A 144,179-nucleotide genomic window follows, 5' to 3' on the forward strand; every position below is an offset into this window, starting at 1 on the left:
AAATGACTGTCATAGCATGAAAACTGTCAAAGTTATTCACAACCATATCGGAACCTCAAATTACCGCGTTTTTAAACCTGGGAAAATAATTCTACCGATTTATCTAATTGGCCATTTTCTAAAAATACATTATGCAATAAATTATATACCAAAACAAATGGCAACTATAATGCAATAAAAAAATGTATAAACGACTGTTATAACATGAAAACTATAAAAGTTATTTGCAACCATATCGGAGCCTTAAATTACCGCATTTTTAAACCTGTACCAATAAATATACCGATCTATCCAATTTTTGTAAAAATTCATTATGCCACAAATTATACACCAAAACAAAGTGCAACTGTAATGCTTTAAAATGATGTATAAATGACTGTCATAGCGTGAAAACTGTCAATATTATTCACAACCATATTGGAACCTCAAATTACCGCGTTTTTAAACATAGAACAATAATTCTACCGATCCATCAAACTTACCATTTTTTAGACGAACACATTATGCCACAAACGATATACCAAATTAAAGTGCAATCATAATGCTTTAAAATGATGTATAAAAGACTGTCATAGCATGAAAACTGTCAAAGTTATTCACAACCATATCGGAACCTCAAATTACCGCCTTTTTAAACCTGGGAGAATAATTCTACCGATCTATCCAATTGGCCATTTTCTAAAAATACATTATGCAATAAATTATATACCAAAACAAATTGCAATTTTAATGCTTTAAAATGGTGCATAAATGACTGTCCTTGCACGAAAACTGCCAAAGTTAATTGCAACCATTTCGGAACCTTAAATTACCGCGTTTTTAAACATGGAACAATAATTCTACCGATCCATCAAATTGACCATTTTTTAGACGAACACATTATGCCACAAATTATATACCATATTAAAGTGCAATCATAATGCTTTAAAATGATGCATAAATGACTGTCATAGCGTGAAAACTGTCAATGTTATTTGCAGCCATATCGGAACCTCAAACTACCGCCTTTTTAAAGCTGTGAAAATAATTCTACCGATCTATCCAATTGGCCATTTTCTAAAAATATATTATGCAATAAATTATATACCAAAGCAAATGGCAACTATAATGCAATAAAAAGATATATAAACGACTGCTATAACATGAAAACTATAAAAGATATTTGCAACCATATCGTAGCCTTAAATTACCGCATTTCTAAACCTGTACCAATAAATATACCGATCTATCCAATTTTTGTAAAAATTCATTACGCCACAAATTATACACCAAAACAAAGTGCAAATGTAATGCTTTAAAATGATGCATAAACGATTGTCCTGGCATGAAAACTGTCAAAGTTATTTGCAACCATAACGGAACCTCAAATCATAGCGTTTTTAAACATAGAACAACAATTCTACCGATCCATCAAATTTACAATTTTTTAGAAGAACACATTTTGCCACAAGTGATATACCAAGTTGAAGTACAATCGTAATGCATTAAAGTGATGCATAAATGATTGTCATAGCATGAAAACTGTCAAAGTTATTCGCAACCATATCGGAACCTCAAATTACAGCCTTTTTAAACCTGGGAGAATAATTCTACCGATCTAACCAATTGGCCATTTTCTAAAAATACATTATGCAATAAATTATATACCAAAACAAATGGCAATTTTAATGCATAAACGACTGTCCTAGCACGAAAACTGCCAAAGTTAATTGCAACCATATCGGAACCTCAGATTACAGCGTTTATTAAACATAGAACAATAATTCTACCGATCTCCCAAATTGACCAATTAGTAAAAACACACATTATGCTACAAAGTATATACCATATTAAAGTGCAATCACAATGCTTTAAAATGATGCATAAATGACTGTCATAGCATGAAAACTGTCAAAGTTATTCGCAACCATATCGGAACCTCAAATTACAGCCTTTTTAAACCTGGGAAAATAATTCTACCGATCTATCCAATTGGCCATTTTCTAAAAATACATTATGCAATAAATTATATACCAAAACAAATTGCAATTTTAATGCTTTAAAATGGTGCATAAATGACTGTCCTAGCACGAAAACTGCCAAAGTTAATTGCAACCATATCGGAAGCTCAAATTACCGCGTTTTTAAACATAGAACAATAATTCTACCGATCCGTCAAATTGACCATTTTTTAGACGAACACATTATGCTACAAATGATATACCAAATTAAAGTACAATCATAATGCTTTAAAATGATGCATAAATGACTGTCATAGCATGAAAACTGTCAAAGTTATTCACAACCATATCGGAACCTCAAATTACCGCCTTTTTAAACCTGGGAAAATAATTCTACCGATCTATCCAATTGGCCATTTTCTAAAAATACATTATGCAATAAATTATATACCAAAACAAATGGCAATTTTAATGCATAAACGACTGTCCTAGCACGAAAACTGCCAAAGTTAATTGCAACCATATCGGAACCTCAGATTACTGCGTTTATTAAACATAGAACAATAATTCTACTGATCTATCAAATTGACCAATTTGTAAAAACACACATTATGCTACAAATGATATACCATATTAAAGTGCAATCATAATGCTTTAAAATGATGCATAAATGACTGTCATAGCATGAAAACTGTCAATGTTATTTGCAACCATATCGGAACCTCAAATTACCGCGTTTTTAAACATAGAGCAATAATTCTACCGATCCATCAAATTTACCATTTTTTAGACGAACACATTATGCCACAAATGATATACCAAATTAAAGTGCAATCATAATGCTTTAAAATGATGTATAAATGACTGTCATAGCATGAAAACTGTCAAAGTTATTCACAACCATATCGGAACCTCAAATTACCGCGTTTTTAAACCTGGGAAAATAATTCTACCGATTTATCTAATTGGCCATTTTCTAAAAATACATTATGCAATAAATTATATACCAAAACAAATGGCAATTTTAATGCTTTAAAATGGTGCATAAACGACTGTCCTAGCATGAAAACTGCCAAAGTTAATTGCAACCATATCGGAACTTCAGATTACAGCGTTTATTAAACATAGAACAATAATTCTACCGATCTCCCAAATTGACCAATTAGTAAAAACACACATTATGCCACAAATTATATACCATATTAAAGTGCAATCACAATGCTTTAAAATGATGCATAAATGACTGTCATAGCATGAAAACTGTCAATGTTATTTGCAACCATATCGGAACCTCAAACTACCGCGTTTTTAAAGCTGTGAAAATAATTCTACCGATCTATCCAATTGGCCATTTTCTAAAAATATATTATGGAATAAATTATATACCAAAGCAAATGGCAACTATAGTACAATAAAAAGATATATAAACGACTGTTATAACATGAAAACAATAAAAGTTATTTGCAACCATATCGGAGCCTTAAATTACCGCATTTTTGAACCTGTACCAATAAATATATTTGTAAAAATTCATTATGCCACAAATTATACACCAAAATAAAGTGCAACCCTTATGCTTTAAAATGATGCCTAAACTATTGCCTTAGCATGAAAACTGTCAAAGTTATTTGCAAACCATATCGGAACCTCAAATTACCGCCTTTTTAAAGCTGTGAAAATAATTCTACCGATCCATCAAATTGACCATTTTTTAGACGAACACATTATGCCTACAAATGATATACCAAATTAAAGTGCAATCATAATGCTCTAAAATGATGCATAATTGACTGTCATAGCATGAAAACTGTCAAAGTTATTCACAACCATATCGGAACCTCAAATTACCGCCTTTTTAAACCTGGGAAAATAATTCTACCGATCTATCCAATTGGCCATTTTTTAAAAATACATTATGCAATAAATTATATACCAAAACAAATGGCAATTTTAATGCTTTAAAATGGTGCATAAACGACTGTCCTAGCACGAAAACTGCCAAAGTTAATTGCAACCATATCGGAAACTCAGATTACTGCGTTTATTAAACATAGAACAATAATTCTACCGATCTATCAAATTGACCAATTTGTAAAAACACACATTATGCTACAAATGATATACCATATTAAAGTGCAATCATAATGCTTTAAAATTATGCATAAATGACTGTCATAGCGTGAAAACTGTCAATGTTATTTGCAGCCATATCGGAACCTCAAATTACCGCGTTTTTAAAGCTGTGAAAATAATTCTACCGATCTATCCAATTGGCCATTTTCTAAAAATATATTATGCAATAAATTATATACCAAAACAAATGGCAACTATAATGCAATAAAAAGATATATAAACGACTGCTATAACATGAAAACTATAAAAGATATTTGCAACCATATCGGAGCCTTAAATTACCGCATTTCTAAACCTGTACCAATAAATATACCGATCTATCCAATTTTTGTAAAAATTCATTATGCCACAAATTATACACCAAAACAAAGTGCAAATGTAATGCTTTAAAATGATGCATAAACGATTGTCCTGGCATGAAAACTGTCAAAGTTATTTGAAACCATAACGGAACCTCAAATCATAGCGTTTTTAAACATAGAACAACAATTCTACCGATCCATCAAATTTACAATTTTTTAGAAGAACACATTTTGCCACAAGTGATATACCAAATTAAAGTACAATCATAATGCTTTAAAATGATGCATAAATGACTGTCATAGCATGAAAACTGTCAAAGTTATTCACAACCATATCGGAACCTCAAATTACCGCCTTTTTAAACCTGGGAAAATAATTCTACCGATCTATCCAATTGGCCATTTTCTAAAAATACATTATGCAATAAATTATATACCAAAACAAATGGCAATTTTAATGCATAAACGACTGTCCTAGCACGAAAACTGCCAAAGTTAATTGCAACCATATCGGAACCTCAGATTACTGCGTTTATTAAACATAGAACAATAATTATACCGATCTATCAAATTGACCATTTTGTAAAAACACACATTATGCTACAAATGATATACCATATTAAAGTGCAATCATAATGCTTTAAAATGATGCATAAATGACTGTCATAGCATGAAAACTGTCAATGTTATTTGCAACCATATCGGAACCTCAAATTACCGCGTTTTTAAACATAGAACAATAATTCTACCGATCCATCAAATTTACCATTTTTTAGACGAACACATTAAGCCACAAATGATATACCAAATTAAAGTGCAATCATAATGCTTTAAAATGATGTATAAATGACTGTCATAGCATGAAAACTGTCAAAGTTATTCACAACCATATCGGAACCTCAAATTACCGCCTTTTTAAACCTGGGAAAATAATTCTATCGATCTATCCAATTGGCCATTTTCTAAAAATACATTATGCAATAAATTATACATTGCAACAAATGGCAACTATAATGCAATAAAAAGATGTATAAACGACTGTTATAACATGAAAACTATAAAATTTATTTGCAACCATATCGGAGCCTTAAATTACCGCATTTTTAAACCTGTACCAATAAATCACCGATCTATCCAATTTTTGTAAAAATTCATTATGCCACAAATTATACACCAAAACAAAGTGCAACTGTAATGCTTTAAAATGATGCATAAATGACTGTCATAGCATGAAAACTGTCAAAGTTATTCACAACCATATCGGAACCTCAAATTACCGCGTTTTTAAACCTGGGAAAATAATTCTACCGATTTATCTAATTGGCCATTTTCTAAAAATACATTATGCAATAAATTATATACCAAAACAAATGGCAATTTTAATGCTTTCAAATGGTGCATAAACGACTGTCCTAGCACGAAAACTGCCAAAGTTAATTGCAACTATATCGGAACCTCAGATTACAGCGTTTATTAAACATAGAACAATAATTCTACCGATCTCCCAAATTGACCAATTAGTAAAAACACACATTATGCTACAAATGATATACCATATTAAAGTGCAATCATAATGCTTTAAAATGATGCATAAATGACTGTCATAGCATGAAAACTGTCAATGTTATTTGCAACCATATCGGAACCTCAAACTACCGCGTTTTTAAAGCTGTGAAAATAATTCTACCGATCTATCCAATTGGCCATTTTCTAAAAATATATTATGGAATAAATTATATACCAAAGCAAATGGCAACTATAGTACAATAAAAAGATATATAAACGACTGTTATAACATGAAAACAATAAAAGATATTTGCAACCATATCGGAGCCTTAAATTACCGCATTTTTGAACCTGTACCAATAAATATTTTTGTAAAAATTCATTATGCCACAAATTATACACCAAAACAAAGTGCAACTGTAATGCTTTAAAATGATGCATAAACGATTGTCCTGGCATGAAAACTGTCAAAGTTATTTGCAACCATATCGGAACCTCAAATCATAGCGTTTTTAAACATAGAACAACAATTCTACCGATCCATCGAATTTACAATTTTTTAGAAGAACACATATTGCCACAAATGATATACCAAGTTAAAGTACAATCGTAATGCATTAAAGTGATGCATAAATTATTGTCATAGCATGAAAACTGTCAAAGTTATTCGCAACCATATCGGAACCTCAAATTACCGCCTTTTTAAACCTGGGAAAATAATTCTACCGATCTATCCAATTGGCCATTTTCTAAAAATACATTATGCAATAAATTATATACCAAAACAAATGGCAATTTTAATGCTTTAAAATGGTGCATAAATGACTGTCCTAGCACGAAAACTGCCAAAGTTAATTGCAACCATATCGGAACCTCAGATTACAGCGTTTATTAAACATAGAACAATAATTCTACCGATCTATCAAATTGACCAATTTGTAAAAACACACATTATGCAACAAATTATGTACCATATTAAAGTGCAATCATAATGCTTTAAAATGGTGCATAAATGACTGTCATAGCATGAAAACTGTCAATGTTATTTGCAACCATATCGGAACCTAAAACTACCGCGTTTTTAAACCTGGGAAAATAATTCTACCGATCTATCCAATTGGCCATTTTCTAAAAATATATTATGGAATAAATTATATGCCAAAGCAAATGGCAACTATAATGCAATAAAAAGATATATAAACGACTGCTATAACATGAAAACTATAAAAGATATTTGCAACCATATCGGAGCCTTAAATTACCGCATTTTTGAACCTGTACCAATAAATATACCGATCTATCCAATTTTTGTAAAAATTCATTATGCCACAAATTATACACCAAAATAAAGTGCAACTCTTATGCTTTAAAATGATGCCTAAACTATTGCCCTAGCATGAAAACTGTCAAAGTTATTTGCAACCATATCGGAACCTCAAATTATCGCGTTTTAAAACGTAGAACAATAATTCTACCGATCCATCAAATTGACCATTTTTTAGACGAACACATTATGCTACAAATGATATACTAAATTAAAGTGCAATCATAATGCTCTAAAATGATGCATAATTGACTGTCATAGCATGAAAACAGTCAAAGTTATTCACAACCATATCGGAACCTCAAATTACCGCCTTTTTAAACCTGGGAAAATAATTCTACCGATCTATCCAATTGGCCATTTTCTAAAAATACATTATGTAATAAATTATATACCAAAACAAATGGCAATTTTAATGCTTTAAAATGGTGCATAAACGACTGTCCTAGCACGAAAACTGCCAAAGTTAATTGCAACCATATCGGAACCTCAGATTACGGCGTTTATTAAACATAGAACAATAATTCTACCGATCTATCAAATTGACCAATTTGTAAAAACACACATTATGCTACAAATGATATACCATATTAAAGTGCAATCATAATGCTTTAAAATGATACATTAATGACTGTCATAGCATGAAAACTGTCAATGTTATTTGCAACCATATCGGAACCTCAAATTACCGCGTTTTTAAACATAGAACAATAATTCTACCGATCCATCAAATTTACCATTTTTTAGAAGAACACATTATGCCACAAATGATATACCAAATTAAAGTGCAATCATAATGCTTTAAAATGATGTATAAATGACTGTCATAGCATGAAAGCTGTCAAAGTTATTCACAACCATATCGGAACCTCAAATTACCGCCTTTTGAAACCTGGGAAAATAATTCTATCGATCTATCCAATTGGCCATTTTCTAAAAATACATTATGCAATAAATTATATACCAAAACAAATGGCAACTATAATGCAATAAAAAGATGTATAAACGATTGTTATAACATGAAAACTATAAAATTTATTTGCAACCATATCGGAGCCTTAAATTACCGCATTTTTAAACCTGTACCAATAAATATACCGATCTATCCCATTTTTGTAAAAATTCATTATGCCACAAATTATACACCAAAACAAAGTGCAACTGTAATGCTTGAAACTTGACTGTCATAGCATGAAAACTGTCAAAGTTATTCACAACCATATCGGAACCTCAAATTACCGCGTTTTTAAACCTGGGAAAATAATTCTACCGATTTATCTAATTGGACATTTTCTAAAAATACATTATGCAATAAATTATATACCAAAACAAATGGCAATTTTAATGCTTTAAAATGGTGCATAAACGACTGTCCTAGCACGAAAACTGCCAAAGTTAATTGCAACCATATCGGAACCTCAGATTACAGCGTTTATTAAACATAGAACAATAATTCTACCGATCTCCCAAATTGACCAATTAGTAAAAACACACATTATGCTACAAATTATATACCATATTAAAGTGCAATAACAATGCTTTAAAATGATGCATAAATGACTGTCATAGCATGAAAACTATCAATGTTATTTGCAACCATATCGGAACCTCAAATTACCGCCTTTTTAAAGCTGTGAAAATAATTCTACCGATCTATCCAATTGGCCATTTTCTAAAAATATATTATGGAATAAATTATATGCCAAAGCAAATGGCAACTATAATGCAATAAAAAGATATATAAACGACTGCTATAACATGAAAACTATAAAAGATATTTGCAACCATATCGGAGCCTTAAATTACCGCATTTCTAAACCTGTACCAATAAATATACCGATCTATCCAATTTTTGTAAAAATTCATTATGCCACAAATTATACACCAAAACAAAGTGCATCTGTAATGCTTTAAAATGATGCATAAACGATTGTCCTGGCATGAAAACTGTCAAAGTTATTTGCAACCATATCGGAACCTCAAATCATAGCGTTTTTAAACATAGAATAACAATTCTACCGATCCATCGAATTTACAATTTTTTAGAAGAACACATTTTGCCACAAATGATATACCAAGTTAAAGTACAATCGTAATGCATTAAAGTGATGCATAAATTATTGTCATAGCATGAAAACTGTCAAAGTTATTCGCAACCATATCGGAACCTCAAATTACCGCCTTTTTAAACCTGGGAAAATAATTCTACCGATCTATCCAATTGGCCATTTTCTAAAAATACATTATGCAATAAATTACATATATACCAAAACAAATGGCAATTTTAGTGCTTTAAAATGGTGCATAAATGACTGTCCTAGCACGAAAACTGCCAAAGTTAATTGCAACCATATCGGAACCTCAGATTACAGCGTTTATTAAACATAGAACAATAATTCTACCGATCTATCAAATTGACCAATTTGTAAAAACACACATTATGCAACAAATTATGTACCATATTAAAGTGCAATCATAATGTTTTAAAATGATGCATAAATGACTGTCATAGCATGAAAACTGTCAATGTTATTTGCAACCATATCGGAACCTCAAATTACCGCGTTTTTGAAGCTGTGAAAATAATTCTACCGATCTATCCAATTGGCCATTTTCTAAAAATATATTATGGAATAAATTATATACCAAAGCAAATGGCAACTATAATGCAATAAAAAGATATATAAACGACTGCTATAACATGAAAACTATAAAAGATATTTGCAACCATAATTACCGCCTTAAATTACCGCATTTCTAAACCTGTACCAATAAATATACCGATCTATCCAATTTTTGTAAAAATTCATTATGCCACAAATTATACACCAAAACAAAGTGCATCTGTAATGCTTTAAAATGATGCATAAACGATTGTCCTGGCATGAAAACTGTCAAAGTTATTTGCAACCATATCGGAACCTCAAATCATAGCGTTTTTAAACATAGAATAACAATTCTACCGATCCATCGAATTTACAATTTTTTAGAAGAACACATTTTGCCACAAATGATATACCAAGTTAAAGTACAATCGTAATGCATTAAAGTGATGCATAAATTATTGTCATAGCATGAAAACTGTCAAAGTTATTCGCAACCATATCGGAACCTCAAATTACCGCCTTTTTAAACCTGGGAAAATAATTCTACCGATCTATCCAATTGGCCATTTTCTAAAAATACATTATGCAATAAATTATATACCAAAACAAATGGCAATTTTAGTGCTTTAAAATGGTGCATAAATGACTGTCCTAGCACGAAAACTGCCAAAGTTAATTGCAACCATATCGGAACCTCAGATTACAGCGTTTATTAAACATAGAACAATAATTCTACCGATCTATCAAATTGACCAATTTGTAAAAACACACATTATGCAACAAATTATGTACCATATTAAAGTGCAATCATAATGTTTTAAAATGATGCATAAATGACTGTCATAGCATGAAAACTGTCAATGTTATTTGCAACCATATCGGAACCTCAAACTACTGCGTTTTTGAAGCTGTGAAAATAATTCTACCGATCTATCCAATTGGCCATTTTCTAAAAATATATTATGGAATAAATTATATACCAAAGCAAATGGCAACTATAGTGCAATAAAAAGATATATAAACAACTGTTATAACATGAAAACTATAAAAGTTATTTGCAGCCATATCAGAGCCTTAAATTACCGCATTTTTGAACCTGTACCAATAAATATACCGATCTATCCAATTTTTGTAAAAATTCATTATGCCACAAATTATACACCAAAATAAAGTGCAACTCTTATGCTTTAAAATTATGCCTAAACTATTGCCCTAGCATGAAAACTGTCAAAGTTATTTGCAACCATATCGGAACCTCAAATCATAGCGTTTTTAAACATAGAACAATAATTCTACCGATCCATCAAATTGACCATTTTTTAGACGAACACATTATGCTACAAATGATATACCAAATTAAAGTGCAATCATAATGCTCTAAAATGATGCATAATTGACTGTCATAGCATGAAAACAGTCAAAGTTATTCACAACCATATCGGAACCTCAAATTACCGCCTTTTTAAACCTGGTAAAATAATTCTACCAATCTATCCAATTGGCCATTTTCTAAAAATACATTATGCAATAAATTATATACCAAAACAAATGGCAATTTTAATGCTTTAAAATGGTGCATAAACGACTGTCCTAGCACGAAAACTGCCAAAGTTAATTGCAACCATATCGGAACCTCAGATTACTGCGTTTATTAAACATAGAACAATAATTCTACCGATCTATCAAATTGACCAATTTGTAAAAACACACATTATGCTACAAATGATATACCATATTAAAGTGCAATCATAATGCTTTAAAATGATGCATAAATGACTGTCATAGCATGAAAACTGTCAATGTTATTTGCAACCATATCGGAACCTCAAATTATAGCGTTTTTAAACATAGAACAATAATTCTACCGATCCATCAAATTGACCATTTTTTAGACGAACACATTATGCCACAAATGATATACCAAATTAAAGTGCAATCATAATGCTTTAAAATGATGCATAAATGACTGTCATAGCATGAAAACTGTCAAAGTTATTCACAACCATATCGGAACCTCAAATTACCGCCTTTTTAAACCTGGGAAAATAATTCTATCGATCTATCCAATTGGCCATTTTCTAAAAATACATTATGCAATAAATTATATACCAAAACAAATGGCAACTATAATGCAATAAAAAGATGTATAAACGACTGTTATAACATGAAAACTATAAAAGTTATTTGCAACCATATCGCAGCCTTAAATTACCGCATTTTTAAACCTGTACCAATAAATATACCGATCTATCCAATTTTTGTAAAAATTCATTATGCCACAAATTATACACCAAAACAAAGTGCAACTGTAATGCTTTAAAATGATGCATAAATGACTGTCATAGCATGAAAACTGTCAAAGTTATTCACAGCCATATCGGAACCTCAAATTACCGCGTTTTTAAACCTGGGAAAATAATTCTACCGATCTATCCAATTGGCCATTTTCTAGAAATACATTATGCAATAAATTATATACCAAAACAAATGGCAATTTTAATGCATAAACGACTGTCCTAGCACGAAAACGGCCAAAGTTAATTGCAACCATATCGGAACCTCAGATTACTGCGTTTATTAAACATAGAACAATAATTCTACCGATCTATCAAATTGACCAATTTGTAAAAACACACATTATGCTACAAATGATATACCATATTAAAGTGCAATCATAATGCTTTAAAATGATGCATAAATGACTGTCATAGCGTGAAAACTGTCAATGTTATTTGCAGCCATATCGGAACCTCAAATTACCGCGTTTTTAAAGCTGTGAAAATAATTCTACCGATCTATCCAATTGGCCATTTTCTAAAAATATATTATGCAATAAATTATATACCAAAACAAATGGCAACTATAATGCAATAAAAAGATATATAAACGACTGCTATAACATGAAAACTATAAAAGATATTTGCAACCATATCGGAGCCTTAAATTACCGCATTTCTAAACCTGTACCAATAAATATACCGATCTATCCAATTTTTGTAAAAATTCATTATGCCACAAATTATACACCAAAACAAAGTGCAAATGTAATGCTTTAAAACGATGCATAAACGATTGTCCTGGCAAGAAACTGTCAAAGTTATTTGCAACCATAACGGAACCTCAAATCATAGCGTTTTTAAACATAGAACAACAATTCTACCGATCCATCAAATTTACAATTTTTTAGAAGAACACATTTTGCCACAAGTGATATACCAAGTTAAAGTACAATCGTAATGCATTAAAATGATGCATAAATGATTGTCATAGCATGAAAACTGTCAAAGTTATTCGCAACCATATCGGAACCTCAAATTACAGCCTTTTTAAACCTGGGAGAATAATTCTATCGATCTATCCAATTGGCCATTTTCTAAAAATACATTATGCAATAAATTATATACCAAAACAAATGGCAATTTTAATGCTTTAAAATGGTGCATAAATGACTGTCCTAGCACGAAAACTGCCAAAGTTAATTGCAACCATATCGGAAGCTCAAATTACCGCGTTTTTAAACATAGAACAATAATTCTACCGATCCATCAAATTGACCATTTTTTAGACGAACACATTATGCTACAAATGATATACCAAATTAAGTACAATCAGAATGCTTTAAAATGATGCATAAATGACTGTCATAGCATGAAAACTGTCAAAGTTATTCACAACCATTCGGAACCTCAAATTACCGCCTTTTAAACCTGGGAAAATAATTCTACCGATCTATCCAATTGGCCATTTTCTAAAAATACATTATGCAATAAATTACATATTACCAAAACAGATGGCAATTTTAATGCATAAACGACTGTCCTAGCACGAAAACTGCCAAAGTTAATTGCAACCATATCGGAACCTCAGATTACTGCGTTTATTAAACATAGAACAATAATTCTACCGATCTATCAAATTGACCAATTTGTAAAAACACACATTATGCTACAAATGATATACCATATTAAAGTGCAATCATAATGCTTTAAAATGATGCATAAATGACCGTCATAGCATGAAAACTGTCAATGTTATTTGCAACTATATCGGAACCTCAAATTACCGCCTTTTTAAACATAGAACAATAATTCTACCGATCCATCAATTTACCATTTTTTAGACGAACACATTATGCCACAAATGATATACCAAATTAAAGTACAATCATAATGCTTTAAAATGATGCATAAATGACTGTCATAGCATGAAAACTGTCAAAGTTATTCACAACCATATCGGAACCTCAAATTACCGCGTTTTTAAACCTGGGAAAATAATTCTACCGATTTATCTAATTGGCCATTTTCTAAAAATACATTATGCAATAAATTATATACCAAAACAAATGGCAATTTTAATGCTTTAAAATGGTGCATAAACGACTGTCCTAGCACGAAAACTGCCAAAGTTAATTGCAACCATATCGGAACCTCAGATTACAGCGTTTAGTAAACATAGAACAATAATTCTACCGATCTCCCAAATTGACCAATTAGTAAAAACACACATTATGCTACAAATTATATACCATATTAAAGTGCAATCACAATGCTTTAAAATTATGCATAAATGACTGTCTTAGCATGAAAACTGTCAATGTTATTTGCAACCATATCGGAACCTCAAATTACCGCCTTTTTAAAGCTGTGAAAATAATTCTACCGATCTATCCAATTGGCCATTTTCTAAAAATATATTATGGAATAAATTATATACCAAAGCAAATGGCAACTATAGTGCAATAAAAAGATATATAAACAACTGTTATAACATGAAAACTATAAAAGTTATTTGCAGCCATATCAGAGCCTTAAATTACCGCATTTTTGAACCTGTACCAATAAATATACCGATCTATCCAATTTTTGTAAAAATTCATTATGCCACAAATTATACACCAAAATAAAGTGCAACTCTTATGCTTTAAAATGATGCCTAAACTATTGCCCTAGCATGAAAACTGTCAAAGTTATTTGCAACCATATCGGAACCTCAAATTACCGCGTTTTTAAACATAGAACAATAATTCTACCGATCCATCAAATTGACCATTTCTTAGACGAACACATTATGCTACAAATGATATACCAAATTAAAGTGCAATCATAATGCTCTAAAATGATGCATAATTGACTGTCATAGCATGAAAACAGTCAAAGTTATTCACAACCATATCGGAACCTCAAATTACCGCCTTTTTAAACCTGGTAAAATAATTCTACCGATCTATCCAATTGGCCATTTTCTAAAAATACATTATGCAATAAATTATATACCAAAACAAATGGCAATTTTAAAGCTTTAAAATGGTGCATAAACGACTGTCCTAGCACGAAAACTGCCAAAGTTAATTGCAACCATATCGGAACCTCAGATTACTGCGTTTATTAAACATAGAACAATAATTCTACCGATCTATCAAATTGACCAATTTGTAAAAACACACATTATGCTACAAATGATATACCATATTAAAGTGCAATCATAATGCTTTAAAATGATGCATAAATGACTGTCATAGCATGAAAACTGTCAATGTTATTTGCAACCATATCGGAACCTCAAATTATCGCGTTTTTAAACATAGAACAATAATTCTACCGATCCATCAAATTGACCATTTTTTAGACGAACACATTATGCCACAAATGATATACCAAATTAAAGTGCAATCATAATGCTTTAAAATGATGCATAAATGACTGTCATAGCATGAAAACTGTCAAAGTTATTCACAACCATATCGGAACCTCAAATTACCGCCTTTTTAAACCTGGGAAAATAATTCTATCGATCTATCCAATTGGCCATTTTCTAAAAATACATTATGCAATAAATTATATACCAAAACAAATGGCAACTATAATGCAATAAAAAGATGTATAAACGACTGTTATAACATGAAAACTATAAAAGTTATTTGCAACCATATCGCAGCCTTAAATTACCGCATTTTTAAACCTGTACCAATAAATATACCGATCTATCCAATTTTTGTAAAAATTCATTATGCCACAAATTATACACCAAAACAAAGTGCAACTGTAATGCTTTAAAATGATGCATAAATGACTGTCATAGCATGAAAACTGTCAAAGTTATTCACAGCCATATCGGAACCTCAAATTACCGCGTTTTTAAACCTGGGAAAATAATTCTACCGATCTATCCAATTGGCCATTTTCTAGAAATACATTATGCAATAAATTATATACCAAAACAAATGGCAATTTTAATGCATAAACGACTGTTCTAGCACGAAAACTGCCAAAGTTAATTGCAACCATATCGGAACCTCAGATTACTGCGTTTATTAAACATAGAACAATAATTCTACCGATCTATCAAATTGACCAATTTGTAAAAACACACATTATGCTACAAATGATATACCATATTAAAGTGCAATCATAATGCTTTAAAATGATGCATAAATGACTGTCATAGCGTGAAAACTGTCAATGTTATTTGCAGCCATATCGGAGCCTCAAATTACCGCGTTTTTAAAGCTGTGAAAATAATTCTACCGATCTATCCAATTGGCCATTTTCTAAAAATATATTATGCAATAAATTATATACCAAAACAAATGGCAACTATAATGCAATAAAAAGATATATAAACGACTACTATAACATGAAAACTATAAAAGATATTTGCAACCATATCGGAGCCTTAAATTACCGCATTTCTAAACCTGTACCAATAAATATACCGATCTATCCAATTTTTGTAAAAATTCATTATGCCACAAATTATACACCAAAACAAAGTGCAAAAGTAATGCTTTAAAACGATGCATAAACGATTGTCCTGGCAAGAAAACTGTCAAAGTTATTTGCAACCATAACGGAACCTCAAATCATAGCGTTTTTAAACATAGAACAACAATTCTACCGATCCATCAAATTTACAATTTTTTAGAAGAACACATTTTGCCACAAGTGATATACCAAGTTAAAGTACAATCGTAATGCATTAAAATGATGCATAAATGACTGTCATAGCATGAAAACTGTCAAAGTTATTCACAACCATATCGGAACCTCAAATTACCGCCTTTTTAAACCTGGGAAAATAATTCTACCGATCTATCCAATTGACCATTTTCTAAAAATACATTATGCAATAAATTATATACCAAAACAAATGGCAATTTTAATGCATAAACGACTGTCCTAGCACGAAAACTGCCAAAGTTAATTGCAACCATATCGGAACCTCAGATTACTGCGTTTATTAAACATAGAACAATAATTCTACCGATCTATCAAATTGACCAATTTGTAAAAACACACATTATGCTACAAATGATATACCATATTAAAGTGCAATCATAATGCTTTAAAATGATGCATAAATGACCGTCATAGCATGAAAACTGTCAATGTTATTTGCAACCATATCGGAACCTCAAATTACCGCCTTTTTAAACATAGAACAATAATTCTACCGATCCATCAAATTTACCATTTTTTAGACGAACACATTATGCCACAAATGATATACCAAATTAAACTACAATCATAATGCTTTAAAATGATGCATAAATGACTGTCATAGCATGAAAACTGTCAAAGTTATTCACAACCATATCGGAACCTCAAATTACCGCCTTTTTAAACCTGGGAAAATAATTCTATCGATCTATCCAATTGGCCATTTTCTAAAAATACATTATGCAATAAATTATATACCAAAACAAATGGCAACTATAATGCAATAAAAAGATGTATAAACGACTGTTATAACATGAAAACTATAAAAGTTATTTGCAACCATATCGCAGCCTTAAATTACCGCATTTTTAAACCTGTACCAATAAATATACCGATCTATCCAATTTTTGTAAAAATTCATTATGCCACAAATTATACACCAAAACAAAGTGCAACTGTAATGCTTTAAAATGATGCATAAATGACTGTCATAGCATGAAAACTGTCAAAGTTATTCACAGCCATATCGGAACCTCAAATTACCGCGTTTTTAAACCTGGGAAAATAATTCTACCGATCTATCCAATTGGCCATTTTCTAGAAATACATTATGCAATAAATTATATACCAAAACAAATGGCAATTTTAATGCATAAACGACTGTTCTAGCACGAAAACTGCCAAAGTTAATTGCAACCATATCGGAACCTCAGATTACTGCGTTTATTAAACATAGAACAATAATTCTACCGATCTATCAAATTGACCAATTTGTAAAAACACACATTATGCTACAAATGATATACCATATTAAAGTGCAATCATAATGCTTTAAAATGATGCATAAATGACTGTCATAGCGTGAAAACTGTCAATGGTTTTTGCAGCCATATCGGAACCTCAAATTACCGCGTTTTTAAAGCTGTGAAAATAATTCTACCGATCTATCCAATTGGCCATTTTCTAAAAATATATTATGCAATAAATTATATACCAAAACAAATGGCAACTATAATGCAATAAAAAGATATATAAACGACTGCTATAACATGAAAACTATAAAAGATATTTGCAACCATATCGGAGCCTTAAATTACCGCATTTCTAAACCTGTACCAATAAATATACCGATCTATCCAATTTTTGTAAAAATTCATTATGCCACAAATTATACACCAAAACAAAGTGCAAAAGTAATGCTTTAAAACGATGCATAAACGATTGTCCTGGCAAGAAAACTGTCAAAGTTATTTGCAACCATAACGGAACCTCAAATCATAGCGTTTTTAAACATAGAACAACAATTCTACCGATCCATCAAATTTACAATTTTTTAGAAGAACACATTTTGCCACAAGTGATATACCAAGTTAAAGTACAATCGTAATGCATTAAAATGATGCATAAATGACTGTCATAGCATGAAAACTGTCAAAGTTATTCACAACCATATCGGAACCTCAAATTACCGCCTTTTTAAACCTGGGAAAATAATTCTACCGATCTATCCAATTGACCATTTTCTAAAAATACATTATGCAATAAATTATATACCAAAACAAATGGCAATTTTAATGCATAAACGACTGTCCTAGCACGAAAACTGCCAAAGTTAATTGCAACCATATCGGAACCTCAGATTACTGCGTTTATTAAACATAGAACAATAATTCTACCGATCTATCAAATTGACCAATTTGTAAAAACACACATTATGCTACAAATGATATACCATATTAAAGTGCAATCATAATGCTTTAAAATGATGCATAAATGACCGTCATAGCATGAAAACTGTCAATGTTATTTGCAACCATATCGGAACCTCAAATTACCGCCTTTTTAAACATAGAACAATAATTCTACCGATCCATCAAATTTACCATTTTTTAGACGAACACATTATGCCACAAATGATATACCAAATTAAAGTACAATCATAATGCTTTAAAATGATGCATAAATGACTGTCATAGCATGAAAACTGTCAAAGTTATTCACAACCATAACGGAACCTCAAATTATCGCCTTTTTAAACCTGGGAAAATAATTCTATCGATCTATCCAATTGGCCATTTTCTAAAAATACATTATGCAATAAATTATATACCAAAACAAATGGCAACTATAATGCAATAAAAAGATGTATAAACGACTGTTATAACATGAAAACTATAAAAGTTATTTGCAACCATATCGCAGCCTTAAATTACCGCATTTTTAAACCTGTACCAATAAATATACCGATCTATCCAATTTTTGTAAAAATTCATTATGCCACAAATTATACACCAAAACAAAGTGCAACTGTAATGCTTTAAAATGATGCATAAATGACTGTCATAGCATGAAAACTGTCAAAGTTATTCACAGCCATATCGGAACCTCAAATTACCGCGTTTTTAAACCTGGGAAAATAATTCTACCGATCTATCCAATTGGCCATTTTCTAGAAATACATTATGCAATAAATTATATACCAAAACAAATGGCAATTTTAATGCATAAACGACTGTCCTAGCACGAAAACTGCCAAAGTTAATTGCAACCATATCGGAACCTCAGATTACTGCGTTTATTAAACATAGAACAATAATTCTACCGATCTATCAAATTGACCAATTTGTAAAAACACACATTATGCTACAAATGATATACCATATTAAAGTGCAATCATAATGCTTTAAAATGATGCATAAATGACTGTCATAGCGTGAAAACTGTCAATGTTATTTGCAGCCATATCGGAACCTCAAATTACCGCGTTTTTAAAGCTGTGAAAATAATTCTACCGATCTATCCAATTGGCCATTTTCTAAAAATATATTATGCAATAAATTATATACCAAAACAAATGGCAACTATAATGCAATAAAAAGATATATAAACGACTGCTATAACATGAAAACTATAAAAGATATTTGCAACCATATCGGAGCCTTAAATTACCGCATTTCTAAACCTGTACCAATAAATATACCGATCTATCCAATTTTTGTAAAAATTCATTATGCCACAAATTATACACCAAAACAAAGTGCAAATGTAATGCTTTAAAACGATGCATAAACGATTGTCCTGGCAAGAAAACTGTCAAAGTTATTTGCAACCATAACGGAACCTCAAATCATAGCGTTTTTAAACATAGAACAACAATTCTACCGATCCATCAAATTTACAATTTTTTAGAAGAACACATTTTGCCACAAGTGATATACCAAGTTAAAGTACAATCGTAATGCATTAAAATGATGCATAAATGATTGTCATAGCATGAAAACTGTCAAAGTTATTCGCAACCATATCGGAACCTCAAATTACAGCCTTTTTAAACCTGGGAGAATAATTCTATCGATCTATCCAATTGGCCATTTTCTAAAAATACATTATGCAATAAATTATATACCAAAACAAATGGCAATTTTAATGCTTTAAAATGGTGCATAAATGACTGTCCTAGCACGAAAACTGCCAAAGTTAATTGGAACCATATCGGAAGCTCAAATTACCGCGTTTTTAAACATAGAACAATAATTCTACCGATCCATCAAATTGACCATTTTTTAGACGAACACATTATGCTACAAATGATATACCAAATTAAAGTACAATCAGAATGCTTTAAAATGATGCATAAATGACTGTCATAGCATGAAAACTGTCAAAGTTATTCACAACCATATCGGAACCTCAAATTACCGCCTTTTTAAACCTGGCAAAATAAGTCTACCGATCTATCCAATTGGCCATTTTCTAAAAATACATTATGCAATAAATTATATACCAAAACAGATGGCAATTTTAATGCATAAACGACTGTCCTAGCACGAAAACTGCCAAAGTTAATTGCAACCATATCGGAACCTCAGATTACTGCGTTTATTAAACATAGAACAATAATTCTACCGATCTATCAAATTGACCAATTTGTAAAAACACACATTATGCTACAAATGATATACCATATTAAAGTGCAATCATAATGCTTTAAAATGTAGCATAAATGACCGTCATAGCATGAAAACTGTCAATGTTATTTGCAACTATATCGGAACCTCAAATTACCGCCTTTTTAAACATAGAACAATAATTCTACCGATCCATCAAATTTACCATTTTTTAGACGAACACATTATGCCACAAATGATATACCAAATTAAAGTACAATCATAATGCTTTAAAATGATGCATAAATGACTGTCATAGCATGAAAACTATCAAAGTTATTCACAACCATATCGGAACCTCAAATTACCGCGTTTTTAAACCTGGGAAAATAATTCTACCGATTTATCTAATTGGCCATTTTCTAAAAATACATTATGCAATAAATTATATACCAAAACAAATGGCAATTTTAATGCATAAACGACTGTCCTAGCACGAAAACTGCCAAAGTTAATTGCAACCATATCGGAACCTCAGATTACAGCGTTTATTAAACATAGAACAATAATTCTACCGATCTCCCAAATTGACCAATTAGTAAAAACACACATTATGCTACAAATTATATACCATATTAAAGTGCAATCACAATGCTTTAAAATTATGCATAAATGACTGTCTTAGCATGAAAACTGTCAATGTTATTTGCAACCATATCGGAACCTCAAATTACCACCTTTTTAAAGCTGTGAAAATAATTCTACCGATCTATCCAATTGGCCATTTTCTAAAAATATATTATGGAATAAATTATATACCAAAGCAAATGGCAACTATAGTGCAAGATAATAACAACTGTTATAACATGAAAACTATAAAAGTTATTTGCAGCCATATCAGAGCCTTAAATTACCGCATTTTTGAACCTGTACCAATAAATATACCGATCTATCCAATTTTTGTAAAAATTCATTATGCCACAAATTATACACCAAAATAAAGTGCAACTCCTATGCTTTAAAATGATGCCTAAACTATTGCCCTAGCATGAAAACTGTCAAAGTTATTTGCAACCATATCGGAACCTCAAATTACCGCGTTTTTAAACATAGAACAATAATTCTACCGATCCATCAAATTGACCATTTTTTAGACGAACACATTATGCTACAAATGATATACCAAATTAAAGTGCAATCATAATGCTCTAAAATGATGCATAATTGACTGTCATAGCATGAAAACAGTCAAAGTTATTCACAACCATATCGGAACCTCAAATTACCGCCTTTTTAAACCTGGTAAAATAATTCTACCGATCTATCCAATTGGCCATTTTCTAAAAATACATTATGCAATAAATTATATACCAAAACAAATGGCAATTTTAATGCTTTAAAATGGTGCATAAACGACTGTCCTAGCACGAAAACTGCCAAAGTTAATTGCAACCATATCGGAACCTCAGATTACTGCGTTTATTAAACATAGAACAATAATTCTACCGATCTATCAAATTGACCAATTTGTAAAAACACACATTATGCTACAAATGATATACCATATTAAAGTGCAATCATAATGCTTTAAAATGATGCATAAATGACTGTCATAGCATGAAAACTGTCAATGTTATTTGCAACCATATCGGAACCTCAAATTATCGCGTTTTTAAACATAGAACAATAATTCTACCGATCCATCAAATTGACCATTTTTTAGACGAACACATTATGCCACAAATGATATACCAAATTAAAGTGCAATCATAATGCTTTAAAATGATGCATAAATGACTGTCATAGCATGAAAACTGTCAAAGTTATTCACAACCATATCGGAACCTCAAATTACCGCCTTTTTAAACCTGGGAAAATAATTCTATCGATCTATCCAATTGGCCATTTTCTAAAAATACATTATGCAATAAATTATATACCAAAACAAATGGCAACTATAATGCAATAAAAAGATGTATAAACGACTGTTATATCATGAAAACTATAAAAGTTATTTGCAACCATATCGCAGCCTTAAATTACCGCATTTTTAAACCTGTACCAATAAATATACCGATCTATCCAATTTTTGTAAAAATTCATTATGCCACAAATTATACACCAAAACAAAGTGCAACTGTAATGCTTTAAAATGATGCATAAATGACTGTCATAGCATGAAAACTGTCAAAGTTATTCACAGCCATATCGGAACCTCAAATTACCGCGTTTTTAAACCTGGGAAAATAATTCTACCGATCTATCCAATTGGCCATTTTCTAGAAATACATTATGCAATAAATTATATACCAAAACAAATGGCAATTTTAATGTATAAACGACTGTTCTAGCACGAAAACTGCCAAAGTTAATTGCAACCATATCGGAACCTCAGATTACTGCGTTTATTAAACATAGAACAATAATTCTACCGATCTATCAAATTGACCAATTTGTAAAAACACACATTATGCTACAAATGATATACCATATTAAAGTGCAATCATAATGCTTTAAAATGATGCATAAATGACTGTCATAGCGTGAAAACTGTCAATGTTATTTGCAGCCATATCGGAACCTCAAATTACCGCGTTTTTAAAGCTGTGAAAATAATTCTACCGATCTATCCAATTGGCCATTTTCTAAAAATATATTATGCAATAAATTATATACCAAAACAAATGGCAACTATAATGCAATAAAAAGATATATAAACGACTGCTATAACATGAAAACTATAAAAGATATTTGCAACCATATCGGAGCCTTAAATTACCGCATTTCTAAACCTGTACCAATAAATATACCGATCTATCCAATTTTTGTAAAAATTCATTATGCCACAAATTATACACCAAAACAAAGTGCAAAAGTAATGCTTTAAAACGATGCATAAACGATTGTCCTGGCAAGAAAACTGTCAAAGTTATTTGCAACCATAACGGAACCTCAAATCATAGCGTTTTTAAACATAGAACAACAATTCTACCGATCCATCAAATTTACAATTTTTTAGAAGAACACATTTTGCCACAAGTGATATACCAAGTTAAAGTACAATCGTAATGCATTAAAATGATGCATAAATGACTGTCATAGCATGAAAACTGTCAAAGTTATTCACAACCATATCGGAACCTCAAATTACCGCCTTTTTAAACCTGGGAAAATAATTCTACCGATCTATCCAATTGGCCATTTTCTAAAAATACATTATGCAATAAATTATATACCAAAACAAATGGCAATTTTAATGCATAAACGACTGTCCTAGCACGAAAACTGCCAAAGTTAATTGCAACCATATCGGAACCTCAGATTACTGCGTTTATTAAACATAGAACAATAATTCTACCGATCTATCAAATTGACCAATTTGTAAAAACACACATTATGCTACAAATGATATACCATATTAAAGTGCAATCATAATGCTTTAAAATGATGCATAAATGACCGTCATAGCATGAAAACTGTCAATGTTATTTGCAACCATATCGGAACCTCAAATCACCGCCTTTTTAAACATAGAACAATAATTCTACCGATCCATCAAATTTACCATTTTTTAGACGAACACATTATGCTACAAATGATATACCAAATTAAACTACAATCATAATGCTTTAAAATGATGCATAAATGACTGTCATAGCATGAAAACTGTCAAAGTTATTCACAACCATATCGGAACCTCAAATTACCGCGTTTTTAAACCTGGGAAAATAATTCTACCGATTTATCTAATTGGCCATTTTCTAAAAATACATTATGCAATAAATTATATACCAAAACAAATGGCAATTTTAATGCTTTAAAATGGTGCATAAACGACTGTCCTAGCACGAAAACTGCCAAAGTTAATTGCAACCATATCGGAACCTCAGATTACAGCGTTTATTAAACATAGAACAATAATTCTACCGATCTCCCAAATTGACCAATTAGTAAAAACACACATTATGCTACAAATTATATACCATATTAAAGTGCAATCACAATGCTTTAAAATTATGCATAAATGACTGTCTTAGCATGAAAACTGTCAATGTTATTTGCAACCATATCGGAACCTCAAATTACCGCCTTTTTAAAGCTGTGAAAATAATTCTACCGATCTATCCAATTGGCCATTTTCTAAAAATATATTATGGAATAAATTATATACCAAAGCAAATGGCAACTATAATGCAATAAAAAGATATATAAACGACTGCTATAACATGAAAACTATAAAAGATATTTGCAACCATATCGGAGCCTTAAATTACCGCATTTTTGAACCTGTACCAATAAATATACCGATCTATCCAATTTTTGTAAAAATTCATTATGCCACAAATTATACACCAAAATAAAGTGCAACTCTTATGCTTTAAAATGATGCCTAAACTATTGCCCTAGCATGAAAACTGTCAAAGTTATTTGCAACCATATCGGAACCTCAAATTACCGCGTTTTTAAACATAGAACAATAATTCTACCGATCCATCAAATTGACCATTTTTTAGACGAACACATTATGCTACAAATGATATACCAAATTAAAGTGCAATCATAATGCTCTAAAATGATGCATAATTGACTATCATAGCATGAACACAGTCAAAGTTATTCACAACCATATCGGAACCTCAAATTACCGCCTTTTTAAACCTGGTAAAATAATTCTACCGATCTATCCAATTGGCCATTTTCTAAAAATACATTATGCAATAAATTATATACCAAAACAAATGGCAATTTTAATGCTTTAAAATGGTGCATAAACGACTGTCCTAGCACGAAAACTGCCAAAGTTAATTGCAACCATATCGGAACCTCAGATTACTGCGTTTATTAAACATAGAACAATAATTCTACCGATCTATCAAATTGACCAATTTGTAAAAACACACATTATGCTACAAATGATATACCATATTAAAGTGCAATCATAATGCTTTAAAATGATGCATAAATGACTGTCATAGCATGAAAACTGTCAATGTTATTTGCAACCATATCGGAACTTCAAATTATCGCATTTTTAAACATAGAACAATAATTCTACCGATCCATCAAATTGACCATTTTTTAGACGAACACATTATGCCACAAATGATATACCAAATTAAAGTGCAATCATAATGCTTTAAAATTATGCATAAATGACTGTCATAGCATGAAAACTGTCAAAGTTATTCACAACCATATCGGAACCTCAAATTACCGCCTTTTTAAACCTGGGAAAATAATTCTATCGATCTATCCAATTGGCCATTTTCTAAAAATAAATTATGCAATAAATTATATACCAAAACAAATGGCAACTATAATGCAATAAAAAAATGTATAAACGACTGTTATAACATGAAAACTATAAAAGTTATTTGCAACCATATCGGAGCCTTAAGATACCGCATTTTTAAACCTGTACCAACCGATCTATCCAATTTTTGTAAAAATTCATTATGCCACAAATTATACACCAAAACAAAGTGCAACTGTAATGCTTTAAAATGATGCATAAATGACTGTCATAGCATGAAAACTGTCAAAGTTATTCACAACCATATCGGAACCTCAAATTACCGCGTTTTTAAACCTGGGAAAATAATTCTACCGATCTATCCAATTGGCCATTTTCTAAAAATACATTATGCAATAAATTATATACCAAAACAAATGGCAATTTTAATGCATAAACGACTGTCCTAGCACGAAAACTGCCAAAGTTAATTGCAACCATATCGGAACCTCAGATTACAGCGTTTATTAAACTTAGAACAATAATTCTACCGATCTATCAAATTGACCAATTTGTAAAAACACATATTATGCTACAAATGATATACCATATTAAAGTGCAATCATAATGCTTTAAAATGATGCATAAATGACTGTCATAGCGTGAAAACTGTCAATGTTATTTGCAGCCATATCGGAACCTCAAATTACCGCGTTTTTAAAGCCTAGCACGAAAACTGCCAAAGTTAATTGCAACCATATCGGAACCTCAGATTACTGCGTTTATTAAACATAGAACAATAATTCTACCGATCTATCAAATGGACCAATTTGTAAAAACACACATTATGCTACAAATGATATACCATATTAAAGTGCAATCATAATGCTTTAAAATGATGCATAAATGACTGTCATAGCGTGAAAACTGTCAATGTTATTTGCAGCCATATCGGAACCTCAAATTACTGCCTTTTTAAAGCTGTGAAAATAATTCTACCGATCTATCCAATTGGCCATTTTCTAAAAATATATTATGCAATAAATTATATACCAAAACAAATGGCAACTATAATGCAATAAAAAGATATATAAACGACTGCTATAACATGAAAACTATAAAAGATATTTGCAACCATATCGGAGCCTTAAATTATCGCATTTCTAAACCTATACCAATAAATATACCGATCTATCCAATTTTTGTAAAAATTCATTATGCCTCAAATTATAGACCAAAACAAAGTGCAAATGTAATGCTTTAAAATGATGTATAAACGATTGTCCTGGCATGAAAACTGTCAAAGTTATTTGCAGCCATAACGGAACCTCAAATCATAGCGTTTTTAAACATAGAACAACAATTCTACCGATCCATCAAATTTAAAATTTTTTAGAAGAACACATTTTGCCACAAGTGATATACCAAGTTAAAGTAGAATCGTAATGCATTAAAATGATGCATAAAGGATTGTCATAGCATGAAAACTGTCAAAGTTATTCGCAACCATATCGGAACCTCAGCTTACAGCCTTTTTAAACCTGGGAGAATAATTTTACCGATCTATCCAATTGGCCGTTTTCTAAAAATACATTATGCAATAAATTATATACCAAAACAAATGGCAATTTTAATGCTTTAAAATGGTGCATAAATGACTGTCATAGCACGAAAACTGCCAAAGTTAATTGCAACCATATCGGAACCTCAGATTACAGCGTTTATTAAACATAGAACAATAATTTTACCGATCTATCAAATTGACCAATTTGTAAAAATATATTATGGAATAAATTATATACCAAAGCAAATGGCAACTATAGTGCAATAAAAAGATATATAAACGATTGTTATAACATGAAAACTATAAAAGTTATTTGCAACCATATCGGAGCCTTAAATTACCGCATTTTTGAACCTGTACCAATAAATAAACCGATCTATCCAATTTTTGTAAAAATTCATTATGCCACAAATTATACACCAAAATAAAGTGCAACTCTTATGGTTTAAAATTATGCCTAAACTATTGCCCTAGCTTGATAACTTTCAAAGTTATTTGCAACCATATCGGAACCTCAAATTACCGCGTTTTTAAACATAGAACAATAATTCTACCGATCCATCAAATTGACCATTTTTTAGACGAACACATTATGCTACAAATGATATACCAAATTAAAGTGCAATCATAATGCTCTAAAATGATGCATAATTGACTGTCATAGCATGAAAACAGTCAAAGTTATTCACAACCATATCGGAACCTCAAATTACCGCGTTTTTAAACCTGGGAAAATAATTCTACCGATCTATCCAATTGGCCATTTTCTAAAAATACATTATGCAATAAATTATATACCAAAACAAATGGCAATTTTAATGCTTTAAAATGGTGCATAAACGACTGTCCTAGCGCGAAAACTGCCAAAGTTAATTGCAACCATATCGGAACGTCAGATTACTGCGTTTATTAAACATAGAACAATAATTCTACCGATCTATCAAATTGACCAATTTGTAAAAACACACATTATGCTACAAATGATATACCATATTAAAGTGCAATCATAATGCTTTAAAGTGATGCATAAATGACTGTCATAGCATGAAACCTGTCAATGTTATTTGCAACCATATCGGAACCTCAAATTATCGCGTTTTAAAACATAGAACAATAATTCTACCGATCCATCAAATTGACCATTTTTTAGACGAACACATTATGCCACAAATGTTATACCAAATTAAAGTGCAATCATAATGCTTTAAAATGATGCATAAATGACTGTCATAGCATGAAAACTGCCAAAGTTATTCACAACCATATCGGAACCTCAAATTATTGCGTTTTTAAACCTGGGAAAATAATTCTACCGATTTATCCAATTGGCCATTTTCTAAAAATACATTATGCAATAAATTATATACCAAAACAAATGGCAATTTTAATGCTTTAAAATGATGCATAAACGACTGTCCTAGCACGAAAACTGCCAAAGTTAATTGCAACCATATCGGAACCTCAGATTACTGCGTTTATTAAACATAGAACAATAATTCTACCGATCTATCAAATTGACCAATTTGTAAAAACACACATTATGCTACAAATGATATACCATATTAAAGTGCAATCATAATGCTTTAAAATGATGCATAAATGACTGTCATAGCATGAAAATTGTCAATGTTATTTGCAACCATATCGGAACCTCAAATTATCGCGTTTTTAAACATAGAACAATAATTCTACCGATCCATCAAATTGACCATTTTTTAGACGAACACATTATGCCACAAATGATATACCAAATTAAAGTGCAATCATAATGCTTTAAAATGATGCATAAATGACTGTCATAGCATGAAAACTGTCAATGTTATTTGCAACCATATCGGAACCTCAAATTACCGCGTTTTTAAACATAGAACAATAATTCTACCGATCCATCAAATTTATCATTTTTTAGACGAACACATTATGCCACAAATGATATACCAAATTAAAGTGCAATCATAATGCTTTAAAATGATGTATAAATGACTGTCATAGCATGAAAACTGTCACAGTTATTCACAACCATATCGGAACCTCAAATTACCGCCTTTTTAAACCTGGGAAACTAATTCTATCGATCTATCCAATTGGCCATTTTCTAAAAATACATTATGCAATAAATTATATACCAAAACAAATGGCAACTATAATGCAATAAAAAGATGTATAAACGACTGTTATAACATGAAAACTATAAAATTTATTTGCAACCATATCGGAGCCTTAAATTACCGCATTTTTAAACCTGTACCAATAAATATACCGATCTATCCAATTTTTGTAAAAAATCATTATGCAACAAATTATACTCCAAAACAAAGTGCAACTGTAATGCTTTAAAATGATGCATAAATGACTGTCATAGCATGAAAACTGTCAAAGTTATTTACAACCATATCGGAACCTCAAATTACCGCGTTTTTAAACCTGGGAAAATAATTCTACCGATTTATCTAATTGGCCATTTTCTAAAAATACATTATGCAATAAATTATATACTAAAACAAATGGCAATTTTAATGCTTTAAAATGGTGCATAAATGACTGTCATAGCATGAAAACTGTCAAAGTTATTTGCAACCATATCGGAACCTCAAATCATAGCGTTTTTAAACATAGAACAACAATTCTACCGATCCATCGAATTTACAATTTTTTAGAAGGACACATTTTGCCACAAATGATATACCAAGTTAAAGTACAATCGTAATGCATTAAAGTGATGCATAAATCAAAAAAAGATATTTGCAACCATATCGGAGCCTTAAATTATCGCATTTCTAAACCTGTACCAATAAATATACCGATCTATCCAATTTTTGTAAAAATTCATTATGCCACAAATTATACACCAAAACAAAGTGCAAATGTAATGCTTTAAAATGATGCATAAACGATTGTCCTGGCATGAAAACTGTCAAAGTTATTTGCAACCATAACGGAACCTCAAATCATAGCGTTTTTAAACATAGAACAACAATTCTACCGATCCATCAAATTTACAATTTTTTAGAAGAACACATTTTGCCACAAGTGATATACCAAGTTAAAGTAGAATCGTAATGCATTAAAATGATGCATAAAGGATTGTCATAGCATGAAAACTGTCAAAGTTATTCGCAACCATATCGGAACCTCAACTTACCGCCTTTTTAAACCTGGGAGAATAATTCTACCGATCTATCCAATTGGCCGTTTTCTAAAAATACATTATGCAATAAATTATATACCAAAACAAATGGCAATTTTAATGCTTTAAAATGGTGCATAAATGACTGTCATAGCACTAAAACTGCCAAAGTTAATTGCAACCATATCGGAACCTCAGATTACAGCGTTTATTAAACATAGAACAATAATTTTACCGATCTATCAAATTGACCAATTTGTAAAAACACACATTATGCAACAAATTATGTACCATATTAAAGTGCAATATTTTCTAAAAATACATTATGCAATAAATTATATACCAAAACAAATGGCAATTATAATGCTTTAAAATGGTGCATAAACGACTGTCCTAGCACGAAAACTGCCAAAGTTAATTGCAACCATATCGGAACCTCAGATTACTGCGTTTATTAAACATAGAACTATAATTCTACCGATCTATCAAATTGACCAATTTGTAAAAACACACATTATGCTACAAATGATATACCACATTAAAGTGCAATCATATTGCTTTAAAATGATGCATAAATGACTGTCATAGCATGAAAACTGTCAATGTTATTTGCAACCATATCGGAACCTCAAATTATCGCGTTTTTAAACATAGAACAATAATTCTACCGATCCATCAAATTGACCATTTTTTAGACGAACACATTATGCCACAAATGATATACCAAATTAAAGTGCAATCATAATGCTTTAAAATGATGCATAAATGACTGTCATAGCATGAAAACTGTCAATGTTATTTGCAACCATATCGGAACCTCAAATTACCGCGTTTTTAAACATAGAACAATAATTCTACCGATCCATCAAATTTATCATTTTTTAGACGAACACATTATGCCACAAATGATATACCAAATTAAAGTGCAATCATAATGCTTTAAAATGATGTATAAATGACTGTCATAGCATGAAAACTGTCAAAGTTATTCACAACCATATCGGAACCTCAAATTACCGCCTTTTTAAACCTGGGAAAATAATTCTATCGATCTATCCAATTGGCTATTTTCTAAAAATACATTATGCAATAAATTATATACCAAAACAAATGGCAACTATAATGCAATAAAAAGATGTATAAACGACTGTTATAACATGAAAACTATAAAATTTATTTGCAACCATATCGGAGCCTTAAATTACCGCATTTTTAAACCTGTACCAATAAATATACCGATCTATCCAATTTTTGTAAAAATTCATTATGCAACAAATTATACTCCAAACAAAGTGCAACTGTAATGCTTTAAAATGATGCATAAATGACTGTCATAGCATGAAAACTGTCAAAGTTATTTACAACCATATCGGAACCTCAAATTACCGCGTTTTTAAACCTGGGAAAATAATTCTACCGATTATCTAATTGGCCATTTTCTAAAAATAGATTATGCAATAAATTATATACTAAAACAAATGGCAACTATAATGCAATAAAAAGATATATAAACGACTGTTATAACATGAAAACTATAAAAGTTATTTGCAACCATATCGGAGCCTTAAATTACCGCATTTTTAAACCTGTACCAATAAATATACCGATCTATCCAATTTTTGTAAAAATTCATTATGCCACAAATTATACACCAAAATAAAGTGCAACTCTTATGCTTTAAAATGATGCCTAAACTATTGCCCTAGCATGAAAACTGTCAAAGTTGTTTGCAACCATATCGGAACCTCAAATTACCGCGTTTTTAAACATAGAACAATAATTCTACCGATCCATCAAATTGACCATTTTTTAGACGAACACATTATGCTACAAATGATATACCAAATTAAAGTGCAATCATAATGCTCTAAAATGATGCATAATTGACTGTCATAGCATGAAAACAGTCAAAGTTATTCACAACCATATCGGAACCTAAAATTACCGCCTTTTTAAACCTGGGAAAATAATTCTACCGATCTATCCAATTGGCCATTTTCTAAAAATACATTATGCAATAAATTATATACCAAAACAAATGGCAATTTTAATGCTTTAAAATGGTGCATAAACGACTGTCCTAGCACGAAAACTGCCAAAGTTAATTGCAACCATATCGGAACCTCAGATTACTGCGTTTATTAAACATAGAACAATAATTCTACCGATCTATCAAATTGACCAATTTGTAAAAACACACATTATGCTACAAATGATATACCATATTAAAGTGCAATCATAATGCTTTAAAATGATGCATAAATGACTGTCATAGCATGAAAACTGTCAATGTTATTTGCAACCATATCGGAACCTCAAATTATCGCGTTTTTAAACATAGAACAATAATTCTACCGATCCATCAAATTGACCATTTTTTAGACGAACACATTATGCCACAAATGATATACCAAATTAAAGTGCAATCATAATGCTTTAAAATGATGTATAAATGACTGTCATAGCATGAAAACTGTCAAAGTTATTCACAACCATATCGGAACCTCAAATTATCGCGTTTTTAAACATAGAACAATAATTCTACCGATCCATCAAATTGACCATTTTTTAGACGAACACATTATGCCACAAATGATATACCAAATTAAAGTGCAATCATAATGCTTTAAAATGATGCATAAATGACTGTCATAGCATGAAAACTGTCAATGTTATTTGCAACCATATCGGAACCTCAAATTACCGCGTTTTTAAACATAGAACAATAATTCTACCGATCCATCAAATTTATCATTTTTTAGACGAACACATTATGCCACAAATGATATACCAAATTAAAGTGCAATCATAATGCTTTAAAATGATGTATAAATGACTGTCATAGCATGAAAACTGTCAAAGTTATTCACAACCATATCGGAACCTCAAATTACCGCCTTTTTAAACCTGGGAAAATAATTCTATCGATCTATCCAATTGGCTATTTTCTAAAAATACATTATGCAATAAATTATATACCAAAACAAATGGCAACTATAATGCAATAAAAAGATGTATAAACGACTGTTATAACATGAAAACTATAAAATTTATTTGCAACCATATCGGAGCCTTAAATTACCGCATTTTTAAACCTGTACCAATAAATATACCGATCTATCCAATTTTTGTAAAAATTCATTATGCAACAAATTATACTCCAAAACAAAGTGCAACTGTAATGCTTTAAAATGATGCATAAATGACTGTCATAGCATGAAAACTGTCAAAGTTATTTACAACCATATCGGAACCTCAAATTACCGCGTTTTTAAACCTGGGAAAATAATTCTACCGATTTATCTAATTGGCCATTTTCTAAAAATAGATTATGCAATAAATTATATACTAAAACAAATGGCAACTATAATGCAATAAAAAGATATATAAACGACTGTTATAACATGAAAACTATAAAAGTTATTTGCAACCATATCGGAGCCTTAAATTACCGCATTTTTAAACCTGTACCAATAAATATACCGATCTATCCAATTTTTGTAAAAATTCATTATGCCACAAATTATACACCAAAATAAAGTGCAACTCTTATGCTTTAAAATGATGCCTAAACTATTGCCCTAGCATGAAAACTGTCAAAGTTGTTTGCAACCATATCGGAACCTCAAATTACCGCGTTTTTAAACATAGAACAATAATTCTACCGATCCATCAAATTGACCATTTTTTAGACGAACACATTATGCTACAAATGATATACCAAATTAAAGTGCAATCATAATGCTCTAAAATGATGCATAATTGACTGTCATAGCATGAAAACAGTCAAAGTTATTCACAACCATATCGGAACCTAAAATTACCGCCTTTTTAAACCTGGGAAAATAATTCTACCGATCTATCCAATTGGCCATTTTCTAAAAATACATTATGCAATAAATTATATACCAAAACAAATGGCAATTTTAATGCTTTAAAATGGTGCATAAACGACTGTCCTAGCACGAAAACTGCCAAAGTTAATTGCAACCATATCGGAACCTCAGATTACTGCGTTTATTAAACATAGAACAATAATTCTACCGATCTATCAAATTGACCAATTTGTAAAAACACACATTATGCTACAAATGATATACCATATTAAAGTGCAATCATAATGCTTTAAAATGATGCATAAATGACTGTCATAGCATGAAAACTGTCAATGTTATTTGCAACCATATCGGAACCTCAAATTATCGCGTTTTTAAACATAGAACAATAATTCTACCGATCCATCAAATTGACCATTTTTTAGACGAACACATTATGCCACAAATGATATACCAAATTAAAGTGCAATCATAATGCTTTAAAATGATGTATAAATGACTGTCATAGCATGAAAACTGTCAAAGTTATTCACAACCATATCGGAACCTCAAATTATCGCGTTTTTAAACATAGAACAATAATTCTACCGATCCATCAAATTGACCATTTTTTAGACGAACACATTATGCCACAAATGATATACCAAATTAAAGTGCAATCATAATGCTTTAAAATGATGCATAAATGACTGTCATAGCATGAAAACTGTCAATGTTATTTGCAACCATATCGGAACCTCAAATTACCGCGTTTTTAAACATAGAACAATAATTCTACCGATCCATCAAATTTATCATTTTTTAGACGAACACATTATGCCACAAATGATATACCAAATTAAAGTGCAATCATAATGCTTTAAAATGATGTATAAATGACTGTCATAGCATGAAAACTGTCAAAGTTATTCACAACCATATCGGAACCTCAAATTACCGCCTTTTTAAACCTGGGAAAATAATTCTATCGATCTATCCAATTGGCTATTTTCTAAAAATACATTATGCAATAAATTATATACCAAAACAAATGGCAACTATAATGCAATAAAAAGATGTATAAACGACTGTTATAACATGAAAACTATAAAATTTATTTGCAACCATATCGGAGCCTTAAATTACCGCATTTTTAAACCTGTACCAATAAATATACCGATCTATCCAATTTTTGTAAAAATTCATTATGCAACAAATTATACTCCAAAACAAAGTGCAACTGTAATGCTTTAAAATGATGCATAAATGACTGTCATAGCATGAAAACTGTCAAAGTTATTTACAACCATATCGGAACCTCAAATTACCGCGTTTTTAAACCTGGGAAAATAATTCTACCGATTTATCTAATTGGCCATTTTCTAAAAATAGATTATGCAATAAATTATATACTAAAACAAATGGCAACTATAATGCAATAAAAAGATATATAAACGACTGTTATAACATGAAAACTATAAAAGTTATTTGCAACCATATCGGAGCCTTAAATTACCGCATTTTTAAACCTGTACCAATAAATATACCGATCTATCCAATTTTTGTAAAAATTCATTATGCCACAAATTATACACCAAAATAAAGTGCAACTCTTATGCTTTAAAATGATGCCTAAACTATTGCCCTAGCATGAAAACTGTCAAAGTTGTTTGCAACCATATCGGAACCTCAAATTACCGCGTTTTTAAACATAGAACAATAATTCTACCGATCCATCAAATTGACCATTTTTTAGACGAACACATTATGCTACAAATGATATACCAAATTAAAGTGCAATCATAATGCTCTAAAATGATGCATAATTGACTGTCATAGCATGAAAACAGTCAAAGTTATTCACAACCATATCGGAACCTAAAATTACCGCCTTTTTAAACCTGGGAAAATAATTCTACCGATCTATCCAATTGGCCATTTTCTAAAAATACATTATGCAATAAATTATATACCAAAACAAATGGCAATTTTAATGCTTTAAAATGGTGCATAAACGACTGTCCTAGCACGAAAACTGCCAAAGTTAATTGCAACCATATCGGAACCTCAGATTACTGCGTTTATTAAACATAGAACAATAATTCTACCGATCTATCAAATTGACCAATTTGTAAAAACACACATTATGCTACAAATGATATACCATATTAAAGTGCAATCATAATGCTTTAAAATGATGCATAAATGACTGTCATAGCATGAAAACTGTCAATGTTATTTGCAACCATATCGGAACCTCAAATTATCGCGTTTTTAAACATAGAACAATAATTCTACCGATCCATCAAATTGACCATTTTTTAGACGAACACATTATGCCACAAATGATATACCAAATTAAAGTGCAATCATAATGCTTTAAAATGATGTATAAATGACTGTCATAGCATGAAAACTGTCAAAGTTATTCACAACCATATCGGAACCTCAAATTACCGCCTTTTTAAACCTGGGAAAATAATTCTACCGATCTATCCAATTGGCCATTTTCTAAAAATACATTATGCAATAAATTATATACCAAAACAAATGGCAATTTTAATGCATAAACGACTGTCCTAGCACGAAAACTGCCAAAGTTAATTGCAACCATATCGGAACCTCAGATTACAGCGTTTATTAAACATAGAACAATAATTCTACCGATCTATCAAATTGACCAATTTGTAAAAACACACATTATGCAACAAATTATGTACCATATTAAAGTGCAATCATAATGCTTTAAAATGGTACATAAATGACTGTCATAGCATGAAAACTGTCAATGTTATTTGCAACCATATCGGAACCTCAAACTACCGCGTTTTTAAAGCCGTCAAAATAATTCTACCGATCTATCCAATTGGCCATTTTCTAAAAATATATTATGGAATATATTATATACCAAAGCAATTGGCAACTATAGTGCAATAAAAAGATATATAAACGACTGTTATAACATGAAAACTATAAAAGTTATTTGCAACCATATCGGAGCCTTAAATTACCGCATTTTTGAACCTGTACCAATAAATATACCGATCTATCCAATCTTTGTAAAAATTCATTATGCCACAAATTATACACCAAAATAAAGTGCAACTCTTATGCTTTAAAATGATGCCTATACTATTGCCCTAGCATGAAAACTGTCAAAGTTATTTGCAACCATATCGGAGCCTTAAATTACCGCATTTTTAAACCTGTACCAATAAATATACCGATCTATCCAATTTTTGTAAAAATTCATTATGCCACAAATTATACACCAAAACAAAGTGCAACTGTAATGCTTTAAAATGATGCATAAATGACTGTCATAGCATGAAAACTGTCAAAGTTATTCACAACCATATCGGAACCTCAAATTACCGCGTTTTTAAACCTGGGAAAATAATTCTACCGATCTATCCAATTGGCCATTTTCTAAAAATACATTATGCAATAAATTATATACCAAAAAAAATTGCAATTTTAATGCATAAACGACTGTTCTAGCACGAAAACTGCCAAAGTTAATTGCAATAGAACAATAATTCTACCGATCTATCAAATTGACCAATTTGTAAAAACACACATTATGCTACAAATGATATACCATATTAAAGTGCAATCATAATGCTTTAAAATGATGCATAAATGACTGTCATAGCGTGAAAACTGTCAATGTTATTTGCAGCCATATTGGAACCTCAAATTACCGCGTTTTTAAAGCTGTGAAAATAATTCTATCGATCTATCCAATTGGCCATTTTCTAAAAATATATTATGCAATAAATTATATACCAAAACAAATGGCAACTATAATGCAATAAAAAGATATATAAACGACTGCTATAACATGAAAACTATAAAAGATATTAGCAACCATATCGGAGCCTTAAATTACCGCATTTCTAAACCTGTACCAATATAATATACCGATCTATCCAATTTTTGTAAAAATTCATTATGCCACAAATTATACACCAAAACAAAGTGCAAATGTAATGCTTTAAAATGATGCATAAACGATTGTCCTGGCATGAAAACTGTCAAAGTTATTTACAACCATAACGGAACCTCAAATCATAGCGTTTTTAAACATAGAACAACAATTCTACCGATCCATCAAATTTAAAATTTTTTAGAAGAACACATTTTGCCACAAATGATATACCAAATTAAAGTGCAATCATAATGCTCTAAAATGATGCATAATTGACTGTCATAGCATGAAAACAGTCAAAGTTATTCACAACCATATCGGAACCTCAAATTACCGCCTTTTTAAACCTGGGAAAATAATTCTACCGATCTATCCAATTGGCCATTTTCTAAAAATACATTATGCAATAAATTATATACCAAAACAAATGGCAATTTTAATGCTTTAAAATGGTGCATAAACGACTGTCCTAGCACGAAAACTGCCAAAGTTAATTGCAACCATATCGGAACCTCAGATTACTGCGTTTATTAAACATAGAACAATAATTCTACCGATCTATCAAATTGACCAATTTGTAAAAACACTCATTATGCTACAAATGATATACCATATTAAAGTGCAATCATAATGCTTTAAAATGATGCATAAATGACTGTCATAGCATGAAAACTGTCAATGTTATTTGCAACCAAATCGGAACCTCAAATTATCGCGTTTTTAAACATAGAACAATAATTCTACCGATCCATCAAATTGACCATTTTTTAGACGAACACATTATGCCACAAAAGATATACCAAATTAAAGTGCAATCATAATGCTTTAAAATGATGCATAAATGACTGTCATAGCAAAGTTATTCACAACCATATCGGAACCTCAAATTACCGCCATTTTAAACTTGGGAAAATAATTCTATCGATCTATCCAATTGGCCATTTTCTAAAAATACATTATGCAATAAATTATATACCAAAACCAATGGCAACTATAATGCAATAAAAAGATGTATAAACGACTGTTATAACATGAAAACTATAAAAGTTATTTGCAACCATATCGGAGCCTTAAATTACCGCATTTTTAAACCTGTACCAATAAATATACCGATCTATCCAATTTTTGTAAAAACTCATTATGCCACAAATTATACACCAAAACAAAGTGCAACTGTAATGCTTTAGCATGAAAACTGTCAAAGTTATTCACAACCATATCGGAACCTCAAATTACCGCGTTTTTAAACCTGGGAAAATAATTCTACCGATCTATCCAATTGGCCATTTTCTAAAAATACATTATGCAATAAATTATATACCAAAACAAATGGCAATTTTAATGCATAAACGACTGTCCTAGCACGAAAACTGCCAAAGTTAATTGCAACCATATCGGAACCTCAGATTACTGCGTTTATTAAACATAGAACAATAATTCTACCGATCTATCAAATTGACCAATTTGTAAAAACACACATTATGCTACAAATGATATACCATATAAAAGTGCAATCATAATGCTTTAAAATGTTGCATAAATGACTGTCATAGCGTGAAAACTGTCAATGTTATTTGCAGCCATATCGGAACCTCAAATTACCGCGTTTTTAAAGCTGTGAAAATAATTCTACCGATCTATCCAATTGGCCATTTTCTAAAAATACATTATGCAATAAATTATATACCAAAACAAATGGCAATTTTAATGCATAAACGACTGTCCTAGCACGAAAACTGCCAAAGTTAATTGCAACCATATCGGAACCTCAGATTACTGCGTTTATTAAACATAGAACAATAATTCTACCGATCTATCAAATTGACCAATTTGTAAAAACACACATTATGCTACAAATGATATACCATATAAAAGTGCAATCATAATGCTTTAAAATGTTGCATAAATGACTGTCATAGCATGAAAACTGTCAAAGTTATTCACAACCATATCGGAACCTCAAATTACCGCCTTTTTAAACCTGGGAAAATAATTCTACCGATCTATCCAATTGGCCATTTTCTAAAAATACATTATGCAATAAATTATATACCAAAACAAATGGCAATTTTAATGCTTTAAAATGGTGCATAAACGACTGTCCTAGCATGAAAACTGTCAAAGTTATTTGCAACCATATCGGAACCTCAAATTACTGCGTTTATTAAACATAGAACAATAATTCTACCGATCTATCAAATTGACCAATTTGTAAAAACACACATTATGCTACAAATGATATACCATATTAAAGTGCAATCATAATGCTTTAAAATGATGCATAAATGACTGTCAGAGCATGAAAACTGTCAATGTTATTTGCAACCATATCGGAACCTCAAATTACCGCGTTTTTAAACATAGAACAATAATTCTACCGATCCATCAAATTTACCATTTTTTAGACGAACACATTATGCCACAAATGATATACCAAATTAAAGTGCAATCATAATGCTTTAAAATGATGTATAAATGACTGTCATAGCATGAAAACTGTCAAAGTTATTCACAACCATATCGGAACCTCAAATTACCGCCTTTTTAAACCTGGGAAAATAATTCTATCGATCTATCCAATTGGCCATTTTCTAAAAATACATTATGCAATAAATTATATACCAAAACAAATGGCAACTATAATGCAATAAAAAGATGTATAAACGACTGTTATAACATGAAAACTATAAAATTTATTTGTAACCATATCGGAGCCTTAAATTACCGCATTTTTAAACCTGTACCAATAAATATACCGATCTATCCAATTTTTGTAAAAATCCATTATGCCACCAATTATACACCAAAACAAAGAGCAACTGTAATGCTTTAAAATGATGCATAAACGATTGTCCTGGCATGAAAACTGCCAAAGTTATTGGCAACCATATCGGAACCTCAAATCATAGCGTTTTTAAACATAGAACAACAATTCTACCGATCCATCGAATTTACAATTTTTTAGAAGAACACATTTTGCCACAAATGATATACCAAGTTAAAGTACAATCGTAATGCATTAAAGTGATGCATAAATTATTGTCATAGCATGGTTAGGTTAGGTATCGAGGGCAGCTGCTTCATGAGCAGCTCACTTGGGTCCATTTAAGGTTGGTCCCGTTGTGTTACCCTAGTGGTCACAGGAGTTTGTTATAATTTCACTCCCTGCTTCCAGATCTAAACCAACGGGTTTCATTTATGTAGCATAGGATATTCTTCAAGCCTATCCCTGAAAGCTCCTCCATACCAGCCAGAAAGGGAGCTCCAAAGTGATTCTCCCTACTCTCGGTAAACGTGGGGCAAAAGCAAAGAAGATGTGATATCGTTTCATCTTCTTCCTCATTATGACAACTTCTGCTGTAGTCATTATATCCAAGACCCAGTCTCCTAGCGTGAGTGCCAATGGCACAGTGTCCTGTGATTACTGATACAAGGGTCCGTATCTGCTCCCTTCGGAAGCTCATAAGTAGTCTTGATCTGCTGGCATCATATAGGGACCAAATGGACCTCGAGACTTGACAGGTGGTTTCATTGAACCACCTGATTTGGGCTTTCCCATATAGTTCATTAAGAACAAGTGCCTTACAGTTTGTAAGGGAAATACCAGTAAAGGCGTCTATTTTCTCCTCAGCCATCATTGTACCTTTCCTGGCTAGTTCGTTAGCTATACAGTTACCCTGACATTTATCATGGCCAGGGACCCATATTAGCGTTATCCTAGAATTTCTCGCTATCTCATTTAGAGATACCCGTCATTCTCTGATTAACCTAGATGTCGTGAAGACACCCGCTATATTCTTGATAGCAGCTTTACTGTCAGTATATATACATATATCCCCCGATATGTGATAATACCTTAGCCAATTCGCTGCTCTTTTAATAGCAGATATTTCTGCCTGAAGAACACTAAAGTAATTGGGCAGTCGAAAGGATGATCTAATACCAAATCCTTCAATAAAGAAACCACCACCACCTTTACCACTCCTTTTGGAGCCATCAGTGTAGACTCTCGTTACACCTGGAGAGGTGAGTTTCTAGTTCGAGGTTCCTAAGTGGAATCCTGAAGCAGAAGCGATTATCGAAGTTGGGCTTCGTAATGCAATATTCAACATTCAAATGTAATAATTCGAAATGTTTTATAATTCTAGAATGCCCGTAGTCTCTGTACTCAGACCATGAGCCGCAGGCATTTAATCTGATCGCAGAGTTAAGGGCGAGTTGAAAGGCCATTAAGTCAGCTGGTAACCAATTCAGCATGGTTAACAGTGCCTTGGTTGGCGTTGTCTTCATTGCTCCCGTAATAAGGATTGCAATGTTTCTCATAGTGCGCTCGATGGTTGCACAGTTTGTAGCATGCTCCATGGCATGCCACCATACTATAACCCCATAAAATAGTATGGGCTTGACTACTGCCTTGAAGATCCAGTTAATACCTTTCGGGTTGATGCCCCAGTTTGTACCAACTGCCTTCTTGCATGTATAGGTAGCCACATTGGCCTTGTTAACCCGGTTCTGAATATTCAGATTCCAGGATAGCTTACAATCTAAGATTACGCCAAGATACTTTGCGTGATCCGAGATTTTTAATCTAATTCCATTCAGCTTTGGCGGTATAAAGTTATCAATTTTATACCTCCTAGTGAAAAGGACTAGTTCAGTTTTCAGTGGGTTAACACTGAGTCCACAAGAAACACTCCATTTACTCAATAAGTTAAGAGCAGTTTCCATACAACGAGATATTGTATCGGGGAATTTACCCGATATCAACACTGCCACATCGTCGGCATAAGCGACAGTCGTAATTCTTCTGCTATCCATTTCAGACAGTAGAGTATTCATAGCCACGTTCCACAGTAAGGGAGACAAAACTCCCCCCTGAGGAGTGCCACGATTGGCAAGTCGCGAGACGCAGACTCCCCCCATTGTGGCACTAATGACCCTATTGCTCAATAGCTTCCCAATGAGCAACTGAGTCTGGGAGTCAACACCCATTATTAAAGGCACCTTCGATGTCAAGAAAGGCGACAAGAGAGTACTCCTTATACAGTAGCGAACGTTCAATATGTCCAACTAGTGAATGAAGAGCTGTTTCAACAGATTTACCTTTAGTGTATGCATGCTGTGATTTAGAGATTCGTTCCGGTGGGATGGTCATTCTCAAATGGACATCAATAACCGGTTCTAGGGTCTTGAGCACAAAGGACGCTAGACTAATTGGTCTGAAGTCCTTAGGTTTGGTATGTGATGCTTTCCCTCCTTTGGGAATGAAAACAACGTTATACCTCATCCACGTACTAGGAATATACAGCGTTGTTAGACATGCCTTGTAAATTAAAAGCAGCCATGGTATCACAAGATCTTCATTTTTCTGAAGGTCTGCTGGAATAATACCGTCAGGACCCGGTGATTTGTATGGATCAAAACTGTTAAGAGCCCAACAAATTCTCTCTCTATTGATGATAACAGAGCTGGGATTTGTCGTGTTGTGATCCAGGGTAGTCATTATTCCATTATCTTCAATGGGCTGACATCCCGGAAAGTGAGTATCCAACAGGACAACAAGAGAGTCCCTCCATGCCTTCCTCTTCGCGTTCCTAATCATATTCTTAAAGTGGTTCACAGAGAACTTATAGGGAGACCAGTTATTTGATCTCTTGGCCTCATTGAACAGCTTACGACACTCTTTTCTAGCGCGCGCAATGTCGAGATTCCACCACGGAGGCTTTGATTTTCCTCTCTTGGCGGAAGGTTTACAGGCAATATTAGTAGCCGAGCGGAAAGCTTCTGTTAGTTCTGCAACGGCCGTATCAATATCCTCCGTACTCTCAATAGTAGGGGGAGACATAAGAGAAATGGAAAGCATACTATTTTGAACCTCCCAATTCGTTTTCCTTCTGTTAAGAATACTAGTAGTATTCACTTTTATAGTGCCAACTGTAAAATATCTGCTACCGATGGTCCGATAGAGAACAGTCATTAGCAACAGTCCAGTTTGTTATACACCTGCGATGCTCAGTACTCACAAGCGTTATATCTAGTACCTCTCTTCTGTTAGATACAATAAAGGTGGGTTCTGAACCCCTATTTACTACTTCTAAATTTCTACTGAAAATGAAATTGAAAAGTTGCTCACCTCTAGTGTTGGTGTCACTATTACCCCAGATGTTGTGGTGCGAGTTGGCGTCAGCACATATGATAATGGGGATGTTGTGCTGATTCGCCTTATCTACCAAACTACGGACGCAATTATTGGGTGGGCTGTCTCCGTGGTCGTGGGCCATGTAGCTTGAAATAAGCCATGTCGTTACACCGTCATGCTCTAGTGCCACTGCAACAGTATCTTCATCACTAAAATCAGAGAGAATGAAGATATGCAAGGAGCTTTTAGCCAGTATACAGGATCGTACTTTACCTGCCATAGCATGAAAACTATTAAAGTTATTCGCAACCATATCGGAACCTCAAATTACCGCCTTTTTAAACCTGGGAAAATAATTCTACCGATCTATCCAATTGGCCATTTTCTAAAAATACATTATGCAATAAATTATATACCAAAACAAATGGCAATTTTAATGCTTTAAAATGGTGCATAAATGACTGTCCTAGCACGAAAACTGCCAAAGTTAATTGCAACCATATCGGAACCTCAGATTACCGCGTTTATTAAACATAGAACAATAATTCTACCGATCTATCAAAGTGACCAATTTGTAAAAACACACATTATGCAACAAATTATGTACCATATTAAAGTGCAATCATAATGCTTTAAAATGGTGCATAAATGACTGTCATAGCATGAAAACTGTCAATGTTATTTGCAACCATATCGGAACCTCAAACTACCGCGTTTTTAAAGCTGAGAAAATAATTCTACCGATCTATCCAATTGGCCATTTTCTAAAAATATATTATGGAATAAATTATATACCAAAGCAAATGGCAACTATAGTGCAATAAAAAGATATATAAACGACTGTTATAACATGAAAATTATAAAAGTTATTTGCAACCATATCGGAGCCTTAAATTACCGCATTTTTGAACCTGTACCAATAAATATACCGATCTATCTAATTTTTGTAAAAATTCATTATGCCACAAATTATACACCAAAATAAAGTGCAACACTTATGCTTTAAAATGATGCCTAAACTATTGCCCTAGCATGAAAACTGTCAAAGTTATTTGCAACCATATCGGAACCTCAAATTACCGCGTTTTTAAACATAGAACAACAATTCTACCGATCCATCAAATTTACAATTTTTTAGAAGAACACATTTTGCCACAAGTGATATACCGAGTTAAAGTACAATCGTAATGCATTAAAATGATGAATAAATGATTATCCTGGCATGAAAACTGTCAAAGTTATTCGCAGCCATATCGGAACCTCAAATTACAGCCTTTTTAAACCAGGGAGAATAATTCTACCGATCTATCCAATTGGCCATTTTCTAAAAATACGTTATGCAATAAATTATATACCAAAACAAATGGCAATTTTAATGCTTTAAAATGGTGCATAAATGACTGTCCTAGCACGAAAACTGCCAAAGTTAATTGCAACCATATCGGAAGCTCAAATTACCGCGTTTTTAAACATAGAACAATAATTCTACCGATCCATCAAATTGACCATTTTTTAGACGAACACATTATGCTACAAATGATATACCAAATTAAAGTACAATCATAATGATTTAAAATGATGCATAAATGACTGTCATAGCATGAAAACTGTCAAAGTTATTCACAACCATATCGGAACCTCAAATTACCGCCTTTTTAAACCTGGGAAAATAATTCTACCGATCTATCCAATTGGCCATTTTCTAAAAATACATTATGCAATAAATTATATACCAAAACAAATGGCAATTTTAATGCATAAACGACTGTCCTAGCACGAAAACTGCCAAAGTTAATTGCAACCATATCGGAACCTCACATTACTGCGTTTATTAAACATAGAACAATAATTCTACCGATCTATCAAATTGACCAATTTGTAAAAACACACATTATGCTACAAATGATATACCATATTAAAGTGCAATCATAATGCTTTAAAATGATGCATAAATGACTGTCATAGCGTGAAAACTGTCAATGTTATTTGCAGCCTTATTGGAACCTCAAATTACCGCGTTTTTAAAGCTGTGAAAATAATTCTATCGATCTATCCAATTGGCCATTTTCTAAAAATATATTATGCAATAAATTATATACCAAAACAAATGGCAACTATAATGCAATAAAAAGATATATAAACGACTGCTATAACATGAAAACTATAAAAGATATTTGCAACCATATCGGAGCCTTAAATTACCGCATTTCTAAACCTGTACCAATAATATACCGATCTGTCCAATTTTTGTAAAAATTCATTATGCCACAAATTATACACCAAAACAAAGTGCAAATGTAATGCTTTAAAATGGTGCATAAACGATTGTCCTGGCATGAAAACTGTCAAAGTTATTTGCAACCATAACGGAACCTCAAATCATAGCGTTTTTAAACATAGAACAACAATTCTACCGATACATCAAATTTACAATTTTTTAGAAAAACACATTTTGCAACAAGTGATATACCAAGTTAAAGTACAATCGTAATGCATTAAAATGATGCATAAATGATTGTCATAGCATGAAAACTGTCAAAGTTATTCGCAACCATATCGGAACCTCAAATTACAGCCTTTTTAAACCTGGGAGAATAATTCTACCGATCTATCCAATTGGCCATTTTCTAAAAATACATTATGCAATAAATTATATACCAAAACAAATGGCAATTTTAATGCTTTAAAATGGTGCATAAATGACTGTCCTAGCACGAAAACTGCCAAAGTTAATTGCAACCATATCGGAACCTCAGATTACAGGGTTTATTAAACATAGAACAATAATTCTACCGATCTATCAAATTGACCAATTTGCAAAAACACACATTATGCAACAAATTATGTACCATATTAAAGAGCAATCATAATGCTTTAAAATGGTGCATAAATGACTGTCATAGCATGAAAACTATCAATGTTATTTGCAGCCATATCGGAACCTCAAACTACCGCGTTTTTAAAGCTGCGAAAATAATTCTACCGATCTATCCAATTGGCCATTTTCTAAAAATATATTATGGAATAAATTATATACCAAAGCAAATGGCAACTATAGTGCAATAAAAAGATATATAAACGATTGTTATAACATGAAAACTATAAAAGTTATTTGCAACCATATCGGAGCCTTAAATTACCGCATTTTTGAACCTGTACCAATAAATATACCGATCTATCCAATTTTTGTAAAAATTCGTTATGCCACAAATTATACACCAAAATGAAGTGCAACTCTTATGCCTAAACTATTGCCCTAGCATGAAAACTGTCAAAGTTATTTGCAACCATATCGGAACCTCAAATTACCGCGTTTTTAAACATAGAACAATAATTCTACCGATCCATCAAATTGACCATTTTTAGACGAACACATTATGCTACAAATGATATACCAAATTAAAGTGCAATCATAATGCTCTAAAATGATGCATAATTGACTGTCATAGCATGCAAACAGTCAAAGTTATTCACAACCATATCGGAACCTCAAATTACCGCTTTTTTAAACCTGGGAAAATAATTCTACCGATCTATCCAATTGGCCATATTCTAAAAATGCATTATGCAATAAATTATATACCAAAACAAATGGCAATTTTAATGCTTTAAAATTGTGCATAAACGACTGTCCTAGCACGATAACTGCCAAAGTTAATTGCAACCATATCAATAACAATAATTCTACCGATCTATCAAATTGACCAATTTGTAAAAACACACATTATGCTACAAATGATATACCATATTAAAGTGCAATCATAATGCTTTAAAATGATGCACAAATGACTGTCATAGCATGAAAACTGTCAATGTTATTTGCAACCATATCGGAACCTCAAATTATCGCGTTTATTAATTCTACCGATCCATCAAATTGACCATTTTTTAGACGAACACATTATGCCACAAATGATATACCAAATTAAAGTGCAATCATAATGCTTTAAAATGATGCATAAATGACTGTCATAGCATGAAAACTGTCAAAGTTATTCACAACCATATCGGAACCTCAAATTAACGCCTTTTTAAACCTGGGAAAATAATTCTATCGATCTATCCAATTGGCCATTTTCTAAAAATACATTATGCAATAAATTATATACCAAAACAAATGGCAACTATAATGCAATAAAAAGATGTATAAACGACTGTTATAACATGAAAACTATAAAAGTTATTTGCAACCATATCGGAGCCTTAAATTACCGCATTTTTAAACCTGTACCAATAAATATACCGATCTATCCAATTTTTGTAAAAATTCATTATGCCACAAATTATACACCAAAACAAAGTGCAACTGTAATGCTTTAAAATGATGCATAAATGACTGTCATAGCATGAAAACTGTCAAAGTTATTCACAACCATATCGGAACCTCAAATTACCGCGTTTTTAAACCTGGGAAAATAATTCTACCGATCTATCCAATTGGCCATTTTCTAAAAATACATTATGCAATAAATTATATACCAAAAAAAATTGCAATTTTAATGCATAAACGACTGTTCTAGCACGAAAACTGCCAAAGTTAATTGCAACCATATCGGAACCTCACATTACTGCGTTTATTAAACATAGAACAATAATTCTACCGATCTATCAAATTGACCAATTTGTAAAAACACACATTATGCTACAAATGATATACCATATTAAAGTGCAATCATAATGCTTTAAAATGATGCATAAATGACTGTCATAGCATGAAAACTGTCAATGTTATTTGCAACCATATCGGAACTTCAAATTACCGCGTTTTTAAACATAGAACAATAATTCTACCGATCCACCAAATTTACCATTTTTTAGACGAACACATTATGCCACAAATGATATGCCAAATTAAAGTGCAATCATAATGTTTTAAAATGATGTATAAATGACTGTCATAGCATGAAAACTGTCAAAGTTATTCACAACCATATCGGAACCTCAAATTACCGCCTTTTTAAACCTGGGAAAATAATTCTATCGATCTATCCAATTGGCCATTTCCTAAAAAATACATTATGCAATAAATTATATACCAAAACAAATGGCAACTATAATGCAATAAAAAGATGTACAAACGACTGTTATAACATGAAAACTATAAAATTTATTTGCAACCATATCGGAGCCTTAAATTACCGCATTTTTAAACCTGTACCAATAAATATACCGATCTATCCAATTTTTGTAAAAATTCATTATGCCACAAATTATACACCAAAACAAAGTGCAACTGCAATGCTTTAAAATGATGCATAAATGACTGTCATAGCATGAAAACTGTCAAAGTTATTCACAACCATATCGGAACCTCAAATTACCGCCTTTTTAAACCTGGGAAAATAATTCTACCGATTTATCTAATTGGCCATTTTCTAAAAATACATTATGCAATAAATTATATACCAAAACAAATGGCAATTTTGATGCTTTAAAATGGTGCATAAACGACTGTCCTAGCACGAAAACTGCCAAAGTTAATTGCAACCATATCGGAACCTCAGATTACAGCGTTTATTAAACATAGAACAATAATTCTACCGATCTCCCAATTTGACCAATTAGTAAAAACACACATTATGCTACAAATTATATACCATATTAAAGTGCAATCACAATGCTTTAAAATGATGCATAAATGACTGTCATAGCATGAAAACTGTCAATGTTATTTGCAACCATATCGGAACCTCAAACTACCTCGTTTTTAAAGCTGTGAAAATAATTCTACCGATCTATCCAATTGGCCATTTTCTAAAAATATATTATGGAATAAATTATATACCAAAGCAAATGGCAACTATAGTGCAATAAAAAGATATATAAACGACTGTTATAACATGAAAACTATAAAAGTTATTTGCAACCATATCGGAGCCTTAAATTACCGCATTTTTGAACCTGTACCAATAAATATACCGATCTATCCAATTTTTGTAAAAATTCATTATGCCACAAATTATACACCAAAATAAAGTGCAACTCTTATGCTTTAAAATGATGCCTAAACTATTGCCCTAGCATGAAAACTGTCAAAGTTATTTGCAACCATATCGGAAGCTCAAATTACCGCGTTTTTAAACATAGAACAATAATTCTACCGATCCATCAAATTGACCATTTTTTAGACGAACACATTATGCTACAAATGATATACCAAATTAAAGTGCAATCATAATGCTCTAAAATGATGCATAATTGACTGTCATAGCATGAAAACAGTCAAAGTTATTCACAACCATATCGGAACCTCAAATTACCGCCTTTTTAAACCTGGGAAAATAATTCTACCGATCTATCCAATTGGCCATTTTCTAAAAATACATTATGCAATAAATTATATATCAAAACAAATGGCAATTTTAATGCTTTAAAATGGTGCATAAACGACTGTCCTAGCACGAAAACTGCCAAAGTTAATTGCAACCATATCGGAACCTCAGATTACAGCGTTTATTAAACATAGAACAATAATTCTACCGATCTCCCAATTTGACCAATTAGTAAAAACACACATTATGCTACAAATTATATACCATATTAAAGTGCAATCACAATGCTTTAAAATGATGCATAAATGACCGTCATAGCATGAAAACTGTCAATGTTATTTGCAACCATATCGGAACCTCAAATTACCGCGTTTTTAAACCTGGGAAAATAATTCTACCGATCTATCCAATTGGCCATTTTCTAAAAATACATTATGCAATAAATTAAATACCAAAACAAATGGCAATTTTAATGCATAAACGACTGTCCTAGCACGAAAACTGCCAAAGTTAATTGCAACCATATCGGAACCTCAGATTACTGCGTTTATTAAACATAGAACAATAATTCTGCCGATCTATCAAATTGACCAATTTGTAAAAGCACACATTATGCTACAAATGATATACCATATTAAAGTGCAATCATAATGCTTTAAAATGATGCATAAATGACTGTCATAGCATGAAAACAGTCAAAGTTATTCACAACCATATCGGAACCTCAAATTACCGCCTTTTTAAACCTGGGAAAATAATTCTATCGATCTATCCAATTGGCCATTTTCTAAAAATACGTTATGCAATAAATTATATACCAAAACAAATGGCAACTATAATGCAATAAAAAGATGTATAAAAGACTGTTATAACATGAAAACTACAAAAGTTATTTGCAACCATATCGGAGCCTTAAATTACCGCATTTTTGAACCTGTACCAATAAATATACCGATCTATCCAATTTTTGTAAAAATTCATTATGCCACAAATTATACACCAAAATAAAGTGCAACTCTTATGCTTTAAAATGATGCCTAAACTATTGCCCTAGCATGAAAACTGTCAAAGTTATTTGCAACCATATCGGAACCTCAAATTACCGCGTTTTTAAACATAGAACAATAATTCTACCGATCCATCAAATTGACCATTTTTTAGACGAACACATTATGCTACAAATGATATACCAAATTAAAGTGCAATCATAATGCTCTAAAATGATGCATAATTGACTGTCATAGCATGAAAACAGTCAAAGTTATTCACAACCATATCGGAACCTCAAATTACCGCCTTTTTAAACCTGGGAAAATAATTCTACCGATCTATCCAATTGGCCATTTTCTAAAAATACATTATGCAATAAATTATATACCAAAACAAATGGCAATTTTAATGCTTTAAAATGGTGCATAAATGACTGTCCTAGCACGAAAACTGCCAAAGTTAATTGCAACCATATCGGAAGCTCAAATTACCGCGTTTTTAAACATAGAACAATAATTCTAGCGATCCATCAAATTGACCATTTTTTAGACGAACACATTATGCTACAAATGATATACCAAATTAAAGTACAATCATAATGCTTTAAAATGATGCATAAATGACTCTCATAGCATGAAAACTGTCAAAGTTATTCACAACCATATCGGAACCTCAAATTACCGCCTTTTTAAACCTGGGAAAATAATTCTACCGATCTATCCAATTGGCCATTTTCTAAAAATACATTATGCAATAAATTATATACCAAAACAAATGGCAATTTTAATGCATAAACGACTGTCCTAGCACGAAAACTGCCAAAGTTAATTGCAACCATATCGGAACCTCAGATTACTGCGTTTATTAAACATAGAACAATAATTCTACCGATCTATCAAATTGAATAATTTGTAAAAACACACATTATGCTACAAATGATATACCATATTAAAGTGCAATCATAATGCTTTAAAATGATACATAAATGACTGTCATAGCATGAAAACTGTCAATGTTATTTGCAACCATATCGGAACCTCAAATTACCGCGTTTTTAAACATAGAACATAAATTCTACCGATCCACCAAATTAACCATTTTTTAGACGAACACATTATGCCACAAATGATATGCCAAATTAAAGTGCAATCATAATGCTTTAAAATGATGTATAAATGACTGTCATAGCATGAAAACTGTCAAAGTTATTCACAACCATATCGGAACCTCAAATTACCGCCTTTTTAAACCTGGGAAAATAATTCTATCGATCTATCCAATTGGCCATTTTCTAAAAATACATTATGCAATAAATTATATACCAAAACAAATGGCAATTTTAGTGCTTTAAAATGGTGCATAAATGACTGTCCTAGCACGAAAACTGCCAAAGTTAATTGCAACCATATCGGAACCTCAGATTACAGAGTTTATTAAACATAGAACAATAATTCTACCGGTCTCCCAATTTGACCAATTAGTAAAAACACACATTATGCTACAAATTACATATATACCATATTAAAGTGCAATCACAATGCTTTAAAATGATGCATAAATGACTGTCATAGCATGAAAACTGTCAATGTTATTTGCAACCATATCGGAACCTCAAATTACCGCCTTTTTAAAGCTGTGAAAATAATTCTACCGATCTATCCAATTGGCCATTTTCTAAAAATATATTATGGAATAAATTATATACCAAAGCAAATGGCAACTATAATGCAATAAAAAGATATATAAACGACTGTTATATATCTTTTTACTTTTTAAAACTGCCAAAGTTAATTGCAACCATATCGGAAGCTCAAATTACCGCGTTTTTAAACATAGAACAATAATTCTAGCGATCCATCAAATTGACCATTTTTTAGACGAACACATTATGCTACAAATGATATACCAAATTAAAGTACAATCATAATGCTTTAAAATGATGCATAAATGACTCTCATAGCATGAAAACTGTCAAAGTTATTCACAACCATATCGGAACCTCAAATTACCGCCTTTTTAAACCTGGGAAAATAATTCTACCGATCTATCCAATTGGCCATTTTCTAAAAATACATTATGCAATAAATTATATACCAAAACAAATGGCAATTTTAATGCATAAACGACTGTCCTAGCACGAAAACTGCCAAAGTTAATTGCAACCATATCGGAACCTCAGATTACTGCGTTTATTAAACATAGAACAATAATTCTACCGATCTATCAAATTGAATAATTTGTAAAAACACACATTATGCTACAAATGATATACCATATTAAAGTGCAATCATAATGCTTTAAAATGATACATAAATGACTGTCATAGCATGAAAACTGTCAATGTTATTTGCAACCATATCGGAACCTCAAATTACCGCGTTTTTAAACATAGAACATAAATTCTACCGATCCACCAAATTAACCATTTTTTAGACGAACACATTATGCCACAAATGATATGCCAAATTAAAGTGCAATCATAATGCTTTAAAATGATGTATAAATGACTGTCATAGCATGAAAACTGTCAAAGTTATTCACAACCATATCGGAACCTCAAATTACCGCCTTTTTAAACCTGGGAAAATAATTCTATCGATCTATCCAATTGGCCATTTTCTAAAAATACATTATGCAATAAATTATATACCAAAACAAATGGCAATTTTAGTGCTTTAAAATGGTGCATAAATGACTGTCCTAGCACGAAAACTGCCAAAGTTAATTGCAACCATATCGGAACCTCAGATTACAGAGTTTATTAAACATAGAACAATAATTCTACCGGTCTCCCAATTTGACCAATTAGTAAAAACACACATTATGCTACAAATTACATATATACCATATTAAAGTGCAATCACAATGCTTTAAAATGATGCATAAATGACTGTCATAGCATGAAAACTGTCAATGTTATTTGCAACCATATCGGAACCTCAAATTACCGCCTTTTTAAAGCTGTGAAAATAATTCTACCGATCTATCCAATTGGCCATTTTCTAAAAATATATTATGGAATAAATTATATACCAAAGCAAATGGCAACTATAATGCAATAAAAAGATATATAAACGACTGTTATAACATGAAAACTATAAAAGATATTTGCAACCATATCGGAGCCTTAAATTACCGCATTTCTAAACATGTACCAATAAATATACCGATCTATCCAATTTTTGTAAAAATTCATTATGCCACAAATTATACACCAAAACAAAGTGCAACTGTAATGCTTTAAAATGATTCATAAACGATTGTCCTGGCATGAAAACTGTCAGTTATTTGCAACCATATCGGAACCTCAAATCATAGCGTTTTTAAACATAGAACAACAATTCGACCGATCCATCGAATTTAAAATTTTTTAGAACACATTTTGCCACAAATGATATACCAAGTTAAAGTACAATCGTAATGCATTAAAGTGATGCATAAATTATTGTCATAGCATGAAAACTGTCACAGTTATTCGCAACCATATCGGAACCTCAAATTACCGCCTTTTTAAACCTGGGAAAGTAATTCTACCGATCTATCCAATTGGCCATTTTCTAAAAATACATTATGCAATAAATTATATACCAAAACAAATGGCAATTTTAATGCTTTAAAATGGTGCATATGTGACTGTCCTAGCACGAAAACTGCAAAAGTTAATTGCAACCATATCGGAACCTCAGATTACAGCGTTTATTAAACATAGAACAATAATTCTACCGATCTATCAAATTGACCAATTTGTAAAAACACACATTATGCAACAAATTATGTACCATATTAAAGTGCAATCATAATGCTTTAAAATGGTGCATAAATGACTGTCATAGCATGAAAACTGTCAATGTTATTTGCAACCATATCGGAACCTCAAACTTCCGCGTTTTTAAAGCTGTGAAAATAATTCTACCGATCTATCCAATTGGCCATTTTCTAAAAATATATTATGGAATAAATTATATACCAAAGCAAATGGCAACTATAGTGCAATAAAAAGATATATAAACGACAGTTATAACATGAAAATAATATAATATTTGCAACCATATCGGAGCCTTAAATTACCGCATTTTTGAACCTGTACCAATAAATATACCGATCTATCCAATTTTTGTAAAAATTCATTATGCCACAAATTATACACCAAAATAAAGTGCAACTCTTATGCTTTAAAATTATGCCTAAACTATTGCCCTAGCATGAAAACTGTCAAAGTTATTTGCAACCATATCGGAACCTCAAATTACCGCGTTTTTAAACATAGAACAATAATTCTACCGATCCATCAAATTGACCATTTTTTAGACGAACACATTATGCCACAAATGATATACCAAATTAAAGTGCAATCATAATGCTTTAAAATGATGCATAAATGACTGTTATAGCATGAAAACTGTCAAAGTTATTCACAACCATATCGGAACCTCAAATTACCGCCTTTTTAAACCTGGGAAAATAATTCTATCGATCTATCCAATTGGCCATTTTCTAAAAATACATTATGCAATAAATTATATACCAAAACAAATGGCAACTATAATGCAACAAAAAGATGTATAAACGACTGTTATAACATGAAAACTATAAAAGTTATTTGCAACCATATCGGAGCCTTAAATTACCGCATTTTTAAACCTGTACCAATAAATATACCGATCTATCCAATTTTTGTAAAAATTCATTATGCCACAAATTATACACCAAAACAAAGTGCAACTGTAATGCTTTAAAATGATGCATAAATGACTGTCATAGCATGAAAACTGTCAAAGTTATTCACAACCATATCGGAACCTCAAGTTACCGCCTTTTTAAACCTGGGAAAATAATCCTACCGATCTATCCAATTGGCCATTTTCTAAAAATACATTATGCAATAAATTATATACCAAAACAAATGGCAATTTTAATGCATAAACGACTGTCCTAGCACGAAAACTGCCAAAGTTAATTGCAACCATATCGGAACCTCAGATTACTGCGTTTATTAAACATAGAACAATAATTCTACCGATCTATCAAATTGACCAATTTGTAAAAACACACATTATGCTACAAATGATATACCATATTAAAGTGCAATCATAATGCTTTAAAATGATGCATAAATGACTGTCATAGCGTGAAAACTGTCAATGTTATTTGCAGCCATATCGGAACCTCAAATTACCGCGTTTTTAAAGCTGTGAAAATAATTCTACCGATCTATCCAATTGGCCATTTTCTAAAAATATATTATGCAATATATTATATACCAAAACAAATGGCAACTATAATGCAATAAAAAGATATATAAACGACTGCTATAACATGAAAACTATAAAAGATATTTGCAACCATATCGGAGCCTTAAATTACCGCATTTCTAAACCTGTACCAATAAATATACCGATCTATCCAATTTTTGTAAAAATTCATTATGCCACAAATTATACACCAAAACAAAGTGCAAATGTAATGCTTTAAAAGGATGCATAAACGATTGTCCTGGCATGAAAACTGTCAAAGTTATTTGCAACCATAACGGAACCTCAAATCATAGCGTTTTTAAACATAGAACAACAATTCTACCGATCCATCAAATTTACAATTTTTTAGAAGAACACATTTTGCCACAAGTGATATACCAAGTTAAAGTACAATCATAATGCATTAAAATGATGCATAAATGATTGTCATAGCATGAAAACTGTCAAAGTTATTCGCAACCATATCGGAACCTCAAATTACAGCCTTTTTAAACCTGGGAGAATAAATCTACCGATCTATCCAATTGGCCATTTTCTAAAAATACATTATGCAATAAATTATATACCAAAACAAATGGCAATTTTAATGCTTTAAAATGGTGCATAAATGACTGTCCTAGCACGAAAACTGCCAAAGTTAATTGCAACCATATCGGAAGCTCAAATTACCGCGTTTTTAAACATAGAACAATAATTCTACCGATCCATCAAATTGACCATTTTTTAGACGAACACAATATACTACAAATGATATACCAAATTAAAGTACAATCATAATGCTTTAAAATGATGCATAAATGACTCTCATAGCATGAAAACTGTCAAAGTTATTCACAACCATATCGGAACCTCAAATTACCGCCTTTTTAAACCTGGGAAAATAATTCTACCGATCTATCCAATTGGCCATATTCTAAAAATACATTATGCAATAAATTATATACCAAAACAAATGGCAATTTTAATGCATAAACGACTGTCCTAGCACGAAATCTGCCAAAGTTAATTGCAACCATATCGGAACCTCAGATTACTGCGTTTATTAAACATAGAACAATAATTCTACCGATCTATCAAATTGACCAATTTGTAAAAACACACATTATGCTACAAATGATATACCATATTAAAGTGCAATCATAATGCTTTAAAATGATGCATAAATGACTGTCATAGCATGAAAACTGTCAATGTTATTTGCAACCATATCGGAACCTCAAATTACCGCGTTTTTAAACATAGAACAATAATTCTACCGATCCATCAAATTTACCATTTTTTAGACGAACACATTATGCCACAAATGATATACCAAATTAAAGTGCAATCATAATGCTTTAAAATGATGTATAAATGACTGTCATAGCATGAAAACTGTCAAAGTTATTCACAACCATATCGGAACCTCAAATTACCGCCTTTTTAAACCTGGGAAAATAATTCTATCGATCTATCCAATTGGCCATTTTCTAAAAATACATTATGCAATAAATTATATACCAAAACAAATGGCAACTATAATGCAACAAAAAGATGTATACACGACTGTTATAACATGAAAACTATAAAAGTTATTTGCAACTATATCGGAGCCTTAAATTACCGCATTTTTAAACCTGTACCAATAAATATACCGATCTATCCAATTTTTGTAAAAATTCATTATGCCACAAATTATACACCAAAACAAAGTGCAACTGTAATGCTTTAAAACGATGCATAAATGACTGTCATAGCATGAAAACTGTCAAAGTTATTCACAACCATATCGGAACCTCAAATTAACGCGTTTTTAAACCTGGGAAAATAATTCTACCGATATATCCAATTGGCCATTTTCTAAAAATACATTATGCAATAAATTAAATACCAAAACAAATGGCAATTTTAATGCATAAACGACTGTCCTAGCACGAAATCTGCCAAAGTTAATTGCAACCATATCGGAACCTCAGATTACTGCGTTTATTAAACATAGAACAATAATTCTACCGATCTATCAAATTGACCAATTTGTAAAAACACACATTATGCTACAAATGATATACCATATTAAAGTGCAATCATAATGCTTTAAAATGATGCATAAATGACTGTCATAGCGTGAAAACTGTCAATGTTATTTGAAGCCATATCGGAACCTCAAATTACCGCGTTTTTAAAGCTGTGAAAATAATTCTACCGATCTATCCAATTGGCCATTTTCTAAAAATATATTATGCAATAAATTATATACCAAAACAAATGGCAACTATAATGCAATAAAAAGAGATATAAACGACTGCTATAACATGAAAACTATAAAAGATATTTGCAACCATATCGGAGCCTTAAATTACCGCATTTCTAAACCTGTACCAATAAATATACCGGTCTATCCAATTTTTTGTAAAAATTCATTATGCCACAAATTATACACCAAAACAAAGCAGCCATATCGGAACCTCAAATTACCGCGTTTTTAAAGCTGTGAAAATAATTCTACCGATCTATCCAATTGGCCATTTTCTAAAAATATATTATGCAATAAATTATATACCAAAACAAATGGCAACTATAATGCAATAAAAAGATATATAAAAGACTGTTATAACATGAAAACTATAAAAGATATTTGCAATCATATCGGAGCCTTAAATTACCGCATTTCTAAACCTGTACCAATAAATATACCGATCTATCCAATTTTTGTAAAAATTCATTATGCCACAAATTATACTCCAAAACAAAGTGCAACTGTAATGCTTTAAAATGATGCATAAACGATTGTCCTGGCATGAAAACTGTCAAAGTTATTTCCAACCATATCGGAACCTCAAATCATAGCGTTTTTAAACATAGAACAACAATTCTACCGATCCATCGAATTTACAATTTTTTAGGAGAACACATTTTGCCACAAATGATATACCAAGTTAAAGTACAATCGTAATGCATTAAAGTGATGCATAAATTATTGTCATAGCATGAAAACTGTCAAAGTTATTCGCAACCATATCGGAACCTCAAATTACCGCCTTTTTAAACTTGGGAAAATAATTCTACCGATCTTTCCAATTGGCCATTTTCTAAAAATACATTATGCAATAAATTATATACCAAAACAAATGGCAATTTTAATGCTTTAAAATGGTGCATAAATGTCTGTCCTAGCACGAAAACTGCCAAAGTTAATTGCAACCATATCGGAATCTCAGATTACAGCGTTTATTAAATATAGAACAATAATTCTACCGATCTATCAAATTGACCAATTTGTAAAAACACACATTATGCTACAAATGATATACCATATTAAAGTGCAATCATAATGCTTTAAAATGATGCATAAATGACTGTCATAGCATGAAAACTGTCAATGTTATTTGCAACCATATCGGAACCTCAATTTATCGCGTTTTTGAACAATAATTCTACCGATCCATCAAATTGACCATTTTTTAGTCGAACACATTATGCCACAAATGATATACCAAAACAAAGTGCAACTGTAATGCTTTAAAATGATGCATAAATGACTGTCATAGCATGAAAACTGTCAAAGTTATTCACAACCATATCGGAACCTCAAATTACCGCCTTTTTAAACCTGGGAAAATAATTCTACCGATCTATCCAATTGGCCATTTTCTAAAAATACATTATGCAATAAATTATATACCAAAACAAATGGCAACTATAATGCAACAAAAAGATGTATACACGACTGTTATAACATGAAAACTATAAAAGTTATTTGCAACCATATCGGAGCCTTAAATTACCGCATTTTTAAACCTGTACCAATAAATATACCGATCTATCCAATTTTTGTAAAAATTCATTATGCCACAAATTATACACCAAAACAAAGTGCAACTGATTTGCTTTAAAATGATGCATAAATGACTGTCATAGCATGAAAACTGTCAAAGTTATTCACAACCATATCGGAACCTCAAATTAACGCGTTTTTAAACCTGGGAAAATAATTCTACCGATCTATCCAATTGGCCATTTTCTAAAAATACATTATGCAATAAATTAAATACCAAAACAAATGGCAATTTTAATGCATAAACGACTGTCCTAGCACGAAAACTGCCAAAGTTAATTGCAACCATATCGGAACCTCAGATTACTGCGTTTATTAAACATAGAACAATAATTCTACCGATCTATCAAATTGACCAATTTGTAAAAACACACATTATGCTACAAATGATATACCATATTAAAGTGCAATCATAATGCTTTAAAATGATGCATAAATGACTGTCATAGCGTGAAAACTGTCAATGTTATTTGCAGCCATATCGGAACCTCAAATTACCGCCTTTTTAAAGCTGTGAAAATAATTCTACCGATCTATCCAATTGGCCATTTTCTAAAAATATATTATGGAATAAATTATATACCAAAGCAAATGGCAACTATAATGCAATAAAAAGATATATAAACGACTGTTATAACATGAAAACTATAAAAGATATTTGCAACCATATCGGAGCCTTAAATTACCGCATTTCTAAACCTGTACCAATAAATATACCGATCTATCCAATTTTTGTAAAAATTCATTATGCCACAAATTATACTCCAAAACAAAGTGCAACTGTAATGCTTTAAAATGATGCATAAACGATTGTCCTGGCATGAAAACTGTCAAAGTTATTTGCAACCATATCGGAACCTCAAATCATAGCGTTTTTAAACATAGAACAACAATTCTACCGATCCATCGAATTTACAATTTTTTAGAAGAACACATTTTGCCACAAATGATATACCAAGTTAAAGTACAATCGTAATGCTTTAAAATGGTGCATAAATGACTGTCCTAGCACGAAAACTGCCAAAGTTAATTGCAACCATATCGGAAGCTCAAATTACCGCGTTTTTAAACATAGAACAATAATTCTACCGATCCATCAAATTGACCATTTTTTAGACGAACTCATTATGCTACAAATGATATACCAAATTAAAGTACAATCATAATGCTTTAAAATGATGCATAAATGACTGTCACAGCATTAAAACTGTCAAAGTTATTCGCAACCATATCGGAACCTCAAATTACCGCCTTTTTAAACCTGGGAAAATAATTCTACCGATCTATCCAATTGGCCATTTTCTAAAAATACATTATGCAATAAATTATATACCAAAACAAATGGCAATTTTAATGTTTTAAAATGGTGCATAAATGACTGTCCTAGCACGAAAACTGCCAAAGTTAATTGCAACCATATCGAAACCTCAGATTACAGCGTTTATTAAACATAGAACAATAATTCTACCAATCTATCAAATTGACCAATTAGTAAAAACACACATTATGCTACAAATTGTATACCATATTAAAGTGCAATCACAATGCTTTAAAATAATGCATAAATGACTGTCATAGCATGAAAACTGTCAATGCTATTTGCAACCATAGCTGTGAAAATAATTCTACCGATCTATCCAATTGGCCATTTTCTAAAAATATATTATTGAATAAATTATATACCAAAGCAAATGACAACTATAGTACAGTAAAAAGATATATAAACGACTCTTATAACATGAAAACTATAAAAGTTATTAGCAACCATATCGGAGCCTTAAATTACCGCATTTTTGAACCTGTACCAATAAATATACCGATCTATCCAATTTTTGTAAAAATTCATTATGCCACAAATTATACACCAAAACAAAGTGCAAATGTAATGCTTTAAAATGATGCATAAACGATTGTCCTGGCATGAAAACTGTCAAAGTTATTTGCAACCATAACGGAACCTCAAATCATAGCGTTTTTAAACATAGAACAATAATTCTACCGATCCATCAAATTGACCATTTTTTAGACGAACACATTATGCTACAAATGATATACCAAATTAAAGTACAATCATAATGCTTTAAAATGATGCATAAATGACTGTCATAGCATGAAAACTGTCAAAGTTATTCACAACCATATCGGAACCTCAAGTTACCGCCTTTTTAAACCTGGGAAAATAATCCTACCGATCTATCCAATTGGCCATTTTCTAAAAATACATTATGCAATAAATTATATACCAAAACAAATGGCAATTTTAGTGCATAAACGACTGTCCTAGCACGAAAACTGCCAAAGTTAATTGCAACCATATCGGAACCTCAGATTACTGCGTTTATTAAACATAGAACAATAATTCTACCGATCTATCAAATTGACCAATTTGTAAAAACACACATTATGCTACAAATGATATACCATATTAAAGTGCAATCATAATGCTTTAAAATGATGCATAAATGACTGTCATAGCGTGAAAACTGTCAATGTTATTTGCAGCCATATCGGAACCTCAAATTACCGCGTTTTTAAAGCTGTGAAAATAATTCTACCGATCTATCCAATTGGCCATTTTCTAAAAATATATTATGTAATAAATTATATACCAAAACAAATGGCAACTACAATGCAATAAAAAGATATATAAACGACTGCTATAACATGAAAACTATAAAAGATATTTGCAACCATATCGGAGCCTTAAATTACCGCATTTCTAAACCTGTACCAATAAATATACCGATCTATCCAATTTTTGTAAAAATTCATTATGCCACAAATTATACACCAAAACAAAGTGCAAATGTAATGCTTTAAAATGATGCATAAACGATTGTCCTGGCATGAAAACTGTCAAAGTTATTTGCAACCATAACGGAACCTCAAATCATAGCGTTTTTAAACATAGAACAACAATTCTACCGATCCATCAAATTTACAATTTTTTAGAAGAACACATTTTGCCACAAGTGATACACCAAGTTAAAGTACAATCGTAATGCATTAAAATGATGCATAAATGATTGTCGTAGCATGAAAACTGTCAAAGTTATTCGCAACCATATCGGAACCTCAAATTACAGCCTTTTTAAACCTGGGAGAATAATTCTACCGATCTATCCAATTGGCCATTTTCTAAAAATACATTATGCAATAAATTATATACCAAAACAAATGGCAATTTCAATGCTTTAAAATATTGCATAAATGACTGTCCTAGCACGAAAACTGCCAAAGTTAATTGCAACCATATCGGAAGCTCAAATTACCGCGTTTTTAAACATAGAACAATAATTCTACCGATCCATCAAATTGACCATTGTTTTAGACGAACACATTATGCTACAAATGATATACCAAATTAAAGTACAATCATAATGCTTTAAAATGATGCATAAATGACTGTCATAGCATGAAAACTGTCAAAGTTATTCACAACCATATCGGAACCTCAAATTACCGCCTTTTTAAACCTGGGAAATTAATTCTACCGATCTATCCAATTGGCCATTTTCTAAAAATACATTATGCAATAAATTATATACCAAAACAAATGGCAATTTTAATGCATAAACGACTGTCCTAGCACGAAAACTGCCAAAGTTAATTGCAACCATATCGGAACCTCAGATTACTGCGTTTATTAAACATAGAACAATAATTCTACCGATCTATCAAATTGACCAATTTGTAAAAACACACATTATGCTACAAATGATATACCATATTAAAGTGCAATCATAATGCTTTAAAATGATGCATAAATGACTGTCATAGCATGAAAACTGTCAATGTTATTTGCAACCATATCGGAACCTCAAATTACCGCCTTTTTAAAGCTGTGAAAATAATTCTACCGATCTATCCAATTGGCCATTTACTAAAAATATATTATGGAATAAATTATATACCAAAGCAAATGGCAACTAGAATGCAATAAAAAGATATATAAACGACTGTTATAACATGAAAACTATAAAAGATATTTGCAACCATATCGGAGCCTTAAATTACCGCATTTCTAAACCTGTACCAATAAATATACCGATCTATCCAATTTTTGTAAAAATTCATTATGCCACAAATTATACACCAAAACAAAGTGCAACTGTAATGCTTTAAAATGATGCATAAACGATTGTCCTGGCATGAAAACTGTCAAAGTTATTTGCAACCATATCGGAACCTCAAATCATAGCGTTCTTAAACATAGAACAACAATTCTACCGATCCATCGAATTTACAATTTTTTAGAAGAACACATTTTGCCACAAATGATATACCAAGTTAAAGTACAATCGTAATGCATTAAAGTGATGCATAAATTATTGTCATAGCATGAAAACTTTCAAAGTTATTCGCAACCATATCGGAACCTCAAATTACCGCCTTTTTAAACCTGGGAAAATAATTCTACCGATCTATCCAATTGGCCATTTTCTAAAAATACATTATGCAATAAATTATATACCAAAACAAATGGCAATTTTAATGCTTTAAAATGGTGCATAAATGACTGTCCTAGCACGAAAACTGCCAAAGTTAATTGCAACCATATCGGAACCTCAGATTACAGCGTTTATTAAACATAGAACAATAATTCTACCGATCTATCAAATTGACCAATTAGTAAAAACACACATTATGCTACAAATTATATACCATATTAAAGTGCAATCACAATGCTTTAAAATAATGCATAAATGACTGTCATAGCATGAAAACTGTCAATGTTATTTGCAACCATATCGGAACCTCAAATTACCGCCTTTTTAAAGCTGTGAAAATAATTCTACCGATCTATCCAATTGGCCATTTTCTAAAAATATATTATTGAATAAATTATATACCAAAGCAAATGGCAACTATAGTACAATAAAAAGATATATAAACGACTCTTATAACATGAAAACTATAAAAGTTATTTGCAACCATATCGGAGCCTTAAATTACCGCATTTTTGAACCTGTACCAATAAATATACCGATCTATCCAATTTTTGTAAAAATTCATTATGCCACAAATTATACACCAAAACAAAGTGCAAATGTAATGCTTTAAAATGATGCATAAACGATTGTCCTGGCATGAAAACTGTCAAAGTTATTTGCAACCATAACGGAACCTCAAATCATAGCGTTTTTAAACATAGAACAATAATTCTACCGATCCATCAAATTGACCATTTTTTAGACGAACACATTATGCTACAAATGATATACCAAATTAAAGTGCAATCATAATGCTCTAAAATGATGCATAATTGACTGTCATAGCATGAAAACAGTCAAAGTTATTCACAACCATATCGGAACCTCAAATTACCGCCTTTTTAAACCTGGGAAAATAATTCTACCGATCTATCCAATTGGCCATTTTCTAAAAATACATTATGCAATAAATTATATACCAAAACAAATGGCAATTTTAATGCATAAACGACTGTCCTAGCACGAAAACTGCCAAAGTTAATTGCAACCATATCGGAACCTCAGATTACTGCGTTTATTAAACATAGAAGAATAATTCTACCGATCTATCAAATTGACCAATTTGTAAAAACACACATTATGCTACAAATAATATACCATATTAAAGTACAATCATAATGCTTTAAAATGATGCATAAATGACTGTCATAGCGTGAAAACTGTCAATGTTATTTGCAGCCATATCGGAACCTCAAATTACCGCGTTGTTAAAGCTGTGAAAATAATTCTACCGATCTATCCAATTGGCCATTTTCTAAAAATATATTATGCAATAAATTATATACCAAAACAAATGGCAACTATAATGCAATAAAAAGATATATAAACGACTGCTATAACATGAAAACTATAAAAGATATTTGCAACCATATCGGAGCCTTAAATTACCGCATTTCTAAACCTGTACCAATAAATATACCGATCTATCCAATTTTTGAAAAAATTCATTATGCCACAAATTATACACCAAAACAAAGTGCAAATGTAATGCTTTAAAATGATGCATAAGCGATTGTCCTGGCATGAAAACTGTCAAAGTTATTTGCAACCATAACGGAACCTCAAATCATAGCGTTTTTAAACATAGAACAACAATTCTACTGATCCATCAAATTTACAATTTTTTAGAAGAACACATTTTGCCACAAGTGATATACCAAGTTAAAGTACAATCGTAATGCATTAAAATGATGCATAAATTATTGTCATAGCATGAAAACTATCAAAGTTATTCGCAACCATATCGGAACCTCAAATTACAGCCTTTTTAAACCTGGGAGAATAATTCTACCGATCTATCCAATTGGCCATTTTCTAAAAATACATTATGCAATAAATTATATACCAAAACAAATGGCAATTTCAATGCTTTAAAATGGTGCATAAATGACTGTCCTAGCACGAAAACTGCCAAAGTTAATTGCAACCATATCGGATGCTCAAATTACCGCGTTTTTAAACATAGAACAATAATTCTACCGATCCATCAAATTGACCACTTTTTAGACGAACACATTATGCTACAAATGATATACCAAATTAAAGTACAATCATAATGCTTTAAAATGATGCATAAATGACTGTCATAGCATGAAAACTGTCAAAGTTATTCACAACCATATCGGAACCTCAAATTACCGCCTTTTTAAACCTGGGAAAATAATTCTACCGATCTATCCAATTGGCCATTTTCTAAAAATACATTATGCAATAAATTATATACCAAAACAAATGGCAATTTTAATGCATAAACGACTGTCCTAGCACGAAAACTGCCAAAGTTAATTGCAACCATATCGGAACCTCAGATTACTGCGTTTATTAAACATAGAACAATAATTCTACCGATCCATCAAATTGACCAATTTGTAAAAACACACATTATGCTACAAATGATATACCATATTAAAGTGCAATCATAATGCTTTATAATGATGCATAAAGGACTGTCATAGCATGAAAACTGTCAATGTTATTCACAACCATATCGGAACCTCAAATTACCGCCTTTTTAAACTTGGGAAAATAATTCTATCGATCTATCCAATTGGCCATTTTCTAAAAATACATTATGCAATAAATTATATTCCAAAACAAATGGCAACTATAATGCAATAAAAAGATGTATAAACGACTGTTATAACATGAAAACTATAAAAGTTATTTGCAACCATATCGGAGCCTTAAATTACCGCATTTTTAAACCTGTACCAATAAATATACCGATCTATCCAATTTTTGTAAAAATTCATTATGCCACAAATTATACACCAAAACAAAGTGCAACTGTAATGCTTTAAAATGATGCATAAATGACTGTCATAGCATGGAAACTGTCAAAGTTATTCAAAACCATATCTAATTGGCCATTTTCTAAAAATACATTGCAATACACAATGCTTTAAAATGATGCATAAATGACTGTCATAGCATGAAAACTGTCAATGTTATTTGCAACCATATCGGAACCTCAAATTACCGCCTTTTTAAAGCTGTGAAAATAATTCTACCGATCTATCCAATTGGCCATTTTCTAAAAATATATTATGGAATAAATTATATACCAAAGCAAATGGCAACTATAATGCAATAAAAAGATATATAAACGACTGTTATAACATGAAAACTATAAAAGATATTTGCAACCATATCGGAGCCTTAAATTACCGCATTTCTAAAACTGTACCAATAAATATACCGATCTATCCAATTTTTGTAAAAATTCATTATGCCACAAATTATACACCAAAATAAAGTGCAACTGTAATGCTTTAGAATGATGCATAAACGATTGTCCTGGCATGAAAACTGTCAAAGTTATTTGCAACCATATCGGAACCTCAAATCATAGCGTTTTTAAACCTGGGAAAATAATTCTACCGATCTATCCAATTGGCCATTTTCTAAAAATACATTATGCAATAAATTGTATACCAAAACAAATGGCAATTTTAATGCTTTAAAATGGTGCATAAATGACATCTATCCACTTTTTGTAAAAATTCATTATGCCACAAATTATACACCAAAACAAAGTGCAACTGTAATGCTTTAAAATGATGCATAAACGATTGTCCTGGCATGAAAACTGTCAAAGTTATTTGCAACCATATCGGAACCTCAAATCATAGCGTTTTTAAACATAGAACAACAATTCTACCGATCCATCGAATTTACAATTTTTTAGAAGAACACATTTTGCCACAAATTATATACCAAGTTAAAGTACAATCGTAATGCATTAAAGTGATGAATAAATTATTGTCATAGCATGAAAGCTGTCAAAGTTATTCACAACCATATCTGAACCTCAAATTACCGCCTTTTTAAACCTGGGAAAATAATTCTACCGATCTATCCAATTGGCCATTTTCTAAAAATACATTATGCAATAAATTTTATACCAAAACAAATGGCAACAAAAAGATGTATAAACGACTGTTATAACATGAAAACTATAAAATTTATTTGCAACCATATCGGAGCCTTAAATTACCGCATTTTTAAACCTGTACCAATAAATATACCGATCTATCCAATTTTTGTAAAAATTCATTATGCCACAAATTCTACACCAAAACAAAGTGCAACTGTAATGCTTTAAAATGATGCATAAATGACTGTCTTAGCATGAAAACTGTCAAAGTTATTCACAACCATATCGGAACCTCAAATTACCGCGTTTTTAAACCTGGGAAAATAATTCTACCTATTTATCTAATTGGCCATTTTCTAAAAATACATTATGCAATAAATTATATACCAAAACAAATGGCAATTTTAATGCTTAAAATGGTGCATAAACGACTGTCCTAGCACAAAAACTGCCAAAGTTAATTGCAACCATATCGGAACCTCAGATTACAGCGTTTATTAAACATAGAACAATAATTCTACCGATCTCCCAAATTGACCAATTAGTAAAAACACACAAAGTGCAACTGTAATGCTTTAAAATGATGCATAAATGAATGTCATAGCATGAAAACTGTCAATGTTATTTGCAACCATATCGGAACCTCAAATTACCGCCTTTTTAAAGCTGTGAAAATAATTCTACCGATCTATCCAATTGGCCATTTTCTAAAAATATATTATGGAATAAATTATATACCAAAGCAAATGGCAACTATAATGCAATAAAAAGATATATAAACGACTGTTATAACATGAAAACTATAAAAGATATTTGCAACCATATCGGAGCCTTAAATTACCGCATTTCTAAACCTGTACCAATAAATATACCGATCTATCCAATTTTTGTAAAAATTCATTATGCCACAAATTATACACCAAAACAAAGTGCAACTGTAATGCTTTAAAATTATGCATAAACGATTGTCCAGGCATGAAAACTGTCAAAGTTATTTGCAACCATATCGGAACCTCAAATCATAGCGTTTTTAAACATAGAACAACAATTCTACCGATCTATCGAATTTACAACTTTTTAGAAGAACACATTTTGCCACAAATGATATACCAAGTTAAAGTACAATCGTAATGCATTAAAGTGATGCATAAATTATTGTCATAGCATGAAAACTGTCAAAGTTATTCGCAACCATATCGGAACCTCAAATTACCGCCTTTTTAAACCTGAGAAAATAATTCTACCGATCTATCCAATTGGCCATTTTCTAAAAATACATTATGCAATAAATTATATACCAAAACAAATGGCAATTTTAATGCTTTAAAATGGTGCATAAATGACTGTCCTAGCACGAAAACTGCCAAAGTTAATTGCAACCATATCGGAACCTCAGATTACAGCGTTTATTAAACATAGAACAATAATTCTACCGATCTATCAAATTGACCAATTTGTAAAAACACACATTATGCAACAAATTATGTACCATATGTTAAGTGCTATTTTCTTGCGTTGATTTATTCTGGTTCTTCAACATAATTTCATCAGTCTTAACATAGCATTGCTCGGAATTCATGAAAAGTGGGCTGAGCTCGTCGGCTGGGAGGGTTCTTTCTATATTAAGACTGTCTGAGCATCAAAACAGAAAGAGAAAACTATAAATTCCAAGACTAAAAAAAAAAGGTATTGAAGAAAATTAATAGATTGTGTGATTTTACATGTGTGAAGGATGTTATTTTCACAACGAACACTTTAATAACAATCCCACCCATCTATATCTTGAGATACATCAGTGATCGTAAAATATTTGAGTTATAGTATCTCCCCTAAAGTTTATTTTAAGTTATTCCATCGTACACTTATTTACCAACATTTCCTTTAAAAAATACTCTACTCAATCTCAATCATTTCCAACTTAATTTATTAAAAAAATTATAAAAAAATAACATTAATTTTATCAAAGTTATGTTTTTATATTCTAATACAGAATTTTCCTTAACTATTTATATCGAAATTTTCCACAACAAAATGTAAAAAATAAGATTTAAATCTATTTTTAATTTCATTTACGAATCTTCTATTTTTGTTTAACTTTTACTTTTTTTGATAATTTATAGGATATTATTATTTTTTTAAGTAATCGATTGCATATTAAATGATATTTTGTGTATTAACTTACGGTTTAATCATGAACTTTCTGGCTGAATAATCTATGAAGTTTAAATTAGTTAAATTAGTACCCTTAGTTTACTTCCGGCTTACGATGTTTGAGCTCAATCATCCCAGCTGTTTTGAAAGAATCAGAATTGCTATTAGTATAATTCATAAAAATCCATAATTATATTAAAATTCACACTTTTAATACACAAAACCTTTAATATGCATAACTTATTATATAAATAAACTATGATATTCAAATTGTTGTTAATCTTGTACAATCCACATTAGGTCTTCATAAATAAAATATTAAACAAACTATTCAATGTCCAAAAGACCTAATGTAGAGTGAAACTTTGAAATAGCAATGTTATTGTTTAAAAAAAATAGAGAACAAAGTGTTATAAATAACATAATATTAAATCATCTCAGTGATGTTAATATAAATAATGTATAAATTTAAATATCAACATGTTATTATCACTAATGTTAATTCATTGTTAATGTTATTATCAATATGTTAATATCATTTAAATCAAATGTTAATGTTATCTCCGATGATAAACATTACAGTAAACAACTTTGCAGAAACAAGACTTTGAGATCTGTAAATAATGTTATTGTTTGTACTTATTCCTATTCTCTTCACTTCTATTTGGTGACGTCACAGCTGTCTCTTAAAATGTGCAAGTCTTCTTCTTCCTCTTTTACATTAAACTGTAGGCAGTGATATCCAACCTTTCATAGCGGGGCCATTCATTATCACAGAATTAATTTATAAATGTATTAACTTTTAAAATGTGGTTAGATGCAATTTATATAGTAAAATTATTGTTGATTTATTTCAATTAAATCCTGATGTTAGTCCCACGATATAAATAACTATATTTTGCCCCTTTTGGAGATGTAATATACATATATATGTAATTATATTACAAGTTGTTGCATTGAGGTTATGGATTTGTCTTGCAATGTGGTCTCTTGGATTATGATCCAACATTAAAACCCTATAAATATTATATTTATAGTGATATAATTTTAGACAAAATTATTCAGTCTTACCAATTTTGGGTTTTTTCTTTTCCTCAATTTAACAAATATTATAATATAATTATGTATTATATTATCTGTAATGTTTTATTTTCATTTACACCGAGGTAGTTAAAATTATATATAGCAAAATTTTAAAAATAATTATTCTGTATTGAGGTTATTTTTCTGTTCTAAATTTATTTGTACTAAAAATTTATTTAAATTATTAGAATTTTCTTTAACTTTATTTGCTTTTAAATTTTAATTATTTTACGTCTTGCTTGATGAATTTGCAGATTAAAAAAGAAAGAGACCGGAAGATTTATACAATGAGAATCAACTCGTTAGCTAGATATGAGAAAATTATGCAGATAGTCGATAGCATTTAATCGGTTACACATTAGGTGACCATATACCCCATATTTACATGTGTAAGGCATTGCCATATAAGCATAAAAATATAGTAAAATAAAAAGTAATAATATTTATAAATTAATCATGCAAAATTATTTTCTCAGAACATTTGTCTCATTTTGACCCATTGTTAATTTACATGTCCTAAACTGATTTATTACACTGTAGTCTCTTCGCTAAAGGCCTTTCGTTCCATTACTATTTTGTTTCTAAACATTTATGTTTAGATAGTAATTAAGAGAAAACTAAACAGCAGTGTCTGTTATAAAAGCTCAATAAACGATTTTTATAACAAATAAAACAATTATTTAAAATATTAACAAACTTTTCTCTTTATGTGAATGTAATTGGGAAAATGTTTGCAATGAAATTCTTTGTTGGTAATTATGGTAAATAGTGAAAGGAGAATATAAAGATTCATAAAAAAAACTGTTTCCATAAAAAATACAAAATCTGCCACAAACCTTCTTTGTAGGCCGAGTTTCACAAGGTCGAAAATAAGGAAATCAGATTTTGTTATACTTTTCGTGGGGCACGACCACACCCTGAGAATATAATGTAAATTAGATTAGAATAAGAAAATTTATATTTATTAAATATAGTCTGATACTTATGTTCAATTGCTTGTTATAATTAAGTATATAGAATCCATTGTATTTAAAATTGGACTATTGTGTTAAATTATTGAACTTTCCTGAGTACTATATTTTCACGGATTTTAAAGATGTCCATGGTATATTAAAGAACTTTTCCAGATATTTAAAATGTTTTAATATCTTTAGCGTGGTATACACCAATTAATTTCCCATTCAGAGTCTCAAGCTCATAATTTGAAGAACCAATTCTTTTACGTATTCTACATTTGATATAAGGGGGTAGCAATTTGGAGTTTACATTCTTTTTAAAATCAGATTGTTGAAAACTTTTTCGATATACTTCCTGACCCACTTTAAAATTAACATCTCTACATCTGGTGTTATAACTTTTTGTAGCCTTTTGATGAGCAATGTGGAGATTTTCTCTAACCTTATCATGTAATTTAGAAATTCTTGCATCATTGCAATTTACATTCAACTGTCCTTCTGTTAAACCACCCAACTTTTGCAAAATAGGATAAGCTGACCCATGTCGTACCATATTGTAACCAAAAGTGCAGAAATATGGAGAACACTTAATTGCTTCATGGTAGTCGCTTCGAAGAGTACAAGCGATTTGAGACACATGTGTATCCCAAGTATTTTGTCTATCCTTTAAAAGTACGCGAAGTTTTACAAGAATTTCTCTATTGGATCTCTCTGAAGCATTTGCTTGGGGAGAGTATAAGGCAGTTTTTACATGTATAATGCCATATGAACTAAGAAAGTCTTCCATTTGATTCGAAACGAACTGCTTACCATTATCTGAATGGACAAACTGAGGAATCCCAAACTGATGAAATATAGATTCCTCTATGTATTTAATTATAGAAATGCTATTGGCTTTTTTCAGTGGCTTCAAGAAAATATATTTTGTAAAATGGTCTATAGCAATAAAGAGCATAGAATTTCCACTTTTCGTTCTGGGATAGGGTCCTAACAGGTCCATGTATATTCGTTGAAAAGGGCGTTCGGAAATAATTTGTTGACCCATTGGGGGTCTAAGAATTTGGTTCGTGGGCTTCATGATCTTGCAGATTTCACAATTTGCTACAAACTCTTTCACATCACGAGCCATATTTGGCCAAAAGTATTTTTCCCTAATATGGTTAAGAGTCTTAAAGAACCCACCGTGACAAGACGTAATATTGTGATTATTAGTTATGACATCAATACGTAATTGGCTTGGTAACCATAATCGCCAAAGCGAATCTTCTTCCTCAAATTCACCACTTCGAAATTTTACTCTGTGATAAATGTAACCATCAGATACAATTGTATCTGGAAATTTTTCCTGGTTTTTGAAATTCCAGAAATTAATGTTAAATATTCCTCAGATTTAAAAAACTCCGAGTTAAGGTCAATTTCCTTACTAATTGATGGACAATCATTCATAATCTCATCCACATCCTGCCTTGACAAAGCGTCAGGGACAATATTTGCAGAACCTTTTCGATATTCAATATCGAAGTCAAAGGATTGAAGTTTCAAACTCCATCTACCCAGTCGACCAGATAGATCCTTTTGGGACATCAACCAACGCAAGCTAGAGTGATCAGTAATGATTTTAAAAGGAAGACCTTCAACAAACGGACGGAACTTTTTCAGACAAACAATAGCTGCTAAGCACTCTAACTCCGTAACCGTATAATTTCTCTGATTCTTATTTAATTTCTGGGAGACGTAGGCTACTGGATGTTCTTTACCATCATCATCTAGTTGTGTCAAAACTCCTCCTACTCCTACGCGAGATGCGTCGCATTGAATCGTAAATGGTTTGCTAAAATTTGGTTGGACTAATACCGGTGCTGTAGTTAATGATTCCTTCAGTTTTTGAAATGCTTGCTTTGCTTCTGGTGTAATTTCAAATTTCTTTGCTTTCCTAAGACAGTCTGTTAGTGGTGCGGCTAAGTCTGCAAAGTTTGGTATAAACTGCCTATACCAGCCTGTCATTCCAATATATCGCCTAATCTGTTTTTGACTTTTGGGTAAAGGAAAGTTTTCTATGGCTTCAATCTTATTTTTATCTGTCTTCAAACAACCTTGTCCCACTATATAGCCTAAATACTTTATTTCCTTCTGGCAAAATTTACTTTTCTCAACATTAATAGTTAAGTTTGCAGCTCTTAAACTCCTTGCAACTTCCCTTAAAACTTCAATATGGCTTTTAAAGTCCGATGTACATATAAGTAAATCATCTAAATAAATGAAGACGTTTTCTCGAATTCGACTAGGGATAGTCTTATCCATCAAACGACTCATTCGCTGTACTGCGTTGCAGAGCCCGAAAGGCATAACTGTAAACTGGTACAATGGCCTACCAGGCACTACAAATGCAGTTTTTTCTTTAGAACTCTCATCAAGCGGTATTTGCCAGAAAGCATCTTTAAGGTCAATACCGGTAATGTAGTGAGTGTCCTGTAATCTACTTAAAAGTCCGTTAATATGGGGTAAAGGATAAGCATCCTTTTTCGTCAGTGAGTTTAGCTTTCTAGAGTCAAGACATAACCTAATTTTGCCAGGTTTCCTTACTAAAACTATGGGGCTACAATATGGGCTATTGCTTTCTTCTATTACGCCTAAGGATAACATCCTATCTAGCTCACTAAAAGCTTCCTGCTGGCGAGGTGGTGACAAAGGATAATGTCTTATTTTAAACGGCAATGAATCTCCGGTATCAATGGTATGTTTCTCTAGTGATGTTCGGCCTAAGCCTAGCTTACTGAAAGATGGAAATTCGCTAATCACTTTCTCCAATTCGTATAAATCACTTTCACAAAGTTTGTGAACATTCTCTTGATTGAACTCGGCTTGAAAAGTTTCACTATTTAGGTTTAATTCTGAAACAAAAATCTGAGGTGCTATACTGAACTCCTTCCAAAAGTTTATGCCTAAATATATAGGTTGTTTTAATTCTGGTGACAAGTAAAATAAAATGGGTTTTATCGTATTTCTATAAGTTACAGGGACTTCAACAAATCCAATAACTTGTTGTCTACTTCCATCAGCCGTTTTCACTGAACTACTAATAGTGGTCATATTCAAATTAAGTTGTTTTATTAGATCTAAACAATTCTTTCCCAATACACTAATAGAAGCGCCGGAATCAAGCAAACCAAAACATTCAATAGATCCTAAGAGTATTTTTGCATAAGGTCGATTATCCGAGCCTTCATTAATAACTGTCGATTCTATAACTTTTCTATAATGTTTACGCTTTTTATAACGATCTCTACATTTTACAATTTTTCTAGGAACTCTAGTACCAGCTCTCCTCACCTTTGTATTCTCGCACTTAATTTTTCTTTTATGTAATGAAGAGCCAAAGTCTAAGTATATCGTCAAAAAATTTTCATTTCCGGCTACATAGTCTTGCAAAGAAGTGGTTTCATCCTTACAATTAGTCAATTTTATATCATTTTCAATAACTGCTTTTAGCGTAGAAGTGTTTTTGTTATCAAAATTAATCAATTTCATATAATTTTCATCAACTATCCCATTATATGAGGGTTTCTCTGGCAACATCGAGTCACCCTCTATATCTCGGTTGCATTCTAGTTTTTTTGATGCTTTTTGCATTGGGGTGTGGAAACGTTTTTCTCTCCGCAACGAAAACAGAACAAGTTCCGTTTTTCCGAAGGACAATCATAAAAGGAATGACCTATTTGGTCGCAATTCCAACATTTGAACTTGCTAGTATCCATATTTCCACCTTCTTTCCTTTTCGTACCTTGAAATTTAAAAGCATCTATTTCAGCATCATTATCTGATGAATTATCATTCTCTACTTCATATTCAACCTCAGAAACAACTCTTTTTTGTAATCTAGTTTGCTGTTGACGAAGCAGATACTTCTCTGCCTTTCGGGCAGCATCACGCAGGTGATCAAGACTAAATAAATCATAAGAAAATAACAAACTCCCTAATGTCTCTTTGACATTGTTCTTTATCAAATCAATCATTTTTGATTCGGACATAGGTTGTGAAAGTAATGAATTTAGTCTTATCATTTCCGTGAAATAGTCATCAAATGACTCTTTCTGGAGCTGCCTACGCTCCATTATTCTAACAATCCTGTCGCAATCATTTTCAATTCTGCCAAACTGTTTTATCATAGCCACTTTCAATTGGTCATAATTTGTATTTGGGTTCTGTTTCAAATAAGACCAATACCATGTTTCGGCTTTGCCTTTTAAAAATGTGTGGAAAGTGCCTACAACCTGATCAATAGGAGTATACCAACGTTCTCTTAGAGTATCTATTTTGAATAAGAACTCATTTATGTCCTGAGAACCATCATAACTTATATTCCATTTATCTAATCTAAATGAGTTAACGGAAATAGAACTCCTACCAGGATCAGAATTTAAACTTTGATTTTGAAACGAGACATTAGATTGGCGTTGATTAGAAACTGAATTCTCTCTATGGTTGTTGTTGTTGTTGCTATTATTGAGAATATTGTCATTATTCGAAGTGGTTTGGTAGTTAGTGTTCTGTGATCTACCGAGATTTTCAACGAGGACATTTTTCAAACTAACTAACTCATTCATAAATAGATTGTGGTCAGAAGCCTTTCTAGTTGGGTAGTTAAATCACCTATACTATTTTGGCTTACACCTGGCGAATTTGATGTACCTTGTTGTGAACCTGGTAAATTGTTATCCCTACCACTAGCCTCCATACTTTTGTCTTGATTAGCTGTTCGAATGGCTTGAGTTTGCGACCTTGTAACTCTGGGACTTTTTTCTAATCTTGGCCTAGCTGTAAATGGATTATCTAACTCTTCGTCAAAAGTATAATTTACTTGAGAATCGCTACTATACTGATCTTCAGAATCTTTAGCAACTTTTCTTCTACGATTTGACATACCTTAACAAACTTTATATAATTAAAATTGTTCCAAATTATTAAATATATATAACGAATATTGTCAAAAGGAATGTTGGTTCAAGCTTAAATGGAATAACTATAAAATAAGTGTAAAATCAATATTAATTTCCTAAAAAAAATTGAAAAAAAATTCATGCAACTGTAAGTTATGTATATAGAAACATTAATATTAGCTTTCGACTTACATAAAATTTACTTTCAATACTATTGAACTTAAGTGTAAAACGAATAAAATTTATCAGTTTAAAATTGCAATTTAAAATTTTGATTTAAACCAAAAATTTAAAGACTCATTTGTAAACTGATAATATGTGAATTTTATAGACTTCATCTCCACTAAATGTCAATTTAGATATAACATTAAAGACTAGAGATTAGTAATATATATATACAAAAGGGGAATTGTAAATATGCTTATTGAAATCTGACTCCTTAATTAGATCAGACTAAGACTCATTTACTTTACTGTCATCAGTCGAAAATTTTACGAAAAAAACTTATTGTCCTTCTCGTTGGGCGCCATTTCTGTTAAGTGCTATTTTCTTGCGTTGATTTTATTCTGGTTCTTCAACATAATTTCATCAGTCTTAACATAGCATTGCTCGGAATTCATGAAAAGTGGGCTGAGCTCGTCGGCTGGGAGGGTTCTTTCTATATTAAGACTGTCTGAGCATCAAAACAGAAAGAGAAAACTATAAATTCCAAGACTAAAAAAAAAAGGTATTGAAGAAAATTAATAGATTGTGTGATTTTACATGTGTGAAGGATGTTATTTTCACAACGAACACTTTAATAACAATCCCACCCATCTATATCTTGAGATACATCAGTGATCGTAAAATATTTGAGTTATAGTATCTCCCCTAAAGTTTATTTTAAGTTATTCCATCGTACACTTATTTACCAACATTTCCTTTAAAAAATACTCTACTCAATCTCAATCATTTCCAACTTAATTTATTAAAAAAATTATAAAAAAATAACATTAATTTTATCAAAGTTATGTTTTTATATTCTAATACAGAATTTTCCTTAACTATTTATATCGAAATTTTCCACAACAAAATGTAAAAAATAAGATTTAAATCTATTTTTAATTTCATTTACGAATCTTCTATTTTTGTTTAACTTTTACTTTTTTTGATAATTTATAGGATATTATTATTTTTTTAAGTAATCGATTGCATATTAAATGATATTTTGTGTATTAACTTACGGTTTAATCATGAACTTTCTGGCTGAATAATCTATGAAGTTTAAATTAGTTAAATTAGTACCCTTAGTTTACTTCCGGCTTACGATGTTTGAGCTCAATCATCCCAGCTGTTTTGAAAGAATCAGAATTGCTATTAGTATAATTCATAAAAATCCATAATTATATTAAAATTCACACTTTTAATACACAAAACCTTTAATATGCATAACTTATTATATAAATAAACTATGATATTCAAATTGTTGTTAATCTTGTACAATCCACATTAGGTCTTCATAAATAAAATATTAAACAAACTATTCAATGTCCAAAAGACCTAATGTAGAGTGAAACTTTGAAATAGCAATGTTATTGTTTAAAAAAAATAGAGAACAAAGTGTTATAAATAACATAATATTAAATCATCTCAGTGATGTTAATATAAATAATGTATAAATTTAAATATCAACATGTTATTATCACTAATGTTAATTCATTGTTAATGTTATTATCAATATGTTAATATCATTTAAATCAAATGTTAATGTTATCTCCGATGATAAACATTACAGTAAACAACTTTGCAGAAACAAGACTTTGAGATCTGTAAATAATGTTATTGTTTGTACTTATTCCTATTCTCTTCACTTCTATTTGGTGACGTCACAGCTGTCTCTTAAAATGTGCAAGTCTTCTTCTTCCTCTTTTACATTAAACTGTAGGCAGTGATATCCAACCTTTCATAGCGGGGCCATTCATTATCACAGAATTAATTTATAAATGTATTAACTTTTAAAATGTGGTTAGATGCAATTTATATAGTAAAATTATTGTTGATTTATTTCAATTAAATCCTGATGTTAGTCCCACGATATAAATAACTATATTTTGCCCCTTTTGGAGATGTAATATACATATATATGTAATTATATTACAAGTTGTTGCATTGAGGTTATGGATTTGTCTTGCAATGTGGTCTCTTGGATTATGATCCAACATTAAAACCCTATAAATATTATATTTATAGTGATATAATTTTAGACAAAATTATTCAGTCTTACCAATTTTGGGTTTTTTCTTTTCCTCAATTTAACAAATATTATAATATAATTATGTATTATATTATCTGTAATGTTTTATTTTCATTTACACCGAGGTAGTTAAAATTATATATAGCAAAATTTTAAAAATAATTATTCTGTATTGAGGTTATTTTTCTGTTCTAAATTTATTTGTACTAAAAATTTATTTAAATTATTAAAATTTTCTTTAACTTTATTTGCTTTTAAATTTTAATTATTTTACGTCTTGCTTGATGAATTTGCAGATTAAAAAAGAAAGAGACCGGAAGATTTATACAATGAGAATCAACTCGTTAGCTAGATATGAGAAAATTATGCAGATAGTCGATAGCATTTAATCGGTTACACATTAGGTGACCATATACCCCATATTTACATGTGTAAGGCATTGCCATATAAGCATAAAAATATAGTAAAATAAAAAGTAATAATATTTATAAATTAATCATGCAAAATTATTTTCTCAGAACATTTGTCTCATTTTGACCCATTGTTAATTTACATGTCCTAAACTGATTTATTACACTGTAGTCTCTTCGCTAAAGGCCTTTCGTTCCATTACTATTTTGTTTCTAAACATTTATGTTTAGATAGTAATTAAGAGAAAACTAAACAGCAGTGTCTGTTATAAAAGCTCAATAAACGATTTTTATAACAAATAAAACAATTATTTAAAATATTAACAAACTTTTCTCTTTATGTGAATGTAATTGGGAAAATGTTTGCAATGAAATTCTTTGTTGGTAATTATGGTAAATAGTGAAAGGAGAATATAAAGATTCATAAAAAAAACTGTTTCCATAAAAAATACAAAATCTGCCACAAACCTTCTTTGTAGGCCGAGTTTCACAAGGTCGAAAATAAGGAAATCAGATTTTGTTATACTTTTCGTGGGGCACGACCACACCCTGAGAATATAATGTAAATTAGATTAGAATAAGAAAATTTATATTTATTAAATATAGTCTGATACTTATGTTCAATTGCTTGTTATAATTAAGTATATAGAATCCATTGTATTTAAAATTGGACTATTGTGTTAAATTATTGAACTTTCCTGAGTACTATATTTTCACGGATTTTAAAGATGTCCATGGTATATTAAAGAACTTTTCCAGATATTTAAAATGTTTTAATATCTTTAGCGTGGTATACACCAATTAATTTCCCATTCAGAGTCTCAAGCTCATAATTTGAAGAACCAATTCTTTTACGTATTCTACATTTGATATAAGGGGGTAGCAATTTGGAGTTTACATTCTTTTTAAAATCAGATTGTTGAAAACTTTTTCGATATACTTCCTGACCCACTTTAAAATTAACATCTCTACATCTGGTGTTATAACTTTTTGTAGCCTTTTGATGAGCAATGTGGAGATTTTCTCTAACCTTATCATGTAATTTAGAAATTCTTGCATCATTGCAATTTACATTCAACTGTCCTTCTGTTAAACCACCCAACTTTTGCAAAATAGGATAAGCTGACCCATGTCGTACCATATTGTAACCAAAAGTGCAGAAATATGGAGAACACTTAATTGCTTCATGGTAGTCGCTTCGAAGAGTACAAGCGATTTGAGACACATGTGTATCCCAAGTATTTTGTCTATCCTTTAAAAGTACGCGAAGTTTTACAAGAATTTCTCTATTGGATCTCTCTGAAGCATTTGCTTGGGGAGAGTATAAGGCAGTTTTTACATGTATAATGCCATATGAACTAAGAAAGTCTTCCATTTGATTCGAAACGAACTGCTTACCATTATCTGAATGGACAAACTGAGGAATCCCAAACTGATGAAATATAGATTCCTCTATGTATTTAATTATAGAAATGCTATTGGCTTTTTTCAGTGGCTTCAAGAAAATATATTTTGTAAAATGGTCTATAGCAATAAAGAGCATAGAATTTCCACTTTTCGTTCTGGGATAGGGTCCTAACAGGTCCATGTATATTCGTTGAAAAGGGCGTTCGGAAATAATTTGTTGACCCATTGGGGGTCTAAGAATTTGGTTCGTGGGCTTCATGATCTTGCAGATTTCACAATTTGCTACAAACTCTTTCACATCACGAGCCATATTTGGCCAAAAGTATTTTTCCCTAATATGGTTAAGAGTCTTAAAGAACCCACCGTGACAAGACGTAATATTGTGATTATTAGTTATGACATCAATACGTAATTGGCTTGGTAACCATAATCGCCAAAGCGAATCTTCTTCCTCAAATTCACCACTTCGAAATTTTACTCTGTGATAAATGTAACCATCAGATACAATTGTATCTGGAAATTTTTCCTGGTTTTTGAAATTCCAGAAATTAATGTTAAATATTCCTCAGATTTAAAAAACTCCGAGTTAAGGTCAATTTCCTTACTAATTGATGGACAATCATTCATAATCTCATCCACATCCTGCCTTGACAAAGCGTCAGGGACAATATTTGCAGAACCTTTTCGATATTCAATATCGAAGTCAAAGGATTGAAGTTTCAAACTCCATCTACCCAGTCGACCAGATAGATCCTTTTGGGACATCAACCAACGCAAGCTAGAGTGATCAGTAATGATTTTAAAAGGAAGACCTTCAACAAACGGACGGAACTTTTTCAGACAAACAATAGCTGCTAAGCACTCTAACTCCGTAACCGTATAATTTCTCTGATTCTTATTTAATTTCTGGGAGACGTAGGCTACTGGATGTTCTTTACCATCATCATCTAGTTGTGTCAAAACTCCTCCTACTCCTACGCGAGATGCGTCGCATTGAATCGTAAATGGTTTGCTAAAATTTGGTTGGACTAATACCGGTGCTGTAGTTAATGATTCCTTCAGTTTTTGAAATGCTTGCTTTGCTTCTGGTGTAATTTCAAATTTCTTTGCTTTCCTAAGACAGTCTGTTAGTGGTGCGGCTAAGTCTGCAAAGTTTGGTATAAACTGCCTATACCAGCCTGTCATTCCAATATATCGCCTAATCTGTTTTTGACTTTTGGGTAAAGGAAAGTTTTCTATGGCTTCAATCTTATTTTTATCTGTCTTCAAACAACCTTGTCCCACTATATAGCCTAAATACTTTATTTCCTTCTGGCAAAATTTACTTTTCTCAACATTAATAGTTAAGTTTGCAGCTCTTAAACTCCTTGCAACTTCCCTTAAAACTTCAATATGGCTTTTAAAGTCCGATGTACATATAAGTAAATCATCTAAATAAATGAAGACGTTTTCTCGAATTCGACTAGGGATAGTCTTATCCATCAAACGACTCATTCGCTGTACTGCGTTGCAGAGCCCGAAAGGCATAACTGTAAACTGGTACAATGGCCTACCAGGCACTACAAATGCAGTTTTTTCTTTAGAACTCTCATCAAGCGGTATTTGCCAGAAAGCATCTTTAAGGTCAATACCGGTAATGTAGTGAGTGTCCTGTAATCTACTTAAAAGTCCGTTAATATGGGGTAAAGGATAAGCATCCTTTTTCGTCAGTGAGTTTAGCTTTCTAGAGTCAAGACATAACCTAATTTTGCCAGGTTTCCTTACTAAAACTATGGGGCTACAATATGGGCTATTGCTTTCTTCTATTACGCCTAAGGATAACATCCTATCTAGCTCACTAAAAGCTTCCTGCTGGCGAGGTGGTGACAAAGGATAATGTCTTATTTTAAACGGCAATGAATCTCCGGTATCAATGGTATGTTTCTCTAGTGATGTTCGGCCTAAGCCTAGCTTACTGAAAGATGGAAATTCGCTAATCACTTTCTCCAATTCGTATAAATCACTTTCACAAAGTTTGTGAACATTCTCTTGATTGAACTCGGCTTGAAAAGTTTCACTATTTAGGTTTAATTCTGAAACAAAAATCTGAGGTGCTATACTGAACTCCTTCCAAAAGTTTATGCCTAAATATATAGGTTGTTTTAATTCTGGTGACAAGTAAAATAAAATGGGTTTTATCGTATTTCTATAAGTTACAGGGACTTCAACAAATCCAATAACTTGTTGTCTACTTCCATCAGCCGTTTTCACTGAACTACTAATAGTGGTCATATTCAAATTAAGTTGTTTTATTAGATCTAAACAATTCTTTCCCAATACACTAATAGAAGCGCCGGAATCAAGCAAACCAAAACATTCAATAGATCCTAAGAGTATTTTTGCATAAGGTCGATTATCCGAGCCTTCATTAATAACTGTCGATTCTATAACTTTTCTATAATGTTTACGCTTTTTATAACGATCTCTACATTTTACAATTTTTCTAGGAACTCTAGTACCAGCTCTCCTCACCTTTGTATTCTCGCACTTAATTTTTCTTTTATGTAATGAAGAGCCAAAGTCTAAGTATATCGTCAAAAAATTTTCATTTCCGGCTACATAGTCTTGCAAAGAAGTGGTTTCATCCTTACAATTAGTCAATTTTATATCATTTTCAATAACTGCTTTTAGCGTAGAAGTGTTTTTGTTATCAAAATTAATCAATTTCATATAATTTTCATCAACTATCCCATTATATGAGGGTTTCTCTGGCAACATCGAGTCACCCTCTATATCTCGGTTGCATTCTAGTTTTTTTGATGCTTTTTGCATTGGGGTGTGGAAACGTTTTTCTCTCCGCAACGAAAACAGAACAAGTTCCGTTTTTCCGAAGGACAATCATAAAAGGAATGACCTATTTGGTCGCAATTCCAACATTTGAACTTGCTAGTATCCATATTTCCACCTTCTTTCCTTTTCGTACCTTGAAATTTAAAAGCATCTATTTCAGCATCATTATCTGATGAATTATCATTCTCTACTTCATATTCAACCTCAGAAACAACTCTTTTTTGTAATCTAGTTTGCTGTTGACGAAGCAGATACTTCTCTGCCTTTCGGGCAGCATCACGCAGGTGATCAAGACTAAATAAATCATAAGAAAATAACAAACTCCCTAATGTCTCTTTGACATTGTTCTTTATCAAATCAATCATTTTTGATTCGGACATAGGTTGTGAAAGTAATGAATTTAGTCTTATCATTTCCGTGAAATAGTCATCAAATGACTCTTTCTGGAGCTGCCTACGCTCCATTATTCTAACAATCCTGTCGCAATCATTTTCAATTCTGCCAAACTGTTTTATCATAGCCACTTTCAATTGGTCATAATTTGTATTTGGGTTCTGTTTCAAATAAGACCAATACCATGTTTCGGCTTTGCCTTTTAAAAATGTGTGGAAAGTGCCTACAACCTGATCAATAGGAGTATACCAACGTTCTCTTAGAGTATCTATTTTGAATAAGAACTCATTTATGTCCTGAGAACCATCATAACTTATATTCCATTTATCTAATCTAAATGAGTTAACGGAAATAGAACTCCTACCAGGATCAGAATTTAAACTTTGATTTTGAAACGAGACATTAGATTGGCGTTGATTAGAAACTGAATTCTCTCTATGGTTGTTGTTGTTGTTGCTATTATTGAGAATATTGTCATTATTCGAAGTGGTTTGGTAGTTAGTGTTCTGTGATCTACCGAGATTTTCAACGAGGACATTTTTCAAACTAACTAACTCATTCATAAATAGATTGTGGTTAATAGTCAGAAGCCTTTCTAGTTGGGTAGTTAAATCACCTATACTATTTTGGCTTACACCTGGCGAATTTGATGTACCTTGTTGTGAACCTGGTAAATTGTTATCCCTACCACTAGCCTCCATACTTTTGTCTTGATTAGCTGTTCGAATGGCTTGAGTTTGCGACCTTGTAACTCTGGGACTTTTTTCTAATCTTGGCCTAGCTGTAAATGGATTATCTAACTCTTCGTCAAAAGTATAATTTACTTGAGAATCGCTACTATACTGATCTTCAGAATCTTTAGCAACTTTTCTTCTACGATTTGACATACCTTAACAAACTTTATATAATTAAAATTGTTCCAAATTATTAAATATATATAACGAATATTGTCAAAAGGAATGTTGGTTCAAGCTTAAATGGAATAACTATAAAATAAGTGTAAAATCAATATTAATTTCCTAAAAAAAATTGAAAAAAAATTCATGCAACTGTAAGTTATGTATATAGAAACATTAATATTAGCTTTCGACTTACATAAAATTTACTTTCAATACTATTGAACTTAAGTGTAAAACGAATAAAATTTATCAGTTTAAAATTGCAATTTAAAATTTTGATTTAAACCAAAAATTTAAAGACTCATTTGTAAACTGATAATATGTGAATTTTATAGACTTCATCTCCACTAAATGTCAATTTAGATATAACATTAAAGACTAGAGATTAGTAATATATATATACAAAAGGGGAATTGTAAATATGCTTATTGAAATCTGACTCCTTAATTAGATCAGACTAAGACTCATTTACTTTACTGTCATCAGTCGAAAATTTTACGAAAAAAACTTATTGTCCTTCTCGTTGGGCGCCATTTCTGTTAAGTGCTATTTTCTTGCGTTGATTTTATTCTGGTTCTTCAACATAATTTCATCAGTCTTAACATAGCATTGCTCGGAATTCATGAAAAGTGGGCTGAGCTCGTCGGCTGGGAGGGTTCTTTCTATATTAAGACTGTCTAAGCATCAAAACAGAAAGAGAAAACTATAAATTCCAAGACTAAAAAAAAAAGGTATTGAAGAAAATTAATAGATTGTGTGATTTTACATGTGTGAAGGATGTTATTTTCACAACGAACACTTTAATAATAATCCCTCCCATCTATATCTTGAGATACATCAGTGATCGTAAAATATTTGAGTTATAGTATCTCCCCTAAAGTTTATTTTAAGTTATTCCATCGTACACTTATTTACCAACATTTCCTTTAAAAAATACTCTACTCAATCTCAATCATTTCCAACTTAATTTATTAAAAAAATTATAAAAAAATAACATTAATTTTATCAAAGTTATGTTTTTATATTCTAATACAGAATTTTCCTTAACTATTTATATCGAAATTTTCCACAACAAAATGTAAAAAATAAGATTTAAATCTATTTTTAATTTCATTTACGAATCTTCTATTTTTGTTTAACTTTTACTTTTTTTGATAATTTATAGGATATTATTATTTTTTTAAGTAATCGATTGCATATTAAATGATATTTTGTGTATTAACTTACGGTTTAATCATGAACTTTCTGGCTGAATAATCTATGAAGTTTAAATTAGTTAAATTAGTACCCTTAGTTTACTTCCGGCTTACGATGTTTGAGCTCAATCATCCCAGCTGTTTTGAAAGAATCAGAATTGCTATTAGTATAATTCATAAAAGTCCATAATTATATTAAAATTCACACTTTTAATACACAAAACCTTTAATATGCATAACTTATTATATAAATAAACTATGATATTCAAATTGTTGTTAATCTTGTACAATCCACATTAGGTCTTCATAAATAAAATATTAAACAAACTATTCAATGTCCAAAAGACCTAATGTAGAGTGAAACTTTGAAATAGCAATGTTATTGTTTAAAAAAAATAGAGAACAAAGTGTTATAAATAACATAATATTAAATCATCTCAGTGATGTTAATATAAATAATGTATAAATTTAAATATCAACATGTTATTATCACTAATGTTAATTCATTGTTAATGTTATTATCAATATGTTAATATCATTTAAATCAAATGTTAATGTTATCTCCGATGATAAACATTACAGTAAACAACTTTGCAGAAACAAGACTTTGAGATCTGTAAATAATGTTATTGTTTGTACTTATTCCTATTCTCTTCACTTCTATTTGGTGACGTCACAGCTGTCTCTTAAAATGTGCAAGTCTTCTTCTTCCTCTCTTACATTAAACTGTAGGCAGTGATATCCAACCTTTCATAGCGGGGCCATTCATTATCACAGAATTAATTTATAAATGTATTAACTTTTAAAATGTGGTTAGATGCAATTTATATAGTAAAATTATTGTTGATTTATTTCAATTAAATCCTGATGTTAGTCCCACGATATAAATAACTATATTTTGCCCCTTTTGGAGATGTAATATACATATATATGTAATTATATTACAAGTTGTTGCATTGAGGTTATGGATTTATCTTGCAATGTGGTCTCTTGGATTATGATCCAACATTAAAACCCTATAAATATTATATTTATAGTGATATAATTTTAGACAAAATTATTCAGTCTTACCAATTTTGGGTTTTTTCTTTTCCTCAATTTAACAAATATTATAATATAATTATGTATTATATTATCTGTAATGTTTTATTTTCATTTACACCGAGGTAGTTAAAATTATATATAGCAAAATTTTAAAAATAATTATTCTGTATTGAGGTTATTTTTCTGTTCTAAATTTATTTGTACTAAAAATTTATTTAAATTATTAGAATTTTCTTTAACTTTATTTGCTTTTAAATTTTAATTATTTTACGTCTTGCTTGATGAATTTGCAGATTAAAAAAGAAAGAGACCGGAAGATTTATACAATGAGAATCAACTCGTTAGCTAGATATGAGAAAATTGTGCAGATAGTCGATAGCATTTAATCGGTTACACATTAGGTGACCATATACCCCATATTTACATGTGTAAGGCATTGCCATATAAGCATAAAAATATAGTAAAATAAAAAGTAATAATATTTATAAATTAATCATGCAAAATTATTTTCTCAGAACATTTGTCTCATTTTGACCCATTGTTAATTTACATGTCCTAAACTGATTTATTACACTGTAGTCTCTTCGCTAAAGGCCTTTCGTTCCATTACTATTTTGTTTCTAAACATTTATGTTTAGATAGTAATTAAGAGAAAACTAAACAGCAGTGTCTGTTATAAAAGCTCAATAAACGATTTTTATAACAAATAAAACAATTATTTAAAATATTAACAAACTTTTCTCTTTATGTGAATGTAATTGGGAAAATGTTTGCAATGAAATTCTTTGTTGGTAATTATGGTAAATAGTGAAAGGAGAATATAAAGATTCATAAAAAAAAACTGTTTCCATAAAAAATACAAAATCTGCCACACATATTAAAGTGCAATCATAATGCTTTAAAATGGTGCATAAATGACTGTCATAGCATGAAAACTGTCAATGTTATTTGCAACCATATCGGAACCTCAAACTACCGCATTTTTAAACCTGTACCAATAAATATACCGATCTATCCAATTTTTGTAAAAACTCATTATGCCACAAATTATACACCAAAACAAAGTGCAACTGTAATGCTTTAAAATGATGCATAAATGACTGTCATAGCATGAAAACTGTCAAAGTTATTCACAACCATATCGGAACCTCAAATTACCGCGTTTTTAAACCTGGGAAAATAATTCTACCGATCTATCCAATTGGCCATTTTCTAAAAATACATTATGCAATAAATTATATACCAAAACAAATAGCAATTTTAATGCATAAACGACTGCCCTAGCACGAAAACTGCCAAAGTTAATTGCAACCATATCGGAACCTCAGATTACTGCGTTTATTAAACATAGAACAATAATTCTACCTATCTATCAAATTGACCAATTTGTAAAAACACACATTATGCTACAAATGATATACCATATTAAAGTGCAGTCATAATGCTTTAAAATGATGCATAAATGACTGCCATAGCGTGAAAACTGTCAATGTTATTTGCAGCCATATCGGAACCTCATATTACCGCGTTTTTAAAGCTGTGAAAATAATTCTACCGATCTATCCAATTGTCCATTTTCTAAAAATATATTATGGAATAAATTATATACCAAAGCAAATGGCAACTATAATGCAATAAAAAGATATATAAACGACTGTTATAACATGAAAACTATAAAAGATATTTGCAACCATATCGGAGCCTTAAATTACCGCATTTCTAAACCTGTACCAATAAATATACCGATCTATCCAATTTTTGTAAAAATCCATTATGCCACCAATTATACACCAAAACAAAGAGCAACTGTAATGCTTTAAAATGATGCATAAACGATTGTCCTGGCATGAAAACTGTCAATTTGCAACCATATCGGAACCTCAAATCATAGCGTTTTTAAACATAGAACAACAATTCTACCGATCCATCGAATTTACAATTTTTTAGAAGAACACATTTTGCCACAAATGATATACCAAGTTAAAGTACAATCGTAATGCATTAAAGTGATGCATAAATTATTGTCATAGCATGAAAACTGTCAAAGTTATTCGCAACCATATCGGAACCTCAAATTACCGCCTTTTTAAACCTGGAAAAATAATTCTACCGATCTATCCAATTGGCCATTTTCTAAAAATACATTATGCAATAAATTGTATACCAAAACAAATGGCAATTTTAATGCATAAACGACTGTCCTAGCACGAAAACTGCCAAAGTTAATTGCAACCATATCGGAACCTCAGATTACTGCGTTTATTAAACATAGAACAATAATTCTACCTATCTATCAAATTGACCAATTTGTAAAAACACACATTATGCTACAAATGATATACCATATTAAAGTGCAGTCATAATGCTTTAAAATGATGCATAAATGACTGTCATAGCGTGAAAACTGTCAATGTTATTTGCAGCCATATCGGAACCTCATATTACCGCGTTTTTAAAGCTGTGAAAATAATTCTACCGATCTATCCAATTGGCCATTTTCTAAAAGTATATTATTGAATAAATAATATACTATAGCAAATGGCAACTATAATGCAATAAAAAGATATATAAACGACTGTTATAACATGAAAACTATAAAAGATATTTGCAACCATATCGGAGCCTTAAATTACCGCATTTCTAAACCTGTACCAATAAACATACCGATCTATCCAATTTTTGTAAAAATCCATTATGCCACCAATTATACACCAAAACAAAGAGCAACTGTAATGCTTTAAAATGATGCATAAACGATTGTCCTGGCATGAAAACTGCCAAAGTTATTGGCAACCATATCGGAACCTCAAATCATAGCGTTTTTAAACATAGAACAACAATTCTACCGATCCATCGAATTTACAATTTTTTAGAAGAACACATTTTGCCACAAATGATATACCAAGTTAAAGTACAATCGTAATGCATTAAAGTGATGCATAAATTATTGTCATAGCATGAAAACTGTCAAAGTTATTCGCAACCATATCGGAACCTCAAATTACAGCCTTTTTAAACCTGGGAAAATAATTCTACCGATCTATCCAATTGGCCATTTTCTAAAAATACATTATGCAATAAATTATATACCAAAACAAATGGCAATTTTAATGCTTTAAACTTGTGCATAAATGACTGTCCTAGCACGAAAACTGCCAAAGTTAATTGCAACCATATCGGAACCTCAGATTACAGCGTTTATTAAACATAGAACAATAATTCTACCGATCTATCAAATTGACCAATTTGTAAATACACACATTATGCAACAAATTATGTACCATATTAAAGTGCAATCATAATGCTTTAAAATGATGCATAAATGACTGTCATAGCATGAAAACTGTCAATGTTATTTGCAACCATATCGGAACCTCAAACTACCGCGTTTTTAAAGCTGTGAAAATAATTCTACCGATCTATCCAATTGGCCATTTTCTAAAAATATATTATGGAATAAATTATATACCAAAGCAAATGGCAACTATAGTGCAATAAAAAGATGTATAAACGACTGTTATAACATGAAAACTATAAAAGTAATTTGCAACCATATCGGAGCCTTAAATTACCGCATTTTTGAACCTGTACCAATAAATATACCGATCTATCCAGTTTTTGTAAAAATTCATTATGCCACAAATTATACACCAAAATAAAGTGCAACTCTTATGCTTTAAAATGATGCCTAAACTATTGCCCTAGCATGAAAACTGTCAAAGTTATTTGCAACCATATCGGAACCTCAGATTACTGCGTTTATTAAACATAGAACAATAATTCTACCGATCTATCAAATTGACCAATTTGTAAAAACACACATTATGCTACAAATGATATACCAAATTAAAGTGCAATCATAATGCTTTAAAATGATGTATAAATGACTGTCATAGCATGAAAACTGTCAAAGTTATTCACAACCATATCGGAACCTCAAATTACCGCCTTTTTAAACCTGGGAAATTAATTCTACCGATCTATCCAATTGGCCATTTTCTAAAAATACATTATGCAATAAATTATATACCAAAACAAATGGCAATTTTAATGCTTTAAAATGGTGCATAAATGACTGTCCTAGCACGAAAACTGGCAAAGTTAATTGCAACCATATCGGAAGCTCAAATTACCGCGTTTTTAAACATAGAACAATAATTCTACCGATCCATCAAATTGACCATTTTTTAGACGAACACATTATGCTGCAAATGATATACCAAATTAAACTACAATCATAATGCTTTAAAATGATGCATAAATGACTGTCATAGCAAGAAAACTGTCAAAGTTATTCACAACCATATCGGAACCTCAAATTACCGCCTTTTTAAAGCTGTGAAAATAATTCTACCGATCTATCCAATTGGCCATTTTCTAAAAATATATTATGAAATAAATTATATACCAAAGCAAATGGCAACTATAATGCAATAAAAAGATATATAAACGACTGTTATAACATGAAAACTATAAAAGATATTTGCAACCATATCGGAGCCTTAAATTACCGCATTTCTAAACCTGTACCAATAAATATACCGATCTATCCAATTTTTGTAAAAATTCATTATGCCACAAATTATACACCAAAACAAAGTGCAACTGTAATGCTTTAAAATGATGCATAAACGATTGTCCTGGCATGAAAACTGTCAAAGTTATTTGCAACCATATCGGAACCTCAAATCATAGCGTTTTTAAACACAGAACAACAATTCTACCGATCCATCGAATTTACAATTTTTTAGAAGAACACATTTTGCCACAAATGATATACCAAGTTAAAGTATAATCGTAATGCATTAAAGTGATGCATAAATTATTGTCATAGCATGAAAACTGTCAAAGTTATTCGCAACCATATCGGAACCTCAAATTACCGCCTTTTTAAACCTGGGAAAATAATTCTACCGATCTATCCAATTGGCCATTTTCTAAAAATATATTATGGAATAAATTATATACCAAAACAAATGGCAACTATAATGCAATAAAAAGATATATAAACGACTGTTATAACATGAAAACTATAAAAGATATTTGCAACCATATCGGAGCCTTAAATTACCAATTTCTAAACCTGTACCAATAAATATACCGATATATCCAATTTTTGTAAAAATTCATTATGCCACAAATTATACACCAAAACAAAGTGCAAATGTAATGCTTTAAAATGGTGCATAAACGATTGTCCTGGCATGAAAACTGTCAATTTGCAACCATATCGGAACCTCAAATCATAGCGTTTTTAAACATAGAACAACAATTCTACCGATCCATCGAATTTACAATTTTTTAGAAGAACACATTTTGCCACAAATGATATACCAAGTTAAAGTACAATCGTAATGCATTAAAGTGATGCATAAATTATTGTCATAGCATGAAAACTGTCAAAGTTATTCGCAACCATATCGGAACCTCAAATTACAGCCTTTTTAAACCTGGGAAAATAATTCTACCGATCTATCCAATTGGCCATTTTCTAAAAATACATTATGCAATAAATTATATACCAAAACAAATGGCAATTTTAATGCTTTAAACTTGTGCATAAATGACTGTCCTAGCACGAAAACTGCCAAAGTTAATTGCAACCATATCGGAACCTCAGATTACAGCGTTTATTAAACATAGAACAATAATTCTACCGATCTATCAAATTGACCAATTTGTAAATACACACATTATGCAACAAATTATGTACCATATTAAAGTGCAATCATAATGCTTTAAAATGATGCATAAATGACTGTCATAGCATGAAAACTGTCAATGTTATTTGCAACCATATCGGAACCTCAAACTACCGCGTTTTTAAAGCTGTGAAAATAATTCTACCGATCTATCCAATTGGCCATTTTCTAAAAATATATTATGGAATAAATTATATACCAAAGCAAATGGCAACTATAGTGCAATAAAAAGATGTATAAACGACTGTTATAACATGAAAACTATAAAAGTAATTTGCAACCATATCGGAGCCTTAAATTACCGCATTTTTGAACCTGTACCAATAAATATACCGATCTATCCAGTTTTTGTAAAAATTCATTATGCCACAAATTATACACCAAAATAAAGTGCAACTCTTATGCTTTAAAATGATGCCTAAACTATTGCCCTAGCATGAAAACTGTCAAAGTTATTTGCAACCATATCGGAACCTCAGATTACTGCGTTTATTAAACATAGAACAATAATTCTACCGATCTATCAAATTGACCAATTTGTAAAAACACACATTATGCTACAAATGATATACCAAATTAAAGTGCAATCATAATGCTTTAAAATGATGTATAAATGACTGTCATAGCATGAAAACTGTCAAAGTTATTCACAACCATATCGGAACCTCAAATTACCGCCTTTTTAAACCTGGGAAATTAATTCTACCGATCTATCCAATTGGCCATTTTCTAAAAATACATTATGCAATAAATTATATACCAAAACAAATGGCAATTTTAATGCTTTAAAATGGTGCATAAATGACTGTCCTAGCACGAAAACTGGCAAAGTTAATTGCAACCATATCGGAAGCTCAAATTACCGCGTTTTTAAACATAGAACAATAATTCTACCGATCCATCAAATTGACCATTTTTTAGACGAACACATTATGCTGCAAATGATATACCAAATTAAACTACAATCATAATGCTTTAAAATGATGCATAAATGACTGTCATAGCAAGAAAACTGTCAAAGTTATTCACAACCATATCGGAACCTCAAATTACCGCCTTTTTAAAGCTGTGAAAATAATTCTACCGATCTATCCAATTGGCCATTTTCTAAAAATATATTATGGAATAAATTATATACCAAAGCAAATGGCAACTATAATGCAATAAAAAGATATATAAACGACTGTTATAACATGAAAACTATAAAAGATATTTGCAACCATATCGGAGCCTTAAATTACCGCATTTCTAAACCTGTACCAATAAATATACCGATCTATCCAATTTTTGTAAAAATTCATTATGCCACAAATTATACACCAAAACAAAGTGCAACTGTAATGCTTTAAAATGATGCATAAACGATTGTCCTGGCATGAAAACTGTCAAAGTTATTTGCAACCATAACGGAACCTCAAATCATAGCGTTTTTAAACATAGAACAACAATTCTACCGATCCATCAAATTTACAATTTTTTAGAAGAACACATTTTGCCACAAGTGATATACCAAGTTAAAGTACAATCATAATGCATTAAAATGATGCATAAATGATTGTCATAGCATGAAAACTGTCAAAGTTATTCGCAACCATATCGGAACCTCAAATTACAGCCTTTTTAAACCTGGGAGAATAAATCTACCGATCTATCCAATTGGCCATTTTCTAAAAATACATTATGCAATAAATTATATACCAAAGCAAATGGCAACTATAATGCAATAAAAAGATATATAAACGACTGATATAACATGAAAACTATAAAAGTTATTTGCAACCATATCGGAGCCTTAAATTACCGCATTTTTGAACCTGTACCAATAAATATACCGATCTATCCAATTTTTGTAAAAATTCATTATGCCACCAATTATACACCAAAATAAAGTGCAACTCTTATGCTTTAAAATGATGCCTAAACTATTGCCCTAGCATGAAAACTGTCAAAGTTATTTGCAACCATATCGGAACCTCAAATTACCGCGTTTTTAAACATAGAACAATAATTCTACCGATCCATCAAATTGACCATTTTTTAGAAGAACACATTATGCTACAAATGATATACCAAATTAAAGTGCAATCATTATGCTCTAAAATGATGCATAAATGACTGCCATAGCATGAAAACAGTCAAAGTTATTCACAACCATATCGGAACCTCAAATTACCGCCTTTTTAAACCAGGGAAAATAATTCTACCGATCTATCCAATTGGCCATTTTCTAAAAATACATTATGCAATAAATTATATACCAAAACAAATGGCAATTTTAATGCTTTAAAATGATGCATTAACGACTGTCCTAGCACGAAAACTGCCAAAGTTAATTGAAACCATATCGGAACCTCAGATTACTGCGTTTATTAAACATAGAACAATAATTCTACCGATCTATCAAATTGACCAATTTGTAAAAACACACATTATGCTACAAATGATATACCATATTAAGGTGCAATCATAATGCTTTAAAATGATGCATAAATGACTGTCATAGCATGAAAACTGTCAATGTTATTTGCAACCATATCGGAAATTTAAATTATCGCGTTTTTAAACATAGAACAATAACTCTACCGATCCATCAAATTGACCATTTTTTAGACGAACACATTATGCCACAAATGATATACCAAATTAAAGTGCAATCATAATGCTTTAAAATGATGCATAAATGACTGTCATAGCATGAAAACTGTCAAAGTTATTCACAACCATATCGGAACCTCAAATTACCGCGTTTTTAAACCTGGGAAAATAATTCTACCGATCTATCCAATTGGCCATTTTCTAAAAATACATTATGCAATAAATTATATACCAAAACAAATGGCAATTTTAATGCATAAACGACTGTCCTAGCACGAAAACTGCCAAAGTTAATTGCAACCATATCGGAACCTCAGATTACTGCGTTTATTAAACATAGAACAATAATTCTACCGATCTATCAAATTGACCAATTTTTAAAAACACACATTATGCTACAAATGATATACCATATTAAAGTGCAATCATAATGCTTTAAAATGATGCATAAATGACTGTCATAGCGTGAAAACTGTCAATGTTATTTGCAGCCATATCGGAACCTCAAATTACCGCGTTTTTAAAGCTGTGAAAATAATTCTACCGATCTATCCAATTGGCCATTTTCTAAAAATATATTATGCAATAAATTATATACCAAAACAAATGGCAACTATAATGCAATAAAAAGATATATAAACGACTGCTATAACATGAAAACTATAAAAGATATTTGCAACCATATCGGAGCCTTAAATTACCGCATTTCTAAACCTGTACCACTAAATATACCGATCTATCCAATTTTTGTAAAAATTCATTATGCCACAAATTATACACCAAAACAAAGTGCAAAGGTAATGCTTTAAAATGATGCATAAATGACTGTCATAGCATGAAAACTGTCAAAGTTATTCACAACCATATCGGAACCTCAACTTACCGCGTTTTTAAACCTGGGAAAATAATTCTACCGATTTATCTAATTGGCCATTTTCTAAAAATACATTATGCAATAAATTATATACCAAAACAAATGGCAATTTTAATGCTTTAAAATGGTGCATAAACGATTGTCCTGGCACGAAAACTGCCAAAGTTAATTGCAACCATATCGGATCCTCAGATTACAGCGTTTATTAAACAGAGAACAATAATTCTACCGATCTCCCAAATTGACCAATTAGTAAAAACACACATTATGCTACAAATTATATACCATATTAAAGTGCAATCACAATGCTTTAAAGTGATGCATAAATGACTGTCATAGCATGAAAACTCTCAATGTTATTTGCAACCATATCGGAACCTCAAATTACCGCCTTTTTAAAGCTGTGAAAATAATTCTACCGATCTATCCAATTGGCCATTTTCTAAAAATATATTATGGAATAAATTATATACCAAAGCAAATGGCAACTATATTGCAATAAAAAGATATATAAACGACTGTTATAACATGAAAACTACAAAAGATATTTGCAACCATATCGGAGCCTTAAATTACCGCATTTCTAAACCTGTACCAATAAATATACCGATCTATCCAATTTTTGTAAAAATTCATTATGCCACAAATTATACACCAAAACAAAGTGCAACTCTTATGCTTTAAAATGATGCCTAAACTATTGCCCTAGCATGAAAACTGTCAATTGCAACCATAACGGAACCTCAAATCATAGCGTTTTTAAACATAGAACAATAATTCTACCGATTCATCAAATTTACAATTTTTTAGAAGAACACATTTTGCCACAAGTGATATACCAAGTTAAAGTACAATCGTAATGCATTAAAATGATGCATAAATGATTGTCATAGCATGAAAACTGTCAAAGTTATTCGCAACCATATCGGAACCTCAAATTACAGCCTTTTTAAACCTGGGAGAATAATTCTACCGATCTATCCAATTGGTCATTTTCTAAAAATACATTATGCAATAAATTATATACCAAAACAAATGGCAATTTTAATGCTTTAAAATGGTGCATAAATGACTGTCCTAGCACGAAAACTGCCAAAGTTAATTGCAACCATATCGGAAGCTCAAATTACCGCGCTTTTAAACATAGAACAATAATTCTACCGATCCATCAAATTGACCATTTTTTAGACGAACACATTATGCTACAAATGATATACCAAATTAAAGTACAATCATAATGCTTTAAAATGATGCATAAATGACTGTCATAGCATGAAAACTGTCAAAGTTATTCACAACCATATCGGAACCTCAAATTACCGCCTTTTTAAACCTGGGAAAATAATTCTACCGATCTATCCAATTGGCCATTTTCTAAAATTACATTATGCAATAAATTATATACAAAAACAAATGGCAATTTTAATGCATAAACGACTGTCCTAGCACGAAAACTGCCAAAGTTAATTGCAACCATATCGGAACCTCAGATTACTGCGTTTATTAAACATAGAACAATAATTCTACCGATCTATCAAATTGACCAATTTGTAAAAACACACATTATGCTACAAATGATATACCATATTAAAGTGCAATCATAATGCTTTAAAATGATGCATAAATGACTGTCATAGCATGAAAACTGTCAATGTTATTTGCAACCATATCGGAACCTCAAATTACCGCGTTTTTAAACATAGAACAATAATTCTACCGATCCATCAAATTTACCATTTTTTAGACGAACACATTATGCCACAAATGATATACCAAATTAAAGTGCAATCATAATGCTTTAAAATGATGTATAAATGACTGTCATAGCATGAAAACTGTCAAAGTTATTCACAACCATATCGGAACCTCAAATTACCGCATTTCTAAACCTGTACCAATAAATATACCGATCTATCCAATTGGCCATTTTCTAAAAATACATTATGCAATAAATTATATACCAACACAAATGGCAACTATAATGCAATAAAAAGATGAATAAACGACTGTTATAACATGAAAACTATAAAATTTATTTGCAACCATATCGGAGCTTTAAATTACCGCATTTTTAAACCTGTACCAATAAATATACCGATCTATCCAATTTTTGTAAAAATTCATTATGCCACAAATTATACACCAAAACAAAGTGCAACTGTAATGCTTTAAAATGATGCATAAATGACTGCCATAGCATGAAAACTGTCAAAGTTATTCACAACCATATCGGAACCTCAAATTACCGCCTTTTTAAACCTGGGAAAATAATTCTACCGATTTATCTAATTGGCCATTTTCTAAAAATACATTATGCAATAAATTATATACCAAAACAAATGGCAATTTTAATGCTTTAAAATGGTGCATAAACGACTGTCCTAGCACGAAAACTGCCAAAGTTAATTGCAACCATATCGGAATCTCAGATTACTGCGTTTATTAAACATAGAACAATAATTCTACCGATCTCCCAAATTGACCAATTAGTAAAAATACACATTATGCTACAAATTATATACCATATTAAAGTGCAATCACAATGCTTTAAAATGATGCATAAATGCATGAAAACTGTCAATGTTATTTGCAACCATATCGGAACCTCAAATTACCGCCTTTTTAAAGCTGTGAAAATAATTCTACCGATCTATCCAATTGGCCATTTTCTAAAAATATATTATGGAATAAATTATATACCAAAGCAAATGGCAACTATAATGCAATAAAAAGATATATAAACGACTGTTATAACATGAAAACTATAAAAGATATTTGCAACCATATCGGAGCCTTAAATTACCGCATTTCTAAACCTGTACCAATAAATATACCGATCTATCCAATTTTTGTAAAAATTCATTATGCCACAAATTATACACCAAAACAAAGTGCAACTGTAATGCTTTAAAATGATGCATAAACGATTGTCCTGGCATGAAAACTGTCAAAGTTATTTGCAACCATATCGGAACCTCAAATCATATCGTTTTTAAACATAGAACAACAATTCTACCGATTCATCGAATTTACAATTTTTTAAAAGAACACATTTTGCCACAAATGATATACCAAGTTAAAGTACAATCGTAATGCATAAATTATTGCCATAGCATGAAAACGGTTAAAGTTATTCGCAACCATATCGGAACCTCAAATTACCGCCTTTTTAAACCTGGGAAAATAATTCTACCGATCTATCCAATTGGCCATTTTCTAAAAATACATTATGCAACAAATTATATACCAAAACAAATGGCAATTTTAATGCTTTAAAATGGTGCATAAATGACTGTCCTAGCACGAAAACTGCCAAAGTTAATTGCAACCATATCGGAACCTCAGATTACAGCGTTTATTAAACATAGAACAATAATTCTACCGATCTATCAAATTGACCAATTTGTAAAAACACACATTATGCAACAAATTATGTACCATATTAAAGTGCAATCATAATGCTTTAAAATGGTGCATAAATGACTGTCATAGCATGAAAACTGTCAATGTTATTTGCAACCATATCGGAACCTCAAACTACCGCGTTTTTAAAGCTGTGAAAATAATTCCACCGATCTATCCAATTGGCCATTTTCTAAAAATATATTATGGAATAAATTATATACCAAAGCAAATGGCAACTATAGTGCAATAAAAAGATGTATAAACGACTGTTATAACATGAAAACTATAAAATTTATTTACAACCATATCGGAGCCTTAAATACCAAACCAAAACAAATGGCAATTTTAATGCATAAACGACTGTCCTAGCACGAAAACTGCCAAAGTTAATTGCAACCATATCGGAACCTCAGATTACTGCGTTTATTAAACATAGAACAATAATTCTACCGATCTATCAAATTGACCAATTTGTAAAAACACACATTATGCTACAAATGATATACCATATTAAAATGCAATCATAATGCTTTAAAATTTAAAATTACCGCGTTTTTAAAGCTGTGAAAATAATTCTACCGATCTATCCAATTGGCCATTTTCTAAAAATATATTATGCAATAAATTATATACCAAAACAAATGGCAACTATAATGCAATAAAAAGATATATAAACGACTGCTATAACATGAAAACTATAAAAGTTATTTGCAACCATATCGGAGCCTTAAATTACCGCATTTTTGAACCTGTACCAATAAATATACCGATCTATCCAATTTTTGTAAAAATTCATTATGCCACAAATTATACACCAAAATAAAGTGCAACTCTTATGCTTTAAAATGATGCCTAAACTATTGCCCTAGCATGAAAACTGACAATGTTATTTGCAACCATATCGGAACCTCAAATTACCGCGTTTTTAAACATAGAACAATAATTCTACCGATCCATCAAATTGACCATTTTTTAGACGAACACATTATGCTACAAATGATATACCAAATTAAAGTGCAATCTTAATGCTCTAAAATGATGCATAATTGACTGTCATAGCATAAAAACAGTCAAAGTTATTCACAACCATATCGGAACCTCAAATTACCGCCTTTTTAAACCTGGGAAAATAATTCTACCGATCTATCCAATTGGCCATTTTCTAAAAATACATTATGCAATAAATTATATACCAAAACAAATGGCAATTTTAATGCATAAACGACTGTCCTAGCACGAAAACTGCCAAAGTTAATTGCAACCATATCGGAACCTCAGATTGCTGCGTTTATTAAACAGAGAACAATAATTCTAACGATCTCCCAAATTACTAATTAGTAAAAACACACATTATGCTACAAATGATATACCATATTAAAGTGCAATCATAATGCTTTAAAATGATGCATAAATGACTGTCATAGCATGAAAACTGTCAATGTTATTTGCAACCATATCGGAACCTCAAATTATCGCGTTTTTAAACATAGAATAATAATTCTACCGATCCATCAAATTGACCATTTTTTAGACGAACACATTATGCCACAAATGATATACCATATTAAAGTACAATCATAATGCTTTAAAATGATGCATAAATGACTGTGATAGCATGAAAACTGTCAAAGTTATTCACAACCATATCGGAACCTCAAATTACCGCCTTTTTAAACCTGGGAAAATAATTCTATCGATCTATCCAATTGGCCATTTTCTAAAAATACATTATGCAATAAATTATATACCAAAACAAATGGCAACTATAATGCAATAAAAAGATGTATAAACGACTGTTATAACATGAAATTTACAAAAGTTATTTGCAACCATATCGGAGCCTTAAATTACCGCATTTTTAAACCTGTACCAATAAATATACCGATCTATCCAATTTTTGTAAAAATTCATTATGCCACAAATTATACACCAAAACAAAGTGCAACTGTAATGCTTTAAAATGATGCATAAATGACTGTCATAGCATGAAAACTGTCAAAGTTATTCACAACCATATCGGAACCTCAAATTACCGCGTTTTTAAACCTGGGAAAATAATTCTACCGATCTATCCAATTGGCCATTTTCTAAAAATACATTATGCAATAAATTACACAGTGATACAGCAAAAAAATGCAGGGGTTCTCATATACCAATTCCATTTCGTTATAGTCCATAAAGTAGGAATATATTTTTAATTTTTCCCGATCACTTCGTTTAGTTCCTTTTTAAGAGCAAAAGATGTGAAAAAGAGCTATTTTTGAAGTTTTAACTTTAAAAAAATATATTTATGGTAGTTTTCAACCGATTTTCAAACTGGATATTTTGTTTTATAGATACAAGTGTTGTCTTTCAACCCAAAAAAACAAATCCAAAATTTATGTTTAATGTCTTGGTTACAGCCATTTAAGTAAAAAAACTCACACTTTTTTTCACAATTTTTAATTTTCATGCTGCTCTACGTTGGCCATGAAGCAGTAACTTTAGCTTTTATTACATTTGAAAAAAGGCACATTAAGTTGGGTTTCCAATGATGGTCAATTTATGATAATCGATGAAAAAGGTTATGAGTTGTGCTAAGTTTTATAAAAATATAGCATATTTCTTCCATACAAAAACGTTCATGTTTCTGGTTTTCTTTGTAACAAGTTTCAAAAATTTTTATAAACAATTTTATACAAAAATTAATTTGTATGGAGAAAACCAAAAATTCGAGGAACATGCTATTAGAAAAATTGGCATAAATCATCCAGTTTTACATAGATTTTTATGAAATAACAAGTTTTAGAAACCTTCCTTTATGTGATTCTTCAGGAAAGTAATAAAAGATGAACTCACTGCCTCATGGTCAAAGTAGAGCATGATGAAGATGAAAATTTTTTAAAAAAGTGTGAATTTTTTTACTTAAACGACCGTAACTCAGACATTTGACCATACATTTTGGATTTCTTTTCTTGGATTAAAAGGCAACACTTGTATCATTAAAAAAAATATCGGATTTGAAAATCGGATGAAAACTACTAAACTTATGATTTTTCAAATTTAAAACTTCAAAAATGGCTCTTTTTTGCATCTTTTGCTCTTAAAAAGTAAGTTAACGAAGTGATAGGGGAAAACTAAAAATATGTTCGTACTCTATGGACTATAACGAAATAGAATTGGTATATGAGAACGCCTGCATTTTATCTTTCTTCACTTTTGTATCACAGTGTTATATACCAAAACAAATGGCAATTTTAATGCATAAACGACTGTCCTAGCACTAAAACTGCCAAAGTTAATTGCAACAATATCGGAACCTCAGATTACTGCGTTTATTAAACATAGAACAATAATTCTACCGATCTATCAAATTGACCAATTTGTAAAAACACACATTATGCTACAAATGATATACCATATTAAAGTGCAATCATAATGCTTTAAAATGATGCATAAATTACTGTCATAGCGTGAAAACTGTCAATGTTATTTGCAGCCATATCGGAACCTCAAATTACCGCGTTTTTAAAGCTGTGAAAATAATTCTACCGATCTATCCAATTGGCCATTTTCTAAAAATATATTATGCAATAAATTATATACCAAAACAAATGGCAACGATAATGCAATAAAAAGATATATAAACGACTGCTATAACATGAAAACTATAAAAGATATTTGCAACCATATCGGAGCCTTAAATTACCGCATTTCTAAACCTGTACCAATAAATATACCGATCTATACAATTTTTGTAAAAATTCATTATGCCACAAATTATACACCAAAACAAAGTGCAAATGTAATGCTTTAAAATGATGCATAAACGATTGTCCTGGCATGAAAACTGTCAAAGTTATTTGCAACCATAACGGAACTTCAAATCATTGCGTTTTTAAACATAGAACAACAATTCTACCGATCCATCAAATTTACAATTTTTAGAAGAACACATTTTGCCACAAGTGATATACCAAGTTAAAGTACAATCGTAATGCATTAAAATGATGCATAAATGACTGTCATAGCATGAAAACTGTCAAAGTTATTCACAACCATATCGGAACCTCAAATTACCGCCTTTTTAAACCTGGGAGAATAATTCTACCGATCTATCCAATTGGCCATTTTCTAAAAATACATTATGCAATAAATTATATACCAAAACAAATGGCAATTTTAATGCTTTAAAATGGTGCATAAATGACTGTCCTAGCACGAAAACTGCCAAAGTTAATTGCAACCATATCGGAAGCTCAAATTACCGCGTTTTTAAACATAGAACAATAATTCTACCGATCCATCAAATTGACCATTTTTTAGACGAACACATTATGCTACAAATGATATACCAAATTAAAGTACAATCATAATGCTTTAAAATGATGCATAAATGACTGTCATAGCATGAAAACTGTCAAAGTTATTCACAACCATATCGGAACCTCAAATTACCGCCTTTTTAAACCTGGGAAAATAATTCTACCGATCTATCCAATTGGCCATTTTCTAAAAATACATTATGCAATAAATTATATACCAAAACAAATGGCAACTATAATGCAATAAAAAGATGTATAAACGACTGTTATAACATGAAAACTATAAAATTTATTTGCAACCATATCGGAGCCTTAAATTACCGCATTTTTAAACATGTACCAATAAATATACCGATCTATCCAATTTTTGTAAAAATTCATTATGCCACAAATTATACACCAAAACAAAGTGCAACTGTAATGCTTTAAAATGATGCATAAATGACTGTCATAGCATGAAAACTGTCAAAGTTATTCACAACCATATCGGAACCTCAAATTACCGCGTTTTTAAACCTGGGAAAATAATTCTACCGATTTATCTAATTGGCCATTTTCTAAAAACACATTATGCAATAAATTATATACCAAAACAAATGGCAATTTTAATGCTTTAAAATGGTGCATAAACGACTGTCCTAGCACGAAAACTGCCAAAGTTAATTGCAACCATATCGGAACCTCAGATTACTGCGTTTATTAAACATAGAACAATAATTCTACCGATCTCCCAAATTGACCAATTAGTAAAAACACACATTATGCTACAAATGATGTACCATATTAAAGTGCAATCACAATGCTTTAAAATGATGCATAAATGACTGTCATAGCATGAAAACTGTCAATGTTATTTACAACCATATCGGAACGTCAAACTACCGCCTTTTTAAAGCTGTGAAAATAATTCTACCGATCTATCCAATTGGCCATTTTCTAAAAATATATTATGGAAGAAATTATATACCAAAGCAAATGGCAACTATAATGCAATAAAAAGATATATAACATGAAAACTATAAAAGATATTTGCAACCATATCGGAGCCTTAAATTACCGCATTTCTAAACCTGTACCAATAAATATACCGATCTATCCAATTTTTGTAAAAATTCATTGTGCCACAAATTATACACCAAAATAAAGTGCAACTCTTATGCTTTAAAATGATGCCTAAACTATTGCCCTAGCATTAAAACTGTCAAAGTTATTTGCAACCATATCGGAACCTCAAATTACCGCCTTTTTAAACATAGAACAATAATTCTACCGATCCATCAAATTGACCATTTTTTAGACGAACACATTATGCTACAAATGATATACCAAATTAAAGTGCAATCATAATGCTCTAAAATGATGCATAATTGACTGTCATAGCATGAAAGCAGTCAAAGTTATTCACAACCATATCGGAACCTCAAATTACCGCCTTTTTAAACCTGGGAAAATAATTCTACCGATCTATCCAATTGCCCCTTTTCTAAAAATACATTATGCAATAAATTATATACCAAAACAAATGGCAATTTTAATGCTTTAAAATGGTGCATAAACGACTGTCCTAGCACGAAAACTGCCAAAGTTAATTGCAACCATATCGGAACCTCAGATTACTGCGTTTATTAAACATAGAACACTAATTCTACCGATCTATCAAATTGACCAATTTGTAAAAACACACATTATGCTACAAATGATATACCATATTAAAGTGCAATCATAATGCTTTAAAATGATGCATAAATGACTGTCATAGCGTGAAAACTGTCAATATTATTTGCAGCCATATCGGAACCTCAAATTACTGCGTTTTTAAAGCTGTGAAAATAATTCTACCGATCTATCCAATTGGCCATTTTCTAAAAATATATTATGCAATAAATTATATACCAAAACAAATGGCAACTATAATGCAATAAAAAGATATATAAACGACTGCTATAACATGAAAACTATAAAAGATATTTGCAACCATATCGGAGCCTTAAATTACCGCATTTCTAAACCTGTACCAATAAATATACCGATCTATCCAATTTTTGTAAAAATTCATTATGCCACAAATTATACACCAAAACAAAGTGCAAATGTAATGCTTTAAAATGGTGCATAAACGATTGTCCTGGCATGAAAACTGTCAAAGTTATTTGCAACCATAACGGAACCTCAAATCATAGCGTTTTTAAACATAGAACAACAATTCTACCGATCCATCGAACTTACAATTTTTTAGAAGAACACATTTTGCCACAAATGATATACCAAGTTAAAGTACAATCGTAATGCATTAAAGTGATGCATAAATTATTGTCATAGCATGAAAACTGTCAAAGTTATTCGCAACCATATCGGAACCTCAAATTACCGCCTTTTTAAACCTGGGAAAATAATTCTACCGATCTATCCAATTGGCCATTTTTTAAAAATACATTATGCAATAAATTATATACCAAAACAAATGGCAATTTTAATGCTTTAAAATGGTGCATAAGCACGAAAACTGCCAAAGTTAATTGCAACCATTTCGGAACCTCAAATTACAGCGTTTGGAAACATAGAACAATAATTCTACCGATCCATCAAATTGACCATTTTTTAGACGAACACATTATGCTACAAATGATATACCATATTAGAGTGCAATCATAATGCTTTAAAATGATGCATAAATGACTGTCATAGCATGAAAACTGTCAATGTTATTTGCAACCATATCGGAACCTCAAATTATCGCGTTTTTAAACTTAGAACAATAATTCTACCGATCCATCAAATTGACCATTTTTTAGACGAACACATTATGCCACAAATGATATACCAAATTAAAGTGCAATCATAATGCTTTAAAATGATGCATAAATGACTGTCATAGCATGAAAACTGTCAAAGTTATTCACAACCATATCGGAACCTCAAATTACCGCCTTTTTAAACCTGGGAAAATAATTCTATCGATCTATCCAATTGGCCATTTTCTAAAAATACATTATGCAATAAATTATATACCAAAACAAATGGCAACTATAATGCAATAAAAAGATGTATAAACGACTGTTATAACATGAAAACTATAAAAGTTATTTACAACCATACAACCTTAAATTACCGCATTTTTAAACCTGTACCAATAAATATACCGATCTATCCAATTTTTGTAAAAATTCATTATGCCACAAATTATACACCAAAACAAAGTGCAACTGTAATGCTTTAAAATGATGCATAAATGACTGTCATAGCATGAAAACTGTCAAAGTTATTCACAACCATATCGGAACCTCAAATTACCGCGTTTTTGAACCTGGGAAAATAATCCTACCGATCTATCCAATTGGCCATTTTCTAAAAATACATTATGCAATAAATTATATACCAAAACAAATGGCAATTTTAATGCATAAACGACTGTCCTAGCACGAAAACTGCCAAAGTTAATTGCAACCATATCGGAACCTCAGATTACTGCGTTTATTAAACATAGAACAATAATTCTACCGATCTATCAAATTGACCAATTTGTAAAAACACACATTATGCTACAAATGATATACCATATTAAAGTGCAATCATAATGCTTTAAAATGATGCATAAATGACTGTCATAGCGTGAAAACTGTCAATGTTATTTGCAGCCATATCGGAACCTCAAATTACCGCGTTTTTAAAGCTGTGAAAATAATTCTACCGATCTATCCAATTGGCCATTTTCTAAAAATATATTATGCAATAAATTATATACCAAAACAAATGGCAACTATAATGCAATAAAAAGATATATAAACGACTGCTATAACATGAAAACTATAAAAGATATTTGCAACCATATCGGAGCCTTAAATTACCGCATTTCTAAACCTGTACCAATAAATATACCGATCTATCCAATTTTTGTAAAAATTCATTATGCCACAAATTATACACCAAAACAAAGTGCAAATGTAATGCTTTAAAATGGTGCATAAACGATTGTCCTGGCATGAAAACTGTCAAAGTTATTTGCAACCATATCGGAACCTCAAATCATAGCGTTTTTAAACATAGAACAACAATTCTACCGATCCATCGAATTTACAATTTTTTAGAAGAACACATTTTGCCACAAATGATATACCATGTTAAAGTACAATCGTAATGCATTAAAGTGATGCATAAATTATTGTCATAGCATGAAAACTGTCAAAGTTATTCGCAACCATATCGGAACCTCAAATTACCGCCTTTTTAAACCTGGGAAAATAATTCTACCGATCTATCCAATTGGCCAATTTCTAAAAATACATTATGCAATAAATTATATACCAAAACAAATGGCAATTTTAATGCTTTAAAAAGGTACATAAATGACTGTCCTAGCACGAAAACTGCCAAAGTTAATTGCAACCATATCGGAACCTCAGATTACTGCGTTTATTAAACATAGAACAATAATTCTACCGATCTATCAAATTGACCAATTTGTAAAAACACACATTATGCAACAAGTTATGTACCATATTAAAGTGCAATCATAATGCTTTAAAATGGTGCATAAATGACTGTCCTGGCATGAAAACTGTCAAAGTTATTTGCAACCATAACGGAACCTCAAATCATAGCGTTTTTAAACATAGAACAACAATTCTACCGATACATCAAATTTACAATTTTTTAGAAGAACACATTTGGCCACAAGTGATATACCAAGTTAAAGTACAATCGTAATGCATTAAAATGATGCATAAATGATTGTCATAGCATGAAAACTGTCAAAGTTATTCGCAACCATATCGGAACCTCAAATTACAGCCTTTTTAAACCTGGGAGAATAATTCTACCGATCTATCCAATTGGCCATTTTCTAAAAATACATTATGCAATAAATTATATACCAAAACAAATGGCAATTTTAATGCTTTAAAATGGTGCATAAATGACTGTCCTAGCATGAAAACTGCCAAAGTTAATTGCAACCATATCGGAAGCTCAAATTACCGCGTTTTTAATCATAGAACAATAATTCTACCGATCCATCAAATTGACCCTTTTTTAGACGAACACATTATGCTACAAATGATATACCAAATTAAAGTACAATCATAATGCTTTCAAATGATGCATAAATGACTGTCATAGCATGAAAACTGTCAAAGTTATTTACAACCATATCGGAGCCTCAAATTACCGCGTTTTTAAACCTGGGAAAATAATTCTACCGATTTATCTAATTGGCCATTTTCTAAAAATACATTATGCAATAAATTATATACCAAAACAAATGGCAATTTTAAAATGGTGCATAAACGACTGTCCTAGCACGAAAACTGCCAAAGTTAATTGCAACCATATCGGAACCTCAGATTACAGCGTTTATTAAACTTATTACAATAATTCTGCCGATCTCCCAAATTGACCAATTATTAAAAATACACATTATGCTACAAATTATATACCATATTAAAGTGCAATCACAATGCTTTAAAATGATGCATAAATGACTGTCATAGCATGAAAACTGTCAATGTTATTTGCTACCATATCGGAACCTCAAATTATCGCCTTTTTAAGGCTGTGAAAATAATTCTACCGATCTATCCAATTGGCCATTTTCTAAAAAATATATTATGGAATAAATTATATACCAAAACAAATGGCAACTATAATGCAATAAAAAGATATATAAACGACTGTTATAACATAAAAACTATAAAAGATATTTGCAACCATATCGGAGCCTTAAATTACCGCATTTCTAAACCTGTACCAATAAATATACCGATCTATCCAATTTTTGTAAAAATTCATTATGCCACAAATTATACACCAAAACAAAGTGCAACTGTAATGCTTTAAAATGATGCATAAACGATTGTCCTGGCATGAAAACTGTCAAAGTTATTTGCAACCATATCGGAACCTCAAATCATAGCGTTTTTAAACATAGAACAACAATTCTACCGATCCATCGAATTTACAATTTTTTAGAAGAACACATTTTGCCACAAATGATATACCATGTTAAAGTTCAATCGTAATGCATTAAAGTGATGCATAAATTATTGTCATAGCATGAAAACTGTCAAAGTTATTCGCAACCATATCGGAACCTCAAATTACCGCCTTTTTAAACCTGGGAAAATAATTCTACCGATCTATCCAATTGGCCAATTTCTAAAAATACATTATGCAATAAATTATATACCAAAACAAATGGCAATTTTAATGCTTTAAAATGGTGCATAAATGACTGTCCTAGCACGAAAACTGCCAAAGTTAATTGCAACCATATCGGAACCTCAGATTACAGCGTTTATTAAACATAGAACAATAATTCTACCGATCTATCAAATTGACCAATTTGTAAAAACACACATTATGCAACAAGTTATGTACCATATTAAAGTGCAATCATAATGCTTTAAAATGGTGCATAAATGACTGTCATAGCATGAAAACTGTCAATGTTATTTGCAACCATATCGGAACCTCAAACTACCGCGTTTTTAAAGCTGTGAAAATAATTCTACCGATCTATCCAATTGGCCATTTTCTAAAAATATATTATGGAATAAATTATATACCAAAGCAAATGGCAACTATAGTGCAATAAAAAGATATATAAACGACTGTTATAACATGAAAACTATAAAAGATATTTGCAACCATATCGGAGCCTTAAATTACCGCATTTCTAAACCTGTACCAATAAATATACCGATCTATCCAATTTTTGTAAAAATTCATTATGCCACAAATTATACACCAAAACAAAGTGCAAATGTAATGCTTTAAAATGATGCATAAACGATTGTCCTGGCATGAAAACTGTCAAAGTTATTTGCAACCATAACGGAAACTCAAATCATAGCGTTTTTAAACATAGAACAACAATTCTACCGATCCATCAAATTTACAATTTTTTAGAAGAACACATTTTGCCACAAATGATATACCAAGTTAAAGTACAATCGTAATGCATTAAAATGATGCATAAATGATTGTCATAGCATGAAAACTGTCAAAGTTATTCGCAACCATATCGGAACCTCAAATTACAGCCTTTTTAAACCTGGGAGAATAATTCTACCGATCTATCCAATTGGCCATTTTCTAAAAATACATTATGCAATAAATTATATACCAAAACAAATGGCAATTTTAATGCTTTAAAATGGTGCATAAATGACTGTCCTAGCACGAAAACTGCCAAAGTTAATTGCAACCATATCGGAAGCTCAAATTACCGCGTTTTTAAACATAGAACAATAATTCTACCGATCCATCAAATTGACCATTTTTTAGACGAACACATTATGCTACAAATGATATACCAAATTAAAGTACAATCATAATGCTTTAAAATGATGCATAAATGACTGTCATAGCATGAAAACTGTCAAAGTTATTCACAACCATATCGGAACCTCAAATTACCGCCTTTTTAAACCTGGGAAAATAATTCTACCGATCTATCCAATTGGCCATTTTCTAAAAATACATTATGCAATAAATTATATACCAAAACAAATGGCAATTTTAATGCATAAACGACTGTCCTAGCACGAAAACTGACAAAGTTAATTGCAACCATATCGGAACCTCAGATTACTGCGTTTATTAAACATAGAACAATAATTCTACCGATCTATCAAATTGACCAATTTGTAAAAACACACATTATGCTACAAATGATATACCATATTAAAGTGCAATCATAATGCTTTAAAATGATGCATAAATGACTGTCATAGCATGAAAACTGTCAATGTTATTTGCAACCATATCGGAACCTCAAATTACCGCCTTTTTAAACCTGGGAAAATAATTCTATCGATCTATCCAATTGGCCAATTTCTAAAAATACATTATGCAATAAATTATATACCAAAACAAATGGCAACTATAATGCAATAAAAAGATGTATAAACGACTGTTATAACATGAAAACTATAAAATTTATTTGCAACCATATCGGAGCCTTAAATTACCGCATTTTTAAACCTGTACCAATAAATATACCGATCTATCCAATTTTTGTAAAAATTCATTATGCCACAAATTATACACCAAAACAAAGTGCAACTGTAATGCTTTAAAATGATGCATAAATGACTGTCATAGCATGAAAACTGTCAATGTTATTTGCAACCATATCGGAACCTCAAATTACCGCGTTTTTAAAGCTGTGAAAATAATTCTACCGATCTATACAATTGGCCATTTTCTAAAAATATATTATGGAATAAATTATATACCAAAGCAAATCGCAACTATAATGCAATAAAAAGATATATAAACGACTGTTATAACATGAAAACTATAAAAGATATTTGCAACCATATCGGAGCCTTAAATTACCGCATTTCTAAGCCTGTACCAATAAATATACCGATCTATCCAATTTTTGTAAAAATTCATTATGCCACAAATTATACACCAAAACAAAGTGCAACTGTAATGCTTTAAAATGATGCATAAACGATTGTCCTGGCATGAAAACTGTCAAAGTTATTTGCAACCATATCGGAACCTCAAATCATAGCGTTTTTAAACATAGAACAACAATTCTACCGATCCAACGAATTTACAATTTTTTAGAAGAACACATTTTGCCAGAAATGATACACCATGTTAAAGTACAGTCGTAATGCATTAAAGTGATGCATAAATTATTGTCATAGCATGAAAACTGTCAAAGTTATTCGCAACCATATCGGAACCTCAAATTACCGCCTTTTTAAACCTGGGAAAATAATTCTACCGATCTATCCAATTGGCCATTTTCTAAAAATACATTATGCAATAAATTATATACCAAAACAAATGGCAATTTTAATGCTTTAAAATGGTGCATAAATGACTGTCCTAGCACGAAAACTGCCAAAGTTAATTGCAACCATATCGGAACCTCAGATTACAGCGTTTATTAAACATAGAACAATAATTCTACCGATCTATCAAATTGACCAATTTGTAAAAACACACATTATGCAACAAATTATGTACCATATTAAAGTGCAATCATAATGCTTTAAAATGGTGCATAAATGACTGTCATAGCATGAAAACTGTCAATGTTATTTGCAACCATATCGGAACCTCAAACTACCGCGTTTTTAAAGCTGTGAAAATAATTCTACCGATCTATCCAATTGGCCATTTTCTAAAAATATATTATGGAGTAAATTATATACCAAAGCAAATGGCAACTATAGTGCAATAAAAAGATATATAAACGACTGTTATAACATGAAAACTATAAAAGTTATTTGCAACAATATCGGAGCCTTAAATTACCGCATTTTTGAACCTGTACCAATAAATATACCGATCTATCCAATTTTTGTAAAAATTCATTATGCCACAAATTATACACCAAAATAAAGTGCAACTGTAATGCTTTAAAATGATGCCTAAACTATTGCCCTAGCATGAAAACTGTCAAAGTTATTTGCAACCATATCGGAACCTCAAATTACCGCGTTTTTAAACATAGAACAATAATTCTACCGATCCATCAAATTGACCATTTTTTAGACGAACACATTATGCTACAAATGATATACCAAATTAAAGTGCAATCATAATGCTCTAAAATGATGCATAATTGACTGTCATAGCATGAAAACAGTCAAAGTCATTCACAACCATATCGGAACCTCAAATTACAGCCTTTTTAAACCTGGGAGAATAATTCTACCGATCTATCCAATTGGCCATTTTCTAAAAATACATTATGCAATAAATTATATACCAAAACAAATGGCAATTTTAATGCTTTAAAATGGTGCATAAATGACTGTCATAGCATGAAAACTGTCAAAGTTATTCACAACCATATCGGAACCTCAAATTACCGCCTTTTTAAACCTGGGAAAATAATTCTACCGATCTATCCAATTGGCCATTTTCTAAAAATACATTATGCAATAAATTATAAACCAAAACAAATGGCAATTTTAATGCATAAACGACTGTCCTAGCACGAAAACTGCCAAAGTTAATTGCAACCATATCGGAACCTCAGATTACAGCGTTTATTAAACATAGAACAATAATTCTACCGATCTCCCAAATTGACCAATTAGTAAAAACACACATTATGCTACAAATTATATACCATATTAAAGTGCAATCACAATGCTTTAAAATGATGCATAAATGACTGTCATAGCATGAAAACTGTCAATGTTATTTGCAACCATATCGGAACCTCAAATTACCGCCTTTTTAAAGCTGTGAAAATAATTCTACCGATCTATCCAATTGGCCATTTTCTAAAAATATATTATGGAGTAAATTTTATACCAAAGCAAATGGCAACTATAATGCAATAAAAAGATATATAAACGACTGTTATAACATGAAAACTATAAAAGATATTTGCAACCATATCGGAGCCTTAAATTACCGCATTTCTAAACCTGTACCAATAAATATACCGATCTATCCAATTTTTGTAAAAATTCATTATGCCACAAATTATACACCCAAACAAAGTGCAACTGTAATGCTTTAAAATGATGCATAAACGATTGTTCTGGCATGAAAACTGTCAAAGTTATTTGCAACCATATCGGCACCTCAAATCATAGCGTTTTTAAACATAGAACAACAATTCTACCGATCCATCGAATTTACAATTTTTTAGAAGAACACATTTTGCCACAAATGATATACCAAGTTAAAGTACAATCGTAATGCATTAAAGTGATGCATAAATTATTGTCATAGCATGAAAACTGTCAAAGTTATTCGCAACCATATCGGAACCTCAAATTACCGCGTTTTTAAACATAGAACAATAATCCTACCGATCCATCAAATTGACCATTTTTTAGACGAACACATTATGCTACAAATGATATACCAAATTAAAGTGCAATCATAATGCTCTAAAATGATGCATAATTGACTGTCATAGCATGAAAACAGTCAAAGTTATTCACAACCATATCGGAACCTCAAATTACCGCCTTTTTAAACCTGGGAAAATAATTCTACCGATCTATCCAATTGGCCATTTTCTAAAAATACATTATGCAATAAATTATATACCAAAACAAATGGCAATTTTAATGCTTTAAAATGGTGCATAAACGACTGTCCTAGCATGAAAACTGCCAAAGTTAATTGCAACCATATCGAAACCTCAGATTACTGCTTTTCTATCAAATTGACCAATTTGTAAAAACACACATTATGCCACAAATGATATACCAAATTAAAGTGCAATCATAATGCTTTAAAATGATGCATAAATGACTGTAATAGCATGAAAACTGTCAAAGTTATTCACAACCATATCGGAACCTCAAATTACTGCGTTTTTAAACATGGGAAAATAATTCTATCGATCTATCCAATTGGCCATTTTCTAAAAATACATTATGCAATAAATTATATACCAAAACAAATGGCAACTATAATGCAATAAAAAGATGTATAAACGACTGTTATAACATGAAAACTATAAAAGTTATTTGCAACCATATCGGAGCCTTAAATTACCGCATTTTTAAACCTGTACCAATAAATATACCGATCTATCCAATTTTTGTAAAAATTCATTATGCCACAAATTATACACCAAAACAAAGTGCAACTGTAATGCTTTAAAATGATGCATAAATGACTGTCATAGCATGAAAACTGTCAAAGTTATTCACAACCATATCGGAACCTCAAATTACCGCGTTTTTAAACCTGGGAAAATAATTCTACCGATCTATCCAATTGGCCATTTTCTAAAAATACATTATGCAGTAAATTATATACCAAAACAAATGGCAATTTTAATGCATAAACGACTGTCCTAGCAAGAAAACTGCCAAAGTTAATTGCAACCATATCGGAACCTCAGATTACTGCGTTTATTAAACATAGAACAATAATTCTACCGATCTATCAAATTGACCAATTTGTAAAAACACACATTATGCTACAAATGATATACCAAATTAAAGTACAATCACAATGCTTTAAAATGATGCATAAATGACTGTCATAGCATGAAAACTGTCAAAGTTATTCACAACCATATCGGAACCTCAAATTACCGCCTTTTTAAACCTGGGAAAATAATTCTACCGATCTATCCAATTGGCCATTTTCTAAAAATACATTATGCAATAAATTATATACCAAAACAAATGGCAATTTTAATGCATAAACGACTGTCCTAGCACGAAAACTGCCAAAGTTAATTGCAACCATATCGGAACCTCAGATTACTGCGTTTATTAAACATAGAACAATAATTCTACCGATCTATCAAATTGACCAATTTGTAAAAACACACATTATGCTACAAATGATATACCATATTAAAGTGCAATCATAATGCTTTAAAATGATGCCTAAACTCTTGCCCTAGCATGAAAACTGTCAAAGTTATTTGCAACCATATCGGAACCTCAAATTACAGCGTTTTTAAACATAGAACAATAATTCTACCGATCCATCAAATTGACCATTTTTTAGACGAACACATTATGCCACAAATGATATACCAAGTTAAAGTACAATCGTAATGCATTAAAATGATGCATAAATGACTATCCTAGCACGAAAACTGCCAAAATTAATTGCAACCATATCGGAACCTCAGATTACAGCGTTTATTAAACATAGAACAATAATTCTACCGATCTATCAAATTGACCAATTTGTAAAAACACACATTATGCAACAAATTATGTACCATATTAAAGTGCAATCATAATGCTTTAAAATGGTGCATAAATGACTGTCATAGCATGAAAACTGTCAATGTTATTTGCAACCATATCGGAACCTCAAACTACCGCGTTTTTAAAGCTGTGAAAATAATTCTACCGATCTATCCAATTGGCCATTTTCTAAAAATATATTATGGAATAAATTATATACCAAAGCAAATGGCAACTATAGTGCAATAAAAAGATATATAAGCGACTGTTATAACATGAAAACTATAAAAGGTATTTGCAACCATATCGGAGCCCTTAATTCCCGCATTTTTGAACCTGTACCAATAAATATACCGATCTATCCAATTTTTGTAAAAATTCATTATGCCACAAATTATACACCAAAATAAGGTGCAACACTTATGCTTTAAAATGATGCCTAAACTATTGCCCTAGCATGAAAACTGTCAAAGTTATTTGCAACCATATCGGAACCTCAAATTACCGCGTTTTTAAACATAGAACAATAATTCTACCGATCCATCAAATTGACCATTTTTTAGACGAACACATTATGCTACAAATGATATACCAAACTAAAGTGCAATCATAATGCTCTAAAATGATGCATAATTGACTGGCATAGCATGAAATCAGTCAAAGTTATTCACAACCATATCTGAACCTCAAATTACCGCCTTTTTAAACCTGGCAAAATAATTCTACCGATCTATCCAATTGGCCATTTTCTAAAAATACATTATGCAATAAATTATATACCAAAATAAATGGCAATTTTAATGCATTAAAATGGTGCATAAATGACTGTCCTAGCACGAAAACTGCCAAAGTTAATTGCAACCATATCGGAACCTCAGATTACTGCGTTTATTAAACATAGAACAATAATTCTACCGATCTATCAAATTGACCAATTTGTAAAAACACACATTATGCTACAAATGATATACCATATTAAAGTGCAATCATAATGCTTTAAAATGATGCATAAATGACTGTCATAGCATGAAAACTGTCAATGTTATTTGCAACCATATCGGAACCTCAAATTATCGTGTTTTTAAACATAGAACAATAATTCTACCGATCCATCAAATTGACCATTTTTTAGACGAACACATTATGCCACAAATGATATACCAAATTAAAGTGCAATCATAATGCTTTAAAATGATGCATAAATGACTGTCATAGCATGAAAACTGTCAAAGTTATTCACAACCATATCGGAACCTCAAATTACCGCCTTTTTAAACCTGGGAAATTAATTCTATCGATCTATCCAATTGGCCATTTTCTAAAAATACATTATGCAATAAATTATATACCAAAATAAATGGCAACTATAATGCAATAAAAAGATGTATAAACGACTGTTATATCATGAAAACTATAAAAGTTATTTGCAACCATATCGGAGCCTTAAATTACCGCATTTTTAAACCTGTACCAATAAATATACCGATCTATCCAATTTTTGTAAAAATTCATTATGCCACAAATTATACACCAAAACAAAGTGCAACTGTAATGCTTTAAAATGATGCATAAATGACTGTTATAGAATGAAAACTGTCAAAGTTATTCACAACCATATCGGAACCTCAAATTACCGCGTTTTTAAACCTGGGAAAATAATTCTACCGATCTATCCAATTGGCCATTTTCGAAAAATACATTATGCAATAAATTATATACCAAAATAAATGGCAATTTTAATGCATAAACGACTGTCCTAGCACGAAAACTGCCAAAGTTAATTGCAACCATATCGGAACCTCAGATTACTGCGTTTATTAAACATAGAACAATAATTCTACCGATCTATCAAATTGACCAATTTGTAAAAACACACATTATGCTACAATTGATATACCATATTAAAGTGCAATCATAATGCATTAAAATTATGCATAAATGACTGTCATAGCGTGAAAACTGTCAATGTTATTTGCAGCCATATCGGAACCTCAAATTACCGCGTTTTTAAAGCTGTGAAAATAATTCTACCGATCTATCCAATTGGCCATTTTCTAAAAATATATTATGCAATAAATTATATACCAAAACAAATGGCAACTATAATGCAATAAAAAGATATATAAACGACTGCTATAACATGAAAACTATAAAAGATATTTGCAACCATATCGGAGCCTTTAATTACCGCATTTCTAAACCTGTACCAATAAATATACCGATCTATCCAATTGTTGTAAAAATTCATTATGCCACAAATTATACACCAAAACAAAGTGCAAATGCAATGCTTTAAAATGATGCATAAACGATTGTCCTGGCATGAAAACTGTCAAAGTTATTTGCAACCATAACGGAACCTCAAATCATAGCGTTTTTAAACATAGAACAACAATTCTACCGATCCATCAAATTTACAATTTTTTAGAAGAACACATTTTGCCACAAGTGATATACCAAGTTAAAGTACAATCGTAATGCATTAAAATGATGCATAAATGATTGTCATAGCATGAAAACTGTCAAAGTTATTCGCAACCATATCGGAACCTCAAATTACAGCCTTTTTAAACCTGGGAGAATAATTCTACCGATCTATCCAATTGGCCATTTTCTAAGAATACATTATGCAATAAATTATATACAAAAACAAATGGCAATTTTAATGCATAAACGACTGTCCTAGCACGAAAACAGTCAAAGTTAATTGCAACCATATCGGAACCTCAGATTACTGCGTTTATTAAACATAGAACAATAATTCTACCGATCTATCAAATTGACCAATTTGTAAAAACACACATTATGCTACAAATGATATACCATATTAAAGTGCAATCATAATGCTTTAAAATGATGCATAAATGACTGTCATAGCATGAAAACTCTCAATGTTATTTGCAACCATATCGGAACCTCAAATTATCGCGTTTTTAAACATAGAACAATAATTCTACCGATCCATCAAATTGACCATTTTTTAGACGAACACATTATGCCACAAATGATATACCAAATTAAAGTGCAATCGTAGTGCTTTAAAATGATGCATAAATGACTGTCATAGCATGAAAACTGTCAACGTTATTCACAACCATATCGGAACCTCAAATTACCGCCTTTTTAAACCTGGGAAAATAATTCTATCGATCTATCTAATTGGCCATTTTCTAAAAACACATTATGCAATAAATTATATACCAAAACAAATGGCAATTTTAATGCATAAACGACTGTCCTAGCACGAAAACAGCCAAAGTTAATTGCAACCATATCGGAACCTCAGATAACTGCGTTTATTAAACATAGAACAATAATTCTACCGATCTATCAAATTGACCAATTTGTAAAAACACACATTATGCTACAAATGATATACCATATTAAAGTGCAATCATAATGCTTTAAAATGATGCATAAATGACTGTCATAGCGTGAAAACTGTCAATGTTATTTGCAGCCATATCGGAATCTCAAATTACAGCGTTTTTAAACATAGAACAATAATTCTACCGATCCATCAAATTTACCATTTTTTAGACGAACACATTATGCCACAAATGATATACCAAATTAAAGTGCAATCATAATGCTTTAAAATGATGTATAAATGACTGTCATAGCATGAAAACTGTCAAAGTTATTCACAACCATATCGGAACCTCAAATTACCGCCTTTTTAAACCTGGGAAAATAATTCTATCGATCTATCCAATTGGCCATTTTCTGAAAATACATTATGCAATAAATTATATACCAAAACAAATGGCAACTATAATGCAATAAAAAGATGTTTAAACGACTGTTATAACATGAAAACTATAAAATTTATTTGCAACCATATCGGAGCCTTAAATTACCGCATTTTTAAACCTGTACCAATAAATATACCGATCTATCCAATTTTTGTAAAAATTCATTATGCCACAAATTATACACCAAAACAAAGTGCAACTGTAATGCTTTAAAATGATGCATAAACGACTGTCATAGCATGAAAACTGTCAAAGTTATTCACAACCATATTGGAACCTCAAATTACCGCGTTTTTAAACCTGGGAAAATAATTCTACCAATTTATCTAATTGGCCATTTTCTAAATATACATTATGCAATAAATTATATACCAAAACAAATGGCAATTTTAATGCATAAATGACTGTCCTAGCACGAAAACTACCAAAGTTAATTGCAACCATATCGGAACCTCAGATTACTGCGTTTATTAAACATAGAACAATAATTCTACTGATCTATCAAATTGGCCAATTTGTAAAAACACACATTATGCTACAAATGATATACCATATTAAAGTGCAATCATAATGCTTTAAAATGATGCATAAATGACTGTCATAGCGAGAAAACTGTCAATATTATTTGCAGCCATATCGGAACCTCAAATTACCGCGTTTTTAAAGCTGTGAAAATAATTCTACCGATCTATCCAATTGGCCATTTTCTAAAAATATATTATGCAATAAATTATATACCAAAACAAATGGCAACTATAATGCAATAAAAAGATATATAAACGACTGCTATAACATGAAAACTATAAAAGATATTTGCAACCATATCGGAGCCTTATATTACCGCATTTCTAAACCTGTACCAATAAATATACCGATCTATCCAATTTTTGTAAAAATTCATTATGCCACAAATTATACACCAAAACAAAGTGCAAATGTAATGCTTTAAAATGATGCATAAACGATTGTCCTGGCATGAAAACTGTCAAAGTTATTTGCAACCATAACGGAACTTCAAATCATTGCGTTTTTAAACATAGAACAACAATTCTACCGATCCATCAAATTTACAATTTTTTAGAAGAACACATTTTGCCACAAATGACATACCAAGTTAAAGTACAATCATAAAGCTTTAAAATGATGCATAAATGACTGTCATGGCATGAAAACTGTCAAAGTTATTCACAACCATATCGGAACCTCAAATTACCGCCTTTTTTAAACCTGGGAAAATAATTCTACCGATCTACCCAATTGGCCATTTTCTAAAAATACATTATGCAATAAATTATATACCAAAACAAATGGCAATTTTAATGCTTTAAAATGGTGCATAAACGACTGCCCTAGCACGAAAACTGCCAAAGTTAATTGCAACCATATCGGAACCTCAGATTACAGCGTTTATTAAACATAGAACAATAATTCTACCGATCTATCAAATTGACCAATTTGTAAAAATACACAATATGCTACAAATGATATACCATATTAAAGTGCAATCATAATGCTTTAAAATGATGCATAAATGACTGTCATAGCGTGAAAACTGTCAATGTTATTTGCAGCCATATCGGAACCTCAAATTACCGCGTTTTTAAAGCTGTGAAAATAATTCTACCGATCTATCCAATTGGCCATTTTCTAAAAATATATTATGCAATAAATTATATACCAAAACAAATGGCAACTATAATGCAATAAAAAGATATATAAACGACTGCTATAACATGAAAACTATAAAAGATATTTCCAACCATATCGGAGCCTTAAATTACCGCATTTATAAACCTGTACCAATAAATATACCGATCTATCCAATTTTTGTAAAAATTCATTATGACACAAATTATACACCAAAACAAAGTGCAAATGTAATGCTTTAAAATGATGCATAAACGATTGTCCTGGCATGAAAACTGTCAAAATTATTTGCAACCACATCGGAACCTCAAATCATAGCGTTTTTAAACATAGAACAACAATTCTACCGATCCATCAAATTTACAATTTTTAGAAGAACACATTTTGCCACAAATGATATACCAAGTTAAAGTACAATCGTAATGCATTAAAATGATGCATAAATGATTGTCATAGCATGAAAATTGTCAAAGTTATTCGCAACAATATCGGAACATCAAATTACCGCCTTTTTAAACCTGGGAAAATAATTCTACCGATCTATCCAATTGGCCATTTTCTAAAAATACATTATGCAATAAATTATATACCAAAACAAATGGCAATTTTAATGCTTTAAAATGGTGCATAAATGACTGTCCTAGCACGAAAACTGTCAAAGTTAATTGCAACCATATCGGAAACTCAGATTACAGCGTTTATTAAACATAGAACAATAATTCTACCGATCTATCAAATTGACCAATTTGTAAAAACACACATTATGCTACAAATGATATACCATATTAAAGTGCAATCATAATGCTTTAAAATGATGCATAAATTACTGTCATAGCATGAAAACTGTCAATGTTATTTGCAACCATATCGGAAGCTCAAACTACCGCGTTTTTAAAGCTGTGAAAATAATTATACCGATCTATCCAATTGGCCATTTTCTAAAAATATATTATAGAATAAATTATATACCAAAGCAAATGGCAACTATAGTGCAATAAAAAGATATATAAACGTTTGTTATAACATGAAAACTATAAAAGTTATTTGCAACCATATCGGAGCCTTAAATTACCGCATTTCTAAACCTGTGCCAATAAATATACCGATCTATCCAATTTTTGTAAAAATGCATTATGCCACAAATTATACACCAAAATGAAGTGCAACTCTAATGCTTTAAAATGATGCATAAACTATTGCCCTAGCATGAAAACTGTCAAAGTTGTTTGCAACCATATCGGAACTTCAGATTACCGCGTTTTTAAACATAGAACAATAATTCTACCGATCCATCAAATTTACCATTTTTTATACGAACACATAATGCCACAAATGATATACCAAATTAAAGTGCAATCATAATGCTTTAAAATGATGTATAAATGACTGTCATAGCATGAAAACTGTCAAAGTTATTCACAACCATATCGGAACCTCAAATTACCGCCTTTTTAAACCTGGGAAAATAATTCTATCGATCTATCCAATTGGCCATTTTCTGAAAATACATTATGCAATAAATTATATACCAAAACAAATGGCAACTATAATGCAATAAAAAGATGTTTAAACGACTGTTATAACATGAAAACTATAAAATTTATTTGCAACCATATCGGAGCCTTAAATTACCGCATTTTTAAACCTGTACCAATAAATATACCGATCTATCCAATTTTTGTAAAAATTCATTATGCCACAAATTATACACCAAAACAAAGTGCAACTGTAATGCTTTAAAATGATGCATAAACGACTGTCATAGCATGAAAACTGTCAAAGTTATTCACAACCATATTGGAACCTCAAATTACCGCGTTTTTAAACCTGGGAAAATAATTCTACCAATTTATCTAATTGGCCATTTTCTAAATATACATTATGCAATAAATTATATACCAAAACAAATGGCAATTTTAATGCATAAATGACTGTCCTAGCACGAAAACTACCAAAGTTAATTGCAACCATATCGGAACCTCAGATTACTGCGTTTATTAAACATAGAACAATAATTCTACTGATCTATCAAATTGGCCAATTTGTAAAAACACACATTATGCTACAAATGATATACCATATTAAAGTGCAATCATAATGCTTTAAAATGATGCATAAATGACTGTCATAGCGAGAAAACTGTCAATATTATTTGCAGCCATATCGGAACCTCAAATTACCGCGTTTTTAAAGCTGTGAAAATAATTCTACCGATCTATCCAATTGGCCATTTTCTAAAAATATATTATGCAATAAATTATATACCAAAACAAATGGCAACTATAATGCAATAAAAAGATATATAAACGACTGCTATAACATGAAAACTATAAAAGATATTTGCAACCATATCGGAGCCTTATATTACCGCATTTCTAAACCTGTACCAATAAATATACCGATCTATCCAATTTTTGTAAAAATTCATTATGCCACAAATTATACACCAAAACAAAGTGCAAATGTAATGCTTTAAAATGATGCATAAACGATTGTCCTGGCATGAAAACTGTCAAAGTTATTTGCAACCATAACGGAACTTCAAATCATTGCGTTTTTAAACATAGAACAACAATTCTACCGATCCATCAAATTTACAATTTTTTAGAAGAACACATTTTGCCACAAATGACATACCAAGTTAAAGTACAATCATAAAGCTTTAAAATGATGCATAAATGACTGTCATGGCATGAAAACTGTCAAAGTTATTCACAACCATATCGGAACCTCAAATTACCGCCTTTTTTAAACCTGGGAAAATAATTCTACCGATCTACCCAATTGGCCATTTTCTAAAAATACATTATGCAATAAATTATATACCAAAACAAATGGCAATTTTAATGCTTTAAAATGGTGCATAAACGACTGCCCTAGCACGAAAACTGCCAAAGTTAATTGCAACCATATCGGAACCTCAGATTACAGCGTTTATTAAACATAGAACAATAATTCTACCGATCTATCAAATTGACCAATTTGTAAAAATACACAATATGCTACAAATGATATACCATATTAAAGTGCAATCATAATGCTTTAAAATGATGCATAAATGACTGTCATAGCGTGAAAACTGTCAATGTTATTTGCAGCCATATCGGAACCTCAAATTACCGCGTTTTTAAAGCTGTGAAAATAATTCTACCGATCTATCCAATTGGCCATTTTCTAAAAATATATTATGCAATAAATTATATACCAAAACAAATGGCAACTATAATGCAATAAAAAGATATATAAACGACTGCTATAACATGAAAACTATAAAAGATATTTCCAACCATATCGGAGCCTTAAATTACCGCATTTATAAACCTGTACCAATAAATATACCGATCTATCCAATTTTTGTAAAAATTCATTATGACACAAATTATACACCAAAACAAAGTGCAAATGTAATGCTTTAAAATGATGCATAAACGATTGTCCTGGCATGAAAACTGTCAAAATTATTTGCAACCACATCGGAACCTCAAATCATAGCGTTTTTAAACATAGAACAACAATTCTACCGATCCATCAAATTTACAATTTTTAGAAGAACACATTTTGCCACAAATGATATACCAAGTTAAAGTACAATCGTAATGCATTAAAATGATGCATAAATGATTGTCATAGCATGAAAATTGTCAAAGTTATTCGCAACAATATCGGAACATCAAATTACCGCCTTTTTAAACCTGGGAAAATAATTCTACCGATCTATCCAATTGGCCATTTTCTAAAAATACATTATGCAATAAATTATATACCAAAACAAATGGCAATTTTAATGCTTTAAAATGGTGCATAAATGACTGTCCTAGCACGAAAACTGTCAAAGTTAATTGCAACCATATCGGAAACTCAGATTACAGCGTTTATTAAACATAGAACAATAATTCTACCGATCTATCAAATTGACCAATTTGTAAAAACACACATTATGCTACAAATGATATACCATATTAAAGTGCAATCATAATGCTTTAAAATGATGCATAAATTACTGTCATAGCATGAAAACTGTCAATGTTATTTGCAACCATATCGGAAGCTCAAACTACCGCGTTTTTAAAGCTGTGAAAATAATTATACCGATCTATCCAATTGGCCATTTTCTAAAAATATATTATAGAATAAATTATATACCAAAGCAAATGGCAACTATAGTGCAATAAAAAGATATATAAACGTTTGTTATAACATGAAAACTATAAAAGTTATTTGCAACCATATCGGAGCCTTAAATTACCGCATTTCTAAACCTGTGCCAATAAATATACCGATCTATCCAATTTTTGTAAAAATGCATTATGCCACAAATTATACACCAAAATGAAGTGCAACTCTAATGCTTTAAAATGATGCATAAACTATTGCCCTAGCATGAAAACTGTCAAAGTTGTTTGCAACCATATCGGAACTTCAGATTACCGCGTTTTTAAACATAGAACAATAATTCTACCGATCCATCAAATTTACCATTTTTTATACGAACACATAATGCCACAAATGATATACCAAATTAAAGTGCAATCATAATGCTTTAAAATGATGTATAAATGACTGCCATAGCATGAAAACTGTCAAAGTTATTCACAACCATATCGGAACCTCAAATTACCGCCTTTTTAAACCTGGGAAAATAATTCTATAGATCTATCCAATTGGCCATTTTCTGAAAATACATTATGCAATAAATTATATACCAAAACAAATGGCAACTATAATGCAATAAAAAGATGTTTAAACGACTGTTATAACATGAAAACTATAAAATTTATTTGCAACCATATCGGAGCCTTAAATTACCGCATTTTTAAACCTGTACCAATAAATATACCGATCTATCCAATTTTTGTAAAAATTCATTATGCCACAAATTATACACCAAAACAAAGAGCAACTGTAATGCTTTAAAATGTTGCATAAACGATTGTCCTGGCATGAAAACTGTCAAAGTTATTTTAACCATATCGGAACCTCAAATCATAGCGTTTTTAAACATAGAACAACAATTCTACCGATCCATCAAATATACAGTTTTTTAGAAGAACACATTTTGCCACAAATGATATACCAAGTTAAAGTACAATCGTAATGCATTAAAATGATGCATAAATGATTGTCATAGCATGAAAACTGTCAAAGTTATTCGCAACCATATCGGAACCTCAAATTACCGCCTTTTTAAACCTGGGAAAATAATTCTACCGATCTATCCAATTGGCCATTCTCTAACAATACATTATGCAATAAATTATATACCAAAACAAATGGCAATTTTAATGCTTTAAAATGGTGCATAAACGACTGCCCTAGCACGAAAACTGCCAAAGTTAATTGCAACCATATCGGAACCTCAGATTACTGCGTTTATTAAACATAGAACAATAATTCTACCGATCTATCAAATTGACCAATTTGTAAAAATACACATTATGCTACAAATGATATACCATATTAAAGTGCAATCATAATGCTTTAAAATGATACATAAATGACTGTCATAGCGTGTAAACTGTCAATATTATTTGCAGCCATATCGGAACCTCAAATTACCGCGTTTTTAAAGCTGTGAAAATAATTCTACCGATCTATCCAATTGGCCATTTTCTAAAAATATATTATGCAATAAATTATATACCAAAACAAATGGCAACTATAATGCAATAAAAAGATATATAAACGACTGCTATAACATGAAAACTATAAAAGATATTTGCAACCATATCGGAGCCTTAAATTACCGCATTTCTAAACCTGTACCAATAAATATACCGATCTATACAATTTTTGTAAAAATTCATTATGCCACAAATTATACACCAAAACAAAGTGCAAATGTAATGCTTTAAAATGATGCATAAACGATTGTCCTGGCATGAAAACTGTCAAAGTTATTTGCAACCATAACGGAACTTCAAATCATTGCGTTTTTAAACATAGAACAACAATTCTACCGATCCATCAAATTTACAATTTTTAGAAGAACACATTTTGCCACAAATGATATACCAAGTTAAAGTACAATCGTAATGCATTAAAATGATGCATAAATGATTGTCATAGCATGAAAACTGTCAAAGTTATTCGCAACCATATCGGAACCTCAAATTACCGCCTTTTTAAACCTGGGAAAATAATTCTACCGATCTATTATATATACCAAAGCAAATGGCAACTACAATGCAATAAAAAGATAAATAAACGACTGTTATAACATGAAAACTATAAAAGATATTTGCAACCATATCGCAGCCTTAAATTACCGCATTTCTAAACCTGTACCAATAAATATACCGATCTATCCAATTTTTGTAAAAATTCATTATGCCACAAGTTATACACCAAAACAAAGTGCAACTGTAATGCTTTAAAATGATGCATAAACGATTGTCCTGGCATGAAAACTGTCAAAGTTATTTGCAACCATATCGGAACCTCAAATCACAGCGTTTTTAAACATAGAACAATAATTCTACCGATCCATCAAATTTACAATTTTTTAGAAGAACACATTTTGCCACAAATGACATACCAAGTTAAAGTACAATCGTAATGCATTAAAGTGATGCATAAATTATTGTCATAGCATGAAAACTGTCAAAGTTATTCGCAACCATATCGGAACCTCAAATTACCGCCTTTTTAAACCTGGGAGAATAATTCTACCGATCTATCCAATTGGCCATTTTCTAAAAATACATTATGCAATAAATTATATACCAAAACAAATGGCAATTTTAATGCTTTAAAATGGTGCATAAACGACTGTCCTAGCACGAAAACTGCCAAAGTTAATTGCAACCATATCGGAACCTCAGATTACTGCGTTTATTAAACATAGAACAATAATTCTACCGATCTATCAAATTGACCAATTTGTAAAAACACACATTATGCTACAAATGATATATCATATTAAAGTACAATCATAATGCTTTAAAATGATGCATAAATGTCTGCCATAACATAAAAACTGTCAATGTTATTTGCAACCATATCGGAACCTCAAATTACTGCGTTTATTAAACATAGAACAATAATTCTACCGATCTATCAAATTGACCAATTTGTAAAAACACACATTATGCTACAAATAATATATCATATTAAAGTACAATCATAATGCTTTAAAATGATGCATAAATGACTGTCATAACATAAAAACTGTCAATGTTATTTGCAACCATATCGGAACCTCAAATTACCGCCTTTTTAAACCTGGGAAAATAATTCTATCGATCTATCCAATTGGCCGTTTTCTAAAAATACATTATGCAATAAATTATATACCAAAACAAATGGCAACTATAATGCAATAAACAGATGTATAAACGACTGTTATAACATGAAAACTATAAAAGTTATTTGCAACCATATCGGAGCCTTAAATTACCGCATTTTTAAACCTGTACCAATAAATATACCGATCTATCCAATTTTTGTAAAAATTCATTATGCCACAAATTATACACCAAAACAAAGTGCAACTGTAATGCTTTAAAATGATGCATAAATGACTGTCATAGCATGAAAACTGTCAAAGTTATTCACAACCATATCGGAACCTCAAATTACCGCCTTTTTAAACCTGGGAAAATAATTCTACCGATTTATCTAATCGGCCATTTTCTAAAAATACATTATGCAATAAATTATATACCAAAACAAATGGCAATTTTAATGCTTTTAAATGGTGCATAAACGACTGTCCTAGCACGAAAACTGCCAAAGTTAATTGCAACCATATCGGAACCTCAGATTACAGCGTTTATTAAACATAGAACAATAATTCTACCAATCTCCCAAATTGACCAATTAGTAAAAACACATATTATGCTACAAATTATATACCAAATTAAAGTGCAATCATAATGCTTTAAAATGATGCATAAATGACTGTCATAGCGTGAAAACTGTCTATGTTATTTGCAAACATATCGGAACCTCAAATTACCGCCTTTTTAAATCTGTGAAAATAATTCTACCGATCTATCCAATTGGCCATTTTCTAAAAATATATTATGCAATAAATTATATAAAAAAACAAATGGCAACTATAATGCAATAAAAAGATATATAAACGACTGCTATAACATGAAAACTATAAAAGATATTTGCAACCATATCGGAGCCTTAAATTACCGCATTTCTAAACCTGTACCAATAAATATACCGATCTATCCAATTTTTGTAAAAATTCATTATGACACAAATTATACACCAAAACAAAGTGCAAATGTAATGCTTTAAAATGATGCATAAACGATTGTCCTGGCATGAAAACTGTCAAAGTTATTTTTAACCATATCGGAACCTCAAATCATAGCGTTTTTAAACATAGAACAACAATTCTACCGATCCATCAAATTTACAATTTTTTAGAAGAACACATTTTGCCACAAATGATATACCAAGTTAAAGTACAATCGTAATGCATTAAAATGATGCATAAATGATTGTCATAGCATGAAAACTGTCAAAGTTATTCGCAACCATATCGGAACCTCAAATTACCGCCTTTTTAAACCTGGGAAAATAATTCTACCGATCTATCCAATTGGCCATTCTCTAACAATACATTATGCAATAAATTATATACCAAAACAAATGGCAATTTTAATGCTTTAAAATGGTGCATAAACGACTGCCCTAGCACGAAAACTGCCAAAGTTAATTGCAGCCATATCGGAACCTCAAATTACCGCGTTTTTAAAGCTGTGAAAATAATTCTACCGATCTATCCAATTGGCCATTTTCTAAAAATATATTATGCAATAAATATATACCAAAACAAATGGCAACTATAATGCAATAAAAAGATATATAAACGACTGCTATAACATGAAAACTATAAAAGATATTTGCAACCATATCGGAGCCTTAAATTACCGCATTTCTAAACCTGTACCAATAAATATACCGATCTATCCAATTTTTGTAAAAATTCATTATGCCACAAATTATACACCAAAACAAAGTGCAAATGTAATGCTTTAAAATGATGCATAAACGATTGTCCTGGAATGAAAACTGTCAAAGTTATTTGCAACCATAACGGAACTTCAAATCATTGCGTTTTTAAACATAGAACAACAATTCTACCGATCCATCAAATTTACAATTTTTAGAAGAACACATTTTGCCACAAATGATATACCAAGTTAAAGTACAATCGTAATGCATTAAAATGATGCATAAATGATTGTCATAGCATGAAAACTGTCAAAGTTATTCGCAACCATATCGGAACCTCAAATTACCGCCTTTTTAAACCTGGGAAAATAATTCTACCGATCTATTATATATACCAAAGCAAATGGCAACTATAGTGCAATAAAAAGATATATAAACGACTGTTATAACATGAAAACTATAAAAGTTATTTGCAACCATATCGGAGCCTTAAATTACCGCATTTTTGAACCTGTACCAATAAATATACCGATCTATCCAATTTTTGTAAAAATTCATTATGCCACAAATTATACACCAAAATAAAGTGCAATCATAATGCTTTAAAATGATGCATAAATGACTGTCATAGCATGAAAACTGTCAAAGTTATTCACAACCATATCGGATCCTCAAATTACCGCGTTTTTAAACATAGAACAATAATTCTACCGATCCATCAATTTGACCATTTTTTAGACGAACACATTATGCTACGAATGATATACCAAATTAAAGTGCAATCATAATGCTCTAAAATGATGCATAAATGACTGTCATAGCATAAAAACTGTCAAAGTTATTCACAACCATATCGGAACCTCAAATTACCGCGTTTTTAAACCTGGGAAAATAATTCTACCGATTTATCTAATTGGCCATTTTCTAAAAATACATTATGCAATAAATTATATACCAAAACAAATGGCAATTTTAATGCTTTAAAATGGTGCATAAACGACTGTCCTAGCACGAAAACTGCCAAAGTTAATTGCAACCATATCGGAACCTCAGATTACAGCGTTTATTAAACATAGAACAATAATTCTACCGATCTCCCAAATTGACCATTTTTTAGACGAACACATTATGCTACGAATGAAATACCAAATTAAAGTGCAATCATAATGCTCTAAAATGATGCATAAATGACTGTCATAGCATGAAAACTGTCAAAGTTATTCACAACCATATCGGAACCTCAAATTACGGCCTTTTTAAACCTGGGAAAATAATTCTACCGATCTATCCAATTGGCCATTTTCTAAAAATACATTATGCAATAAATTATATACCAAAACAAATGGCAATTTTAATGCTTTAAAATGGTGCATAAATGACTGTCCTAGCACGAAAACTGCCAAAGTTAATTGCAACCATATCGGAACCTCAGATTACTGCGTTTATTAAACATAGAACAATAATTCTACCGATCTATAAAATTTTCCAATTTGTAAAAACACACATTATGCTACAAATGATATACCATATTAAAGTGCAATCATAATGCTTTAAAATGATGCATAAGTGACTGTCATAGCATGAAAACTGTCAATGTGCATCCATATCGGAACCTCAAATCACAGCGTTTTTAAACATAGAACAACAATTCTACCGATCCATCAAATTTACAATTTTTTAGAAGAACACATTTTGCCACAAATGATACACCAAGTTAAAGTACAATCAGAATGATTTAAAATGATGCATAAATGACTGTCATAGCATGAAAACTGTCAAAGTTATTCACAACCATATCGGAACCTCAAATTACCGCCTTTTTAAACCTGGGAAAATAATTCTACCGATCTATCGAATTGACCATTTTCTAAAAATGCATTATGCAATAAATTATATACCAAAACAAATGGCAATTTTAGTGCTTTAAAATGGTGCTAGCACGAAAACTGCCAAAGTTAATTGCAACCATATCGGAACCTCAGATTACTGCGTTTATTAAGCATAGAACAATAATTCTACCGATCTATCAAATTGACCAATTTGCAAAAATACACATTATACTACAAATGATATACCATATTAAAGTGCAATCATAATGCTTTAAAATGGTACATAAATGACTGTCATAGCATGAAAACTGTCAATGTTATTTGCAACCATATTGGAACCTCAAACTACCGCGTTTTTAAAGCTGTCAAAATAATTCTACCGATCTATCCAATTGGCCATTTTCTAAAAATATATTATGGAATATATTATATACCAAAGCAATTGGCAACTATAGTGCAATAAAAAGATATATAAACGACTGTTATAACATGAAAACTATAAAAGTTATTTGCAACCATATCGGAGCCTTAAATTACCGCATTTTTGAACCTGTACCAATAAATATACCGATCTATCCAATTTTTGTAAAAATTCATTATGCCACAAATTATACACCAAAATAAAGTGCAACTCTTATGCTTTAAAATGATGCCTATACTATTGCCCTAGCATGAAAACTGTCAAAGTTATTTGCAACCATATCGGAACCTCAAATTACCGCATTTTTAAAGCTGTGAAAATAGTTCTACCGATCTATCCAATTGGCCATTTTCTAAAAATATATTATGCAATAAATTATATACCAAAACAAATGGCAACTATTATAATGCAATAAAAAGATATATAAACGACTGCTATAACTGCCTTAAATTACCGCATTTCTAAACCTGTACCAATAAATATACCGATATATCCAATTTTTTTAAAAATTCATTATGCCACAAATTATACACCAAAACAAAGTGCAAATGTGATGCTTTAAAATGATGCATAAACGATTGCCCTGGCCTGAAAACTGTCAAAGTTATTTGCAACCATATCGGAACCTCAAATCATAGCGTTTTTAAACATAGAACAACAATTCTACCGATCCATCAAATTTAAAATTTTTTAGAAGAACACATTTTGCCACAAATGATATACCAAGTTAAAGTACAATCGTAATGCATTAAAATGGTGCATAAATGATTGTCATAGCATGAAAACTGTCAAAGTTATTCGCAACCATATCGGAACCTCAAATTACCGCCTTTTTAAACCTGGGAAAATAATTCTATCGATCTATCCAATTGGCCATTTTCTAAAAACACATTATGCAATAAATTATATACCAAAACAAATGGCAACTATAATGCAATAAAAAGATATATAAACGACTGCTATAGCATGAAAACTATAAAAGATATTTGCAACCATATCGGAGCCTTAAATTACCGCATTTCTAAACCTGTACCAATAAATATACCGATCTATCCAATTTTTGTAAAAATTCATTATGCCACAAATTATACACCAAAACAAAGTGAAAATGTAATGCTTTAAAATGATGCATAAACGATTGTCCTGGCCTGAAAACTGTCAAAGTTATTTGCAACTATATCGGAACCTCTAATCATAGCGTTTTTAAACATAGAACAACAATTCTACCGATCCATCAAATTTACAATTTTTTAGAAAAACACATTTTGCCACAAATGATATACCAAGTTAAAGTACAATCGTAATGCATTAAAATGATGCATAAATGATTGTCATAGCATGAAAACTGTCAAAGTTATTCGCAACCATATCGGAACCTCAAATTACCGCCTTTTTAAACCTGGGAAAATAATTTTACTGATTTATCCAATTGGCCATTTTCTAAAAATACATTATGCAATAAATTATATACCAAACAAATGGTAATTTTAATGCTTTAAAATGGTGCATAAATGACTGTGCTAGCACGAAAACTGCCAAAGTTAATTGCAACCATATCGGAACCTCAGATTACAGCGTTTATTAAACATAGAACAATAATTCTACCGATCTATCAAATTGACCAATTTGTAAAAACACACATTATGCTACAAATGATATACCAAATTAAAGTGCAATCATAATGCTCTAAAATGATGCATAAACGAATGTCATAGCATGAAAACTGTCAAAGTTATTCACAACCATATCCGAACCTCAAATTACCGCCTTTTTAAACCTGGGAAAATAATTCTACCGATCTATCCAATTGGTGTTACGATTTCATTACATAGATCTATACAATTTGTTTGATTTCATTTTCAGTAAACTAATAGGCTGTGGATTAACTACACCACAAGCATGGAGACTTTTGCGTTTGCTTTTTTTTAACTACATTTTTTTTACTGAGAGTAGATCTTTGTTTTTTTTTTTTGCTTGTATTTTTCTCTACAAGAGTAAATATATTTCGTCTTCTTTGTTACTATACAAAAACAACCAAGAACTTGACAAACAATGGTTTTTCTTTTTTATCAAACGCAGTTTTGTTGCAATTGCAACGGGTTTTTTTTAAAGAATAAAGCTTCTAGAAGCTTCTTTTTACAAATCAAAGTCATTGACAACTTGAATTTGATAGAGTCAACATTAAACAGCGGAGTAGAAAATCATAAGAAGTGAATTAAATTTAAAAAAAAAGAAAAATAGTAATTTTACATGTGGTTTTTTTATAAAAGGAAAAAAACGTGGTAACCATTAATTAAGTGGAAAATTTCCCTGATAGGTAAAGTTATATTGACGAAGGCTTATCGGTGAAATTATATCTAACCAAAATTTTTTTATTAGGAAACTAGATTCCTTGATTTTTATTGTGGACATTCCACAGCAGGAGGAATACACCTCAATATTTGATCACACCATATTGCTGTAGTGTGTGTAATTGTGATACGGGCATTCTTAGTTTCTCTGTCTAAGCTCTTATAAGGAATAGCCGCTGGTTCAGAAAATTTGGATGTGGCACAGTGGTATAGGAAAAAAAAAAGAGGGAAATAATTCGGTAACTTCTAAACGGTTAATCCGATTTTAATGAAATTTGGTGTGCACAAAGAGGAGGTGTTGTCGAGTTTAGGTTTTGAATTTGGACCTTATAGGCCAACCAGGGGCCCGGCGGGGGGTCATCAAATTAGGACACCTCGGCTATGTTAAATTTTTAAAACGATCCTATTTCTTCATTTGAGTTCCGATTTAAAAAAAATTTCGTATATAGAATCTCCTCATCGAGCACTATAAAAAATGTTGTCATAGCAGTAAATTATCTCTTATAGTTTAGGAGATATTCGCATTTGAAAATTAAAATTTTAAAATTTTTACCGTCCTTACTTTAGTTTTTTTTGATAATAGCAGGTCCAAATATTCCCGATTTTCGCCATTTTGTTTTATTCGCTTAACAACAAGTTTATATATCAAGCAGTGAAAGAATTATGTAAAAATCATGACTGAGTCCAAAGTTATAGGCATTTTAATTTAAAAAATTAAAAAAAGGCGATTTTTTTGTCATTTTTTTGGGAAAAAAGTATCTTTTTCTTTTTAAGTTATCTAAAAAGTTTCTAAGAAGATGTATGTAGAATTTATACTTTTTGGAAAGCTGACTTTACATAAAGTACGATAAATGAAACAAAACCTAAAAATTTTTGATACCGAGGGGACCAGGTCCATCCAAAAAAACCCTATTTTTTATGGAAAATTAAATTTTGAGCAAAAATTCTCAAATCGCATAGTCGATATCAAATTATAGTGACCTGTTTTATATGACCCAATATGTTCTTAATCATTTTGTAACGGGTTTCGATAACCCCGCCCCTGGTATGGATATAATAGGCAAAAAACTAAAAAATCCCATTTTTGGGATTTTTTAAAACTTTTTTGGGAATTCCGGGATTTCTAATAAGAAAATTCGAAATTTTGATTTAATTTTGGATTTTAAGTAAAAAAATCTACCTAACTGTAAAATTTCATCAAAAAATATTCATAAATAAAATTTTTATTGCAATTAGAAAAATTTGTATCTTCGCAAAAACTGAATAAAAAACATTTTTTAATTTTTTTTAAAAAAAGTATTCCGCGAATTTTTTAATTTTCAAAAATTATATACAGTTTTGAAAAATAGACAAAATTACCTCTCCATTGATATATAACATGCCTACCTAATGTTTTTTAAGTGACAAATTAATTAGGGAAAACTCAACATCTTTTAGAAAATTTGCCTAGCACTATTATTTTCATCCATAAGGTTAACTCTTAAATTTGTTACATATATGGATGAAAATAATAGTGCTAGGTAAATTTTCTAAAAGATGTTGAGTTTTCCCTAATTAATTTGTCACTTAAAAAACATTAGGTAGGCATGTTATATATCAATGGAAATGACCCCCCGCCGGGCCCCTGGTTGGCCTATAAGGTCCAAATTCAAAACCTAAACTCGACAACACCTCCTCTTTGTGCATACCAAATTTCATTAAAATCGGATTAACCGTTTAGAAGTTACCGAATTATTTCCCTCTTTTTTTTCCTATACCACTGTGTGTGGCTGCGTCTTGTAATTTTAATCCCGTATAAGGTAATTACACGTGGGTCTTCTTCATCGTATCGTCCAGCCTCGGAATAAATCCATTTGTGCGCATAAGCTGCCTACATAAATTCCAGAAAAATTCTCAATTACTCCTCGAAAGAGAATTCGGGGAAAAGTGAGGTAACAAGTCCTACGTGATTTATTCGTTTAACCTTTACCTGACCTTAAAGTAGACGATTTATATAATCAGTCAGAACGTGTCACGCATTTCTCACGCGTTTCTCACGTGGTTCTCACGTGGTGAAATTCCACGTGGCTTAAATTACCCTTTGATTGACATCAAACAACATAACCGGCCACTAACAATATACATATAAGTAAATTTATAAGAGTGTTCCTTATTAAATCTAAAGAAAATTAACAAAATTTATAATTTAAAAGTAAATCTAATTATACGTTAGTTATAAGACCAACAACTGGTTCTTATATGTCGAAAATAATTGAAATTACATATATCCAGTTTCGAAATTAAATATTTCTAATTTAGACTATAATTATAAATTATATAATTTTTTTTGTTTGATTTTTCTTTCATTAAGTTTTTTCTCCACTTTTTTTTTTTTTTGTTTAATTTAATTTTTTTTAATTAATTTTCTTTATACATTCAAAAATATTTTTTTTGTTTCTAAATTAATTCTTCATTAAATTTACTAAATTTAATTTATTCTTAATTAATTTTAGTTTATTATTTAATCAATATTCAAAGAAATTTTTGTTAAGTTTTAAATTAAGTAAACTTAAGTTATATTTACTTTCCTCCCATTTCAATTGTTTTGTTTTCAAATTAAGAACCTAATTAATAATTAAATTACTTTTAGTTATTAAAGTAGGCCTTACTAAATCTAGATTATAAATCTAAATTAATTTTCCTTAATTTTAGATTTCGCTAGCATATATATGCAGTAATAATAGGTTTTCACAAAATACCAATGAAATAAAATAAAACAAAGAATATGAAATAATTTTTATACGATAATATGTGAACAAATTATTATTCATATACATATGTAAGTGCAAAATATTTTTTTCTACCCATACTTAAATAATTTAAATTAAACACGCTTAATTTAGGAAAAGAAAACGAAACCAAAACAAGTTGTAAACTGAATTTATATAACTGATTAGATAGATCGAAAAATTAAAATTCTAAAATGAAAACAAAACATGAAGAAGAAAAATCAAATCCAAAGTGAATTAAATTAAAATTTTAATGAAAAATTAGAAAAATCTAAATTAAATATATCAAGATTATAATCATTTAGATCAGAACACCTTCAATATGAGTTTAAATTGAAAGGAAAAAAAGAAAAGCTTGTATACAAATTGTGAATTAATAGGAAAAGAAAAAAAATCTATTTCAAAAATTACAATGAGTTTTTTAAAAAGAAAAAGGCAAACTAAATGTGTGAATATGAGATAAAAAGATAATACATTAAATGATTAATAAAATCTAGTTCTGAAAATTTTTAGTAAATTTAAAAGAAAAAAAAAAAATCAGCCAATTTTAAACAAATAACTCAAATGTAATTAACATGAAGATACATAATCGACATTTTTATTAACGAAAGTTTCAATAATTTACATACAATAATGAATTTAAAAAGTCAATGAATTGAGAATTGAAATTTTGCGATTTGTACTTATATTTTTTACATCAACTATAATTTAACATCTTTTGAGAAAAACAAAATAACATTTAAACACATACAACACCTTCATGCCGTGATTGCTGGGCCCACCAATTGACGCTGCACAAAATATTATGCTCTAAAACAACACAACACTGTAAACACATACACCGCAAGTACATAAACAGAGATGTTTTGTAAGTAATTTTTCTATTTTCTTTAAATATTAATTTTTTTATTTCATATATTCGTTTGCCTATCAAATTATTATTAGTAATCGGTTAGATTAAAGATTATCTATATGATATTATATATTTGTAAAATTCTTATGAGATTTGAAAAACTAAAAATAAATTATATTATTCATTTTATATTTTAAATTAACATAATGCAATCTTAATTAATTTTTTTAAAAGGGGAATGATAACCAACGAAATTCATAAATGTTAGTAAGTATTTAACGTGTCTATTTTAGGGACAAGTATAGAAATTAGGGTACTCGCTTGTCAAGGCGTTTGACATCTAGTCAATGGGTGGGAATTAACGTACCCAACGTGGCTTTCCATCATGCCATCGTTTCCTATTGTAGCATATAATATTCACATAGTTTATGTTTCTATTTCATTCGTACTATTGGTAATACATAGGCATGTATAGTATGTTATATGCTACGCGCAGATAAAATATGGGTTAAGAACCAAATTTACCTCTCATGTAGCTAGCTGGGAAACCTTCCAACATGCCTTCTTATCATATTTTATTTTTCTTGGTCGTGAAATGAACAGTGTAAAATTTTTAATATTATATTGACCGAGCGCGTAACATATATGGCGCCCAACGAAAAGGCAAGGCAAGGCCAACTTAAACTTGATTAACACCTTTCAGTTTACTTTAGCTACAAAAGGAATAACTTTATTTTTATAATTATAATTTATATTAGTTACAGTGGGTAAAATTAAGTATGTTGCATACATTCTTGTGTATATAGTTGCTTATTTTAGTCTTAGATTCTAACAAATTAAAACTATGGGAAACTAATTGCAATCTAGGAAACTTATACCACTATAAATTTAACTCCACTAAGTTTTGTTTCATTCCAAGAGTCCTATCACTGGTGTCAATCGGTTTTAGTGGCATTGGAATAACACAAAGCTTCCTTAGAGTCCTATTACTGTAGTCTAGTTTTAATTGATTATCGGTTTTAGTAGCATAGGGAAAAAATGTTAAATATAATTCTCAAGTCCATATTAATCAAATTCTTTTATAGATAGGTTTTTATGTAGCAGTTTATTATATTTTGACATAGTATCTAATTTAATTTGTAATTATGAAAGTGAGTTAATGATTTACATTTTCTTGACACGATTTACTTACTAACACTTCTATTTGTTCTATGGGTTGTCATTCCCCCACAATCATATGATTATTTTTCTGAGTAATTGAACACACCTTTTAAGATTTCGATATTGATGCTATTACGGTTTTATTGATTTGAATATCGAACAAATTAGAATTGATTCTTTTACGATTTCTTTTGATTAATTTGTTTAAAAAAAAACAACAAAAACACTATATTCTGGGTCTTTCGATTGCGATATGTTAAACAACACCGTCTGGTGTTTCTTCTGATTTTTTTTTTTTTTGTTTAATTCCTTTTTTTTAATTGTTTATAAAAGTTTTGACCGTGACATTTTCGTAATGAACACTAGAAGTTCTAGTTCTTCAAGGGGTGGTTCTAAGAATAACTCGTTTTCAAGAACACGAGGCTTATCATCTTCACGTAACAATATTTCAATTGATCTTCAGAGTAATACTGGTACAAAACCAAAAGTTGTGCACTCTCCTGCATCAAGACCGCAGGTCGATAGAGCACAAAGCTCAACTAGTTTGACATCTGCTAATCTCTTCCAGGACATAATTTTAATGGACAATCAGAATTCAGCTTCACAGCCACAATTAGTTGCAGATTCTGAGGATATTTCTCCAAGATCCTCCCTTAACCCAAACGTTGATCCATTTGTACACATTTCTGCTTCTGGCAACAATGCTCCCCTTGTTCCAAACACAAATTATGTTAACCCTAACGCAGCGAATTCTTTCGATTCCTTGATAGCATTGATGGAACAAACGATGAGATCAACGCAAGAAGAGTTCCGGCAGATTCTGAGGATATTTCTCCAAGATCCTCCCTTAACCCAAACGTTGATCCATTTGTACACATTTCTGCTTCTGGCAACAATGCTCCCCTTGTTCCAAACACAAATTATGTTAACCCTAACGCAGCGAATTCTTTCGATTCCTTGATAGCATTGATGGAACAAACGATGAGATCAACGCAAGAGGAGTTCCGAAGAGAGCTGACCTCAATTAGGCAAAGCATATCCCAAATTGGAGGTGCCCCAACGACCTCCACAAATAGGCCGGAAGCCTTACCAAATTTTTCAACCTCACAGACCCCCAATTCTAATATTCTTTCGGACCAAGGCCTGCTCTGGTAGTAAGTACTAATGTTAAGCTAGAAAAATGGAAAGTATCTTATGATGGCACAGGATCAGTTACGGATTTCCTTTTTAAGGTCGAGACCCTCTGTTCACGTTCTAAATGTTCTGACAAACATTTATTATCTAATTTAAACATTCTCTTGGACGGTCGCGCTGAGCAGTGGTACTGGCTCTTCACGAGACAGAACCGCAATATTACTTATGCATTTTTACGTCATGCTTTAATTAAAGAATTTGGGCATTTGGAGTCCGATCATGAGGTTTTGTTAAAAATCTCCTTGCGTAAGCAACAGTACAAGGAAACATATGATGATTTCCACACCTCAGTTGTAACCATGAACTTAAGACTCCAAAACCCACTACCGGACAAAACACTTATAGATATAATGAAAAGAAATTTAAACCCCAATTTAAGATTTTTACTTTTTAACTCGGAACCTCGAGATGTAAATGATTTTCGAGACATAGCCAGAAAGGCGAGATACTAAATTTACAACTCCTAACCTGGGAACTTCTAGGAATATTAGTGAAATCGACATTCTACCCCAAAACGATTCTGATGATTCTTTAGATCCTCAAATTGAGGCCGTACAGTTTCCAAACAG

This window comes from Lucilia sericata, unplaced genomic scaffold (assembly GCF_015586225.1).
Source record: "Lucilia sericata isolate MDLA Ls3-8-SP2 unplaced genomic scaffold, ASM1558622v1 Contig000081F_arrow, whole genome shotgun sequence".
NCBI classification, from domain to species: Eukaryota; Metazoa; Arthropoda; class Insecta; order Diptera; family Calliphoridae; genus Lucilia; species Lucilia sericata.